Below are 136,341 nucleotides of genomic sequence, written 5' to 3'. Positions count from 1 at the left end.
ACAGCGGTGAAAATATTAATAAAATAAGCAGGACTCAGAAATCATTCCCGATGTGTCATACCTTATCCGGGAGTCAATGTCCGCACATTCCGAGCCTCGTTTCGATGTCCGAGAAAATCGCCTGCCATAATGAGCAAGTTTTCCGCCCTTCTGAGACCGGCCTCCCTATTGCTCTTTGACAACGAAAGGGAGCTCCAACCTGGCCGCGCTCACTCGCGAGTAGAATAATTCCTCCAATCGCTACCTCTCCCACGGAAACGGGGCCGAAAACTCTAAGGCGACTTTTGAAGAACGAGCCTTTTATCGAGCTCGGAGATACGACCAGGCTTCATCACTCGAAAGACAATCAAAAAGATGACCCGGACGTGATTTGAACACGCAACCTTCTGATCTGGAGTCAGACGCGCTACCGTTGCGCCACCGAGTCACATGGTTCATATGTGCTCTTACAGAGTAGTACATCTACCCCGGAGTCTAATGCGTTCTCAGAGAAACAAGGGGATCGATCCGATCAATCCAAGCAACTGAGGAAGTATGAATGATCCTAGAAAGAGCGACTCATTCGGAGAGACTACTCAAGCGGCGTCGCCGTCTTTCGGTGACGGTGCCCGTGGCCAAGCACAAGCACTCAAGCCCTTCCGCTGGCAGCTGTCAAAAACCGCTCAGATCTTAGCGCGCTGTCAAAACACATCCATACACCCATGCCCGAAGCATTGAACCCTCCGAGATGAACGTGACTGCCCAGAGCATGGTGGGTGATCTAGTCCAGCTTTTGGAATCGAACAACATTCCGAGTTGGCGACGAAACTTTATGGGATCCATCGAGGATTCAAAATGGGATAGACCGGGATATTTTCCCGGCAAAAAATGGGCTCGTCCGGGATTTGAACCCGGGACCTCTCGCACCCAAAGCGAGAATCATACCCCTAGACCAACGAGCCGCCTTCTCCTGCCGCTCATCTGGAACGTAATGATTTCGCGCCGCTTCTGGACAAATTCCCCATTGATGAGAGCCTTAGCGGCACCCATGAGAACCTCTGCGACGATACCTAGCCCCGAACGAGGACCTTTCGATGCTTTGATTCAGATCGCTTGACCTCGCCATGGGATTCCACCAAAGCAGGACAAACAAGGAAACGTCCGATACTGGTTTTGGAGATTTGCCTCGGGGAAATTCCTTCAATCATGTGGGAAGCATCGAGCTGTTTACACACTAGTAAGGGAAAATCATCGGTTACGGCTCGGGATCAATGTGAAGGCAAGGTTCCATAGTGTAGTGGTTATCACGTTTGCTTTACACGCAAAAGGTCTCCGGTTCGATCCCGGATGGAACCAAATTTTGCCTCTCCCCGCAGGGGAAATCAAATCAGAGTCCATAGCTTCCCGTACACCACGAGATCAACGTCGTAGCAAGGCGTTTGTCTGCCTGATCAGACTCTCTGGGAGCTCTATCACGGTTATCTGTGGAGCAACTCGATCTGGAAGAATCGGTCATGCAAGGCGGGTACATTGGAGCTCACCGGAACGAGCGCGCTCCAAGTCAGAAAAGCATTGCTGCTCTGAGGGATGAAGCTTAGCCGCGAAACTATTTGCTCAAATATCAGGATCACGCCTCAACCTCCACATCCGAACACCGAGGGGCTAGTCCCTACCTCGGAGGTATTCGCAGTCGCCAGGCTCCGCAAGTCTATTCGCTCTGCGCGGAGTCAAGAGGGCCGGATCGCGAATATCCTTTGATCCTCTGTATCGGAGATAGCAGACACGTGGGAGTTTGAGACGGAACGGGGAGGGAAATAATTACGACCGCGCTTCTGTTTGGGGATTCCCCGCGCGGTAGGAAATCGAGACATTCAGGATGCCGTCGCGCACAAAAGTTGAAGGTGAAACGAATACGGACATGCCCATCTGTGCGGAAACCTACAGTCATTAGCGAGACCGTCCAATGAAGGCGCACCTCTCGCTCGAAAACCGTCAAATTCACCGCGAATGCAGGAGTCGGACGGCAGTTATCCCCAACCGATCTACTCGACCTCACAGGATATTCCGCGGACTGGAAAAAGAGACTGCGAGGGATCGCTCGCTGTGAAAGCCGGAGTCGAGAGTTCACACCTCCGAACCCCTCGCTAAAACTTATCCTAGACGAGCTTGATTCCCGTAAAGTGAATACTGTAGATTCACCCACCGTGTCTTTGTCAGTCAGGAATTAAGGCGAATATCCGAACTTTTCCAGGGTCTTCCCAATGATCCATCGGGTGCGAGATAGGCAGGAGGTGGAGAATCGTCGCCGTCATCCCTCGACCCGTGGAGAGCTCATCCGTCGCATGCTACGTGGAGACAGAGATTTCTTGCTCGGAGCCCTCACTCAGGTCCTTAGAGCGGCCGGTCTCCCGAAATGAGCAGCGGAAGAATCGGTCAGAATGTCGGATATTATCTTCCGCGGGTTCATGGACAATGTTTCCGGAGCAGCTCTTAAGTTCGATTCGGACTCATGTGAGATCAGGCGATTTCACCCCTGGTCGAATATAATCGGCGGAACGGAAGCATTTGATGTGAGGTCCGTCCCCGATCCCCGAACTCATCTCATGAGCATATCGACTAACGGGCCTGCCTTAATATCTGCAAGAAAAAGGTCTTAGCCGACTGTTCTATAGTAAGATGTAGTTACGAGGATTTCCGGTCAGACCGAGGCGACTGGCGACTGTGGAGGATGCTCCTGCAAGCGAGCATAGCTTCGAAAATTTCTCCGACGTTCCTGGGTGCCGAGAAGCAGCTGTTATCCTTTCTGGGCACTGCCCGATCGGGCTGATACGCGATAATTCGAGTACATGGTCGCTGGAGGTTGATACGGGGGTAGGTTCCATTCGAGTCGAGAATGTCCGTCTCTAGGAGAGAGCGAAGGATCGTCAGAATTCGGGGGATCGAGAGAGTTCAACCCTCATCCGATATGAGTTGCACCCGTTCCGGAGAATAAGATGCTTCTTCCAATGCGTCTTCGAAGAAATATGCGGCCAACCCCGCTTTCAATCCTTCTTACTCACTCACATTAAGGATGAATCGGATAGGAGGTGAACCATCGATTACCGATAACTCTTTCCCGAGCCTCATCTCTGACTAGCATTCCCGACTTTCAATCTTCGGCGAGATCGAAGCTTTCGGAGCAGGCATTCTGAAACACCCGATCTCCGAAGTGTTTTCATTCGAGGCAATCGTCGGCATCTCACTCATGAGATCGATTCCACGTGAACGGACGTGACGTTAGTCGACCCCTGGAACGACCAGTGAGGAACTTCCTTCCGACCCCTGCGGACTCGGCAGAAGCCAACATCTATTGTACATAATATGGAGTCGAACAGCCTGCGAAGTTCCTCACTTCTCTATTCAACTCTGCCCCGGTGATGGGCGATGATTCGAAAAGCTTGAAAGAAGGGATTCAAACACCGGTTTCCCCCCGTCTGGACCCCCGAAGCGACCGGAGAGAAACCCTCGCTGGCGAGAAAGAAGCCAAGAGAGTGAATGCCTCCAATACAGGGTGAGCTGGCGACACTTGCAGTATCGAGATGTACGCACTTCCCGTACGCATTCCGTAGCCTCTCCTCGCCGCCAGCCTCGCCAGAGCTCCGTCCTGCCGCAGCAAACGGCACCAATAGGGTTGTTCGTTTCGTACATTTTCCTGCGTTGAGCCGAAATCTCATTCCAGCCAGCCGGTAGCTGAGCCCTCGACTCGATACATTTGGTGTCCGAACAGGTGTTTGAGTGCCGATTGGCCGTTTCTCGAACGTCTCTCGAGAGATCTTGCTGGCCCCGGTGCAGTTGCGGTGGATCGGTCGCATTTTCTTAGGCTTTCATTTTGGCGCTACAAAATCAAAGCAGAAGCTCCGAACCACGAACCGGGGATCGAACCACCACCGAGGCCTCGAACAACCCACTCGTTCCGTCGGTTATCGCTCCTACCGACCGATGTATCCATTGTGCGTTAGAGCCTACCAGAACCCATCTCGGACCTCGGCGTTTTCCCAACCGTGTCGGGGAAGAATCGGAGGCTCACTCCCTCTCAACAGCGTCTGAAGACCCGTCTGAGGTGTTCCGTCGTCCCATAGAAGTCCGCGGAGCCGTTCGCTCGCAGCGGCCATTGTGGCACCTTATCGGTCGGAGTAAACAACCCTGTGCCTCGGCCGCTGCTGTTGTGTTGTGTATTTTCATCGTCGTCGTCGTCGTTGTCGTCGGTGTGTGGTGTTAGTGTCTTCTACTACGAGTGAGTCCGTCCGTCTGTCTGTCGTGTGTGTGTGTGCGGTGTGTGTATAGAGTGCTGGTGGAAGATTCGTCGGCTGGCCATTGGTAGGCCTATTTGTTGAGGCTTTTTGAAGAACTAGTGCTGTAGGTGGTGGGGAGCTGTGGCTCCCGAACGAAGCTACAGGCTTGCCTCTAGCAGGCCGACGTGTTTCCGGCTGGCTGGAAACTCAGGGGGCCGACCACGAGCTGGCTTCATTTGGTTCTGCTGTTGTGGCTCGAACTACAGCAGCCACTGATTGGTGTTGTTGCTCCGGCTGCTGCTGGTGGTGCTGCTGCTGAAAGCAAGCAGCGATCTGTATTGAGAAGAAAAAAAACGCCGCAGACAAAGTGTACATCGACGGTTGATCTCTGTTTGTTCTCGAGCTGGGAGATCTCCATTTTGCAAGTCGTCGACAACGTCAAGCCTCCGTTCAAAAGGCTCCGGCCGGACAAACGAACGAACGGGCTACCGACCGACCGACGGACGGACGACAGAAGCATCTAAAAGCTCGGTGCAAGATGAGCGTTCTCGTTGCGTAGCGGGGCCACAATGGATAACCTCAATCCTCTGTTGAACCCCCGAAAACAGGAGCTGCTGGAGGCTCGATTCCTCGGCACTAGGTTTCCCAGCCTCCCGGGAAATGCTAGTTTCAATCCTCAAACAAGCAATCAGGACTCCAACCTCAGTTCGACGTCCGTGGGATCTCAGCCGTCCGATGGCGAAGTGCAGGTGATGCGAACCCCTCCGCAAGAACGGAAGCGAAAACGTAAAGATCCGCCACAGCAAGACCCGACACCTAAGAGGAACCTGTCGTTGGCCAATAGCAGTAATTCGGCCGCACAATCCCAGCCGACTCCACTACAGCAGCAGGACAACAAGAAGATATCAGAATACTTCATGAAAAATCAAGCTCAACACAGCCCAGGACGGTAAGTGGACGGCTACGACCTGTATGAGTTATTATTCGCCCGGACGGCGTTCGCTTACGTTCAACCGAACGCGATCCATGTTTTTATCTCCATGTACATATATATATATATATATACGATCATGACATCTATTCAAGTGAAATACGAGCATGTGCGATCCTCTCCCAATTCGACCGATTCGTCCCAATTGAATTTCGAAGATGCTCTCCACACTTGAGAAATTTCAGTCGATTCCAGCCAATGCCCTCGGGCCCGACTGACAGATAGTCAGTCAGTCAGTCAGTCAGTCAGTCAGACGGTCGGTCGGTCGGTCGGTCGGTCGGTCGGAGGGTCGCTTAGTCGGTCATGCCTTCAAAATCTGCCATCACCAAATCGGTTTCCCGTGTCCCGAGACCGACTGGGGAAGACCGTCTCCGGCGCCACTTCTTATCCCGCTGTTTCATGCTACGGTTCCCGATCGGAACTGCAACGACGACGTCGACAACAGCGTCGATGCTTATGCAAGTCCAAGCGTTGCAGTTTGTTGATGCCCAGCCGAACGCACTGTCGCTCGTTCTTCCATTTGTGAGACTCGTGAACTCCTGTTTTCGCCGCCGCCGCCGCAATGAGTTGCCGAGCTCTTGTGATGATGTTACTATATCTGCCGTCACGGTGCCAGTGTTAAGGAGGACGGACTACTCGGTGCTGCGCCTTAGAGCTTGTTTTCATTGAATATCGTGGCGCACGGGTGAACTGTACGTCAGTCTTTTGTCGCCCGCCACTGCGTACCGTCGCTTGTGAACCGACGAAATTTCCACTTCTGAGCGTAAACCTTTCGAATGGTACCGATGTCTGTTTGCCGGGGATCGACTCGGGGATGTCCTACGGGGAGGAGGCGGGGGATCCTGCCCAGCGAGCGAGTTCACATGCGAGCCCTTTGACTTAGTCAATTAGCGACATTTTAGCAAGGTCCGCGCGTACCGTTTCGTTTCGGTCATTTCACGCCGACAGAGCACGCTTCCTGAACTACGTCGCCTGTCGACGCGTCGTCCGATGTTCTGATCAGTGGGTCGGGACCATGAATATCGCACGAATATGCGGAAGATCGGGTCCCATCCTCAGATTGGAAAGTTGGAGGAATCTCCTAAAATTCGGAGCTCGGCGAGCGGAATCGAACTTTTCGGAAATACGCCAGTGTTAGCCATTTTTAAACCCCTGAACACACGTGACGGCAGCCAAGGCGAGAATCCGACGGCGTTTATCCTACAGTGCGTTTAAAGAGACACCGTTGGAACACACGTGTTGCGGTGACTATTTAAACCCGAAACTATCGCTATGGTCCATGACGAGCTTAAACGCCTTGGCTTTCCACGCTCTACGGGATGGGAGACGGAATCGGTCTCGAGACAGTCGAGTCAAACTGCTGCGAATTCTGCCCAATTCGAGTCGTTGATCTTCTATGAGCGTTGACGGTGGCGGCCGCGACGGACGCTCGCGTCACTTGTGGGTCCGTTCTAGTGCGTGGTGCCAGTGCTGTCGGTGTGGCTGTGTTGTTCCGAACTGTTCTTTCCAAAGCGGACGATGAGGGAGGATTCTCTGGGTGAATTGATCCGCCGTCGTCGTCTCCAGACGACGGGTCTACACCACAGAACTTCGAGGCTTTGGCGGGCGCGAGTCAAAGGACGCGATTCCACCGGTCTGGTCCGGAAAAAAATAACACAATGTCACGACCGACGGCCACCGCGACTCGCCCACCTCAGTCATTTACCTTCGACACAGATAAACCTAGTGCCGACGGACCTCTCACCTAGGGTTCGGTGCCGATGGTTGCGGTGAACTTTGTGGGAGTCGTGCCCTGCATGTCCCGATGTTCGAGTTTCCTCGATCATCTTCTCTCCATTGAATCTGGAGCGAGTCGTTCCGTATTCCTGCGATTGGGAGACTCCGCTGGCTCCGCTTCATTTTTTCTCCTCTTACGGTAGTAGGCTCAGGATCTTCTCTGGGAAATGAGCTCCGCTGCGGTCGCCTCAAAGACATTGCTCATCGGAGCACGAGACCCTGCTGTTCCGAAAAGGGAGCGGTCCGCATCCCAGTGTTCAGCTCAGCCGTACGCTAAGCGTTTGCGGATCTTCACCTATGCCAGCTCCGTCGGCTGATCTTCTGTCGATCTGACACTGTAGAAAAGTGCGGGGATCTTACTGACGAGAGGCACTCGAGTCCGCAGGCGTGCACAAGCATCCCTTCCGGGGTTGCCTCCCGTTACCCGCGGTTGAAGTCGCTTGCCGTCCTTCTCGGCGGCTCCTTGACCGCGATCGTCGCCTCTCTGAGGAATTGCGACCGATTCCGATCTCTGGAGGCGGAATTATTTTTCGTGAATCAGAGTTTCCTGAGTGTCGCCCCACCCTATGACCAATGTGCTGCTTCTCCCATCATGGCTAGCTGCGGGCGGCGAACTTCCGAGGATGCTCCATTCGCTCTCATTCTGGGCGTAGCCTCGATCCGGAGTGGAAACGGATCCACTCTCGGTGGTTTTCGCTCCTTCCCGTTTCCTCTCAGAGGCGTATTCACAAATCTACCCACTACATGTGTGGCGATGATGTTCCGAGAGGAGAGTCCCAACCAGACTGCGACCCTCCGGCATTCGATCGGGAAGAGACTTCGGAGCTCGCGGATCGCATCCAATGCATGACACATATCGTCGTGGGGGGACGCGGTCTTGAGCTTGCGGAGGATGATGCCACCCTGACGGGGAATTCCTCGGGGCCGCCAGGATCTCAATCAAGCCCTCGTCCCCGATTAATTCCAAATGCCGGGGATATTCTCTCCTCTGACTGTATCTGGATATGTTGTTATCCTTACCATCAGGAATTATCTTGCGCATTTTTTTTATTATCGAGGTGTGGGGAAATGCATTTACGCACGCACCAGCCCGAGGAGATCTCGACACACTCGGGACTGGGCAGTGTGGGACTCGTACCTTGAGGTAAATACCCACTAAACCCATATCCTCTTTTGCCCCGCTCCTGGGGGGAGCCCCTGGGACCGGCGTGGTCGCCATTACTTCAGGGAACTCCGAATGCCAGTTTACTACGAAGTTTGAGCCGGCGCGGCGTCAGAAGGCTGCGCAAGGAATTATCTTGCGCAAGGAGCTCCCTAGCCCATGGCAACTATCCACTGCGCTGAAATTCGAGTGCGTAATCGACTCACGATCTCCGGGAATTTATTCTTCCCCGATGGAGGGGAGGGCTTCAAAAGGGGGTTCCGAAAAGTGCTCCAAAAGGGGATAGCTTCTCCATGCCGAAGCAATCCGCATCCACCTTGTTTTCATCTATTGACGCATACTTAGACGTTGCAATGACACGATTTTCCGCGAACCGAAGCGACCCCCAACTATTCAATCGGCTGAATAAGTTCCACCCTCTGTCTACCATGCTCGGTCGGCTTCCACGTCTCTGGCGAGGAAATTGAGCAAGAGAACTGACTCAAGCCACGGGATTCTGGGGTTACGTGGACAGCTCGAGCAGAGCGAATATTGTTGCGGAAAAGACTCTCCTCAAAGTATTACTGCTTCCGTTCGCGGGGCATGCCAACCGAGGAGGACATCAGCCGCGTAGGCGCAGAAGCCGTGCTCGGGGGCATCGCCCTTCTCCGCCTTAGAACAAGCAGTCGTGGGCGAAGGGGGCGGGTTGAGAGGGGAGGGAGGGGGGGGGGGGGGGGCGAGGCGGGCATAGCCTTCTGCTTCTCTTCGCGTGTTCCCTCCCCAGTGGGTAAAGCCAGCGAGCGGACGGACAGGCGGTCGGTGTGACGTCTCTCCGGGGCAGCCCGGTGCAGACGGCGACCGAAACGGCCACGAGCGACAGACCGACAGAGCGACCGAGCAACGCTGAGTATCTCTCTCACCAACAGCACCTCGCTTTCCAGATACGGCGGTTCCGGGTCCAAGTCACCAATACCCTACATGGGGAGCGGCAGTAACGACTCGTTGCTCATGGCCCCCCCTATGGGGAATGGACCTCCGCGTTGTGCAAGCAAAGCAGCCCAGACGGACCTTTCGGGTGATCAAATAGCAACTCTTGAAACGAAGAGCACCCATGACCTGGAGCAACGGGACATAAAAATCGAAGAACTACAGAGGGGCTCTGACGAATTACGTAGACAAATTTCTACGCACCAAAAGGTAAGCTCTACATTTTATTTCTCTTTGAGATGATGCTTATTATGCTTTTTATTGGAAACTTATTATTTCCGGCTCCAATCCTGGTGAGAGTATTGCGGTCTCTTCCGGCGTCATCCCTCGAATGAACGAAACTAATGGAAATCGCGCTCATCAGCCCTGCTGCTGATGGTGGTAGGAGTCGTTCGAGAAGACAGCCTCAAGATCAGGGTGTCGTCAGGGCGTTGCTTTTGAGCTCTAACTTTCTATGGGTTACCACTCTTCTCGTAACATCGATGACCTCCTCTTTGCTTGTTGTTGTTGCCGCTGCTGCTGCTGCTGCTGCAACAGCGGTGGTGTCTGCCGGTGCTACCGTTGACGCGGTTCTCTCATAAAGGAGGTAATACTTTGCCAGCTCTCGATGGCACCGAGCCGCTATTCTTTTCGGAGACGGGAGATTCTTTCCACAAGTAGTCTCTTGGCTGACCAGACGAGCCCGAACTCCCGTAAATCGATTCGCACCTCTCCACGAAGCTGCCGACTCAGGAGCCCGCTTCGGAAGCCGGGATGGGCGGGGAAATTTTCCACTCGGGAAGTCACGATCATGACTCCTGTACGGAGAGGTCACACGTAATTTCAGGATCGAGAGGTTCTTCTCGATTTGAATCCCATCTTTCTCTTGCAGAATCTGGAGAAGAGCAAAGAGCAATTGACCAAGTGCATCGATGTCACAAAGCAGCTGCTCATTGAAAAATCGGCGATGGAGAAGAAGCAGTGCCGGCAGAAATGCATGCAGAATCGTTTGAGGCTCGGACAATTTGTAACGCAAAGACAGGGAGCTAGCTTTGTGGAGAACTGGGTAATTATCGCATGACGACACATACGGACACTTATCGTGCATCGAATCCTCGGTCCGTATCCGACGACTTCGTTATTCCTCGTGTACGTTCCGTACCCTCGGCTCGTAGCGATGCTCAGGCTGCGTATCTCTCTCGCTGCAGGTTGACGGTCATGCCTTTACGGAGCTGCTGAAGAAACAGGAGCAAGTTGCGTCCGAACGGGAAGAGATCGAACGGCAACGGAAACTGCTCGCCAAACGGAAACCGGTCGGACCCGCGCAGGCGGCCAAAAACCAAGGCGGCAAGACTGTCGCCGCCGTGACCCAACAGGCGAACGGATCCACCTCGGGAGGTGGAGAGTTCGTCAAGCCGGAGTCGCCGAAAGACACCTCGCGGTTGACGTGGTACGAGTACTACGAACAAGAGGAAATACTTAAACTGCGAGGTCAGACGCTCAAGAAAGAAGATAGTGACCTTCAGTTAGAGCTGGAGAAGCTCGAACGTGAACGGAACCTTCACATTCGGGAGTTGAAACGAATTCACAACGAAGACGCTTCAAGATTCAATAACCACGCCGTACTGAACGATCGATATTTACTTCTTATACTGTTGGGGAAAGGCGGTTTTAGCGAAGTTCACAAAGCCTTCGATTTGAAAGATCAGCGATACGTTGCCTGTAAAATACATCAACTTAACAAAGATTGGAAGGACGACAAGAAAGCGAACTATATCAAACATGCCCTGCGAGAGTACAACATTCACAAAAGCCTCGATCATCCGCGGGTCGTGAAACTCTACGACGTATTCGAAATTGACCCGAACAGCTTCTGTACGGTGCTTGAGTACTGCGATGGTCACGACCTCGACTTCTATCTGAAGCAGCACAAAAGTATACCCGAGCGGGAAGCGAGGTGTATCGTCATGCAGGTACGTGATCAAGACCCGGCCACGGTCCTGAACTGACCGAAGTGTAATCGTCCAAGACGCAATCCTAGTCAGGAATCGTGAGCCTTGAACTTCATTGGTATTTCATTCTTCACAGGTGGTGCATGCGCTAAAATACCTGAATGAAATCAAACCACCGATCATCCACTATGACCTGAAACCCGGAAACATACTCCTGGGGAGCGGGTGTTTATCGGGCGAGATTAAAATTACCGATTTCGGACTAAGCAAGATCATGGATGACGATAACTACTCCCCCGAATACGGAATGGATCTCACATCACAAGGCGCAGGTGAGTCTTGTCATTCTTTATCGGACGTCAATTCTCGGTCCTCCTAAAGATGTCCGGGATTGCCGGGTTTGTTCAATCACGACCTTGAATATTTCAGGAACGTATTGGTACCTTCCACCTGAGTGCTTCATCGTCGGGAAGAACCCTCCGAAAATAAGTTCAAAAGTTGATGTATGGTCGGTCGGGGTCATATTTTATCAATGTCTTTACGGAAAGAAGCCGTTCGGCCACAACCAAAGCCAGGCGACGATATTAGAAGAGAACACGATTCTTAAGGCCACTGATGTCGAGTTTCCAGCCAAACCTGCAGTGTCGCCCGAGGCAAAACAGTTTATTAGGAAGTGAGTAATGCGTCGAATCCTTTTACACGTTTCCGGGTCGTGCACTCAATTATACTAAGCGAATCTTCGCATACCCGAATCCAGATTCGCTGTGAATCTTCGTCTAACGTCGTACTCTCCGTTTCGCAGATGTTTGCAATACCATAAGGAAGAGAGAATCGATGTGATAGCCCTGGCCAGCGAGGAGTACCTCAAACCAGGAAAACATGGCGGCAGAGCTTCCGCTATAGTGACGCCGGCCACTCCAACGTAGTTGCTGGAAAACTTTAGATAGTTAACGAAAAGAGATGCAGGCAAACTTCGAGGATAAACGAGTCAATAACAGTCTTTTTTTCGGGGGTTCACTATCAAGAGTGACACTGTAGCTCTCCCTTCATCAACGACGACAACAACATGAACCGGGGGAACTAGTGGAAAATCGATCGGAATGTTGAACTGTACCGCTGATTGAGTATCACGACGACCGTTAACCATGATCATGGCGATCAGGATGTAGACAAAGAAGACAGCAATCTGTGACAAAACGAGCAACCAAAACCAATGAGCGAAGTCGGACGTGCGACTGACCTCGTCCGACGACTCGAATCACAAACCAAACCTTGGAAATTCACACTTACTCCATTGTTCGCCGAAGTGAGAGTGGGCCGTCCCAGATTCCTCCATGTTCTTCCTAGTCTTGCCAAAACAGCCGCCCGTTTCGAACAACGACCTGCGTTGCTTTCCGGGATCAAAGACTCTTTCGGTGAGAATTCGATCAGTAAATCTTGGTGAAGTCCGCAGAAGTCGTGGCGGAGTTTGAGAGTCGCCCTCGAAATTTCGATGTGTAGTAGTCGGATCTCCGATATATTCAGCTTTCACGGAGCAATATTCGTCTCGGACTCCTTCGAGTATTTTTTTTGGATTCGATCGTTCATATGGCGATTCTCACCATGAATCTTGTTGCGGATCTTCTTTTGTGAATGAGTGTAGAAATACGGGGATTATTTTGGGATATGCGTGGATGATGTTGGACTTTGCGATCTTCTTTCCAACAAGTCGCGTTCAGATGGAGGACGTTCATTCATTGGGGCAGTGATTAGCTCGAGAATTATCCGACAAGAGTAGTTTCCACCAGCACTGGTTTAGCAAAAACCTCTAGTTTATATTTATGATGATTTTTGGAATAATTCCGGATACTGATAAGAAGAAACATTCTCGGGTTCGGGTTATTGAAATCCAACTCCGGTTATTTTGGATCACCACCGGGGCAAGCCATGTAGGCGAACTCCCTCGGGGTCGATGTAGACAAAATTCAGCCCCTCTGTATCAAGCTGGCACAGATTGCGTCATGATGAATCAGTGTGAGGTCCAAGGGACACTCGACTTGAATTGAAATTCAGGGATTCTCTCGAAACCCATTATTCTTGTTGGAGGAAAGTTCTCTGCCTAACCTTCGGACCTCGAGCGTGTTTCAGTTGTCGTCCTTCGGGATGAGCAGTCTACGCTCGACAGGGACCTTGGGTTGAAGGCGGGGTGAATTCGAAAATATCGTAAAGGCTATCACTCAATGGAGGCGTCTCCGACCTTGGCTGCGCTCCCGAAACGTCGCGGGGTCTCGCAAGCGGGAGGAGTGCGACATCACTCTGAGCCGTGGCGGCAGAAGAATCACATGAAGGTCGATCTGCGGAGACTACCGTCGTCGCAGCTGTTGGCAATCGGTTGCGGCAACCTTGTTGGTGTTGCAGCTGGCTTACAGCAGCCATGTAATCGAAAAAAGAAAGAAACGCATACACATACACATTGCAGTGTCATTGTCATTTTGTTGTCTTTTTTCTCTCTCCTTCTGAAGAAGTAAGCGGGTACACTAGGGTCTCTCCTCATCGCTCCGAGAAGAGAATGCTGTAAATATTAATATAAATAGAAACGAACGTCTTTTGTCTTCTTTCCACCATGGTGTGGGGGAGTCTTTAGGTAGCTGTTTAGAACGCTATAAGATGGTGCAACTGGAAGGTTGAGAGATCATTCGAGGTGATGACGATGATGATGGAAATGCAAGCGAATGATGAGCGATTATTATGATACGGAGATCGATGAGCGAGACAAAGAGACATCAAGCGCCCGAGTCCACCATGTATAAAGAGGAAGTGTTTAGGGATAGCTGTGCGGTCACCGTATGATCGAAGACAAAGACGACAACTGCAGCAGCAGTACTAGCAACAACACAAATGAAAGCAAAAACAAAATGAGAGCAACGGCAAAAGTCTCTGATCATGTGGCCATGTTCCCTCATCACGACAGCACGCGCGAAAGGGAATAAAAAATCGAGAATTTCGCTACGATCCCATATGTATCGGACCATTGGAGGATCGCGAATCTCGACCTGTCAATTTACTATTGTTCTTGAGCGCCGATTCGACAAAGCCGACATGACTATCTTTTCCGAGTGAAATCACGAAAAGAATGAGGCAACCTCGAGGAACGAGAAGATTCCGAGAGGAACGGAGCAGATAAGATGTAGAATTTTGGAGGACGCTTGAGCCGTGATTAAGGAGTTGACTGACTGAAGTGAAAGGAACAACATGAGAAGCAGAAGTAAACTCGCAAGAAAACTGTTTCAATCTCGGTCTTTTTCTTTTAGTGTCAGCATTCCTCAAGATTTACTCACCGATACCCTATACGATACCATTCCTTATCGACTTGTCCTGCATGCGTAATAGGAGAACGAAGGGGAATGGATTGGGCAGCGGGAGGGGAAAACAGTGGCGGAGAACTGATGAGATTTAAACAATGCCCGCTCGCAGTGTTGAGGATGCACGCTGGACCACCTAAACATATCTCCTAGCTCTCGCCGGTAGATGGATACCACAAACCCCCCGCCTCACTGAGCGATGCTTTCCCCGCCTTGCTAAGGGATGCACTCCCCACCCCCTTCAAGCGAGGAAACAGCGTCGGCCATCCGGATGTTTGACGGCTCGGATAGATGCACCTCGAGATCATTAAAATGATCAATCGTATCCGCTCCACAGCTCTGAATACAAAGACTGCTCTCGCGAAGTTTTGAGCAGAAGACGAGAAACTGCGTGCTGATTCACAGCGCACCAAATGTGTTCGGCCGACCGTGGATTTCGCAAATCTCTCGAACATTGTCTGGCTTCTCGGATATTCGTGGTGGAGAAGCATCACATCTTGGAGAATCTAGGCCTCCTATCAGATCTTTCTTCAGCGAGCGCACCGAAATCGATGACGGAATATTTGTTGTTCTATGGGCCTGGCGAGCATAAGTCCCGCAAGGGTGTTCAGCTCCTGGGACGGTGAGAGTCGCATTGATCCATTGCTGTTGGAAGAATTCGGGTACCTGATTATTTGTCGGCCACGCGGTATCAGCACGGTGAATCCTTTTGGAGAACCCTTCTGTGGTGCTCCCGTGCTACCGCGGAAGCTGTATCCGGAATCTCTGAAGTGACGGTGATGGAATCTTCGCGAGTGAAATGCCTCATCCCAGCTGTCAAAGCCGGCAACATTGACGTATACCGATCGGTGGGTGTAAGTTGTGCGTCATGGCGAGAGCCAGGACTTTCGGACACTAAAGTCTCGCGGAATAGGCATCCGCAAACGGCAAAATCGGTCCCAAAGAAGGAGAAGAAAGCCTCGATAGACCCCCCAAATCTCTGGACAAATATTTCTCCGAGTATCTAGCATGCAACAAATCGATATCCCGAGGTTAAGATGCATGAAAAGCTGAAGCTCCCCAGGTCGAATTTCTTTTTTCAAGCGTTACCGTCGTCGCTTCCTTCAGAGACCCTGCAACACTGGGGACCATGGTGATTCGACTGGATATCAGCTGAAGTGAAAACCAGTAGAAGCGCGCACGGGAAGAATCGGAACAATCTTCCATCGGTATTGACTTCGTCTCAATGAGAAGTACCTAGTCTCTCTCTCGCTGCAGTCTCGCGGAGTTTTGTCAATCGGGAAAAGAAGCCTCAAGACGGAGAGGCATAAATTTTCGATGGGACCTCCGAGGGGATCAACATATAGAGACATTTAATCGGCCAGTCGCTTACAGACCGATGGTTCCCACTGCCTGAGTAATTCCCTGGACTCCAACTAATCATGGGCCGGACTAGCGAGTCTATACTGGAAGCAGCTTAAAATGAATTCGAGGGAGGTAGTACGGCAAAATAGGCAAATCGCCTATCGAGTACGGAGAATAGGCAAGAAGACAGAAATCAAGCGCGAGAAGGCATTTTCAGGCATGTCCAGATCTTCGCCCGGAAGTCCTAGCTCTAGTCATGGCTCCACTCATCAGTTTCGCGATCGACCCAACGAAGCACGCATCCATCTGTCTGCGCATATGTCCATTTGGAAACTGGACTTTCCGCCGGCCTCGCCACATGTTCCCCATCGAAATCGTAGGCGAATACCGCTGTGTAGGGACAGGCTCGTCATGAGCAACAGAGGCTTCAATCTAAGGGTTTGAGGAGTGGATTCCGATGCAATCGATAGATATACAGTCGAGCTTCATGAGAGATCTTCGGAGGAAGGTGAAGAAAATTTCTGATGTCCGGGTTTCCCGTGATTCCGCGAGTAGAATCCCCAACCGAAATATCTCATGTCATCGAGTCTGGTTATACCGGAAATTGATATACCGAATCGAGGTTTCAATGTGTGAATTTAAGCGATAGTTGGGATCGACTGCTCTCGACCGACGCCGACGGATGGCCGGGTGGATTGAGCGGTCCTCATACACGGGTCGGTTCGGTCATCGCCATGCCTCGGGGGGCTCCAGGTACGATGTCAGCAGCTGCCTGCGTCGAAGATGGACGCCCTGTGCGCACAGTGATCCTTCGGATAAGTCGCGATTCGTACTGCCGCGGAAGAAAGTCGACGGACTCAAGCCTAGCTCATCGACAGCATCCGAGAATGTACATCGATCGTGCGGATAGAGTGCGGTCATGATTCCCGACGAAATTGCGGTATACGGAGCAGAACCGAGACACTCGGGGAAGTTCCCCATCGAGAATTCAGACTCTTGCGACGAAGCCCGAATTCTAATTTACATTCGCCAATCCAATTCGCATCGCGTCGCTTCTTGGATCTCATTAATTGACATAGTGGAATCTACGTCGATTGTACATCCAGCTCAGCGTCAAGACTCCTCCAAGAGTTCTTCGCCGTTCTTGGGGAACGTTTCGGACATTCGATCTGCTATGACCTCTTGCCCAACGACGGCCGGGCTGCGTACACGCGAATGATTCAACTGCTTCCTTTGGCCGATAAATCGCGGCCATTTGGGAGCTTCGTCTGATAAGTAGTCCCATCCCGGTGAGCAGATCAGGATAGTGCGAGCCGCCAGCATGTGGAGCTCCGGTGCCGCGCGCCGCGAGCCGCTTGAGCGATACATTTGGCTGGATTTTCGCGACCTTCTCGTTCAAAAGCATCCCAGCCCCCGTTACTTCTCCCCTGCGAAACCCCGAGTCAGCCATGGGAATCAAGCGTTATTGGAGGAAGCGAAGAATCGAAACTCTGGAGCCGAGTCCAATGAGCGTCAGCGGCAATGCATCTGTGAAACGGCTCAAGAAGGCGCGCTCAGACTTGCTCAGGAGAATCGATCCCCCACCGGTGACCTCGGACGTCGCCGTGGAACGTCACCGGATACTGGACTCGGAGATAGTGATCGGCATAGAGAAGAGACACGTTCACACGAAAAGTAAACTGGAGCTCATCAAAAGTGTGATGGACAGCTGGTGCGCGACATCGCGAGACGGTACGGAGCAGGAGCAATCGTGGATTTCCCCGAGACTGAACAACTTCTGCTTGCCGACGTCGCACAGTGGTTCAGGGCTAGAAAAAACTCATAACTTCCGAACGTCTTGTCAAATCATGGTAGAAAGTGCGGGTAGGCCGTCTCCGTAGTTCTGATCCCAAAAAACCCTGTTCTCGAAATTCATTGGGGGCTCATCCTTGATCCTACTCCTCTTGCCTCTGTCCATCATTGTAAAAAAGAGGTTCTTCCCGGGGTATCGCTCATAAAGAGTCGTCGCAGCTCTGCGCATGAGGAGCTCTTGTTCCTCCTTGAACGTCTGACATCCTCGGAGATAGCTATCAAGATATCTCTTGCCGAAAACTCCCGACTGTCATGATCGTGGAGTAGCCAGGGGAAGGCATGAAGAATTCGCTCCGTCTACTCTCGTGTTTCTGCGTGACTGCGATAAATTGTGGTGAATTTCCGATTGTTGGAAGAATGTTAAATTCTGGAAAGCGAAGGTAGTTCGGCGTGTACAATTGATCCCAACAAATGGAACGCGATTTACACTTGAGGTTTTTTAATTGCAAGAGTCGGCCAACGATTTCCGAATAAAGCATTGATTGTGTATGATCCATCGCGGCATCAATGCGTGGGAACAGGATCCAACCGAGGAAAGCCTCAAAAAGTCTCCTGGTTTGCCTTGGGAATATAGCGGAATCGGGCGCTCAAATTGAATCTGGCATCGGTGCAAAGGTATCTCGTTTGATGCTAGGACCTAGAATTGAGAAAATCGGAGCTCGAACACAGAGAAGCTAGGAAGCTCACTGTGCGCGAGCGCGTTCAGCGGAGGGATCAGTGATGGGCGACGAGACTGTGGAGTAAGACTTCAACGACGACTCCATGGAAGTACTGACGTGGCCGTTGTCGATGTTTGTCCGATTTTGCACATAATCGAGAGTGCCTGGAGCTCGTAGTGACGTGCTTTCCTGGCAGCTGTAGGGGAAGATTTGGCGACGGACTCACTCCGAATCGTGTGTGAACAATGCTTTCACTCTCAAAGCAGACATTTGAGGGAGCCGGTATTCCCTATACCTGACGATGAGCATTGGGGTCTTGCACATCCAGTGATTGAAAACTCGAATATCGAGCACTCGAGATATCAAGTTTTGGGACTTCCCCCATCAGCCAAATGTCCTATGGCGAGAATTCGTAGGAATCACATGAGACTGTGGGGGCAGCCAGAGGTCCCGTGAAAAACTCGAGCCTCGAAAAAGATTCCGGCAATAGCCTCAGGCCGAAAAAGTACGTGGAAGGTTGCATTGGAGAATTTTTTCTAAGACGCGGATGACGCATGATGCATTATGGATGCGGGAGCTTCATCTCGAAGTTAAGACCGATCGCAGCCAGCCCAAAAGAGTGAGTTATGATGAAAATGAAGACTCCACCATGAGCCGAGTGTACCATACCGGCATGATTCCGGCTCGAGTGGAACAACACCGTATGAGAATGATTCAATCGGCAGACGCGCAGAAGAAGAAATGAGAGCCAAGATCCAGAACCGCATATACGATGTCGTGAGATCCAGGAGATCCGTAGCGATCTATTGTCTGTTATCATTTCGGACTTCTTCGGCTTCTGATCAGCTCACCGACTATGTAGTACATGCCGGGCACGCTGAGCGAATTCCCTTGGGTTTCCGGGTCGAAGAGCACACCGACCGGATGTTGCGATCTTTGGGCTCTGGACATCGAAGAGGGTAGGCCGAAGCAATCTCTTGACCGGCCATTAGAGGTGATGCATCACGAGTGGTTCTACAGATTAGGATGTCAGAGCTGCGAAACTTCGACGCCTTAAAACGCCAAATAACTGTCGGAAGCACCGAATCTTATCTGGTCGCATCGATGGGCTTTCTGGGCCATGGTCACGAGAAGACAGACTTCGGAATCCCAGGTAGACGCACGTGCCTTGCAGAGAGTCTTCCTGAATCGAGAGCAAACTGCTCCGATTTGAGTCTGACCATCCAGTCCGCTTCCTGCTCGCTATGAATGTGATTCCCGAAGGGCTAAGCGAGCCCAATCCGTAAGGAGCTTCACCCTGTCGAAGTTTCATATGACCTACAAGACACCGGAGCGTGGTAGGTTTTTACGATTGTCGGGATCCCACGGAACTATCGATGGTAAAAACGTGTGATCATAAAGGAAGACATGACAGCTAACTCAGGGCGCTCCGATCTGTCCTTGTTCACCCAACAGGCTGGAGTGTGATAATTGAGTGATAGAACCGATAGGGTTGGAACACCCTCACCCTCAAAACCTGTGTACCGGAGCATCGATATAGCCGGAGCTGTGGCAGCGCCCCGAGTAGAATGATGCCGCAGCACGCGGCCGGGAGTCGACTACTTTCGCCTTCGGCTTTTGTCCTCCTGCGGGATTCCCATACAAATCAATTCCGATTGCTACGATATTCGTCCGATCTTATTTTATTCATTTCCATGTTTATCGCCTCCTCGTCCTGTGATACTCTACGATTATGCTCGGGCTTGGGGTCGTCTCCATTAGTCAATCTTGGGGATGACTGGTGACTTTTCTCAAGGACCCGAGATTCGACGATTCCGAGATCGATATCTCCCTCCGCAGCCAAAACTTCGATATCGCACCCGGGCGTGGTATCGCCGAGCCGCTGACGAGCATGTTTTCGGCTCTTATTAGCCGCATAGATCCGGACTTCGTTCCCACATACAATGAGCTCGATCATGTCAAGCACGACGTTACCCCTCTCTTGATGAAGTTGCGCAACTCTCCTGCACCCCCAGCCTAAGTAAAACTCACCGCCGCGGCTTCCACGAGTCTCTTCAGAACGGTTCTTACAGAAATCCGATTGTCAGTGAGCCGCTGCGACCTGCGACTAAGCCCGTTCGAAGCCGCGAGGGAGGCGTCCATTTGATCTATGAACCTGACGAGTTGAACATATTGGCCTGATCAATATCGGTCGTATGGGGGAAACGATGAGTTCCGTCTGAAATCGTGGTCAGAGTCAGCTCAACTTCGAACGGAGGATTGAACATATGCACTAACCGCGCTGAGAATCCTTAGACTTCCTCTGCATGTACTTGGAACTCTCGACGGGCAACACTCGCCGTCACCAATGAGGTAGAGGGAGAAGCATTCGCAAAGTCGATGCCAAAGACTACCGCGCCAATGGGGGAGTCGAATGAGAAGGGCTCGGATCTTGCGTCGGAGGTCGCCTCCCGAGGCGGCCATGGCGGAGAAACTTCTGGAGCCGCATCGGGGGAGCTTGAAGTTCCCTCTAGAGTCTAGACAAGCTATCGAAGATCCTGGCATCGCAAGAACCTGGAGTCTAGGTCCTAGACCACTCCAGAATGACCGAGGATCAAGCCTACATTCTGTCATTCGTCGTGATTCGTCGTTACCCAAGCGCGATCTCTGATTTATGCCGTGACCCGAAGCGACTGGATATCGGAACAGGAAAATGGAGCGAGGGAGCGCCCGATTAAGTTCATATTTCCAGCAAAAATCATCGTTACATCGACAGATTCCATGTTTGTTGAATCCCAAACCGCGCATTTCTTGTACGACTTTCCCAGAGACTAGACGGTACTTTCTATTGCACGCACTCTCCGGCATACGTACTCGCGTACCGAAGTACGCCTTGGAATCTCTAGCCTGAAGATGAAGGCGTGAGTCAAGTTGCAGGCAGAACGATAGAGAGCGAATATTCCTAGTGGCGTTCGTCGATGATAGGAAAAATATGAAGCGGTATTTCCCGAGAGCAGTTCCCGCGTTCTGTCGTTAGTTCCGCTATTTCATCAGGGGGGACTACAATACACCAGGCTGGACGTTGGACTCCGGAAGTCGCGTTTCTCACCGCTGTCCTTGGGCGCGACTTTTTTCACGGAACAATGAGCGCGATTTCTTCTTGTCTTCAAACGTTCCGGTCCCCAGCCCCCGGGAGCTGAATCGCCGCGCCATGAATTCTCCCGGCCAACACAGCGCACGGACTATCTCACGCCGTCGCCTCTCTGAGCGCCCGCTCATACAGAGGGGGATGCATCCATCAATATAACTGGGCTTTGTTTACAACCTTATGAGGGCTCTCATCTTGCTTCGCGGTCAAATGACGTAGAACACCTAGGTACCGATGAAGACGACGACAGACGACAGTAGCACCGCACATCTGAGTGTTCCGCCGCATAGGGATACTCGGGGAATATATTCTCTTTCGTTCCCTCTCGTTTTTTGGAGGAAGTCGTCTCCTTTGAAACGTTCTCGCTCCCCCCTGCAATTCGTAAACTCGCGAGAAGTACTATAAGCCGCCGCTCATGGATGTGTGTAGTGGCGCTAGTGCGTGTGTGTACATGTGTGTCGGGCTGTGTGTGCATCGGTCTGTCGGTCTATTGGTCGTCCGTCCGCTAGTTCGTCTGTCGGTCTGCTGCGTGTGTGTGTGTGTGCTGCTTGAGTGAAAATTGAGGCCACAGCAGTCGCAGCAGCAAGCAGCAATTTCGGCGTTGTTGTTGTGGTGGTGCTGCTGGTGGTGTTGGTGTTGGCATTAATGATCGAAGAACAAAGCACGCATGCACGCACTCACGCTGCTTGCACGACGGGGACTTGTAGAACAGAAACGTGCGTAAAAGGCCGCAAGTAATCGACAAGGCGGCGGCAGCGGCGTGTCTTGGAATTGACTGACTACTGTCTGACTGATAGACTGACTAAACGACCGACCGAACAAGTGACTGACGACCTGATTGGCGAACTGAATCAGTGACCTATTGCACGGATAATCCGGTTCGATAGCCCGACCTGCGATCGACCGTCCCCGCTTCGTTCTCGATTTGTCTTCCGTGAATTTTCAAGGCCGTCACCGACGACGTTCGAGGTGAATCTTCTCGTGCAGAGCCTCGGTGATCCGTCCATCGTCCTCGCACGATCGTACGAGCTGACTGATCTTCGGAAAACCGAAGATCCTATTGAACGACGAGCGCTCGACTGACCCTGCGACTCGGCATCGGCTCGGGCAAGAAACCTCCCGCTGAAAAGCCAACCGCAGCAGGACACTCGGCAATTTTAGGAGCTTGACGTGAATGCCGTTCGAATCCGGCGAGCTTCGTATCGGCTGCTGGTCTCCAAGAAGTGTCGATCAGGGTCGATCCTCTGATAGGAGGAGTGACGGACTGAAACGAACGCCAACCGTCAACCAAGGAGGCGAATGATTGACTGGCGCCCATTCGTTACTGCGTTTCGCCATAACTGATAATCAGCAACAACAACAACATACACGGTAACTCGGTCTCGGTCCGTGTTTCTTCGGTGGGATAATTTCCAAACAGTTTGTGTCAGGTTTGTGAATACCCTCGCAGCGCCGCGTCAAGTCGAGAGGACGACCGGCAACAGTGTGTCTACTCCCGGCCAACAACAAAATCAGGACGTTGATATTGTCGATCTCGTTACTGCCAATGCAGCAGCAGCAGCCGTCAAACTGACCGACTGACTGCGACTCACGGTAGTCTGCCCGAATAGAGGGACAACGGCACCGGACTAGTCGTCAACAACAGCTGATAAAGAGATCAGTTTTCGGTTCGAACCCTAGGCGTGGGTCCAACAGAAGCTCGTTCGGGGAGGAGCGAGCGCGTAGCTTTCTCGAGGCTTGGTGCAAACAGCAGGGCAGGTGGAGCAGGCTCCTGCGAACGGTCTCCTTGAAGTCTTTCGGGCCGGCATTTGTGTTGCTGGTGATCTCTCCTGTCGGTAATTACGTCGCTCCCGTCGCACGAGATCAACTTCTACTGCGACCATCGGGGCACGCGCTGCTTCTCGGCTTTGCTGATGTTGTAGCTCTCAGCAGATGTTGAAGCGCGCTGGAATTCTTGAATTCAGCCGCAGCTAAATCCTGTTGTCATCCTCGATAGCATCGCAGAGTGACAGAGAGTGAGAGGGAAAGACGCTGCTTCTCTCGCGAGCACGTATGATTTCACCATTGGGCTGTACCGCGACGGTATCGCAGCGGCTCCGGGGTGAAAACTGTCAAACTGAAGGTCCCCCGACACTTCTACTGAGGGGCATATATCGACTCCATAACTCATCGCAGAGCTCCAGGACCCTCATTGAAGGCGAGCGTGGCTGTTGTTGTTAATTTTGATTTGTTGAATCCGAGGATCGTGATTATTGTTGTTGTTGTTATTGTTATCACTGTTGTCCTTGTTGGTGCGTGGTGCTGATGATGGTGGCTGGTTTTACTGGGCGGATCGACTCGTCGCAACTCTAGCGTCATTGCACCATCGGCCTCACCATCAACGATCTTTGCACGACGGCGACAACGACGACGACGACACCGAGATTCGAGCTATTGAGAAGCGTGAAGCGAGCAGCAAAAAGACCGGAGCATCTTTGGCTTTCGGTTGCTTACCTTCCTGCTGTCTTCCTGCCCGTCGCCACCCGCTCGCCTGTCTGCCTGCCATTCTGACTGGCTACTTCGCCGCCGGACTATCCGGTCGCCTCGCTGTAGGCCTTCCCGCCCTCTAGCCCGCTGCTGCTTTCGTAGCTGCCAGACTCAGCCGGCTGGCTGCGACAGTCACTCGATTCGTTGATACATCGTGAGCCTGTCGTAAGTAACACGGAACTTCAACTGCGAACAGGAGGCCGAGAGGTTCGATAGCAATCGAGGATTTCAACTTCGACGAGCGACGAGCCTGTGAGCCGATATCCCGGCATATAATCTCGAAGGGAGTGGAAATCACTGCAAACACTCACCGAAGACGACAACTAACTGCGCCGAACTGCACGAGCGCTCCGGGAAGAAAACCCGGGCAGAAGAACTTCGACAGCGTCCCGTGCTAAGTGTGAGGTTTTTCCAAGAGGACGGAAGGGAGCATTTTGGTGAAGTTCGGTGGGAATCGTGCAGCAACGATCCTCGAGAGTCAATCAGCAGGTCGACGAGCTGTCGCATTATGCCCGGATAGGATGTGATTTGACCTCAGCCCGCGGCTCCATGGCAGGACGGCTAACGACCACCTCAAGCACTATGTAAGTACATTCAAACACTATTTTTCCCGGCGAATCAAGAGATTCTTCGCGAGTAGTTCACATGCTGCCGATGAGCAGCGAGGCATAGGGAGACAACGTGCACGTCTCACAAACAGCTGCGCCTAGTCATACGTACTTCGAACCCTCACCGAAAGTTACGGTGCCGTTCCGAATTGTTTGTTGTGCGAAGTCAGGTGGCTCTTGAACGACTCGAAATCGCGAATGTATCGTTTGTCAAAATGGATGAGGCTCGCCTTTCACGCTGGATTTGCTTTTTTCTGCTCGGCGACAGTAATCCGGAGTAATTTTCAAGATCGAAGTTCTCTTTCTAAGCGTTGTGCATCCTTAATTGAGCCCATGAATGCGATTTTGGTCTCGAGCGATCTTCTGACAAGCCGGCTATTCGGAGCGACGGTCGCGCCAAGCTTGGTACTCACATTCGAGCTAGCCCCGCAGTATCGCCTGGCGAGATTCCGGGGATGATGTGATGCGGTCTCTGTTACATACTACCCACCCGCCAGAGAACTCAGCGCTTGAGCGCCGAAGTTCACCGCCGACAGACTCGCGCAGAATTCAGTTGGTCTTCGAAGACTGCGGAGCTAGCTCCACGGTACTCGGTAGATCTCAGCTGAAGATCAACGGTATCTGCGAGTTCTTTGAAACCTACGCAGGTTATCCAACATTTTGATTAGCGTCGGGTGTGTGTTCAGGAGACCCCGATGATTAACTCGTTCTGCCGCCGGGGCGAATACCAGAGTTCACCGAACGCCCCCATTCAGTCGAAGATGAGTGTCCGTGCCCCAGGGAAACCCTTAAGGTAAATGAATACCATTCTTTGGATTCGATAGTGGAAAGGCAGCATTCGAGGAGCCAAGAACATTCTGGCGGAGTCTTTCCGCGATAGTGCGGGTCCTCATTCATCTCCTGGTATTCACAATTCCGGAGAATATCGCGAGCAAGTTTAAGCTATCGCTTCGGACGAGTTGCGAAACGTCTCAACAGTTTCGCGGTCGGCGATCGGGGGCCGGCAACTTTGCGTAGTGGTCCTGAATCACGGATGCAATTTAGGAACCATAGTATGACTTTCCTGGAGATGACCGATCTCCTGAAGCATGCTTGTGAGAGGTCCAGAGCACCTCGAGCTGCGACATCGGTTCTTTCGATTGCGTATCGCGCAGGGTAGTACGAATAGTCAACTTTTCATTACGTGGGTCCCATCTGGGCTCCGAGAAGCTTTTTGGCTCGAACGATCTCGGCTCGAGGATCGTCGACTCCTCAACGCGAAGATCGGGAGATGGCGATGAGGTGCCGTGAGGATTTGCATCCCGTGAGTCATATGATTCCGAGTTGGCTCTTCGAAACTCGCGAAGACTTCTCGTGGGTAGACGCGCGATTTCATTCGAGATTACTCATTGAGGGTATCTCATTCCATAACGGTCATGCATCTGCTTCTTCTGCCGCTAGGCGTTAGGAGGCGGGCAGTATCGGTCGGAAACACACCGTCTTCGATCTGAGCGCTCTGCTGAAGAATTCAATGAGATCTGCATCCGCTCGCCCCGGAGGCGATGAGAGCCTCATTATGAATTCACACTCCTCTCGTGCTCGAAGACCCATGGTGAACGACGACTCGAGCGGAATTCCGAGTCCCATGCCCCGTCTGCAGAGCGTCTTTCCGGAATCGGAAGAAGTTCATCCGTGAATCTCTCCCTAGTCGGACGAGAGACGTATGGGGAAGGCAATTGAGTGCGGGATCTTAGTTTGGCTGGGTAGAACTCGACTGAGAAGATTCTCGTTCCTCCCTGTGTGTTTCGAGTTGGCTCGAACTGGGAGCGCGTGGTTCGGTCCTCTGAACTTTGCCCTTGAACAGCAGTCAGGGTTCGTATCCCTCCACCGAAGATAAGATGGAGTCTCCGGCCTTGCATTTTCCGTGGCGGACGAGAATAATGTGCCTTCGGCAATCGAAATGGGTAGAATATGGTGCTTTCTAAGAACCGGAGTCAGGACTCAGGACATTGCGTCAAAAGTGACATCATCTACGCTCTGTCACGCTCCTGAGTTCTCGGAGCCGCTCTTCAGTTCCGACTTCCTGGGGAACTCTCTGAAAGTGGATCCGGACTCCGAAAGAGACTTGACACTTCAGAATATCGTTTTGGACTCATCATTCCGTCGCACGTCGGATGGGCTTCGCGATGATCTTCACTATCGGAGGCTCGTGCGAGAGGCTAGACCAGTGTTTCCCTAGCTGGGTTCCGCGAGCCTCCTATGAGTCTGCTATTTTCTTTTATTCCTGTGTTCCAATGCATCATTTGTACCTTCATCGATGGCAATATATGGTTTCGCGTTGTTAGAAGAATACGCATCTTGGAATAGCTCAGAGAACGGCACTGTGGTGATCCGCTGATCCCCTGCGGACCCCCTCAGGAGCTCCACGGGAGAGGAAGTTCGGGGATCACTGGACCAGACGACGCGGCGCTAGACAGAAATCAGCATTTTGTGGCTCCACACATTTTCTCTTATTATTTCGCTTCGTTTTCACATGAGAATCGGTTCCATGTTCAGGAGGAAATAATTCTGCCGAGTCGAATTCCGCCTCGCTCACAGCTAAATTCTAGATGGAGATCGTTGCATATTGAGGTACGGATCTTTTTTCCAAAAAGTTCGTGATGCTCTTATCTCGGTGAACATCGCCCCATGGTACACGTTTCGAGAAAGGTGCACAGAGTAATAGAAAGATCGGAATACTATAGGAAGATCGTAGGAATACCACACGAGAAGTCTCTAATTTCGAAATTGGCTGAAAACATTCCAATCGCTCGCGGGGTTCGCGGAGTCAATCAATGTTTCCGGGACGAACCCATCAAGCGAGAGCGCTGAGCGCTCTAGAGCCTTTATTACCCGCCGCGATCTGGATGGGTAGAATTTCGGAATTCTTCACACATCAGATCGTCTCGAGACCACCCTATCACCCCTCCGAATCCGAAATCAACCTCGATCGCCTCTGAGGGGAGGGGGCTGGGTGAGGGTGATGCGTCATCGTTGCTTCTTAATCGAGTAGTAACAAAACTTCCGAACACCGGTTTACGAAGTCAGAAGAGCATAGGACCAGTGATAAACTCGAACTATGTTCCACAGCATGGAGGACCGTGAGGCTCTCAAGCGGGAGGCCGCGAGGGAGCGTCAGAAAATGGGAGCCAAGTCGGGCGTTCTGCCCGGCAACGGCACTCAGAACCGTCCGACCCGAAACTCTGTGCTACTACCTCATTCAACGCTGAACCCCGGCCTCTTCGCAGCGCCTGTGAAGGTAAGTCTTTCGATCGCATTGAACTGTCGAATTTCGCTCGTGATCTCGGATCTCAGCCTAAGTGTCTGTGATGTCAACTCTGACTCCCGATGTTTTCCCCCCAATCCAGGTGGAGCAGGAAGATGCGACTTCGGTCATGGTGAAGAACGTTCTCGGCGATTATCAGAACCTGTCGAAGATCTACCAAGGATCGCCCCACGGTCCGCTACCGCACGGTCCGACTCCGCATTTCTCGCCAGCCCAGCCTGCGCAGCATCCGCCTCAAGCCCCGCAGCCAGCCCGAAGGCCCCAACAGGCCGGAGTTGGGGCAACCCAACCCCCGACAGATAACCGTCCTGCACAGAGGCAGTCGAACGGTGTGGCATCGCCACTCAGGGGGCTTCACTCTCAACAAAATCCCAAACAGGTTGCTATTAGTCAGGCTCCTAACTACTCGAAACCTCCCGTGATGACGGCAGCGGCCCGGAAGAGTCACATCGCGTTTGACCCGGCTGCCTCCACGAAACCAGTGAGCCAGGATCTTCCCGCCAAGAAGGGCACGGTGCCTCCTTTCAAGAGTGTTGCGCCCAAACCCGCCAGCAATAATAACAACACCATTAATAATAATGACGGAAATGACGCGCTAGCGTCGACGACTGACCTCAGCCGTATCGAGGAAGTATTGAAAGAGATGAAAGTTCCGCCACTTCTTCCGAACTTCGATGAGATCGACAGACGCGAGCCGAAACGCAAGGACGGCCGAGAAGACAAGCTGCGGAACTTGTCGACGACATCGGCTCCGGTGGCAGCGACAGCCAACGACATGCCCACCTTCTCCAACACGCTGGGCATCGGAGGTCTGCCGGTCATGCCGATCGAGCCACCTCCGGTCGCATTGAGCCCTATGAGCAGTCCTCAGAGGGACGTGACCACAACGGCAACGATACTCAACGCGCCTCTAACGACGACGACAACAACTTCAAGTATGACCGCATCCTCAAATCCAAACCAAAGGTTACACAGTCAGCCACTCGCGATGACTTCGCAGCAGCAGCAGCACCAGGCGGTCCCAATGAACGCACCAGTTGTAACGACGGCTCCCGCAATTGTGAACAAGTAAGTTTCTGATCGCGTTTTCTACGGTTTCGAGTACGACGGGGGCGGACCCGAGATGACCCTGGAACGGTCTTATTCACGACTTCCTTTGTCTCCAGTAGGAAACCTCTGGATACTTCAGTGCCGAACAACCAGCCATCTTGTCTGTCTTCGGACAGCTCTGAGAGCGATGAGGACGACGACCACGAGAGCGCCTCGCAGGAGGACAGTCAGGACTCAGACGTTGAGCAAAAATCGATGCGCATGAACGCAACCTTCGGTAAGCATTTCCCCATCTCGACACTTTTACCTCGAATGGACCTCGCTTTGAATATTTTTCCCGTCCATGGCTATGGAGGATATTCCTTTGGAATCTGCATCTTTCAGGAATGTCTTACTTAGGCGAAATTCTTTTTTCCAGACAAATCTTTCGCTACAGCCGAGAAGTTCCCCGATAAGAGCAATCATTTCGGAGATAGCGGAGTACCAAGCCTGTTCCCACAGCAGAGAGTGCCTCAACTGCAGGTTCAGCCTCCGAACTCCGCCGAAGGCCAATCCATTGAATCGCCTTTGTCCGCTTCGGACGACACGAACGCCGAAGAGAGCAAGGCTTCGTGGAGCTTGGCCGCTTTCATGCCAGGAGCAACTCCCAATTCTGTCGCGAGCAGCGTCAAGTCTCCGATGAAGAGCTCACCCCGGAGGAGTCCGACGCCTTCGTGCGATGCAACGCCGAGCAAGACGGCCCGCGATACCCGCAGTGAACATCGCAGGAAGCGAGGCCTCAGTGGCTCGGATCACGGGAAGGAGTCGTCTACGGAGCCGTCGTCGTCGGCGGAAAAGCGGCGCGCCGCGCCCGTGGGTCGGCATACGAGGAGTTCGGCCACCCCGGACTCCGAGGGCCCCTCTGTGGCGAAGGCCTCGGCCGTGCGCAAACTCAACGCCTCTCGGGTATCCCCGATGCCACAGAATCAGCACGAAGCAAGCAATGGTGTCTCCGTCGAGGAAAGTCAGCAGAAACGACGGAAAACCGCAGACGACGCGTCGTCGTTGATGGTCAGAATTCCTCTGAGTCTTTTGAAACGAAGACCGCTCCAAGGGTCCAAATGTGATAATAGTTCCAATCAGGTAAGCGCGAACAATTCCGCTGCCCATTTCGACGTCAAGCCGAGCCGTTCCGAGTCGACCGCACCAACGAAGCTCAGCGTCGAGGAGTCCAAAGACGCGCAAGCCAACAAGAACGGCGAGGAGCGACGGTGCGATTCCCCGATGAGCATAGAAAGCATCAGTAGTAGCAGTAGTTCGAGAAAGAGGCACCAGAGTCCCGAAGAGAAGGCTAAGAAACTCAAAGAAGAACCACAAGCGTCACGGAAGAGAATCAGTGAGAAACGCGATCGGGGCAAGGCTGACATCGATGCGACGGCACGACGAGAGAAGGAATCGACTAGTGCACGAAAGGAAGAGAAGCGGCGAACTGCGCCCGAGGAAAAACGAAGTCGGGAGGAACGAAAACCGCTCGCAGGACCCTCGACAGCGTCCGCAGGGACGGGCGACGCCGTCAGCCGGACGACGAAGGAAGATCGTCGGGAAGTCAAGCAAGAACTCAAGGACGAGACCCCGAGGCACGAACGGGAGGCCTACGCTCTGTACAAGCACCACCTTGCCACTAATCGTTTCGATTGGGGCATGACGCTCTCTGATGCCGCCGAGCGGATGGCGCGAGAAGCGAAGCGGGTCAAGTACGATACCTTCATCGAGGAAGCGAAAGCTCTCAAACACGGAGGAGACTCGGAGTCGACGAACGCCACGAAAGCCAAGAAATATCTTCGGTCCGCGGCTTGCTTCCTCCTAGGTGGTGAGTGTCATCTTCTTCGAAATCGATCTTTCTCTTGCGATTCCAGCAACGGGCTCGAACCGAGACTTCATTCTCCCTTATTTCAATTTCCAGGCGACTCCATGGAGCTAGCTCGTCCCGAATCTTCAGCTGCGGTGAAGATGTTCCAAGACACTCTGGGGCTGGTGAAGCACACTTTCAACCAAGGATTGCAGAAGGCACCTCCGGGTGGCTCTCAGGAGTGCCGGTTAGCGATTCTATGCCTGAAAGTGCAAGCTTTCCTTTGCTATCGGATCTACCACGTCTACAATCGAGACAAGGAATCGAGGTATGTATCGCTCTCCAATCGTCGGCCGGAGGGCGAGAGACTCTGAAGAGCAGGCAATCTCGATTGTGTGTATGAGAGACGGTCTGACGTTCTTTTCGTATTCTAGGGATCGTCTATTGAGCAGTCAACAGGAGTTTCTCCGTATCCCGGTCACTGGAAAACACAACAGCAACGAACAGTCAACCCCCAACGGAACGACGGTCTCTCCGGCTGGCTCGCAAAGCAGCGCCTCTTCGGGGGTGCCGAACAATCGGGACAACGGTATTCGTCAGGACGTGGCTTTGATCTCGCAGCCGAAAACAATCACACTCAACGCTGATCTTGTAGCCAACGTGAGTATCTTAGCTCGTGAGAACGGTATCCTCGATGCCGACGGGCGACAACCCGCGGCCGGAATTGCATTAATCGCATCATCTCAATCGACGTTCCCACTTTTCCAGGTTCACAAATATCATCAGCGAAATTCCTTCTTGATTCGAGCAGCTGATCTCTGGACCCAGGCCGAGAACCTGACCAACGAGTCCAACAACCAAGGTACGTTCTCTTTCTCACTCTACATCGGTTTTCGACTCGTCCTCTGGCGCGGGTTGTTCCATCGCGGAGGGGCGGGGGTCGACGGCTATCGATGGATATTCAGTGGTAGATCCGATTCATTCGGAGAGGTTCCCTGAGCGCTCCCCGACAAACTGTGCTCCTAAATGTCTCACAGAAACGCATTATGTTCTTCGCTAACGTCGGTGCTATTCCTTTCAGAATTTTTCCAAGCTGTGGAGAGCGGGTCGGCCCACGCATCAATGTGGATGCCATCAACACTATTCGTGATGTATGTCAGAGAAGCAATTTATCGGATAGACAAGTTCAATGGCGTAGCTTGAATGATAGATCGCACGGCTGGGAAATCGAATGCAACGGGGACATGAAGCAGAGAACGGGCAGAATGTACATAATTCCATAGCAGTCTTGGCGCGAAGCTGGTCATTAGAGATCCTCGAGGGTATTGTCACGCTGAGACGTTCAAGCGTGAGACTTATTCGTAGCGACATCGATAATGATTTTCTGGCTATCTCGTCGAATCCAGAGAACTTCTGCAATTAGAACACACGGGAATCTGGCAAGCAGATCGCTCTCGTTTGTGGATCCCAAGCAGAGTCTGCATAGAATTCAGCTTGACCTCGAGCAGCGGTTAACTACTTTATTGTGTTAGCTTCCGCACCGGATGCACATTTCTGACTGCGCAATTTGTACATACTATGTAAACGTAAGGATCAATATATAAATACGGATTCCTATAGTGTCTATCGACGGTGACTCTAAATCGGTTGATGTCCGTGATTGTGAAAAAGCGAATACTAGGTAGACCAATCGTCCATCTCGTAATTGTATGCTCTCGCCTCCATTTGAAGACCGCGACGAATGTCTGACACTCTTTTTACTGTAATTAGCAAGCTGCCGAGATCGACGAGCGGAAGATTCTTTCATCAATCCACTCTCATGTAAATATATCTGTAAAGAACGACTTCATCATCGGAATATATAAAATATATATATATTTTCGAAGATCCGACCTTTCAACAATGGAAAACGAATCATTGCTTCCCTTCGAAATGATACAATAAAAAGGAACAACAGAGCGAAAAATACACTTGAACAACTTTCTAAAACCGACGAGTATATATGAATATATCTATTTACTGAACGAATAAACGTGAGCGAACAGAATGTCGTGTCACGAGTCAGGAGGAAACGTGTAGCAGGCATTCTGCTGGAAAAATAAAGTAGTTTGTTATTTATCACTCTGAGGGAGCTTTTTCCCTGTGGAGTTTCCGATTGAGGTCTCGAGCGCTTCAATAACTCATGCAGTCGAATGGCATGCAGCGCTTTGAGAGGGCTCGCTGAATTAGAGAAAGGGGAACATGACTTCGTCGTCCTGTGTTGTGCAACAATTTCACGAATCGCCCCTCGGAGCTACCGACTTCTGCAGTCTCGGGTTCTTCGATGAGGCGCTCCGACTCCGAGCTCCATCGAGCTTTTCCCTCCAATAGAGCCATGCCGCGCCGTTTCTTCCAACATAGCCACGCCGTCCTCCTCATCGTTCTTGGAGGCTTGATCCTGTTCAGTCTCTGAGGAGTGCCCCTTAGGTTTGAAGCATCGAGCAGAAACAATCGTGACAGTGATTGGACGCAATTTGCTCCTCGAACAATCGAGGTATCGCGATAATCATCATACGGTTAGAATAATCCTCGAATCTGTCCGAAGAGCTCTGTCGACTAAGAGAACTGTTCCTCGATGAAGCGTCGGATCTCCTAGTCCCGTGCCGGAGGAGAGCCATTGATTGAAGTTTCACATGGTCTCCACGGAAGAAAAAACCGTCAACTTAATCCGTCTTCATGCTGCCGTTAGTTACGCTCAACGTCGACCCTGCACGTCAATGAATCGAAGATCTCCCCGACGGAAATCGGCCTGACCGCTCTGAAGGGGTGTTTTTCAGGCAAATTGAAGCCGGATTTTCCTCGACGGAAGCTCTTGAGTGATCCCGATGAAGCAGTGAACTACCGTTTCCGGCCCGCTCGGACTCGGGCTCAGCGAAGCAAAGATCATCGACACCAGTGTCCCCGTCCGTCAAGATTCCATATTTTCGAGCGTATACTTCTATCTCATTCCGCCGTGGACGGCCTTCCCACCAGCATCTGTGGAGATGGCTGCGGATCGACAAGAGATTCACACTATTCGGCGTGAGGGCCATACTTAAGCTCGGGAGACTTTCGAGCCGAGTTGAATTACGGCGCTCAGCTGTCCATTACCACTCACCACCATCACCGCTACACCTGTGATTGCGATGCCCGGCCAGCTGTGAGGAAAGAAACAGAAAAACGGTGGAAGCTTCTGACCGTGATCGACATACGAATGTAGTCGCCTATTCCTCCAGCAGGCGTGAGGGCTCCTGTTAGCGACAGTACTCCATCGTTGAGAGCTGGATAAGGTCTCTTCAAGCGGCAAACCTTAACTCGTAAGTACCTTGGACCGTTTAGGTTTCAGCATCGTCCTTGATGAGGCTTGGAACAAAGGAGCGTATTCGTTGACTGACCTTCAGATGACGAACTCCCGGGGAGACATGGAAACATTCTGATTTGTCGAGCTTCTCCTGACTATACCTTCTCTCTCGATCAGATACCATGCAGCAGCCCCGTGAGGTCCAGTTCCAGATGCCGTGGGGACATCTCGCTGGCCAAGAATGGGGTGACCCGAAGTCTCGGAGAAAAGTGCTCGCGATACATGGCTGGATGGATAATTCGAACTCCTTCTCCAAGGTAAATAGCGAAACTTTCCGAAGAAACGCGGAGAACTCGCCTCGGAAATATGCGCTATAAATCATCATTTAACCGAATTCCTCATCATTCCGACTTGTCATTTGTCACAGTGCCCAGAGAGTTCTCTTGTCTTCCAGCTATGCCCCCTTCTACCGTCAGATTTACACATCATCGCGATAGACTTGAGCGGACACGGACTTTCCAGCCATCGTCCCTATGGAAGTGTGTATACGGTCCTCGAGTTCGCCATCGACATGAAACGAGTGAGTCCCTGGAAACAATAAACTTCCCTCGACCATTGGAGACCGCGAAATCAGCTATCATCGGTTGGCCTTGAGCTTCCTCTTGGCAGTCTCACTCAGATAGCGGAAGCTTTGATATTTCAGTTAGCCGATGTCTTGGGATGGGGCGGCTTCGCGATCCTCGCTCATTCGATGGGAGCCATGACGGCGTTTTTACTCGCCGGGCTTTTCCCTGAGATGGTTACGCATATAGTATCGCTGGACATGCTCACCATTCTTTCTTGCAAAAAGACGCTTCTCCCCGAGCTGACTGCAAAAAACATCCATGACTTCCTAGCGTTCGAGAAGAAGCACAGCCAGGCCCCAGTTTACAAAAATTTCGATGAGGTCGTAGACAGGAGGATGTACGTTACACCGCATTCCCTCTCTCGCCAGAGTGCGGAAATCATAATGCGTAGAGCCACAATGGATTATCAAGGAGGCGTGGTGAGTGACGCAATGATGAGCAATCAACTTTTGGGAGATCGGTCACGGTCGGAGAACGCGACCCACTTACGTTCTCTCCCATGATTCCAGGTTCTAAGAACGGATCCACGTTTGAAATTTATCAGAATATTGAATTACGACTATGAAGCTCAGGAACAGATTTTGAAACGCTACAAGGGGAAACTTCTCGTGATTCTGGCGAAGCACGAGGAGAACAGGCGCCTAGACGGCATTCCGTACGAATCTTTCGTAAACACATACAAGGAAAACTGCGAGGATTTCAATCTCCTCCAGGTCAAGGGCACTCATACTGTCCATCTCGATGAGCCGGAGAAAGTCGCGGGTAGCATCATCGAGTTCTTGGCGACCTACGAAGGAGCCGCTGAGCTCACTGACAAAGCCCCCGACTCGAGACTTTGATCACAAGCTAATCTACTTCAGAGCAATGTATGGATGAGCGCGCATTAGTCCTACGGTGTCCGAGGAATCTGTCTCGAGTCCGGGTCTACTGGCGAACCAGAGCGGGTATTGATGCCGATCGCTTTCATAATGAAGGGAATACGTCCGTCAATTAATGTGATAATTCATATTCAAAATGAGTGACCGCTAAATGAGTATGGCAGGCGGCATAAATGACGTTTAGGACGAGCCATTATTAAAGTTGTACTGATGTTAACCTAGTTCCGAGGCTCTTCACCCATATATAATAATCTGAGTGGAGGCTCGGCCGAAGAAATACTACCCAAATGTTTCGATTGGAGGGAATTATCTCGATTCCCGTCATTGTTTTGAAGATAATTGAACTATATAAACTATGGACATGGTGATGTGAACAATAAACAAAACCATCAACCCAATCGAGGCCCACTGAACTTGGTAATGTCATCGAGGGCCGAGACACCCTTGAGACGATTCTCGTGACGCTCTTTCTTCGACACCTGCAATGAGGGATAAGGTAATTACTCGAGGGAAATCGAGCACGATCCATCGGGACGTTGCAGCAGTCAAACGAGCTTCACTGTCCCAACTGAGATCAGACGACAAGACCAACCTGTAATCTGACAAAGTTGTCTTCTTCGTATCTTTCACGTTCTCGGCGTTTCTTGTTGAGTCGTTCCTTATGCGGATTATATTCCTCTCGGACTTCGGTTGGACCGTCGCAGAATTCATCCCGCAGTTCTTCGATGATACTCGAGCTGAGAGCCTTCCTCTTTGCTTTTTCCATCTGCCGCTCCAAACGGGCTTCCTTCGTCTCATCCTCGAGGTAATGCACCGGTGCCAGCCTCGGCGGGACATACTTCGCGGTTTTGTTCGTCGCCGCCTTGGCCGTACGGGCTGCTGGCTCTGGATAACAAGGCGTGCGGCATCAAAGATAGGAGAAATGAAAATAGTATCTAATAATAATCTATCAGGGAAGAGGATAATCGACAACACACCTCCATCTGCAGCATCCGCTGCTCCCGTCTCTCCATCGGAGTCGAAGGCATCCGGATTGGCTTTGAAGCTCAAAGGATCGTTCTCCTCCATTCTGCCACTCGCTGCGATCCGCATCATCTTCTGCACTTGATACTTCAGTTTCTGGTCGACAGGTCGCATCCGCTCTAAGACTGTTCTGTGTTCCACCAGTCGGCTCACGGACGGGCTTGACGCGATCGATTTGCCTAGAGCAGCCGACAACCAATCTGAGCTTGGATTCGAGCAGAATTGAATCGGAGTCTTCGGTCGCAGACCTTACCTTTGAGCTTATTGTACACAATATGGTTCGTATCGATCAGGTAACCCAACAGCATTTGATTTTTGACCTCCAACCACGATAGTCCATCTTTCGTTTCTCCATCGGCGATCTCGGATCGCATCGCTTCTAACTTCTCGCACAAGAGACCGCTCTTGTCTTTGAGTTCTGAGGAAAAAAGCGGGAGTTCGCGGCTGAATATCCCAGACGAAAATTTCCCAGTGCGAGCAGGGAAGTCGAGCGCTGGAGGAGCTTCTGACTGACCTGAGAAAACTTTTTTCAGTTGGGCCACATTTTTTGATTCCTCGCTCTCGGCAGCTCCCTCGGATACTGCGGATCCGTTCTGCACACGAGTCATGGCCTCGCGAATGCAATCTGAATTTAAGCATCGATCGCTACCCTATAATCCAAACGCATCACTCTTTGCGGAGAACTCACGCACGTGTAGTGTGTTTTGTTTATGTGAGCCTTCCCCCGATGTCATGAAGGACCGCGAAATTCGAAAGTTCTACGCGACCTGACCGAAGGAGGCTCGACGGGGCTTAATAACGGTCGTCCACCACAACTTCTGTGAGTGCGCTGAGCACCCGTGACGCAGGCGTGGGATCAGATTCAAATCGCTCAAGCTGTTGAATGAAGGAGTCGATGAGTCGACTGTTTCTATCCCCTTCGCGCACACGCTGGCGCCTCGTCGATCCTCTCGCAGCAGACCATCGCTAGCTACTAGCTACATACAGTGAAACTCCGTTAGAAAAGACTCGGATGTAACGGTAACGGACACAATAACAGACACTCGGATACAGCGGACTGATTCCCTGGTCCGGTCCAATCTCGTCCTATGTTATTCTACTCGGTTATAAGAATAGGTTCGTTATAAGTTATAACAACGAACCTATTCTTTCCAGGCGGTAACTTCTTCAAAAGTAATAAAGGCTGAAATCCTCGTCACGATTACTCGCGCGTAATCATGAAAGAAAGGGGCGAGTGAGCATTCAGCTCCTCAGATTCATCCTGGGCCTCTCGAGGCAGGTGTTAGGATTTAACGGACGTCGGATATTGAAGACCAATTTCGGCGGTCTCTTGAAGTCCGTCACAAGGGACTCTACTAAGCTACATACTCCGAGTCAGGCAGAGCTTCCGAAAGTTGTTTCTGCGGGAGCCTCGGATCTACATCGCCCGTTTTCAACGAATCGTCGACGAGATCCCCAGAGAGCCGTAGGGTCTCGCGGCCACTCCTTGCGCCACCTGCAGTTGCGCCAAGCGTTTCTCGGGTTCTGCGCGGGAATTTCCGAGCGGCTGTAGACTCCAGGGTTCTCGGGACTGCTTTCGGCGTCTACCTGCTGTCTAAGACTTCGGAAGCTTTTCCTGGATGCGTATGGAACCCGTCTCCACGCGACCGGCCGACAGACGAGCATAACATTATGTCTGCGAAATGGGAGAGCACATTCGGGGTGCCACGGGACTGAAGGAGCTCTGCCGAGGTTCCCGCGGAAGGGAAAGCTCCGGATCTACTGCATGTGGGGACTGAAGTTCTCCGCAATCGCTTAATTTTGCTGTCCTAGAATTGCAAGGCACGACGTCATACACCTCCCGCGAGCATGTCTGGGGTCAAGAATCCGGAAAATGATCAGAGTCGCCATCAGAGCGCGCTCCGAATCCACCATGAGTAAGTCGTTCCTTAGGTCGAACTTATTTCATTCAAAGAGTCTCGATACTGAGGAGTTTTTTGTATACTTCCCTCTTTCTCTAGAAAACACTTGCCCTCGGAAGAGGAGATGCTCAAATCTCTGAATCGATCGACGCATCAATTCATACCGCCTGAAAACGTCCGATCAAGCGATCTCAACACGAAACCGAGTAAGACAACCCGTCAATGTCCTCATGCGTGGGAACGACTCTTTATTCTATAACAAGCGACTTCCCCCAACTCAGAAACGTGGCACGAAAACTCAAGTATTCATTCATCGATGATTTCTCTTTTTGCTTGGAAGATTCCGGGGAACCAATAGGTTGCCTCTTCGGGCGCTAGATCCACCCAGATGAGGTTGTCGGCAACTAATTCTTTCAAAACCTTCTCGCACCGCGGTCGAGGCCATTTGTACTCGTCGAACAGAAGTGAAACGCTGACCTGCAAGGACGGAATCGCGTCGTCATCGTTATCGTCGCTCAAAGCAAAATACTTCCCGAACAGTCAGGTGGATACGGCCAAAGAAGCACTCACCATTCCTTGATTTTTTTCAGCCGCCTGGATGACCTCACTCTGATCCACGGAGAGTTCTCTTGCTACACTCTGGACGTACCATTCAGGTCCCGTTGGTACAAGTTGGAAGCCTGACCCCAGAACTCCGATTTTCTTTATTGCTGAGATGAGATCGGAACTAGAAATGTCGCTCCGATTCTTCCCTGGAAGGAGATAAAGGGATTGATGTACAAGTCTCAACGAAGTGTATAATCAGTCGTCGGGGGCACCGACCCCCGATTACCCGAGGATCTGGCTGCGAAAACAAGGGTAAACACTTGCTCGTAGTTTTGATTGTTAAAAAATATGGATAGCTATGGGTCATTGCGTCATCACCTCGCCGGATTCGATTCAGGAGCTCCGTTAGCGACATCAGACCCCCGTTTATGTGCTGTGTGGCTAGGCAGACTTCAATGATTTGCACAGACAACTCGTAGTAGAAGTCACCGACCCCGAGCAAATTCGCCCAGAATCCCTTCGATGACGCCAACGGATCTACACCGATATTGGCGCACATTTCCTGGAAATCGAGAGCACCCTTAATTTGCAAAGCAAGGGTTTGTATGGCTGCCATTCTTTGGGCTTATTGCAGGTATCGATCACTCCGAGTCGGCGAAGACGTACTTGGAATTTTCTCCGAAAATCTGGATCTTTCTGAATGTCTTTCTTGTGCTTGCTGGCGAATTCTTCGAGTTTCTGTTTGAACGAATCTAATTGCTGATCCAATTGATGGAGTTCCAATGCGGCTAGCTCATCTTTCTTCTGTCGGAACATCTCCTCCGCCTGACGGGATTTCTGAACCGCGGCCACTCCGACACGCCGACGCATTTTGGTACGTTGTAGGGAACTGGAAAACAAGATATCGGGAGTCTGAGACAGACGGTTCCGAGGAGATTCCGGAGAGCAGACTCCCCACGGAGATCCGGATGCAGGATCACAAACCCAAGGCTCTCGCGGCCTCGGGAGAAACGCTCCCGATGAGCCCAAACTCCTTGAGCAGTAGCCGATCGACCATACTCGAGAGCGTCGTCTCGCGTTACAAGGAATGCATCTTATATCGCATCTTATCAACATTATCAGTGCGCAGTCTCTATCGCTTAAGCTGGAGGAGTCCCGCCGCTCGGTTTACCACTGAATGAGAACGGGATACCGAGAAGACCACCTGTAGCCGGCAAACCGAATTCCGCAACCCGTAGAACCCGTATGAGCAATGCAACTAATTCAAGTCCGGGATCAGTGAGGATAATTTGAGAAAACGATAGCAATAATAAGACTTCAGTCGAAGAATAAGCGGGGATGGTTTGGCGACGAATCTTAGTACCTAGCCTACCCGCGAGAGGTCTGGACTTGATGGCAAAGTGCCGCTAACGGCCGATCTAGACGGGATAATCACGGGGCTTCCGCGTCAGAACTTCTTTCCTCCTATGCATCGGTATCGGTAAGTACTGTCCTTAGAAACAGCAGGTGAGTAGCGAGCATCGGGTGCGCTTCCGATCGCTATTGAAAAGCATCTGGAGTTCCTTCTCGATGAATCAGGGCCGTTGTTTGTCACCCAGTATGAGCAAAATGAGAACGCGACTAACGCACGAGCCTGATGCTATTCTAGTATGTATTGACCCGAAACGGTTCACGGCCATGCCTCGCTCATGCGCTTCTATTGAAGAATATTCTCCTGGACGTCTTCATGAGGATACGAGATTCTGTGGCGAAACCAAGTCGAGAACCGATGGGAAACAGATTATAGCTGAGGAAGACGGTGAGACGGCGGCTCGTTGTCAGTGAACTTGTCGCCAGCGGAGGGTATCTGTCAAGGCTCCCTATCGATATCTATGGGCGTTCCGAATTCAGATGATAAGATTCTGCTTCGACTTCTAGGCGGGGCTACGAGCTGGGTTTTCGCTTAGGAAGATTCTGCAGTCGGGATCAGATCCAGACAGGATCCACTAACGCGGCTTATGGTATTTTGCCAATCGCTCTCCGTCTTCGGGTTCGGGCGTGGGTCGAGGAGGGGACACGTGATTTTATGAGTCATGACGAAGGAAAGACGCTTCGGGCTCATGGAAAGCGACGTATCGTCGGACTCTTCAATACATTATCATTTATCATCATTGTCAGCATTCTGAACATATTTAAAATCGAGAGTTTCTTCCCTAATCCATCGACTCGATGATTTTCAGATCAAATCATTGCCTCCTCTGCTGGTCGAAACAGAGATTCTTTCAGAGTTTCGCCGGAACGTTCGTCACCGCATCGTTGAAGGCCTTCGCGACGTGGTCGATATTGTTGTCGTTGATCCCAGCCATGGAAATGCGGCCGTCCTTCATGAGATAAACGTGGTGCTCCTTGATGATGTGAGCCACCTGCGCCTCTGTTAGGCCAGTGTAGCAGAACATGCCGATTTGATTGGTGACGTGTTCCCAACTACCCGGAGTTTTCAGCTCGATGAGCTTGGCCTTGAGCTTACTCCTCATACTGATGATTCTCGACGACATTGTCTTAACGCACTCCATCCATTGGTTGAAAAGCTCCGGATTGTTGAGAACTTGAGACACGATCCGTGCTCCATGGAAAGGAGGATTCGAGTAAGCGGCCCTGATTCGCACTGACATCTGAGACAGAGAGCTCGCCAGTGCTTTCTTGCAATTCATCACGACCAACAAGTTACCCACACGTTCGTTGTAAAGTCCGAAGTTCTTCGCGAAGCTCTGAGCGCAGAAGAGTTCGAAGCCCTGCGCCACGAAATAGCGGAGGGACCAACTGTCCTTTTCCAGATCCCCCGACGCAAATCCTTGGTAAGCACAGTCGAAGAACGGAAAGTGTTTCTTGGCTTTGCAAATTTCAGCGATCTCCTTCCATTGGTCCTGGGTCGGGTCTACTCCGGTGGGATTATGAGCGCAGACGTGAAGAATGATCACGGATCCTTCAGGAGCATTGTTGAGATCTTCTTTCATGCCGGCGAAGTCGAGCCCCCGGGTCTTTTCGTCCCAGTAGCGATAGGTGCCGCTGCTTTTGAATCCGGCATCTTTAAAAACGGCGAAATGATTCGGCCATGTGGGAGCACTCGCCAGGAAATGGGTGAATCCTGCTTTGTTCGCCAGGAAGTCTGCTCCCACTCGGAGACTCCCGGTTCCCGAGAGACATTGAACACCGGCGGCCCGTCCGCTGGCGATAGCCTCATTGTCGGCTCCCAAAATCAGTTTGACAGCCGCACTGGTGAAACTTTCGATTCCACGTTGTCCGAGGTACTCGTGATCGAGTTGATCGCCCATGAGCTGAGCGGTTTCGAGTTCGACTTTTTTCACCACCGGCAGAACCCAGGGCTTGGCATCGTTGCCCCGATACGCTCCGACGCCGAGGTCGACTTTTTGGGGAGATTTGTCGGCTTTGTAGGCTTGTGACAAGGCGAACACGGCAACCGGGGGTGCGGCTTCAACGGACTCGAAACGGCTCATGTTTTTTTCTCCTTTGCTCGGTACACGAAACAGAATTCACAGAGTCAGGATGTGACTGTGCCGGCCTTCCTCGTAGACACGAATGAATGACCTTGTCAGTCAACCAGTCTGCCGATATATACGCAGGAAGAGATGTCAGCTGGCTTTAGAGGAGAGAGGGTAGATGAAGGAATACACACCGCCACTGACATTCAGACGTCGATTGTGCGAATGGACCGAGAGTTCTTTTCTCTTTATTCCGTGTTTTGAACTCTCGAGGGGTTGACATCAGCAACCCTCATATCCAAAGGAAAAAGAAGGAACAAACTTACCGACACCGATGAATCCGAAACCACTGCTCTATGTTCCGAAACTCGAGCCCACCCACAAATCTTAACCAGACGCTCGAATATGTCTGAGGGCGCGATTTCCGATGCACGGCAACCCGTATCAATGGTAGAATGATACTCGCTAGAGCTTCTTCCCCAGAAGCGGTGGATGTCTTCCGTAACTCTGTCGAACGCTAGAAACATGCACATTCCAACGTCCGACCCTTAAGAGGCCGTCCGTCTTTTAGGCGCTACACGCGGAGGCTGGTCAAGTTGAGAGAGGGAATCGGTTCTCGACGTCAATCGCCGGGGGACAGTGCTGATGAGGGAGGTACACGGGATTGCTCTTCGCAGGCATGCCATACGTTGGCATCCCTATAGCGTTCTTCGGAGACGAATTCCATTGGGGTGTCTCAGAGGGTTGCCGACCGAATGGTACATTGGCCAAGCGGATATTGGAGATCCTGATTCTCGTTAGAGGATCTTTGGAAGCAGAGAGAGGTCCACATCTTCTTTTTATTCCTCCCCCAAGGAGTTGTGGCAAGAAACACTGTTTTATGGACGGCAGTTGGAAGCTCAGTACACCCTATGGACTCCCGATCTGAACATCGCGTTCGATGAAAATTCGATATCCGTGAACAGATCGTTAAGAGTTCGAGAGCACAACGTAAACAGTCTTTATAATTGCTATGCTCGAAAGGATGAGGGTGGAACAACGATTTACGAATGATGGGTGCGAATCGGCTTCTATCAGAATTCATGAGCGACTCGTAAGAGATTGAGTATTTCGGTCGGGGCTCCCATCATGAGGGCATCGAACAACCTCGTCATCATTGATGCTTCAGGAATGAGATAGATAAATAATCGAACGGTCCCGGATAGTCTGGAGAGCTAAAGTACACAGCGGGACGGAGGCGCCATTCGCGAGGGTGCAGGAAAGGGCTCCCAACGAGCAAGTTTCCGTCATGCTGAAGATCGATATAGCGCACGAGTTCTTCGTTAACAAACGGGGGGCAACACGGAACGAGGAAAATGATTTTCCGATGAATGGTTTAGTCATCAGCGCATCGCTCTCAATCAATGGCAGTATTTCCCGCTTACCTAGCTAGAAATTTTTGTGGCTGAATTCAAGTGCTGTGGCGATCGGCGAGGCGCCGCACATCGGCCGCTGATGTTGGTGCCTGAACGCTTCTTCTGCCTTTTCTCCTGATCCCTTAACTATGGGACCGAATAGCAGCCCGCGATATAAATAAGCTCCCTTCGAATTCATCGTCGACACGCTAGCTCGGAAGGAGACCTCGTGAGTTTCGTCTGGCGTGATGAAACACTCCTGGCACGGCAAACATCGAGCAAGAGTGCGTACGCTTTCGTATCGGGCAGGATGGTTCGGAGCTCCGGAGGGGAATCGAGGATCGCCTGAAACGTCGTCGCACAGTAAGACCGAGTTGGGTTCCGCCTCCCTTTTCCCAGCATAGATCATGGTCATCATCCTGAGTCCTATAATAGTCTTCGAGTCCGTCTGCAGCACAAAAGTTTACTCTTACTCTGCTTGCATCTGGCATGATTATCATTCGTCGTTCCCTGACGCCCGTTCCCCTCGGTCCTCAGGGACGTATCTCGGAGATACCGTTCCTGCCGTACCGCTAGGAACGCCGTACCCTACTTCAGTCACGCTGAGAAATTGCATGTCTGACACTGAGCTCAGAGGGACGGTGGTCAGTGGAAAACAGAGCTCCCCGAGGGTCGCTCAGCCGGACGGGCCTAGAGTCCTTGTCTCAAGAGCAGAAACGATTCGGGAGGCCAGTGCGCCATGGGAGTTCGGATTCCCCGCTCCCAGAGTTGCTGGGGGAGTCTAATTGGGGGAGTCTAGTTGCTCGAGTGTCTAATTCGTGCTGGTGTTCGTGGTGATAGTCGGTGTGAGAGTTCGACTGAGCAGTTTTCTGTTCGTTTCGGAGGAGCGGCGCACCGACGCCGCCAGTGTCGTCTTCGTGCCGACGTCGCGTCAGCTGCCGTTCATCGTTCGGAGCGCAGTGTGGCTGTGATCAGCTGTTGGTGGAGGAACGATCTTCTCCTTCGGAGTATTCTCCATGTGGGGAAGCTTACCTTTCGGATTCCGGGCCCGATCATCATAATGATAAACGAATAGGAGTTTGTTCATCTGTGATCTGTCAATATGAAGGAAAAACCGAACTCGACCAGGACATATGACGGAGAGGGTTTTCGACGCCGCGCGGCATGTCTCTGCGTTCGAGATGCGGGTGAAACAGAGGTTCGTCGGTCATTCTTTCATCTTTCTTGCTTACTATAGTCATGCCCGTTTTCCCGTAAATCTTATCCATGACACACGGGGAAATTCTAGAGGACACGGGGAAATTATTACCGGAGGAATCGCCGTTCGAACGTGCGATAATCAGTGTTACTCGTTAGCGTCAGGCCAAAAGATTACTCGCTTCAATGACTTCCAAACCGCTTGGGACTTGTTCTTCCGAGAAGCTCATCATCATTGTAAACAGAAAACTTCGTAAACTCGTCCCCGGTCCGTGTGGATGGAGCATCTCAAGCGTCATTGCTCAGGTATTCCTCCTGGCCTGCAGCGATTAAAGGTTACGGCGAACGATCGAATCCTTTCAACATTGAATGGACCGTTTCCGGCTGGGTCGGACTGAGACTGCACCTCAAAAGCGGCCTGATAGGCCGGTGTCCCCGGGAGGACGACGTGACGCTTTGCGCGAGGACTCGGAGAGGGAAATCATAAACATACGACTCATCCGATCTCCCAAAATGAACCAGCGCTGAGACAGCTTGTAGACATTATTCCGGGGAGGAATAGCCGGACCCCTCCCGCTCTCCCGTTGAATCTGTTCTCGTCACTTCCAGATTCTTTTGGTATCTTCCTCGTCGTCGCCGGATCGATTCATCGTGCCGGGTGGAGGTCTGGAACCAGAAGAGGATGCGCCAGCTGCTGCCACTCGTGAAGTTATGGAGGAGGCAGGCGTCAGAGGCACATTGGGGAGATATCTCGGCGTTTTCGAGGTATGTCCGGATCGACGAAAAATTTACATTGTAGTCGCACCATTTCCCGAATCGCTAATGTTCCGTGAGCACTCTCTCGTGAGATACCGATTCGGAGGTTCCTGCTCAAAATATCTCCTTGAATTTGCGCAGAATTTGGAGAGGCGCCATCGGACACAAGTTTTCGTCTTGCGGGTCGAGGAACTCCTGGATGAATGGGACGACTCGAAGAGTATCGGTAAGCCCCTGCATAACAAGAGCTTGCGAGTTCAAGGAATCGGATTCGTTGTACCATTAGAGCTACAAATATCAGAGGTCAGCAATCAAATTCTCCTGTTAACGAGCGAAAGTCCATTGGAAATCGACTCGAGGGCGCTGTACAGGAGGTTTCTCCCTCTTGCCGGATTCGCTCGATGTGAACGAGGTTCACCTACATAGCGGGCCCCAGATCGGGGCGCGGGCGTCACGTCGCGTGACGCGACTCTGACGGGCTGTGAAAACAGGAAGTCCATGTCACAGTCTGATGTACAGTGAGCACCGTGCACTCCGCCGTATCGCTCCCGGATCGCCCGGGTGCTTGATGCCTGGAGTTCACAATGCTTAGCTGCATATACCCGGACTTTTCGTTCGATCAGACCACGAGGACCTGGTGCCGATATTCTCCGGAGTCTGGAGGATGGAGAGAGCACATCTTTTCGAATCAACCATTCAGTTTCTTGGTGGGAGCGTCTAATGAGAATAAAGGATTGCCTTCAGCGAGTCTGATGGCCTTCGATCGATGTATCTGGAGCTATTTAGCGGGCCGAGAGTGCCGAATCGCATGATCGACACTACCGTTCGAGCTAACCGCTGCCCTCCTTCCAGGTCGCAAGCGTAAATGGTTCACAGTTTCCGAAGCTCTGGAAGAACTCACCGTCTCGAAACCTATTCAGTGTAACTATGTGGAACTATTGCAGAAGAGAGACAATGAGAAAGGAGACGACGATTCCGGAGGCGAAGGGAACGCCGCAGTCGAGTGAAATTAGCTTCGTGTCCGAGGTCAATTTATGTGTATATTGAGGATCTCGCGCGCCTCTTATTCTGCCGTCGACGACGAACGCCATGCTGACAAAACAACGTAATTGAAAATTCTTGTTGGCGTGTGGGTCTTTTCCGTGGAAGGGCCACGCAAAGCTCGGGAGGGGGAGTGCTCATTGTGGGCTCGGACACGATCGGGTAGCAGCTTTTCGTTCCTCGAACACCTTGAAAAACTTTTTGTTTGTTGACTCCGGATCGCATCCGTTATTATGCGAGTCACAAATGGTTGTTGTCGGTTCCTCGATATCCAAGAGATCTTACCCCCTGTGTCCTGTTCCAATCAGCCTACCCCAGCCAGGAGGATGGGACAATCCAGACTGGCTTCGCTCTGGAGCCAGCTCTCGACAGAAGCAAGGAACACTTGTAAATGGAATCATAAAAAGAGAGACTCCCGATGCGTTCGCGAATATTTTAGGCATCGTACCATCAAAATGATCGTGTGAGCGACCCCTCCCTAATAAAACAAGGTGGTGATTTTCATATGACCTTCTTCCGTTCCTGAAACTTAGCCTATCCGACTGTCAATCTCCGATGCAATTCGAGGCTGAGCCCGCATGCGCCGATGGTCTCCGTGACGTCGGAATCCTAGGACACCTGGTATAGATACTTGAAAAGGAAATCCTGGACCATGAGTTCCGTAAAATTCCTTGCGAAACGTGGTCGCGACACCTCATCGACCTTCAATGAAAGCCGCGGGGTCGGCGGAGAAAGATCGCGAGCAACTTACGCCCCTGGCCTCTGTCTTCACTCTTCCCTCGATCCTCGGAGCTCTCCTGCTCAGCAGCCTATGCGAAGTCGAACTTCTCGTCAGAGATCATCGACATCATCTACTTCCTATTTGTCGTCTGCGCGTCAGTCGGCGGTGGTGTGTGTTTTTTTTGTGCGGTGCTGCTGCTGCTGCTGCTTGTGTTGAGAGTTTGAGTCTTGTTGTGTTTCTTCCGGCGACAGTGTGCGGCGCGGCAATTGTTATGAAGACGAAGTACCTGTGACTGCAGTTTCCTCCGCTTCGGTCAGAGATTTCTCAGTCTCGATAAACCTCTCCGTTGTTGGGTGTGCCGCTGAACAACTGACTTGAGTCCTTTGGATGAACTGAGAGCGCCGGCGAAGCATGTCGCTTCAACCGCGGACCGAAGGTGGCCCGGATTTGAAGTTTTACGAGTCCGCGGAGACCTTGCAACAATTCGAATACGTCAAGCAATGGCTCGTGAAACAATGCAAGAAATACACACAGGCCGAGCCGCCGACTGCCAAGAGTCTCGCGCAGCTCACGGTTCAGATGTGGCAATTCCAGGTTCGTTTACCACGTTCCCATTACCGGTTTCGCATTGTCGTAGATTCCCTCAAATGGAAAAGGGAGCAAACACTTCCCCTTACGAGCTTCCTTCCCTTCTCGTGACAGGAAGATTCCCTGGGGAGAAACTCACCGAAACCTCGAGCGCTTGCTCGTTTACCCATTCGTGTCTTCATGGATCTTAGATCTGGGGGAGCTCTCTGTCACCTCCTCGCTGCCGCTTACAAGTTCAAGGTCGAGCAAGGCTGGCGAAGGTGAGATTCTTTGTACTAAAGGAGGCTGAAATCTTCGTGAACATGAAGTCTGTCTCGAGCTCACAAGTTCTCCATTTCGATTAGGTTTGACTTCGCTTCTCCCAATCGACACGACAAGAATATTGAGTTTTTCCAAGTTGCTGAGCGTCAGCTGGAGAATCAACGCTTCCTCGACCGTCCTGTCGTTTTTGTGAGTGATGCAAAGCACAAAGAAACCGTTCGCAAACTCGGAGGTGAAATCGCGAACTCCGCGGACGACGCCACTGTTATTGTGTCCGCATCCGCGCAACCAGAAGATACATCAGAAACCTGGGTCCGAGGCGTCTCACGAAAAGAAAATCAGGTCCGTTGTGGTTTCATGACTCTTCTCTTATTCGTGAATTCCGAGCTCTTTCGATGTCCAAGTTAACGGATCTTCTCCTTCGCAGGTTCTTGTTCATTTCTGCCAGACGCCGGACTCGTACGACTTCTGGGCTGATGCCGAAGCAGAAGCTTCCGAGCCGTCACCACGTCCTCCGGACTGCACGAGCTACGAGGTGAGCAATTCGCTCTCGAATCATCGGGTTTCGGAAGATAAGAGACTCGAAGCTCCCTGTCATCCCCTCCGTGGATCGACAATACTCTGACAAGGCTTTAGATAAAGTGTTTCGTTGTCCCATTAAAAGCGATCCTCTCAACTCATAGGTCACCCCGCAATGGTTGGTGGATTCCGAGCTTTACAACGAGTGGATGAATCCTGAAGATTACGATGTGGATCAAGACAACCGTCGGAGGTAAGAGTTCCGTCTTTTCGTGGAGTGGTGTTCCTGTCGAATCAACGAAGTTGGGCGAGATTTCCGGATCGGAATGAACAGGCAGGATCCGGAACTGTACTCATTCATTTAATTCTGCCACAGATGTTCCATCGACGAACTCTTGTGCGGCAAAAAGAAGAAAAGTTCGAAGAAACGGGGACGCAGCCCGTCTCCTGGCAGCGCAGGTGGGAAAAAAGCGAGGAAGAGCAAAGGACGCAAGGAAGATCTCACGAAGGATATGGAGGATCCACTTCCTGAGACGGTCGCCGAGAAAGTCGAAGATGGAGGTTTGCCACCGAGAAGCCTGAACTTGGCCGAGCTGGTCCCCGAGAAAAAAGTGAGTTCTGAATGAAATTCCAACAAGGAAGCCTGTTTGCAGAGCTAATCCTAGAGTTGTGTGGGAAAAAGCTCAATTTCTGCCTCACTAATTCCCTACTTCATTCAAGGTCGTTGTTGAAGACATGGTGACGGAACAAGCGAGCCATATAATCATACCATCATACGCCGCTTGGTTCGATTATACTTCCATCCACGCGATTGAGCGTCGCGCATTGCCGGAATTCTTCACCGGTAAAAACCGCTCGAAAACGCCGGAAATCTTCATGGCTTACCGCAACTTTATCGTCGACGCGTATCGTCTGAATCCGTCCGAGTACCTCACAGTCACGGCTTGTCGTCGGAACCTGGCGGGTGACGTTTGTGCCGTTATGAGAGTGCACGCCTTCATGGAGCAATGGGGCGTCATAAATTATCAAGTGGACGCCGAATCTCGACCAACACCGATGGGTCCTCCTTCAACCTCTCATTTCCATGTCTTGGTGGACACACCTTCCGGTCTGCAAACCTTGAATCCCCCGAAAACGAATCAACCTCAGAGCGCAACGGTGAACGCGACGCCGACGTCAGCATCGTCGATCATCATAAACTTGGATTCCATCAAAAACGAGAACTCCAATGACTCAACATGCGGCAACGGCGTCAGCAAAGACAAAGATTTCCCCAAAGAGCCCGCTGCCGATGGGGAGCCGACGATCGGCGACATGCTCGGCTTGAAGACCGATCAGTATTCGAATGCCGCTAAGAAGGAAGCTCTTGCGAAACAGAAAACGAATAGAGATTGGAGCGAGCAGGAAACTCTGCTCCTGCTCGAAGGTCTAGAGATGTTCAAGGACGACTGGAACAAGGTGAGCTCCCCGTGCAGGAGCTCGAGGCCGGAGAGTTTCGCTCCGAAGACGTAACAAGTATCCGCATGGAGGGGAACGGAACATTCATGTGAGCTTCCACCTGCAGGTTTCTGAACACGTGGGTAGTCGAACTCAGGATGAGTGTATCCTCCAATTCCTGAGGCTACCAATTGAAGACCCCTATCTGGACGGCGACGACGTCAACTCGGGAGCCCTCGCCTACCAACCGATCCCGTTCTCGAAGGTGAGCTGTCGCGTGAGCGAATTCATGTCGAGCACCCTTCCCTCTAGGATCTTCTTCTTTTCCATTGATGTTTGACCTATGAGTTCTGTCCTCAGGCTGGCAACCCCATCATGTCGACGGTGGCTTTTCTCGCGTCTGTGGTCGACCCGAGAGTTGCGAGCTCCGCAGCCAAGTCCGCGATGGAGGAGTTTGCGAAAATCAAGGATGAGGTTCCCTCTTCCCTGGTCGAGCAACACCTGGACAACGTCATCGACAAAGCTGTCAGCGAAGGAAAGACGCCGGCCCCTGATACCGATTTGGGGAAGTCGGGAATTGCCGGAACCGACAAGCCGCAGGAAGAGGGAGAACCCATGGACACAGCCCACGGGAAGGAAGTCAAAGACGAGCAGGACAAGGAGAATTCAGAGGACGACGAGCGCAAGAAGTCACAGAAGGAGCGTCTCAAAGTGAGTTTCCTCTTGGTGAACAACGTCGGTGATTTGACTCATAGTCTTCGTCTTGAAAAGTTCGGGATGATTGCCCTCAGAGTCGTCTATTTCGGACTATCCGGCGGTTTCGAGAGATGCCGAGGCGGTAGCCCCGGTCTTGTTTTCGATCGCTCCTTCAATTTCCAGATGGACTCGTTGCTGTCGGCTGCCGCAGCTGCGGCGCTCGGTTCTGCGGCCGTGAAGGCGAAACATCTTGCTGCTGTCGAAGAGAGAAAAATCAAGTCGCTCGTCGCCCTGCTAGTCGAGACCCAGATGAAAAAGCTCGAGATCAAACTGCGGCATTTCGAAGAACTGGAATCAATAATGGATAAAGAGAGAGAAACCCTGGAGTATCAGAGGCAGCAGCTCATTCAAGAGAGACAGCAGTTCCATCTGGAACAACTCCGCGCCGCGGAATTCCGGGCTCGTCAGCAGGCTCACGCCATGATGATGGCACAACAGCAACAGAGGCCGGGAGGAGCTCAAGTTCCGGCAGCTGCGAATGGTGGTTCGATAGGCGCCGGACCGCCTGGACCCACGCAAGGGCACCAAGGGGTGTCGCCCATCACACAAAATTGAACATTGGAATTGAGTCATCTTCTGATTTCCATTCATTCGGTATGATGCTGAAAACGATGCGCGAATCAATTCACTAATCTCCCCCTAGATTCACGGAGCCAGCCTTACCGCAGAATCTATTTACGCACTGAACCCACTCCGAAACCCTGTAAACTTCCATCCGTCATCTCGCTCTACACATACATATCTCTCTTTGGGAATTATTACTCGATTATTGGGGGTCTAGAAGAATTTTTGTTCCGATCTTCCATTCATCACAATAGACCTATTAAATGAGGGGGGCTCGTAACTCGGAGCTGCGATGCGATGGTGGATACTAATTCTTCATGATGCTTCCCGTTTATCTATACAGTACTGCAAGAGAATTTTTCTCGGATCGAACAGTCTGACCGTTCGCGAACCGACCGCGTTCCTCAGAAGGAATTGTATCCATCGAATTTGACTTAGCTCAGCCAGACAAACCCGTGCGGGATCCATACGATCCTCGAATCTTGTTGATAAGGATAATCGTTGCGTTTCCGAATGCGCATTGAGCTTTTGAGGCGTATCGAGTAAAAAGCTTACGCAGAACGCAAAATGTGTCTTCCTTCACATGGTTCCACAGCGGAACAGCTTGAGAGCCAACTGCTCTTCGCTCCTGTGACCCTCTTCGCGTAGTTCCGTTGGACTAAGGGCGCCCTGGATATTGGGGCGCCCTGGATATTGGGGCGCCGCGATGTCACCAGCCTTTCGGAAAATAAATTCAAACTTCATATTCCGTTACGTCCGTGACCTGGAGTAGAACATCTGAACATCAAACCAGAGGTAGATGTCGTCGTGGGGCGGAGGGGAAGCACGAGCGAAACTGGAGGGATCCCAATGATTTTTCGAGGACGAGGTAGACAATCGGGCAAAAGCCGGAACATTAGAACCTCCACATTTCCTGACGACAAAAAGGTTCCAAGTGCGTGGGCAATGCCGTGGTATCTATTTGCATCGACTCCCCAAGAACGGGTCCAGGATACCCGATGATTCTATCGGGGCACCGTTCCTCAGATTCGGAACTCTTGAGGTTGGGAGCATCAAGATTGGAACTTTGATCCTGCGCGTCATTCCGAGCTGAGGCACCCGGCGACCTTGAGATACAGCGATTCTTTCGTCCCCAACGACAGCGCTCGTAGACGAAGAATCAGGTCCTGTTCCTGATTTATTCTTCGAGGTTCTGCCAAGTGATTCGTCTTCACAAACTAGTCGAGTATGTTACACTTACTGTCGCCTTGGTGAGAAAAACGTGATATCTCGGATAAACATTCGATGTCTCCAGCCCCTGGAGCTGAGTCGTCGGTGAAATCCTTCATAACAGGGACGGCTCTCTTCGTTGAAGCCGAGCCTTCAGTCTGTCGACCATCGGAGATTGACGCCTCGCGCAAGATCTCAGATCGAGGAGTTTCTTCGCTTGATCTCTTTGATTCTCGCTCTTGATGGCCGCATTGATCAGCAGAAGATCGAAAACGTCTCTCTGTGCGTCCGAGCCGCCCATTTGGACCAGGTCCGGCTTTATTTCCAGCAGGGACGTTGTGCATTCATCAAAATTCCCTGAAGTCGCGGAACATTGAGATTTTCAGTGCACGCCTTTGTTCCAGATATCAACTGAACAACTGCCATGGATTTTGCCCTTGACCTTCAAGATCTCACCTGTGCTGTAGTCCTTCATTGCTTGGATGAGCTTCTTGCCGAAAAGATTCGTAATCCGAAAGTTGTCGATTTCAGCGACATCTTCGACAGAGTTCACGGAATCCTATGGGATCGAGATCGGAATTTTGAGATCGGATCGGATTCCCGTGTCGTCAGAACTTGAGTACCGCCCCTCTCACGGAATTTCGATATTCGCCGTGAATTTTCTTGTTCTAGACGGCAAGGGGCAATCCCTGACGAATTTTTCTGGAGGGCCCTCTCTCCTCCCTTCGAAAACGACTTCGACAACCAATTTTATGAATTGAACCGAGAGACATCCATGACGGGAGACCGATCCCGGTCTGTGTCGCACGGGAGAGGACGCTACTCGAACAGGAAATGCGCGAGAATCTCTCATCGGGACTCCGTCGGGCAGGATAAGAGGATTCTCTGATAAAGGATTCGACGGAGAGGAATGGAGGGAGGGACAGGCATGTCGCGTCATGAGAGGGAATTCATTCTCCCCTAGACAACGATATGGATACGCGATCGAGACCCTCATAGAGAACACCAACCTGGAATTTGCGGAAACGATCGTGATCCTTCAGACCGAGTAAGGTCATGGCGAAATGTGCGTCGTTGAACAAAAGTATTTGATCCTCCAAATGTTTTTCTGTCTCTTCGAACAGTATTTTCCACCTACGAGAAGGGACCTCCTATGAACATTCCCACTCCCTTATGTTTAATGACCCGGCTTCATAGAAGACTACTCATACATAGCGGGAGAAGGATGCAAATACTCACTTGTCGTCGACATTGACCCCTTCGAGTTCCAGACGATACAGGAGACTGGCTGCATCCACGTAGTCGAGCATAGCTCCGCTCTTGGACCGCTCCCCGATCTGTGCGGCAACGTTAACAAGTATGAGCATCATTCGCCACCAATAAAGAATCCCTTCGAGGACGCCGCGACCAGGACTCGGGGAATTTTTTTCCCGATCTTCCCACGTCTACTCGCCTCCGAGTCGAACAAATCCAGGGCTGCTTCGGACTCGCCCTTTTCGATGTGAAAAACGGCCCAGTGCCAGAAGTTGTGGCACGACAGAAGTCCCGCCGGTTGCCAGTCATTCACCGTCCGCGAAAGGAAGGCTATGCCCTCGTCCGGCCTCGACGTCATTTCGTAGACGTGAGAGTTCGCGTGTGTGCTCCAGGCGTCCGTGCGATCAAGCTCTAAGCCTTTGAGAGCGATCTTGCCGGCCTCCTCGTATTGCCCGGTCTCGCAAAGTCCGAACGCTTGCATGCCTATGGTCGGGATTTTATTTTTCGAGCGCCCATCGATGCGTGACATCAGCCAACATAGCGAGATTCATGCTGATTTCAGTGCTTGTTTTCTCACCGTAGAGATAATTTTGGAGAGGGGAGTGGGAGGACCACCTTGGCAAGACCCTTTCGATAGACGCGAGCATCTCACTCTGATTACCTGGAGGCCATAGATACGGCTGAATTTCGGCCCGAGATCTTTCAGCTCGTGCATATTCCCAGAATACCCTTGCTCGTGATTTGTGAGCGGAACGACCAGAGAGGAGTTAGGAGTCATACTAGATAGGTTTTCCCTGGACATCAAACTCACCCAGATAAAAATAACAATCGTGAGCGACTTTGATCGCGAGCATATCCGTCGGGTACTTCTTCAAGATGTCCTCCAGGACCAGACATGCCGCCGACATCTGGCCCTCCGCGAGCCAGATAGCCGCATCCAAATGCGAGGACTCCCGGTCCGTGATGAACTGCTCCATGAAGAGTTCGTTTTCAGCTCTCTTCCAACTTGACTTCCTTGGCTATCTAATTCATCCATGGCTCATTTGAGGGTAGAAAGGGTCATGCCTCAAATCAGACGGCAATGCCCCGCGAGTCCGAGACTAACCGCAACCGATTTTCTGAGCTCCTTGAGCTCACTTAGTATCTGCGGATTCTTCCTGCCCGAGGTGCCGGTGCCGATCAGCTGAATCTGATGAGTGAAAACTCTTCCCAGCGTGAAATGCGGATCGGCTGAGGACATCTTCTCCAGTGTTTTCTCGATCCCTGAAGGGTACGACGAGCCATTTAACGAATTACCAGCGACGTTGAGCATGATTTTAAAAAGGGAAGCCTCGCCGCAAAAACTCCCTGCGTTGGCTTCCGAAGCGCCCCTCGCTCGCGAAGCGGAAAAACCGGGCACTTCACATGCTCGCGATTTCGCGCGCTACTTGGCTCTCGGTCTCAACTCACCCAGATCATCCTCCTTCCAGGTGGTTAATTGTGTGATGCAGGAGTCGAGCATTTTCGCTGCTTCATCGCTGAACGTCGTGACGGGCAGTCCATCGGCCCTCCAACCAGAGACGTCTCTAAACTCGGTACGCATGTTGAACTAGGCTTCAATCTTTTCGAAAACTTCCAAACAACTCAGCTCGAGGAGTCAAGGCAACGACTGGAACGCAGTTATCCTGCTCGTAGACGTGACACAGTTCTACGACCCGACCGATTGGGGGAGAGTGAACGCGGGGAGAGAGAATGTTTGATAATATTCACATGTGTTGTGTGAGTGATAATAATGTTTCCACGGGGATGCTCATCGATATCCGCGTTTTTTTCACGAACCCATCAAGTTTGATTCCGTTGGAGCCCTTGTCCATTGGCTCTTCCATTAGGAGACTCTCCAGATGGCAAAGTCTATCGATTCAAGGTACAATTGAATCCCTTGAGAGAAAAAAAGGAGCATGAGACTTGTATTCCAACCTCTTCCTTTATTATTGCTCAACTTGCGTCCCCTCGAGTCTGAGGGCGTTTCCCTCCCGGAGGCGAGCTGGAAAGATCGTGGCGAACACCCGCTCGCTAGAAATGTTCCGATTCATAGGGACTTTTTCCGATTTCACTTATGAGTAGTCCATAATCGGGCAGACTTGTCCCTGGCAGAAATTCGGATCACAGATACTGTCGTTTTCCTTATGAAAATCTCCTATTTAGGTCGTACTCGAAAGGCAGGAGGCGCGGGAGTTCATTTTTGGAATTGAAGTTCGTTTCGCCGAACATCAATACGGTAGCCTCTTATGGTTTTTTCGCAGCAAGCCGTAGCTTCTGATCTCGATCTGAAGCCAAGAAATTCGCTCCGGTGGGTTTCGTGCCTTCCATCTTGATCTCATCGACTCAGGACAAGCTCCGGATGATTTCCACATCGATATGGCACAACTTGAGTGATTCATCCTATCCCACCTTTCAAATGCAGGTTGACTTCTTGTCTCGTGGTGAGGTAATATACATTGCTATTGTGCACCATTTGTCTATAAACACTCTGTAAGGCTCATGAAGATTAGTCGATCTCTCAACCACCCCATTCTTCTCAGTTGCGACACTTTCCAAGAAAGCTCCGATTCATATGCGAATAGGAGAGTCATACCGCGTTTGGTTTGAGCGACCTCATTTCGGCCATCTGGACTTCGAGAACCTGGAAAGGCGCTCGAGTCAATTTTCACCGTCAATCTCTTTCTCAACTTCACCTCTCAACAGGATCGCATGCTTCTAGGGGGTTGACAGAAAACCACGAAGACCGATCACTCGAGCTCGAAATGACCTACCCGTCTCTCGACTTCATTGGTCGATGACACACGAGCCGTCGCTGACATACTCGTCTGCGTGGACTTTTCAGAAGGATTTCTTGCGCGAAGCTCTTCGATCGTATCGAATGCAGCTCTCTTATTTATGTTTTGTTTTTCGCGCAGCACATCGCGCTCTTCTCCGGATCCGCGTCTGCAAACTGCCCTTTCCCCACCGGGCGTGAGCGCGCGAAATATGTCCTCGATTCTGTTCAAACGGCTCTTGAAAATGTCGATTTTCAGCATGGGTATGAGCATTAAGAGGATTAACGTGCAGACGACTATGAAATAACAGCCTCACGCTCGAGGGGCTCGAACAGAGCTGAGACGTCAGTTTCACGCAGTCGTATGAACGAGTAGCTGACGAACGAATCTCTCCGTAAAACTGCATATGTGTTTGAGGTGGCCCACTTGTTTTTTTTCTATCGTGATTCACAGGATCGATTCTAGGAGGCTGATTCGTCTTCCACCTTCGGCGATCATATGCGTCATGGAGCACTCCATTCGACTGTTTGGACAGAGAGAAAGTTTCCTCTCCAAATCACGATGTCATCAAATTCTTGATGCAATTAGAGGCACGACTTCGGTCCTCGTTGCAGTACAGCGTGCTCACCGAAAGCTCTTTCCTCCTTTGCGGCGCACCTATAGCGACATGCAACGGACAGTTGTGTCGGGAATTTTGGAAAGGATTCGGGGTTGAGTATCTTCCCACCACTCGGGTACGGGCTCTTGATACCACAATGACTCTGAGCGAGGTAGCCACTTCGTGTAGAAAAGAGTCGAAAGCAAGATTCCCAGAGAGGATCTCGGAAGTCAGGATGAGTGTGTACGCGTTATGCTCAAAATTCGGCCAGACGAGAACGTTGTCAATTAGCAGGATGCGAAGATGCTCCGGTCGGATGTTTTGCAGGAGTGCGTAGTTCTCGGCCTCGGTCAAGATCGCGCTCGCCGTCAGACTCTTCGGAGTCTCTGCATAACCGGGGCTGACGGTCGTGATAGGGCGAGCAACATCTACTTCATCAAAATGGAATAGTGCCCCTGTTTCCGCTGAGTTTTCAGCAGCGTTCGAGTCAGGCCTTGGTTTCCCTGAAGAGAGGAAATCGAGCTACGACTCCGGGGGCTCTTCACAGAGGAAGCTCGATTCGCGACAGACCACACACAGTGAGATAAGGGGGGTTCCTCAAATGACTCGCGGGCGGTAGCCTCGAGCTTCTGAATGAGTCATTCGGACCTAATTTATTCGCGGCTCGCTTTCATGGCCTCCCAATGCATGGAATTAGGAACTCCGGCCTTCCGAATGCTTGACCTGAACGAGCTCTTTCCGCGTAGCAACTCTGCTCATGGATTCTTCTTCAGATGATGAGATTTCTTCGATATCCGAGTGCTTTCCCTTCGCTAGTCCCCTCGCGGAATCAGACATCTGATGCAGTGGAATCGTCTCTTATATTCACCGGGTGTTCACCAAAAGATTGCCCGTAGGGGTAGACATCGGGGAACTTCGCCGGCGGAGTTTCTACATATTCCCCCGTGTTCAAACTCTCTAATTTCCTAGGCTGTGTCCCTCCAGCGACTGACGACGCCAGATGACTTGCCGAAACGAAGACTGGACTAGATTTCTTTCACATTTCAGTACGGATGCGGAATGCTGCTCAATCGGATAAGATCCAGACGAGATATTGTGCGCCTCCGCCAGACCACCGAGGGGGGCAACGGGAATGTTCCGGAAGTCTCCCATCGCTTTTCCGCTCGAACCATCCACTTCAGCCCTCCATGCGCAACAAAACCACAATCATGTAATATAAGATGTAATGACGGGCCTTCCCGAAACCTACACCCTGTGTTAGTGGATGGACTCCGAGTACGTCGATCATCTTCTCGTCCTCTTGCGGACGTCTTGACAACCCACAACAGCCTCCCACATGATTGGTGGTAAGCTCAATGAAATTTCCTATATCAGAGCGCCATGAGATGAGAATTCTGGAGTGCACAAGAAGTTATTTTGAAATATCGCCCCCGATCCTCTTCTCGACGCTAAGCAGAAGTATGATGGGCAGCTGAAGCCAGAGTCCTCGTTCTACTTAACGGATTGTTCGAGGTTATTCCTATGATTGGTATTTCCGACTCCCCGTGAGGAATCGACGAGCATCCTGGGGCTCTCAGGATGTATTCGTTTAGACTATTTTCGCCAGTTTTTTTCCCCCTCGGCTGCGATCTTCGAGGAATCCCGGGACGTTCAAAATTTTCTCTCGTCCCCTTGTCTCAATCCGGAAGTCTTGGCAACATTTGGAGCATCCATGCAATCACGCACGTAAGAGCACGCTCTTATCTTCGCGTCCGATATCTGCGAAATGGAACCATCCCCTCGAGCTCTCCCTGCATAGTCCTTGATTGGGTCGTCGAGAGGGGCGACAGGAGACAGGAAGACGAACTTGACGTTGCAGAAATTCATAGCTCCCGAACATCACGAGCTTCATGTATGCACAGACTGTCTTTATTGGGAATTAATTGGGCGAATAGTGACTATATTGTAAGTACATACTCATATGCTATCCCTATAATACGGCCCTCTCTACAGTCTCTCTCCGAGTCAATTAGAATTGTGAGAAAGCGTTGAAAATCTCGACTCATTCGAGTTCCGCAAGGGAGCATGAGAGGAGAGTTCGGAGGATTTGGCATACCTTTTTAGCTTCGTGGACAAAAAGGTCTGGCTACGCCCCTGGATCGAGTCCGATAGGGTCTCTCAGGCGGAGGACTCCCGGATTCGATGCTCGTAAGCATGAGCTATGAGCTCTATGTATAATCAGCTCCGCGCCAATCCTTATATTGCCGTATCTACAGCCGTTCATAGGAATCTCCATGTGAGAGACCTTGGCGCATGACTTTGGAGTGATATACTTCTGCGATCCGTGTTGCTGCTCGTTTAGCTCTCCAGATGCCGTCCTGCAATAGCTAGTCAGCTATGAGGTCTATGATCTCTGAATGATGAATGAGCTCTATGCTCTGGATAGAACACCGATAATGATTCTCGGATTCCGTATCCCGCAGTTTCTCGGGCCTGGTCCTCCTGAGGGCTCCGTCCCCTGTTGATAGAGTTCCGATAATTTTCTGCTCTTTCATCCCGATAATCCCCAATGATCCCTGCAGGGACAGGGACTCGGGACCGCCACTCAAGTCTAGGACCTCCGCTGATGCTGATGATGAGACTCCCATAGTTTTTGGATACCTAATAGCGAGGATGCTCGGATGATTCTTGTGAGAGCTCCATGTTCTCTGGTGATAAAACTCGGATGCTTCCGGGGTTCCTTATCCCGAGGTACCGAGAGTTCTCGGAGGTGGTCATTGGAAGGGATGAGTGTTCTGCGATTAGAGATACGATAATTCTCGGATTCTCGAAAAGCGCGCCATCTCCGCCATATTTGCCCATATGGCCGCTCCTCGGGGTCGTCTGCGTCTCATTTCGCCAGGCGGTCCCGGACACGCTCAACTTCCTCATCATGTGTCCCGCTGAGCGAAGCAGTGTGACAGTGTGTGACCGACCCGACCGTCGGAATCGGCCGGTTTCCGGAAGCCACGGCGACCCATGTGCATATGTACTCCGGTCGCGAGTTTCTGAAAAAGATTTCCTCGTAATCTAGCGAGTCCCACGCCGAAATACGCTCATCCAATCGATATCTTGAGGGATCTTTTCTCTCGCTCGGTCCCCGCGCTGAGACAATTCCAAGCTAAAACACCCGTCTGGTTTCGGAGTCCCGCTGTTGTTCCACTGTTTCTGGCGGTTCAGTTCAGTATTTAGCGGTGTTTGCGCCGTTCGCTCGGTCGCTATTCGTGAGATTTCGTGGAATAATCCGTCGAGGAACGTACCGGGGGCGATGATTTCGAGAGATGAATGCTCGTGTACGTGTATCGAACCTATAGAGTGACTTTTCGAAGTTCAACAGATCACCGAATGTGAGTAGACTACTCGAAAAACAACCACCTATGGTGGACCGGTTGTCGGCGCACGAATGTAGTATTTCGAGCTTTCATGCCGGGGTTCGACCGGGATTCGCAATAGAGTTAATCCTCACCATCTCGAGAAGGGAATATGGAGCAAGGCAGCCGTTTGCTTCCACGGAACATGCCGTAATTCGTCAATCGTTCAATCTCAGTATTTAGCCCGCCAGGTTTATCACGGTATGCTTCGCTCAGAAGTTCGGCATCGGGCGTGTTCTCTGCTCTTACTGGACAGTTTTGCACCGATTCGGAATTTCTGGAACAAGAAGCTAGCGAACGAGAGTCGAAGGTCTCTGCCGGCGAGTCGCGATCCTTACAGGAGCTCCGCTAAACCGCCGAATGCGTTCGTCTTTTACCACCGAGGTTTTACCATGTTTGAGCGCGAAGTCGGAAAAAAGAGAAGCACCTATTTGCTACGCATGGAGAAAGTGATTCAGGTTTCCGAGTTGTGAGGCTGGAATCAATGGCAGAGCCTCCGACTGCGACCTCTAATAATGAAGGATCGCCGAGGCCAGAATTCGAGAAATTGCGAGGTGCCTCTGCTCTGGCTTAACCAATGCTCTCCGAGTACGGTCTTCGAAACTTTCTTGGCACGCACTGTTCGGGGGTCGGTATGTCCGTGGCTTATCATGAGGAGCCTTTCGATGCTCCCAGAGCACCTTGGGACACTAAATGTTTTGAGAGATAATTCAGCAACGCAAGCTCTGATTCGGTGCTGACCGCTTGTGAGTCTCTTGACAAAGCACCTCGCCGTAGCCGTAACTACATGCGGCGGAAGTGAATCGAAAATGTTAGCATCGATCTCGATTGCAGATGAGTGCCCCACCGACTCCAAGTACGCCGTCGGGAAACGTGATGCCGAATGGTCAGGCACCACAAGCGACTGCAGGCTCCGCTGCAGGGCCGTTCAGTGGCACAGCTGGACAAACGGGCTCGTCTTCAACGGTTCCCCTTCCTGCTCCGTCGTCGATGCTGGATCCAATAGCTCAAATGAACACCTACAAATCGTATGTCAGTCTTCTGACAGATCCTTCAGCAAGTACGTATGCGCGGATGACGAGGATGTTCCTCCGGAACGCAACGGGTGGATATCGATATTCGATACTCGTCAAATCCCCCTTCCCTTCCTCTCCCCAGCGAGAATTTATCCTCGACCTCACAACTTTTCAGAGGATGACTCTAAGCAGAAAGCGGCGCAAGAGCTCAGCGAGGATTTCGAGGTAAGAACCCGGTGAACTCCGAAATCACGGGACCGCGTATTTCCACTTGAGAAATAGAATGATAAAAACAGATAGAGAGAAGATAAAAAAAACGATAAAAAAGCTAAAACAGATACCGAAATGAACGCATCAGATATCGATCGAGTAATTCATGTTTTTCCCTCAGACCATATGTTCATCGCCACAATACGTACAATTTCTGCAACATTCGATGCCGATTTTTCTGCGAGTTCTGGAAGAAGGCGAGCCACAATACATCGCAGAGCATTCGATGCAGATCACGCGGAAACTCATTTTGGAAATACTCCATCGGCTGCCGACGAACGAATGTTTGCGGAGCCATGTCAAGGCGATCCTGAGCGTAATGTTCAAACTCTTGGAAGTCGAGAATGAGGACAACGTGCTCGTGTGCCTTCGCATCATTATCGAGCTGCACAAGCAGTTTAGGCCACCATTCAATTCGGAGATCTCAAAGTTTCTTGTGTTCGTGAAAAGCATTTACCGGGGGCTCCCAAATCAATTGGAGAAGATCTTTGAGCCCCGCGAAGGTGCTATCAGGGTACAAGATATCACCGAAGTGTCGATGGACACCCTCTTGAACGAGACTTTCACGACCACGGTGGTTCAGGTCGGATTGGGGGATGGTAAGTCTAAAACCCGCCCTGATTCCGGGGTTTCCAAAGCTGGATTTTTCCGAGCGGCGATATTTCCTGAAGGAGTTTCGAAGCGGACACACCGAAGTTCCCCAAAAATCACGGCGGTTTCCGGCTTAAGTTCGCTTCCCCATCTTGCAGGCCCATACGCATCGGTGAACATCATTCCCAAGGCGGTTCTTTCGCTGAAAGTCCTCGCCGAACTTCCCATCATCGTCGTGCTGATGTATCAATTGTACAAACAAAACGTTCATCGCGACGTTGCGGAGTTCATTCCGCTAATTCTCGATACGATTGTCCTGCAACCGTCGGAAGAGTTGCGGGCTCACAAGGATTTCAACAGGGAAGTCTTCGTCGATTTCATGGCTGCTCAGATAAAAACCCTGAGCTTCCTCGCTTACATCGTCAAAATCTACCAAGATGTCGTGAATGCTAATGCGACCCAGCTTGCAGACGGTATGCTCGCGCTGCTCACGTCGTGTCCGCCGGAAGTTGCGCATCTCCGTAAAGAGCTGCTGATAGCTGCGCGTCACATACTAGCTACCGAACTTCGCGGTAGATTCGTCGGAAGCATTGACAAGCTATTCGATGAGAATATTTTACTCGGGAACGGTTGGACAGCGAACGAGAGCCTTCGACCGTTGGCGTATTCGACGCTTGCTGACCTGGTGCATCATGTACGGCAGAACCTACCGCTGAAGCACCTGAGTGCGGCTGTCTCGGTTTTTTCCAAGAATGTTCACGATGACAGTCTACCGATCTCGATACAGACGATGTCGTGTAAGCTCCTCCTGAATTTGGTCGAGCCTATTAGGGGTAAATCTCAGATGGACGCAGAAGGGCAAAATCAGGAGCAAACCATGATACAAGGACGGGAGCTTATCACGCGTCTATTGCAAGTATTCGAGATGAAGTTTCGCACAATGTCACGCGTTCAGCTGCCGGCGCTCGTCAAGGCCAGTAAGCAATTCGCCGAAGAAAGCGCCTCGGCGAAAGTCGCACTAGCGGCGAAAGCCACCGACGCGGCGGGTACGTCATCGACGGTCGGTCCGAGACCGAATGAGATCGTCGTCAAAACGGAGCCGCCGTCGGCGAACCCGGTGTCGAGCGCTTCGAACGTCAAGACCGACGGCGGACAAGCCGCCCTCGGTTCTAAGGGCGACAGCGCGGTCCCTCCGTCGCGTGCGAGTTGCTTGGCCGAGCTACGGAACACTCCGAGCACGCCGTACTGCAATGTCGTTGACTGTCGCGGACTGATCAAAACTCTCGTTTGCGGGGTGAAGACAATTACCTGGGGGATTTCTGCGTGCAAAGCCGCGCCTGCGGGAGCGGATGACAAAACGTTCCAAACGAAAGAAACTGTCATCTACACGCGTCTCGTGAAATACGCTCTGCTCACTCTCGACATCTACACGTTGCCGCTGCAAGTCTCCACGGGGAACAACGCTTTCGTTCTCCAGGGTTTCTCGCCAGCTGTGCGTCCGCAGTTTCCCACGCCTACAGCTGCGGTATTGGCCCAGAAGAGCAAAGAAGAGAAAGAAGTAAGCTCTTCACGGAATTCTTGTGTACTCGCGTGAATATTTAAAGGATTTTCGAACGAATTGTCATTCCTATGAAATTCTTCCGCTCTGAGGGATACTGAGCTCAGCGTGGCTTTTTGCAGGTGTTGGATTACTTCGGCGGAGTTTTCACGATGATGACTCCGGCTATGTTCCGCGCCGTTTTCACGGCGACAATCGATTACGTTGTCGAGCGCTTGAACAAGAATCCGCTTCTTCAGACTGTGGCTAATTATCTCCTGGCGAACAGAACTACATCTTCCATATTCGCCACCATACTCGTGGAATATCTACTCGACCGAATGGACGAGATGGGCTGTGAGTCTCGTTCCGAGAACGCTCTTCACACTGATTTGAATCAACGACCGAATCCGAATATGCAGCAGCTCGTATGACCTCTCATACGGGCCAGAGCTCCGATAGTAAGGGTGTCCGTACAGAAGATTCGGGTGTCAGTTTTATCTCCGCGTCCGCTCATTCCTTCGGCTTCTTTATTCCAGCGAACGCGGAAATGTCCGGGCTGTACTTGAAACTCTTCAAGTTGGTGTTCGGATCGGTGTCTTTGTTCCCAACCGAGAACGAGCAGATGCTCAAACCCCATCTCCACAAGATCGTGAATCGCTCGATGAAATTGGCATTGAGTGCGAAGGATCCGTACAACTATTTCCTGCTTCTGCGAGCGCTCTTCCGTTCGATAGGCGGTGGTTCACATGATCTCCTCTACCACGAGTTCCTCCCTCTCCTGCCGACCCTTCTGCAGGGTCTAAATCAGCTGCAGAGCGGTTTGCATAAACAGCACATGAAGGATCTTTTTGTCGAACTCTGCCTAACGGTCCCTGTTCGGCTGAGCGCTCTGCTCCCCTTCCTCCCCATGCTCATGGACCCTCTGGTTTCGGCTTTGAACGGCAGTCAGACCTTGATCAGTCAAGGTCTCCGTACTCTGGAGCTCTGTGTTGACAACTTGCTCCCTGACTATCTCTACGAGCACATCCAGCCGGTGCGAGCGGAATTGATGCAAGCGCTGTGGAAAACACTCAGAAACCCTCAAGACAACGTCGCCCAGATAGCCTTCCGCGTACTCGGCAAGTTCGGAGGAGGCAATCGGAAAATGCTCGTCGAGCCACAGAAGCTGAAGTTCAGCGAGTATCCGCTCGACGGACCGGCGATCCTCGTTTCGTTCGTCGATCATAAGATGCCGATCTGGATGCCGATGAACCGGCTAGTCGAAGTGGCCTACGATACGCTGCGGACTTCGAACGACGCTTTCTACAGAGAAAAGAGCTGGGACATTGTCCGGGGCTATCTGCTCTCTCATCTCACACCTCTGGAGACGAACATTCCGGTCGAAGCGTTCTTCAGGGATGCCGCCTTCCAACGCGGACCAATCGCGCCGTACAGCGTTCTCTACATCTGCCAACATCAGCTGCACCGAAACACCCACAAAACGGCCGTGAAAGCGATGTTTTGTGCGGCCAAGAAGAACGATAACCAATCGGACGCTTTCGGCTTCATGTTCCATCTGGTGAAACACTACACGATGGTCGCCGTGAGCCAACAGGCAGGACCTCTCATGGCAGTGCACAAGCAGGCTTTCCAGAGCGGGAAGCTGAACTCGTTCATGGATCCCTTGGTCCTCGTCGACGCCATCGTTGACATCATGGGTCTCGAGGACAAGGATCTCTATACCAGGGGCGAATTGGCTGCATCTGTAATTATCGAAACATCAGTGACGCTGTTGGGCTCTCGTGAGCGAGCCTCATCGCTTCCGCTGATCGAGTACCTCAGCGAGCGCGTGTCCTCGCTGTGCTACGATCGAGCGTGGTACGCCAAAACCGGCGGCAGCCTCGGGGTTCGATCCCTGATGGAGCGACTGCCCCTGATTTGGGCTCTCCAACATCAGTTGCAACTTGTTAAAGCCCTCTTGTTTGTCATGATGGACCTCACCTATGAAGTGTCGAACGGCGCCGTAGACCACGCCAAGACAGCTCTCGATAAGCTCTTGGTGCTCTGCGGTAGCCCGCTGCCGGACGGGACGTCCGACGAGCTGATCGACGCACAGAAGAAATCCTTCAACGACGTGACGACGGAGCTCGTCCGGCAAATTACGTCGCCGAATACCTGCGTTCGTCAGCAGGCCATGGACAGTCTACGGGTTCTGAGCGACGTGACCGGCAAAAGCATCACCGAGATCATGGAACCTCACAAAGACGCTCTCAAGGAGATCCTTCCACCGAAGAAACACACGCTCAAACATCAGCCGGTCAACGTTCAGATCGGACTAATGGAAGGCAATACGTTCTGTACGGCGCTCCAACCGCGGCTGTTCAGTCTGGATCTGGAACAGCCCGAGCACAGGCTTTTCATTCAGGAACTGTTGGCCATCTGTGATAACGAGGATCAGACCTTGATGAAGAATGCCTGTTACAAGAATTCGCAGAGTCTACTCGGAGATCTGAGAAAGGCGGCTTTGAATTGTCTCGCCACCCTACACTACATCGACAACGAGCCGCACCGCGAGAAAGTTTTCACCGTTTTGTACAAAGTCCTGAATTCGGCCAACGGCGAGCTCCAAGAGGCCGCGTTCCAGTGCATGAAGAAATTCATCAGCGGCAACGGAATCAAGATCGAGACCGTGCACAAACACATTCGCGGCCTCCTGATCCACCTCGCCGAGTTCAGACACGTTAATCTCAGCATTCTGCAACGCTTGAGCTATTTGACGCTTCTCTTCCCTCATACGTTCAACGACAAGCTGTGTGACCAGCTGCAGCTTCTGCTCCGACGCTGGTTTGAGATCTGCATTCAGAATAAGAGTCAGGGAAAGCCGATGAACATCGAACTGAAGCAGTGTATTGCGATCATCGAAATTTTCCACCAGGTCCCCGCGGCGAAAGAGACCCTGATCGAGTCGTTGGTTTCGACGATTCTTTCTCATGAGAAACTCCTCCTCATCGAAGCGGCCTCGCCCCTTCACGAACCCTTGGCGAAGTTCTTGCGGAAATATCCCGAGAAAACCATCGAGGTCGTCATGTCGGACGCCGCGGTTCAAAACCATCAGTACATCAGATACTTCGAATATCTGCTGAAGGGGGACAAGGGACAAGAGCTCCGGAAGGTACTGCTCGACAATCCGCTGGTGATCGGGAGACTGCTCGCGGTCAGCTTGACACCGACGGGCAAAGCCGCCATCGCGACCGCGTTCCCGAATTTCGATATGAGCTCGATCCCGCAGCTGGCGAGCGCCAACGCACGCTACGACTTCGAATATCTCGGAGTCCGAGCTATCGGCCTACTGATCAAATTCGAAAATCAAACGGATTTCCTGGTGAAGAATCCCTTGATCGTGGCCATGTTGCGCGAGATCTGGATTTCAGACGAGTTCCAGACGCGACACACCCAGAGCTGCGTGGAGATCTCCGACGCCGACCACTGGCGCACCCCGAAGCTCATCGTCAAGTCGCTGCTGCACTACTGCAAGCAGAATATCGACGACGTTGAGCTGCTCTTCCAACTGCTGAGAGCCTTCGTCAATCGATTCATCGCTGACTTCAAGTTTCTGAAGGACTTCATCGAAAACGTTGTCGTCATCAAGTACACGGTGCAGTGGAAAAGAGAAGCGTTCTTCAAGTTTGTCGCTCTATCTGAGCGAGCGGTGAATTTTCCTCAAGAGCTCATTGCAAAGGTTCTGCAACACATCATCATCCCTGCGTTCACGGACTCGTTCGAAAAAGGCAACGGACCCGAACTCATCGGAAGCGAGCCGACTCCCGATCAGGATTTGGATGAGAATGTCATCTCCGTTTTTATCCTGAGAGTCATCGACAACCCTCGCTTGACGTTGGATTCGGTGAGAGTCTCTTCCTGAATCTTTTTCCCGACGTTCTGACAAAGCCATTTATTGTCTCGTCTGTTGCTACCCCCGTATCAGGCATACGCCTAAATGAATGAATCGATGAATAAGACCGCCATTGAAGGACTTTATCGAACCTATGAATTTATTCCCAGGTCCGGATCCTGCTCCTCCAGCTGTCCTGTCTCTTCGTCGATCAGGCGTCGCCGCACATCCACGACGCGGAGAACAAAAGACAGGGCATCAAATTGCGCCGACTGATGACATACGCATGGCCTTGCCTGCTACCGAAAAATTCCGTCGATCCCGCTACGAAATACCACGGGCACCTCCTACTCGCTCACATCATCGCGAAATTCGCTATCCATAAGAAGATCGTGCTCCAGGTATTCCACAGCCTGCTCAAAGCTCACGCTGTGGAAGCCCGCACCGTTGTGCGACAAGCTCTCGAAATTCTCACGCCCGCGATGCCTGCGCGTATGGAGGACGGAAACCAGATGCTCACGCACTGGACGAAGAAAATCATCATCGAGGAGGGTCACACCCTGGCGCAGCTGGTGCACATGCTCCAACTCATGTGCCGGCATCACCATATCTACTACCCGGTGAGGCATCATTTGATCGCGCACATAGTGAGCTCCGTGCAACGGCTCGGCTTCACCGCCAACGCGCAGCTCGAGCACAAGAAACTGAGCGTGGATTTGGCCGAAGTCGTCATCAAGTGGGAGCTGGAAAGGATCCGAGAAACGCAGGACGGCGCTACGAGTGACGTGAAACCCAATGAACAACAGGTCAACCTGAAGCCTCTTGAGAAAACTCATACGGATGCGATTGTGAACTTCCTCATTCGAATGGCGTGCCAGGTACGGTCGTGAGCCTTGCGCTCGCTGTCATAGACTCGAGTTCCGGTGCTTGTAGCCTTTCTTGAACAAGCCCTCCGATCAATTACCTACTTTTAATTTAGACCTCTGGCAGTAATTGTTGAATTTTTTTTCCGTACCAGGTCGGAGACAACGTTGCCGCCGCAACGGCAAACGCTGCGAATTCTACAGGTGTTGCGATGATGAACGCAGCCAATCCAGCTAGCGACGCTCTGTCCAAGCGTTGCCAGTTTTTGTTGAAAACGGCGTTCCGGCCCGAGCTCTGGGCGGACGCAGAGCTGAAACTGACTTGGCTCGAGAAACTCCTTGTCACCGTCGAGTCAGTCTCGCAGCCGAACTACCCGAACATCTGTTCTTCTCTCGATACGCTGGCTCTCCTTCTTACGATCCTCCGCAAAGAATCGATCCTAGCCGCGTTCAAGCAAGTCCAACGTGGGCTTGCTGCCTGCATGAACATCTCGATCCGAGCGGTAAGCTCTTCCACCCCCTCATCGAGCGGTTGACGAGCGGAAAACGACACGAATCCGGATATTTCGCCCCGTAAGCGACCCTTGTCCCCATCGGTGTTCCCTCCACGTCTGCATCTCTTTCCAGGTCCTGAGTAGTTTGTACACAGTGTTCTCCCGCTTGATGAAGATCTTCCCGCCGGAGGCGAATTCCACGAAGTACGAAGAGTTGGAGTTCCTATACACACAAATGTTCAAGGTGGTCACGGATGGTCTCACGAATTACGAGAAGTGAGTGAAATCTAACGTGTTTCAAGTTGTTGAGCTGCCACCCTGGAATGAATTTATTTTCTCTCTCTGATATGTACTGAATGTTCGTTCACGTCCTAACAGTAATAATAATTATGATGATAATAATGATCATATCGCCTAAAGCGATCAGGAATTTTCCGATGCATGAATTTCTCTGTCGGGGCATGCCTACGTTGCCGTGAATCTCGAATCGTTTGCGTATACGTTATGATTCAATGTGTACCGTTCACAGGAAGGTTACGCCGAAGTTAAAGAAAAAGTCCACGTAATTCGAATATTCTATTATCCCTAAGTGTTCAGTAGATAATTTCGGATGACGACGCGGTAGCTTAGGACAAGTCTGATTCGATCTCCCGATTTTTTTCTTCCAGAGTGAGCATGGCCAATCCTTCTCTACTCCACGGACCGCTTATGGTGCTCAAGGCCGCATGCTGGAGCAATCCATGCTATATCGATCGGCTCATAACACCCTTCATGAAAACCTTGTCCAAGCTGCAGCGAGAACACATCGCCGGATCCAACGACATCAATCCGAATCCAATGGGTCTGGAGCTCCTGATCCTGTGCCTGGACCTCGTCAAATACAGAGTGGGAGTCATGGGCCCGGAAATGCGGAAGACCTATATCGGCCAGATTCTCGTACAACTCATAGAGAAAACTCCAGAAGCCAAGGTTCTGCGAGCCATTACGAAAATGGTAGACGAGTGGATTCGGAGCAAAAGCCCTTTCGCCGTCAACCAAACTCCAAGCCTACGCGAGAAATCGATCCTACTCGTGAAACTCATGTCGTGGGTGGAGAAGAAATTCCCCGACGATCTCGAGCTCCAGGCGCAATTCCTGGAGCTTATACATTTTGTGTTCTGCGATCCGACGCTAAAGAACTCGGAACTCTCCTCGAAACTCGAACCAGCTTTCATGGCGGGCCTTCGATGCGTGCAACCTCACATCCGGGCGAAATTCTTCGAAATCTACGACCAGTCGATAAAGAAAAGACTCTACGATCGTCTCGTGTACATAACCTGTTTCCAGAACTGGGAGACGATGGGAGCCCATTTCTGGATAAAGCAATGCATCGAGTTGGTTCTCGTCACTGCCGTCATGGAGAATACACTCGAGCCCGCGCCCGGAGGTCCTCTGATCCCCGCGTTCACAACGATCGCGACCCAAGCCGACCAGAACATGCGTACGCCGTTCACGTTCACGAAATACGAACCAATGGACACCAGCGAGTCTATGCCCGAGGACGTACTCGAGTTCAATTTGAACGATCTGAAGCTTTCGGACAACGCCCCGACGGCGGCAAATATCTCGAAAAATTTCCACGTCCTCAACAATACGGTGCGCGTCATGAACGAGAACCGTAAGAGATTCAAAATCGAGTACGCGCTCTCTGCCATCATCCAGCTCTGCCACCACGACACTACACTGGCTCAGCATCTCTGGGTCCAGATGTTCCCGAAGATCTGGAAAATCCTCGGCGAGAAGCAACAGACCTCGTTAGGTGTCGATTTGGCGGCGTTCGTTTGCTCGGGCATCCATCAAACGCAGAAAGACTGCCACCCGAACGCGATCGGAACTTTCTGTGAGGCCTTCTCGCACTGTTCCAACGTTCAGCTCAAGCCCACAGTTGTCAAGTACACCGGGAAATCGCACAACATGTGGTATTGGTCTACCCTGCAGCTCGAGCACGTCGTGGCGACAGCGGACAAAACGCCAAAGCGTGCGACGAGCACCGCCGTCGCTGCACAACAGCAGCAGCAGCAACCATCCCAACTGCAGCAAGCCTCCCAGCAACAGCAACAACTGACTCAATCTCAGCAGCAGCCTCAACCAATGGACTGTTCTGAGCCGGATCAGCAGATTGTCGCGACCCCTCCACAACTCACGCTCCATCAAGAGGCGCTAGACTGTCTCTCGGAGATGTACAGTCTCTTACGCGAAGATGATCTCTTCGCCGGTTTGTGGCAGAAGAGAGCCACGTTCTCCGATACGATCACAGGCGTGACGTACGAGCAGCACGGCATGTTCGAGCAAGCTCAGGCAGCCTACGAATCGGCGATGTCCAAAGCCAAAATTGAATACGCACAGAATCCCGCGCCGGCCTCGGTTCAGAGCGAGTTTCGACTCTGGGAGGAACATTGGATCCGCTGCACGAAGGAACTAAATCAATGGGAAGTGCTCCTCGAATACGGCGGCAACAAAACGGTGCAGAACATGCACCTCGTTCTGGAAGCTGCGTGGAGAATCCCCAACTGGTCGTTGATGAAAGAGGCTCTCGGCCAAGTGGAGCATAACTCGCCGAGAGAGTACCTCTGGAAACTCAATCTGTACAGAGGATACGTAGCCATCTGCGATTCCAGCTTCAAGCCCGAAAATCAGTCGGGGACGGTGGAAAGACTGGTGAGTTTTCTCCTAGATTACCAAAGGTCGGTCTGGCGATCGGGAGTTGGCTCTCAGCACCTCGAGTGTTATAATGCGTTGCTCGGCCCGCGGTCTGAAAAAATTGAATTTCTTGTCATCCGATTGATGTTTCTTACTTCTCAGGTCGAAACGGTGGCGTCGTGCTGCATCCGTGAGTGGAGGAGACTCCCACAAATTGTTTCAAACACCCATATACCGATGCTGCAAGCTTCGCAGCAGATTGTCGAACTTCAGGAAGCTGCTCAAATTCATACAAGCCTCACGCCGACGACAACGTCCACGGTCGGACCAGGAAGCAAAAACATCATCTGTGATATGCGAGCGATTGTAAAAACGTGGAGGAAGCGCTTGCCGGTTCTGAGTGATGATCTTTCGCACTGGAACGACATATTCACTTGGAGACAACGCCATTATCAAGCTATAGCCGATCACTTCCACAACCCTAGCAACCCGCCTCCTGCGGACAGCGCCCAGGCCAACAGCAGTATGATCGGTGTGCACGCGTCGGCTTCGACAATAATCCATTTCGGGAAAATCGCTCGAAAACACGGACTCAGTACTGTCTGTCTGGACTCGTTGAACAAAATCCACACTATTCCTTCGGTGCCCATCGTAGATTGCTTCCAGAAGATCCTCCAGCAAGTCAAATGCTACCTGATCATGAGCGCGCGCTCAGGAAGCCAGACCGAGGCCCAGGAAGGCCTCGAAGTCATAGAGAGCACAAACTTGAAGTATTTCAGCAAAGAGATGATCGCGGAGTTCTGCGCGCTCAAAGGAATGTTCCTATCTCAGCTGGGTCGCTCGAACGACGCCAACAAAGCTTTTTCTGCTGCCGTGCAGCTGCAAGACACGCTAAACAAAGGTAAGGCGCTCGCCGAAGGTTCCGCGTCAAAGACATCGGACCACTCAACCTTAATTGTCCGATATATATTTTCCCAGATAGCATGTTTGTGGAGAAAAAATCAAGATAGCTCAAATCGTATATCAGTGCTCTAATGTTCCAATATGTTTTATGCTTTATTGAACATATGAGCATTCGAATATCACTGATGAGTCATTTGTCATGATACATGATAGGGATTTTATGCTTGAAATCTTCCAATATTCAAAAGTTGATGCTCGAATTCGAGGATTTATTATAACTCAGGAGAAAAATCGTAGTAATGTTGATGCATGAATTATGTTTCACTCTTTGAGATTAGCGGCTCGGTTATAATAATCATAATTAATAATGTATAGGCTCCGCTGTTCGAAAAGCTCACACTTCATCAATGCAATTCTTCCAGGCTGGGCTCTATGGGGTGAATACCTGGAAACGATGTTCACCAAAGAACCATTCGCCGATCGCAATATGCAAGTGGGAGAATACGCGGTGACATGCTACCTGCACGCAGCTCGCACTTCGAATGAAGCTAAGACCCGGAAACACCTCGCTAAGTTGATCTGGCTACTGACGTACGATAACGAAAAGTTCCAGTTGAGTGAATGCGTAGATGAATACTTTAGCGGGGTGCTACCGCAACTATGGCTTCCTTGGGTGCCCCAACTCTTGACGTGCCTCGTACGTCAAGAGGGGAAACAACTCCTCAATCTGCTTACGACCGTTGGTCGAGTCTGTCCCCAAGCCGTGTATTTCCCCATCCGAACGCTGTACCTTACTCTAAAAGTCGAGCAACGCGAACGCTTCAAGAGTACCGAAGCGGACAAGGCGAAGCAAGCCAGCGCGGCGAACGCCAACCTGAACGCCTCCACGAACAACAGCAACGAAAACACCGGAGGTCACGCGCAAGGCAGCAACGGTCAAACGCAATCCGCGAACCAGCTCCGAGCCACGCCTTCGATGTGGAGATGCTCAAAGATCATGCATATTCAACGGGACGTCCACCCGACCGTCCTGTCGAGCCTCGAAGGCATCGTGGACCAACTCGTCTGGTTCCGCGAAAACTGGTATGAAGAAGTCCTCCGTCAGCTCAAGCAGGCGCTGACCAAGTGCTACGCCGTTGCTTTCGAGAACCGGCTGCAGGTCAGCGACGCTACGGTCACGCCGCATACGTTGAATTTCGTGAAGAAGCTCGTCTCGACATTCGGCGTCGGCATCGAGAACGTGGTCAGCGGCGGGGTCGCGGCCACGTACTCCACGACCGCGAGCGAGAGCCTCGCCAAGAGAGCGCAGGCCACGGCTCAAGATCCAGTTTTTCAGCGGATGAAAGTTCAGTTCACGGCAGACTTCGACTTCTCGACCGCGAACGCCATGAAATTGCATAATCTCATCGGCAAATTGAAGAAATGGATCAAAATTCTCGAGAACAAAACGAAACTCCTGCCGAAGACCTCGCTCATCGAAGAAAAGTGTCGATTCATGTCCAACTTCTGCCACGCCACCGCGGAGGTCGCCCTGCCCGGCGAGTTTCTGCTGCCGAGAGGGAATCATTTCGTGAAAATCTCAAGATTCATGCCGCGAGTCGACGTTGTCCACAAACATAACACCGCCGCTCGCCGTCTCTATATTCTCGGTCAGAACGGAAAAGTCTATCCGTATCTCGTCGTGAACGACGCCTGTCTCAGCGACGCTCGACGTGAGGAACGTGTGCTGCAGCTTTTGCGAATGCTAAACCACTTGCTAGGGAAACAGAAGGAAACTGCGCGACGCGGTCTGAATTTCACGGTACCGAAAGTCGTCGCCGTCAGTCCTCAGATGCGACTCGTCGAGGACAATCCCTGTTCGTTATCGTTGCTCGACATCTATAAACAGAAGTGTCAGGCTAGGAGCACCGAGTACGACACACCCATAGCGAAGTACTACGAAAAGTTGGCGTCCGTTCAGGGACGAGGAAGTCCCTCGAGCCATCAGGTTCTCAAAGACATCCTCCGAGATATACAACAGACCCAAGTGCCCAAGACGCTCCTCAAGGAGTGGGCCGAAAGCACCTACGTAGACCCCACAGATTTCTGGACTTTCCGGAAGCAGTTCTCAATCCAGTTGGCTTTGTGTGGATTCATCGAGTTCGTCCTGCACTTGACAAGACTGTCACCGGACATGATTTACATTCATCAGGATAGCGGCTTCATCAACGCTGCCTATTACAAGTTTGATGTGAGCGATTCGTCCGGTGAGCTCGACCAGAGCCGTCCGGTTCCGTTCCGTCTCACGCCGAATATCGCCGAACTCGTCACTCCGATAGGGATTCAAGGTCCCATGTGTGCGTCGATGATTGCTGTGGCTCGATGCTTCACTCAGACGGCTTTCACGGCCCTTCTGAAACCAATTCTGAGGGACGAGATGATCACCTGGCACAAGAAGAATCACGAGGATCACGGCTCCGCTTCCGAAGCCCCACCCGACATGGAGGGTGAGAAGCTCGTTCTGGCGGTTAATAAAGCGGTTCTGGCGATAACCGCAAGGTTGAATCGTAAGTATCCCCCGGTTTCCCGAATATCCGTCTATTCTCGAATGCTCGAGTCCCTTAACTACGCGAGCACTCGTACTCAGTTTCTTCCCGTTTTTTTGCAGTTTGCGTCCCTGGTTCGGCTCAATGCGAGAAGGGAGAACCGAACAAAGTTCAGTCTCTGCTAGCTGCTGCGGCCAATGCGGAGAATCTCTGCCGAATGGATCCCGCTTGGCATCCGTGGCTGTGAAGTCGGTCCGGAGATATTCAATCAGCTTACGCTCGTTCTTCAACGACACGATAAGCCTCATTTCGACTTCCTGCTCATCATCATTATCATCTCTTGTGTATTTCATAAAGATATCCATGGAAGACGTGTGATCGAAAGCAATGCAACGAGTTCACATTTGGTGGATAGGACTCGTGTGTTTCGTCGTCATCTTTCGAAGGTCTGATGCAGACTCCGAAAATCTCTGCGAAGAGATACATCTTGAGCACGACGTATCGTTCCTGTATAGTCTCTTATCCAGAGGAGCTTGAGGGAGAGAGTGAATTTACTCGCGTATATGACGAAGGCGGAAGATTGTATAGCTACTCTTCGGGTCGTCCTATAGGCTAAGAGCTGAAAATAAATCCCGAGATAATACTGTAAAATCCACCCGGGGCGAATATTCTCCTCCTTCTTATAATAAACTATTTTTGTAATCGAACCGCTCCTAACCTTTGCTCGTCATTACCTCGTGGATCTCGTCTTATCAGTATCCGATAGGGAGAGCATATGCGGGTCGTAGGTCCAGAACGTATCCCCCATCTACCGGAGGACTCACGACGATGGTCCATCCGAGCGATCATCTTCGGAAGAGCTCTCTGGGCAGCGGGCAGTTGCCACATCAGGCCGTTCATAACAAGGACTTCGGGTGGGCAAAGTCGAGCGGAGCCGAGTCTCGGGCGATTTGAATTTGGCGCCATTACCCTCTGAGGGTCGTCAACAACACGTGGGCACGCTTGCTAACAACTGTTTGTAGACTAAGACTGTCGCCCGGTCGGGGCCGGGGAGCGATCAGCTGGTGGCGGCCGAGCGAAGAAATTCCCGGCGAAACGAGAGGTTCCCAATCGGTAATACCCATCGTTGACTCACTCAGTGACGAGCGGCAAATCGGTATGGACAGCGATCCCATCCGAGGCGACCCCATAGTGGACATCATCGACGATCAATGGCGCACCGACGTTTTGCCGGACGGCGAAATCAGAGTTCCGGTCGAAGAACTCCCCGATCCTGAACCAGACAACGGAAATCCTCACGAAACCCTGAAGGAGCAGGAAATGAAATGGAACGATTTCGCCCTGAGCCGATTGCAGCCTCAGAACGAGGGCTCTCCGTGAATCTCTCCGGATGTAAAGCGCATGAACTTGTTCGCAGTTTTAGACATGAATAAACCAAGCTTCAATCGAGTCGTTTCAACTCTGACATCTTCTGAGCCCCCATCCGATATCGAAAGCTTCGGCGCTCAGAGCTTTGATGATGAGCTTTCATGGCTTCGAGCGTCTCTATGCCGGAGTAGTGATTGTCACAAGCTCCAAATAGAATAAGGAACTCCGAGCGTAAGGACTCGAGGTATTTGAAATTTGGCGCCAGTTCTCTCACGCCAACAGACTGACGCAGATCCTTATGTGACTACCAGAATCGATGTGTGTTGAGGAGTGGAAAAGAGGTAGTTCCGCTTTGGATTCGTGATTCCCCGACGTGAAGTTGAGCTTCTTCTATTCGGGAACTCACCGCGAGGATGGAGGAGGCGATCACAACCCTGAAAGTTCTCATCATAGGTGAAGCAGATGTCGGTAAAAGTTGGTGAGTTGACGCGCAGAAATTGAAAACAGAGTATCTGCACCTCGGAGCTCGGGGGGAATCGATCGAAAGAGTGATCCCGAACCGAAACTTCGAGACGAGCCCAATATACTGCTCTTGCGGTGATACGGCAGAGAATGAGCCTTTGCGAAATTCTCTGCTCGTCATGCAGCTTTCAGTAATCAGATGGAGAGCGAGCCACCTATTCGCGAGTGGGGAAGAAAAATACGGGGGTCTCCGACCCTTCGCATTGAGCGAAGAGATCAGTCAATGTTCATATCGAGAAAAATGTGGAGAATTCTGACCATTGCATCGTGCCCGGGAAGCATGCGTTCCTGATGACGTATGATTTGGAATCACGTATGCGTCACAGGCGATGCAGTCCGTCATTCGCCCACCGGCACATTAGCATAATTTCCTCCACGAAGAATGGTTAAATCTCGCGCGTCTGTCGAAGCTCGCGGATTTCGGACTTCTTGCCAGAAAATTGGTATCCGAGTTTCGTAGCTTCCGGGAAGTTACCCTCTGGGAGGAACCCAGAGGCTGCCGGATACTGCGTGACTAGTCTTCGTCTAACTTGTTGACAATGATTTCCCGACTTCAACTTTATCCCAACCCCGACATTTGTCTCTTCGCTTTTCAGCCTTTTGTTACGCTTCGTCGAGGATACGTTTGACACCCAGCTGACTTCCACCATTGGTTTCGACCACAAGTCCAAGGTAATTACAGTTTTCGATAATAAAGTGAAGCTCAGTCTCTGGGACACCGCAGGATCCGAACGTTTCCGTACCCTCACTGCCAGTTACTACCGCGGCGCTCAAGGTGCTGTGCTAGGTGAGTTGACAATGATCCGCGGCCAACAGCTGCTCCCGTCTCCCAGTTCATCCTATCGCTGACGGATGAAAATCCGATCTCTATGATTAAGCAGAGCTTATTGCAGTCTATGACGTGACCTGTCGAGAATCGTTTGAGAAACTTGATTCCTGGCTCATCGAGCTGGAGACGTACGCAACCCACAAGAACATTGTCAAAATGCTCGTAGGGAACAAAGTAGATAAACACGAGCAGCGGCAAGTGACCAAACAAGAAGGAATCAGTTACGCTCGTCGACACCAAATGCTCTTCGTGGAAGCTTCGGCTCGAACGTCTGAAAACGTCACCGGATGCTTCGAGGAGCTCGTAGCGAAAGTGAGTACCGCGAAATATAGGCGAATCATCGAAAGTAGATGACGAGTCCTGACGGATCAGGGTTGGATCTCCCATTCTAACCCGGAGTCAAGTTCTTCACCTAACGAGTTCTCTTTCTCGCAGATATTGCACACACCGGGTCTGTGGACGAAAAAAAACGACAGGGAGAACATCACCCTAACCGACGCTCCGGACAATTTGGGAGACGGATCTGTTTGTGGATATTGTTGATTATTCAGCTGCATTAGCGATTCTTTCAAGATTCAGATGAGGAAGAAATGTTTGTACACAAGTGTCGTGAGAAAGGCTGCAGTGTTAGGAGAGGCAGGCCAACCAAGATAATGAATAAAGCCAGATTTTTACGTTCTTGCTCTCTTCAATTCTCTAGACTCTAGACTGGCACTCGAGTCGCAAAGCTTGATGCCCATCGTCGGTAAATTCACCAGTCTCGTGGAACTTCTCTGCTATCGCTCGGTCCGCCCTATGCGTGTTCGTGACCTCGCCATTGAGCCTTCATCTCTCCGTCGAATAGCTCAACCAGATTCCGAGATTGGTAGAGATCTTAGGAGAATTCGATTTCCTCAGATCATGGAACACCATGCTCGCAAGATCGACGTCCTCTCGAACAGGGAATCGGAAGAGGAGAAATCCTACGACGAATTCCCATCCTCGAAACGTTCTCACAGCTCTCGAGCTCTACCTTGCTTCGCCAGTCTACGCCGAATCTACGTGACGGCATTTTGTTCCATACTCCTCCGGAGAAGCGTGCCACGTATCGCTGATTCGACCACTACCGATCAGCACCTTCGCCGTGGGCTCCCCTGCAGCGGAACAGGATCGCCTCCGCTCTGAACTCGAGATGACCGTCTGACGAGCATGAGGATGAAATATTCACGTGGGAAAGGAGCTGCCTCCATTCGGGTCTCCGAGTCACCTGTGGAGCATAAATTCGGGAGCTTGATCATCTGTTACTACTCTCGTTCTATTCGGCTAAAATGTTTCTATATGCATCGTTCTGTGTAGTCGTGGAATGATGATTCGTGTTATTTGGCACCAGGAATTTCGAACCTGAATGTCGAAGTTCGTCGACTGGGGTGGTATGCTTCCCCTGCGGACCGTGTACCCCAGTCGGCGTGAATAATCCCCAAAATTCCAGGAAGATTCCAATGGATATGGTTCCGAAAGCAGGAAGCGAAAGCTCTAGTAGTCAGTGATAGCTCGTTGCGGCGCCTTTGAGTCACTCCGAATTAATTGCCTATCGAGCACGAGCGAGGTGGTCTGATCCAGTCAATATTTGATGCGATCGAAAGGTGCACCATATGGTGCGGGTGTGGGATGAGCGAGGTTGCGGTGGCTAAGGTGGCTATAGACACCGTGTAGACCAGCACCAAGTATTCATGTGGGAAACTAGACCAAAGCCATTCATATGTCGCTGTTCGTAGCGGTCGGAGCAGCGGGGGGAGCGTCCCTTCAACCCGGGGCTCGGTCCGTCGTCGATAGAAGCTGGCCTTGTGTCTATCTCAATGACGGATACAGGTGAATCAGCAACTGTTGAGATCCCCGGTTCCCACCCGGGGTCGCATGCCTCTTAATCCTGCTAATTCCACGACGGAAGTTGAGGCGTTGAAAGGGATTTTTCCTGAGGAAACGAAAAGCTCTGTCAATCGCTTGACTTGGAACGAATTATCATGACGTCACATTGGAATCTGAGCAGCTGATAAATCTGCGATTTTACCGAGTGTCATGTTGGCGTTGCGCCGTTGTTTCCTGGTACGTGATCGGGGAGCCATAGACAGGAAAGTTGTTGGCAGCCGTCTGAGCTATCCAAAAAATAATCGAGACATCAAAGTTGGTCAGAGGATAGCTTCGGGACTCGGGAGGGATTTTTTCGGAAATCGCTCGCAGGGCGTGGAATCTCCATTGGCGGGAGCGGGACGCCTTGTTAGAAATGACTTCCCGATGATCGAAATGCAAATACAATATTCGTGCTATTCGGGTGCTCCTTTGTTCCTCGCTCCAGCCTATCGCTGGAAGCGAACGTATCATCTGCTTAATCACCTCAAACGCTTCTCCGCAATCGTGAGAAATTCTGCGTCGAGGCCTCCCGATGTGTTGAGGCAAGAGCGAATGTCCTTCCCGATAAACACAGCGGGACTCAAATAATTTGATTCTGTCAGTGACACCTACGCCGCACATCGCGACTACCAGGAATGCTCCGATGCATACTTGGAAGCGATCGTTCATAATAATGGCATCCGCACAGAACATTTCCCCCCGACGAAAAAAAGCGGCGGTCCGTAATGGTTCCAAATGAAGCGCCCTCACCGAAAATGGAAAAACGGATCTCAGATTCGCCCCGCACCGCTCTCGGTCGAACGCTCGATCGGATGGTGCCTGTCTCCATTATCTTGACTTCATTTCGTCCTCCATTCCAGATTTCGAGAGAGCCCATCGAGCGGGAACTCTGAGTACGTACCGCATCTCTCTGACGCATCTGTACTTCGGTGAGAAGATGGATCCTCTTGCGAGCATCCTCGGATGCGTCCACCGCGTGGAGACGCTGCCTAGTCTCAAGAGTGTTCCCGATTCAAAAGTTTCACACCTCAGACCGCAGCTCGGATTGAGCATCCGTCTCGAGAGAACGAGGTGGATGTTCGGAGTCGTTTTCCTGCGCACAAACGCTTATCTTCAGAGGACCTGTACCGGAGGGAAGACATCGATTGCGAATCGGATTGACACAAAGAGTAATCTTCCAATCAGTATTTCTCTTGTTCTCAGCCAGCCAGACGTCAGGTCTCTGCGAGCGAATGTCTGTCTTGGCTGGTCGCCCCCGCCCGCTTGTGTCTAATCAGGTTATAAGACGAGCAAATCTTGAAAGCAATTCCTGTTGACATATTCATGCCCTGCTTGTCTCTATTCGCGTTGAGTGACAGAGACACACACACGCACGCTCAGATAACTGGTACACTCCCTTCAGGTTTTGTGAGGAGTAGACGCAGGGTTGGCCTGGCCGACGAGAGAAGCTGACACCGATCAACAAAGCGCCGCTAAGCGAGTCAGTGAATCAATGAATAAGGCCCTTTTTCCCCGTCGACCGCCAGCCAGCACACCAGTGGAGCAGTAGCCCTTTAGACTGGTCCTCCGCGCGAAAACGAGAGTCTGCGTGCGCGGACGGCGGCACCTTATCTCACTCGGATTGAAGAGTTCCCTTCTGGGAGCAAAATTCTTCTATCTCCATGTCGCGAAGGTGCTCAGCTTACCGACTGAGCAGCCTATCAACAAGCGTGACAGGGCAGTCATGGGGCAACGGCCACTGGATGTAGTCCCCTCGATTCGCCGGCTCCCGTGGATAGGCGAACTCGAACCGGAAAAGGAAGGGAAAATATGACGCGACGGGTCGGTGGCAACTCGGTTATTTTTCAACATCAATGGCACCGGAGCGCTCGCATGGCGGCCACATTTGCTCCCATCGCACAGGTTCGTAATTTGCATCAACACTCCTTCATTTGCTTTGATCGGGAGCGTCGCGAGATAGGAGGAGATTCAAGGGTTCTTTCTCCTCTCGACGTCGTCGCCGAGGAATCCGCAACGAGCGACCCCACACTGTCATCCATTTCTCCGTCCGTCATCTATCCATCTACTCTTTGTGATGAACGTACTTGCTTTGAGAAGGTGCAAAGGACACAAGGAAGAAAGGAATATGAATTGTCCTAGAGGCGCCTTCAAAAGGGACAATGATTGTTGGCTGAAAAAACTTCACAATGACGTACGAGACGAAGCTAGGAAGGGGATGAAGAGAAGACGAATAAAAAATACACCGTCGAGATGTGATAAGGTAAACGAGTTCGTGAGTGTCCTGCAGGACTCTCTCGAATACGTCTGCCGTTGATTTGACTGAAAAGCGCGTTCCCGTCGTTCCTCGCTCGAGTAGAAAGAAATTGCGCCCCGCTTGAGCTTACTCACTTTTCCCGTCGATGGATCGTCCTTCGAATTTCAGACGTCATCGGAGCAGAACGAACCCTTCCTTCGACCGAATCGATCGGAGGCTTTATCGCATAGCCGTACGAAATGACCGAGGCCAGAACGGCGAAAGAATTTCTCGCGAAAGAAGATTCCTCCTTCCAACGACTTCCATCGTTGCCCCCGAAGCAGTCCTCTGCGGTCGCCTCTGCCGGCTCTGCTGCTGCCAGCGAGAGTTACATATTCTCCAATTCCCAGCTCAATAATCTCGATCACTTCTGCGGCCTGCGACGGCCGCTAGGGAGTCTTTTCCTTGGATGGAAAGATGAGTTCAGCTGATGTTGATGGCTGGAGCCTCGGGCATCCAAGAAACATGCTGAGCCTCTACAGCGTTGCTCATCCCGAGTTCTGGCGCCCGCGATCGATATCAAGCACCATCTCTTCATTATCACGGGACATACTCGATGAGGCGAGCCGAATCTGAAATTCAGCCACGAAACAAACACGTCGCATTCGGCGAGGAACATACTAGGCTCTCCCGACCGAGCTTGAACGTCGTCGTGAAGAACTCGCGCAACCGACATCAGATTGGTTTGGAGTCAAGCTGCAGGCCAGAGTTGCCTCCGGGTGATCGGACTTGTGGTAAATAGGCCGAAAAGGAGGCCAAGATGGAAACCACTGGCTACACCACCGGCACTCGAGCACTCGATTCTTGACCGATTTTGTGCTCGAAATCGTTTCTCGATGGCAGCATAATGTTCGAGATGACGCACCTGCTCCGGTACAAGCAGACTCCGCTCGAAATATGGCCCCTCGATCCGAGCTCTTGGCCTCAAAAGTCAACCAACATAGAACGTGTAGTTCTTGAAGCCTATCCGGTCTCGGAAAACTTATGGATGTGACGGAGCTGGGACCGGACTATACGCAGCTCTCGCGATGTAGGTCTTGTGATGACGTAGTCATACCTCCGTTGACTTGGATTTGGCCCCTAGTCAGACTTTCGATAAGTTATCTTCATCCTTCCTCTCCATTTTTATTTCAGAATACTTGAAGAACTATCGGACAGGCTGCGAGCGAACGGAGACGGGGGCGAAACGTTTCGTACCGCAAGACGGCGTCCGTTTCAGCCCACCTGAAAGAATTACGCCAGGTATTCCTTGACGTCGGGGAGCTACTTCGGTCGAGCTAGACTCCCGACTCTGGGAAATCATCGGGCCCAACCGAGATCTGAATGCAAAGAGAACGTCGAGCTATTTGCCTGTTTGGAGCGAAAGTGAAATTTCGCAAAAAGGGCACAAAGAGTCGCTTGCACGGAGTCGAGAGAGCCGGCGAGAGGGGGAGCGAGCGGTCGCCATGTATGCCCTCGAGCGCGCGATGGGCTGTTTTCGCTCTGCTCGAAGTTCTTCTCGCGCGTGAGGCCGCCGTAGCTGCTCCGTCGCGGCCGCCTGCTAAATGTATTTACATACAAATCTGGCCATTACTCGTGTCAGCCTCCGGCACAAAGTCTATCCAATAATATGCTCTTAGCATAAATGCCATCTACTGTGTCAGTCAGTCAGTGACTCGTCCGTTTGCTGGCTCGCTTACTCGCCTGCCGCTCCGCACAGGCGTTGGTCGCGGACCCACCGAGCTCCTTCCCGATGCTAACTTTTGTTCTAGACTCGGCGAAAGCACACCGTATATGTTTTGATTATAATCTGTCGGACCGATGAATTTCTCAGGCGACCGACGGTCTCGAGGCGGCTTTTCTTCTTTTTCTTTCGCGGCTCGCTGACACGCTCTCCGTTAAAAAACGACCCCAAAAAAAGGCTTCAGCTTCGTTCGTCTTCCGGTCGAAAAACTCGTCCGGGACACGCCTTCGAGGACCCACCATCGTTGCCGCTGCAGCCGCGACCATCATCGGCACCATCGACCAGCGCTCACCATCGGTGGTGGCGGTACCACACCCTCAGCTATTTAGCCAGATGTCGATCTGTTATTGCTTACAACTGACTGAGAAGAATCTGAAACGATTATGATGTTAACTGGGGATGTCGCCTTCGCCACTTTTGGCGCACTTCGAGGTGCCGCTCTAGGGATCGCGCCTGTGTGCTCTTGCTCGTGCTGGTGGCGGTGGGAAAGCGGGCACTGTATCGAATCCTTTTCCCAGCAAAAGGCTTCCGTCCTGGAACGAATTTATCGCTACAGATTTTTGGCCTAATTTCTCACTGTACATTTGAGGAGTTTTCCGCTTGGCGACTCGACGAATCGACCGATGAGGCTTGTGGTCAGAATGGAAGGGAAAAAATGTATTCAATCATCACGCTCGCCGTAAGAGCTATTCTACGTGCGCGCACACCAGCTTCAACGATGAGCGGCGAAATCAATCGGAATGGATACGGAATTATCGCGCAGGCTGATTTGATGGCGCTCGCTTTAGCCGGACTCGTCCCGAATACACCGCTTGCGACAACCACTAAGGGAGCGTACTTTGTTTCTTTTGAATTGAATCGATAAATCTTGCCAGGGCATATCATGAGGAGACCCCGCGCAATCGAAAGCGTTTGTCTTTTATCTTTGTTTTCTTTTGAGCATCATTGCCGCAAGCGGGTTGGCTCATGCTACGTGATTCCGCTCCGATCACCCAATGCAAAACTTGAGCTCCCATAGAAAGTATCGGATGCGGAAGCAAAGCAGCCTACTCGGGAACATCTCCTCCTTGTCGTTAGGGAGTCAATCGAAATTTGAAACGCTCGCGTCGATTCAATCGATTGTTCGCTTATATCCTTACACCCGATGTCAAGACATCATCATACTCACAGAACGCCTTTACTGTTAGTTCAAATATGGGCACCGCGTCCAGCTCCACGAGCAAAAGCCCTGGTGGGAGCTTTCACTCGATGAGCATTCTTCGCGGCACCGTTGAGGCGAGTTATCCAATCCTCGTTTCACACCCGTTTCACACAGTACGTACGCTGATCGACTTCCGAGAAGGTCACACAGCAGGGGCGATCCTCCAAACTGCCGAGGTACATGATATTTTGAAGGTTATCTACACACTATATATATGAGAATATCTATTTATTTAACATATGAGGATACCGGTGGACGACACGCGAAGTCGGACTCAATACACACGTTTACTTGTGGCATTTGACTCGCTTTCCTCTTTGCAGCGTGCATTGATCGAGTCCAATCGCAATCAGATCGGGGGATATCCCCATCATTATCAAGCACTCAGCACGATGATGTGGTCATCGTCAGAGTTTTTAGGTCGCTCATTAGGCGTGGGAGGAATCGGCTTTCGTTTCGCTACCGCGACTCGGTAGCCAATTCGATCGCGGCTGCGCTCAGTCCTACAGAAGCCGCGGCTTACGGAGTAGCTTTGCTTATCTTAATGTTCACTATTTTGACAGCTGCGGCGCGGCCGATAGCCCTCTGCGCGACTCTTCCTCGCTAGAGACACTGGATATTCTTGGCCTGCAGTCGAACTTCCAGAGTTCGTATCTCACGCACGACTCCAGTCTTGCTCTCGTAGGGGGTGATTCTCCTGGGCGAATTCAGGCGGTGAGCCCGCGACTGTATATCGCCCGTCAGTCGACACGCCTAAAGGGAATGAGATAAATCTGCAGTCATTTAGGAAGGAGATTCGCCCACGGATGCCAAGACCCACAGGTCGACGATATAGCCGAGTCTCCATGAGCCCGAAGCCGATTGAACGTTCGATGATTCGAAAACGATCCTTTCGGAAAGAATAGGGAACTAAGTCGAGAGAAACGCATGCTCCGAAGAATTGAGTCGATGAATCATCAGCTTCCGATTACGATTTTAGAAAATTCAGGGAGGCTTGTTCATACATAAAGAGGGAAGAAATTCGCTGGTGGAAGCCGGGGGCAATCGCGGAATTTAAAATGAAGAAATCGGTCAACGGCTTCTCTTTCTGCAGAATGATGGAAGTACCAATATTACAACAGCGTTTTGAATAGAATCACAAAAGCGAGTGTCTCCCGAGACAAAAGCTGAGTGGAATTACTCAGGCCCCGGAGGACGATCTATGATTGATCGATATGATTCCCGGAGAATCTTCGATAACGATTCCATTTGACCTCCGCAAGGATGGCTCATCCGCTTATGCTGAGTATGCCGCTTATGAGTATCCGTTCATGCCCTCCAGGGCGAGCGATGTTGCACAACTGCCTACCCGGAGTATCACCGGGCGTCAGCGGGGCGGACGTCCGTCATCCGGTGGGGTTCAGGTCGCGAGTCCGGAGAAAGCCACAGACCACTGTTTGTAGCGCTAATCCAGTGAACTTAAGCCTATGATCAGATCGGCTAGGAGCCGCTCAAGAGCGCAACGCATCTGGAAGCCCCTTCCCCCGAACGAATCACACTACAAAGCACTATAGCACTATGATGTGCGTTTCCCTTTATGTCAGCGCAGGACTCGCGGCTCAGACTCCTGATCTCCTCGGATAAGGTTGCCCAGAACGTCAGAACGACGGGTCGACAGAAAAGGTCCGGGAAGCTCTGGGGCATTCGATCGAGATACAGCGGAGATCGGAGCTCGCGAAAAGTCAACAGGAGGCTCTGGAGCATTGACGAACGGTGGCACTCTGTGCGGTTCGCAGACCCATAAAGAATTAATGTCGTCGCTCTGGAGTCATAAACATTTATGTCTCGCGTCTATGCTCGCTCCTCGGTCGTCCGCATTCAGCACTCAGCTAATGAAGTCGTCGGTTTGCGACTACGCAAGATCGGCAAGTACTCGATTCAGCCTGAATTGGGACCGACAAGATGCGCTGGTCTCGTATGGGTTACCCGAACGCTTCGAAATACAGAATAAAGCAACGATGATGCTTAGGATAGGCGACTGATGATCAGTGCTCAATGCCTCCAGCCTGAAGCGCACAAGCAGACTTCTGACTCGAATGAGTCATGAGTCATGAGCAAATCCACGAGGCAAGCTCCCGATAAAAATGCGGCATGATTTCCTGAGATTTATGGAAAATTATCCCTCACAAATTATCCCTCAGATCCTGCCTAAGAGCGACGCTCGCATTGACACCTCTTGGGGGACAGGATCCATCCTCGGTGCCATCGTGATCGACGAAGAGAAAACCATGGCTCACTGAATCATGAAGCCGTGGGATTCTAGACAAGAGCTCCGCTGAAAGTTCTGCAAAAATTCTTGGCAGTAATCGAGGGGGTGTTTGACGCCGACGTTGAATTCAGCCGAAAGCTTTCCCGCCCGGCTTGTTCTGAATTTCAGGAATCGAGGCTCTCATTCACCTTCTGATATAAACTCCGCCAAGTTGAGCGAAATCCGTGACTGTAATTAAGAGGGCTTTTGAAACCACTATTTAGCCATTTCTTAGCCTTATCTCAACTGGTTTTCTAAGACGCGCCTGATACAGCTCTCCTTGATTCAGCTGCTAACACCTTGCCTCGAGACAAATGAGCCCTCCGATGTGCAATTTTGAGGAAATGGTCTCCCTTTTATTTTTCCCACAAGCTATCTAGTCAATGTGAATGTCGTAATTATTTTTCTCATGCAAGTGTTCGGATCCGCGAATTATCTTTTCCCGGACCGATGTTTCCTTCAGGTAAGGAGCAGAATGTTCAGCTCGAAACGCGATTCATTCCCACGAAAAATAAAATGGGAGGGAAAGCTTTTTTCTGATCTCTCGCCGAGATGCGACTGGAAATTGGAGGAGAGTCAAGAGACATTCTTCAAGACTGGCCCATCGATCGTGTGTGATTCCTTTTCCGAGTGAATTGCGTTGTGTGACTTGCTCATCACTCGTTCGCTGAACTCATCAGAAGGCGACTTTGCGATTCGAAGTCTCACAGCTCATTCAGTCACTAAGCCTGCCGCTTAGAGGAGTACAAGCGTCGCACCATTTCATAATTAGCTCGCTTTCGTTCGAAGGATGTTCTACTTTTCAGATGGTAATTCTGGTCCGACGGCTTCTGCTTCTCCCTGAAACTTTTGTTCGAACGTTCGGCCCATTGAAGCTCGCCAACGAAAGTATCTCGTTGCTATTCAGGTGAAAACTTGAGGGATAGGCCTCGCGGTTCAGACTTTAGCTGTTTTTGTCTCCGTCGCGTGCGACTCAGCTGCGTCTCGGAGGCATCCGGAGGATCACCACGATTGAAGTTCACCGATTCGCCGCTCCGCGAATGAACGATTCCTTCTACTGACTAGAAAGCGTAGCTTCGATCCACGTCGTAGGGAACGCCGTTTGTGCCGCCGACGACCGCAGACGCAAATCGAAGGATAACGGATTGCTCGTCATCATCACCGATAACACTCTGAAACAAATAGTGATTTGGTGACCATCTCTGAATGTACCAAACGACGGATTCAGAGACACGGTTGAAGAACCGATTGCAAGATGGCAGACTTCCACGATTATCGTCCGCTTTCGTGAGCTATTGCGGAAAATTCGTTGGTCGGAAGCTCTTCGAAAGCGGAGGGAAATGAGAAAAATAATGAAAGAAAGGAATTAGACACAACGGCACCTTCTTTTTTTTGAGGCCGTCCGACCGTTCCCACGGCAATGAGTGCGCGCCGACTCACGGTGATCCAGTCGTTCTTTCCTTTTGTTCCAGACACAGCACTCTGTTTTCCTCGTATTTCTCTTTCGCTCTCTCCGGAAAGATTGCGAACTGACCGAAGGCTCACAGCAGGGCTTACCTTCCCACCACTCGAATAGCTCAGGCCGAAAGTCCACTCGGAACGAAAGGGATTCGAAGAGCTTCCTAATCGTGTTCGTAGGACGCCAACAACCACAACAAGCTAACTTGAGAAGCGAACCCAGAAGCTCCCCCTAGGAGTTGTGACCTCTTTGTAGAGTTGTATTCCGTAAATTTACGAGAATCCTGATAGCCCTCGGTCGCTTCTCACGCTCGCGTCACGCGCAGAAACGCGAGAAACCAAGTCTGCTGACTGAGGGTTCGGGTGACAACCTTGCGAAACATCGTCCACAACTCGAACGGTCGGACAAACGAACGAACAGCGTTGGGATCGCTTGTGAGAATTCCCCGTCTCTTTGAAATCTTGCTCAGAAAATATTCCCATCATGTGGCGCTGCTGAAATTCGGCGTTCCGTCCGAGAGAAAAAGTACCCGCAAAGACCTGAATTAGCTCCGGATTGTCGGCCGGCCGGCCGCTCGTTCTGTGGCGGCTTGGTTCGTCTGCCCGACCGGTCAGCTTGTCCTGTAGCTGTACAGACGCTTCGTGAATCCGACTGAAAATGTTTCGATAATCCTGCGTTCCCAAAAACGCTAATACATGAAGGCGCATTTCCAAACGATACAACACTCGAGATTCAGACAGGAAGTCCAGAGAGAGGACACTCGGTATTCGTCCTCGCCGCAGACAAAGAATTTTCTTCACAGAACATTTGGCCGAAGCACGATCATGCTTTGAGCTGCTGCCGTCGATTTCCGAGCGACACATAATTTGACGGGTTATGCAGACTCCAGACCCCCGCCCTCCATTGACAGAGTGAGCCGACTCGCTCTCGTTTTTTAAAACACGCAATCATGCTTTGAGATGGGCGGGCGAACAGGCTTGAGCTCGAGGAGGCTCAGGTCTCTGGAGACGATTGTCAGACCCTATGGGAGCAGTTGCCTGCAGAAGCAGCGAATGATTTATCCGCGGCGGCACGGCTGGAGGCAATCGACATCGATGGACATGATCGATGATGTTTTCTGAGAATGAATAAGCAAATGAATGGAGAATTGAGTACAGGAGTGAATGGAGTAGACGACGTCAGGGGGACGGCTCCGAATCGCGTGAGCGCGGAGCAAAACAGGAGGTCGGGTGCAAGGAGCCGCATTTCTCTTCGACTTTTTTCTGTGCTCATCGACTTTTTCGCGGAGAACTCGCCAATCAAGGGGCGGACTCCTGCTCTGCGCTCCCCGTAGCTGGCTGGGGGAGCTCGCACCGATCAGATTCGTGACATGGCCGCGATTTCCATTTTTTTCTTACTATTATGACCAACCAGCATCATCTCGGCGAAAAAACCGACATCGATTCCCCTCCTTCGTTTCTGTTACTCGGGCCCGTAAACACTGCTTCGGTATTCGACTCCGTCGAAACACACATTCTGAGCCTCGGGATGTCGCCTACTACATATCCCGTCATTCAGGCGGCTCGGTATAGGCTCGCCCTTCCTTGAGCATGGCTCGCTGCGATTACAGATCAGCGGAATTTCGGCGTAGATTCCGAGATAATGTGGACCCTTTCTCGAGCGGGAGCCAACGGACGGGCTTCGTGCACTGGGCATAATAGTTTCTGGAAGGAAATCAAGTCGAGTCCAATATGATCTCTTCAACACGCTTCTGGGCGCGTTCTCCTCGAAAAGAGCGGCACAGAGTCGATAATCCTCGGGCGACGAGCGTTCCTTCGGAATTCAATTAGACAATTATTATCGACTCCTGGAAAGGAACGGCCCTGAAGATATGAACGACAGCTTCTGTATCCCTGGCGGGGTAGTTCTGACGCGAGGACACCGGTGTGGCTTTTGACCAGCGCGGGCGCTCCGAAACAATCCGGAGCTTATCGGGAATCTACTTCTTTTGGTCGACAAGCAGCTGACTTACTTTCTTCCTTTTCCTATCATTTTGCTCACTCTGCTTTTGGATACTGCTCGAAGGTCTTTGCACAAAAGCCTCGTCGCTTGACGAGGCCACGTGGTCAGTCAACTCTCCCAGCTGATCGTGTCGCTTGCATGCCACTTCACGCCCATGCTTCACCACTGTCTCGCAACGCGGATCACTAACCTCTGAGCACCGATCGGAAAGTTGTGATGTCTTCGATATGTTCAGAGAAGAACAATCAATGAGAAATTATTTCCACGGAGCTCTGAGAATCCTCGATGGTCGCCTCATTTTATTCACCGATCTCAACGCCAGCTAGCTAGCGAAAGAGCGAACGTCAATACTGGTAAGACATCAGGACAAGACGAATGTGGACGAGTGGACTTGCCTAATCGGATTGGAGATCCTCCGCAGATCCCTTCCTCGACTGTCCACCAGTAGAGGTGGGACAGGCAGCAGGAGTGGAGAAGGGGGAATACGCGAGAACGAGAGACGGGGGCCGGTCGGAGAAGGGCTCACAAAGAAGAGGCATATTCAGATCAATCAACTAAAAGCTCCCTGGTCTTTTCTTGCATAGCTCATATTGTGTGTTGGTCGTGTCGACTTCAAGGCCCAGCGAGGACACGATGAGAGGACAAACAGAAAGCTCAGCCCCTGTTTTCGTCCTGCTTTGCCCACCCGCTCGCCCTTGACTAACTCAATCTAACTCGGTTAGTGCAATCCGAAGCTTTCGACGGTGTGTACCCAGTGAACGAACGCATTCCAACTCGCTCGACGTTTTTCCTCGAGACAAAGGAGAAGAAGGCTTGGAAGCCGCGTTCTACTTCTCTGGGGAGCGTTCATGACAATCTTCTAAGAATAAGGGTATACGGATGTCAAAACGATCGCATACTTCGTCGAATGACTGTGTTCGGCTTCCGCAATGTTTTTTCTCCTCTTCCCCGCCTCCTCCTTTTCTATATCTACCTCTTTCTTTTCAAGTCGTCCATTTGAATACGAGTATCTGGCGAACTTAGTCCGCTGATTGTCTGGGGAGGATCCGCTTGAGGAGCTCGTCCCGATGGCTCATTTGGGGCGCTTTTTAAAGGATCCTCATTCGCACCTGACCATCGTCTTCGGTCTTCGCTCTGGAACAGCCAAGACAATGATATTGCCGAAGACGTTCAGCTGTCCGCGAAGTATTTATAAACAGGAGACTTCAATCGTTGACATTTCCTCCCTCCCAGATGAAGCGCGACGTCAACCTCCCGTTGGATTCGCATCTCTGCGAGTGAGAGCTACATGAACGATTGTCGCTGTTCCGAAGCGTGTGCCAACTTCGCGCCAGCGAGCAAGACAGCCAGCTTGGCATCCGAGCGAGCGAGCAGCCGAGCAAATGGAATAAGGTCTGTTCGGATCACGAACCTCTAGCCCACTTACAACAGGCAGGGTATGGGCACGCCCAGCCTAAACTAATTTCAATACAACCAGAACAACACCTTGCGAGATGTTATAACGGTCTCTTGGTATTTCCATCATTGACCCGAGAAATCTTTCAAGCGGAGCTCGATCAAATAACAGACTTTTGATCAATCGTCTGTCACCGACACCTAGCGAAATGATGGTTTGGCAACGCTAGCTGGAGTCATTGTCTATCTGAATTATCGGAATGCGGCGACCGAGAAGGATGACAACCTGTGCACGCCCTAATACATGTATATGAGTGAGCCCCCTGTCGGAATGACCCTCCGGATGAAACTCGGAATATTGAGAGGAATATTCTCCATGACGGACGGAGTCGAGTTCTTTTGGTTCGGCTGGGAATCTCTCCCGAAAACTACCGCACGGAGTCCCGGAAAGCTTCAGAATCTCTCCAAAGACGAGACAGTCAAGGCGAGGAGAATTCTCATGACAATACGCTGCAGCGGTTGCTGGAGAGACCGTGTCATCATGAGCGACTAATTACGGAGACAGGTTCATAGACGTCCTGTCGGCATGCACTCAGCAAGTCCGTCGCTTGTTTATGACCTACTTGGCGACTCCGCGTAATCATGGTCGAGCAGAAACAATCGCGGTTTCGGTTATGATCCGAGCTGTCATGAAGCTAATATTGACAGGGGTGACGACGACGAGGATGTGTCAGGAAAGACAGAAATCTTGAATCGCTGAATTTTGTCGAGAGAAAAAAGGAAACTCAGAGACATTCACAATTCGCCGACAGTCGTGACCAACAGCCGAAACGGATAGCTAAGTAGCTTTGAAGTTGGCTTTGTCGCTCGAATCGCGCAAACACAAGCGGCAGTGCGATTGGCAGCATTGAATGTTGTCAATACAAGAGCGATTTCTGATGATATCCAGCCGTTCCATCGTGTTGCGGTTGAGCCCTTGTAGCCGTAGTTGACGACGATGCTGACTACAACGGTATGGCGATCAGCCATTTTTTAACGGAGTCACGTTGTCTTCAGAGGCGACAGGTGTGTTATCTTCGAATGACGACGGAAGCAATAGAATACGGAGAGGCAAGGTACAAGTCGACAGCAGAAGCAAGGAGACAACTTAAATTCTCATCGAACAATTACGCGGAATGAACCTCGCTTCTTCTATACGAAGATTCGGAACAATCGGCGTTCCCGGGGTGGATATCGCAGAACTCCGAGCCCTTGAAATTCCGAGCCGGAATGATGATGAATATATTTCCCGACCGAAAGTTTGAGACCGAGGCGAAAGAAACTCGAGAAGCTCATCGAACTCCCAGAAAGATGGGAGCCGGTTTCCGACAGGAAAGGGAGCACCAGGAGGAGGAAAAGAAACATTCGTCTGTTTATCTATTCAAAAAGCAGAAATGACTTTCTTAGACATCGCTTCCCGTGGACGCCCATCCGCAGACGACGATCTTGAGGAGAGCCTCTTGCTCCGCTTTCATCATTTCCTTCGGCTTTACGCTGGCGGCTTACGACAAGCGATGGGGCACCACGCATTGTACAGTTGGACAATGGTGTTGGGACGGAAGAGAACTTAGATCGGAAAGTAGGTGTCAAACAACGGATAGGCTCTACATGCTGTAGGATTCATTTTTTCTCGGTGAAGTAAACACCATCGATATGGGGGCATCGCGGAGGAGAGCTGGAGCCGCTCGACTGCCATGCTGGATCTCGATAAAGATCCCATGACAACCCGCGAGTGAACAAACGAACACGGAGGACGGAACGATCTTCGGGAAGAAAGCTATCAAGCAAAATCAGCAAGGCGGTCCGCGTAAAGATCTCTTGGCATCGTATCCACCTCGTTCTCAGAACAAACGAATACAAGTTTCGAAACGAAGGCCGTTTCCGCCGGAAACGACTCACAAAAAAAGATTGAAAACAACGAGGGAAATGGAGGGATATGGGAAAACGTCACAGCTTATGACATATGAACACGCGCACTCTCACGCTCAAATCATCGAAGCAATTGTTTCGAAAGGGCTCATCAGATCGCACGCACCGCAGAAGCCCGGGTGGATTTCCCCGCGTCCATCCGACTGGAAAATGCTACGTACTGCGCTTCGAGACGGGTCATGTAAGGCCAACAAGTTGACCCGGCTGGTGGTTCATCGCCAATCGTCTGGGTATGCAACTTATAGTCTGGCAGACTGGATAAGACGAGATGATGCGGCCCTTTGCCCCTTTTACGTCCACGGAAGCTTTTCCCGGACGCTCGCCCTTCGCGGATTCGTCGTCCCCGAGCAGCAGCAGCAGCAGCAGCATCATCATCACGATGATCATGAGCAGAAGCCGCAGCGATTCCACATGACCCACACAACCAAAGCATCCGCTCTTGACAGATACAAGCTCACGTATGCGCGCACGCTCGCACGCACGCATGAAAACGAGATTGCCGACCGAAGCGGCGGCTCCTCAATAACGAATGCGAACAGCTCTAATGTCTATCTGAACTCGATCCGGTTGACCAGACGTCGGAAGCCGTTGGAACGCGACGGTCCTTCAATCAAATGGTGTGTTGAATCTCCGCGAGTTCGACGCCTTCGACTTCACGCGTCCCTCGTCTCACGGAAATTCATTCCCACTGGCCAGCTGACGAAGTGACTGGCTGATCTTTTCGGGAGTCTACGATGAACGAGATCAGTGGTGAACGATGCAACAAAATCAATGAACGTATCGTCGACCGTGCCGACAATTTGCTGGCGGAGATTCTTCGCGCCGCAGCACCGCGGTTTCTGGGGCCGACCGAAGCAAAGTCGCTGTCGGGTGGTAGAATGACGCAGCTATCGAGGTGGAGCGAGCGAACAAGCAAGCAAGCAAGCAAGCGAGTAAGTCAGCCGACCAACCAAGCGAAACTCATTCACGGTCACAAACTTCGACAGAATCCGTGCTGCACTTCAGTCCCGTCCTCATTCCCCTTGTCTCACGGATACAGTCTCGAATCCTACGCTGCAAATTCCGTTCGACACTGGAAATCCCTACCAACTCGACACAAAAAACGCGCACGAGTTTTTCCACCGAAAACAAACGAAAGAACACGGAAAACATTCCCTCAAACTCCGGTCGCCGGCAGCGTCGTCAACTCGATATTGACCGGGACAGGTATCGCACTGCGACCAAGAAAGACATGTCAACTGGAACGCGTAACTGACTGACTGACAGACCATTTGTCTGTCAGTCTGTCCGAATCACTCGGCACTTCCGTAGCAGTCCGTCAAAAGTACTCTAGAATGGGTTCGGGAATCTATTGAAAATCCTTCACATCATCATCGCTGGAACTGTCACCGCATCGTGCACGCGAATCAAAACACCAGAAAATCTTTTCGTGTCAAAGGTGAAAACTCCTCTCACCTGATGTTTGTATTTACACTTCACTGAAAAGTCGCTCTGACAAACCATATATTCTCGATAAATAATTGAATTCTTTCCGCTGCATATCACATTCAGTCCATCTGTCAATCGATCGATCGATTGTTCGTCTCTTCCCATCCGATCGTCACAACTCGGTGCTGATCAAATTCCTCAACGGTGTTGAAGTCCGTGAAATTCCGTTCGTCAGCGGCGAAACTCGACCCAGAGACGAGCACGGCGAAGTTCCTGGATTTCCCGACGAGGAATCACTCCCGAGTGAGCCGGTCCTGCTCACGGACCTCATTTCGTAGCGCGTTTTCCCGTTCGGCTCCAAGAGGCGATGATTGATTTCAGATTTAACTGCAGGCTTCTCTTTGGTTCTACAGAATACTCGGATGTCGGTACGTACCTCATCGAACTTCCTCAGCTGCTCCTGCTGTTCTTGCAGCATATCGTTCGCCTCGTTCTTAGCAGACACCATCAGCTCATTGAGAACTCTCTGATCGGTACCGTTTTTGATGACGATGTTGTTGTTGATGCGATTCATGAGCGGTGATTGTTGCTTATCGCTGATGGATTTCTTGAGATTGATGTTCCTCGAGTCGCATCTCATGTCTGCTGACAATGTGACATCACCGTCACTACTGTTACAGTCAATTCCGGTTTTTTCCCCTTGTTGTGTGCCTTGTAGGTGTTTTGCTGGATGCTGAGGTTTCCGTGAGCAAAAGAATTGCTTTCGAAAGAAGATGTGTGGAAACGATTATCGTCGTCGTTGCCCCTCATGCTATCGTCCTCACTATCGGACGAGCACTCGCTCGAGGCCTCCATGTCCTCGGGATCGGCTAAGCTAGTCACTGTTTCATTCAGGAGATCTCCTTGTAGTAGATGCTGATTGGACGCTGGCAAGCAATTCATGATTTGGTGGCTTTTATCATTGGAATCATCGTTATCAGCACGATTCGTGTTGGAATGAGAATCTTTCGACTGAACCCTTTGAGACTGTCGTCTGGAGAAACGTTGCGATGGCCTGCGCTCGAATTGCACCGTTCTCCGGGGCCGGGATCGTGCAGTTGCCTGCCACTCCGTTTTGCCGGAGTAGCGGAAGCGCGATCCCATCCGGAAGAGGTTCTGTTTGAGAGCAGATTGCTGAGGAGGTGCTTTCAGACGGAAAAACGTGTGGTGCTCGATCGCACATTTCCAGAGGTGCTTGGCGGCTTTCTGGTTGAAAAGACGAAACACGAACGTGTGTTCCTGCTCGTAGCCTTCATCGTCGTCTTCAACGACGACGAGGGTGAGTTTTTTGTTCTTGATATCCAAGCGCGTAATTCTCGGCCAGAAGAACAGACCGATCTTTGTTGTGCCTTCGAAAACAAGGATGCCGGTGGGCGTTAATCCGAGCGAATAGCTGTAGCCGTCCTTGCCAAGAACCGTGTGCATGTCGACTCCGTAGAGTTCGAGCCACTTGGCCTTACTGAGATAGCTCAGTTCGGCCTGTGCGGAGGTCTGTCCTCGCAAGCGTCGGAACGCTTCTAGTATGTCGACTTCCATCTCCTCGGTCTGCTCGGGACAAAATCGGAACTCTGATATGACTTCGGCGGTATGCGTTTTGGGCTCGAAATCGCCGAGTTCCGACTGCAGTGCGAAGCCAGCGAGTTCCACTAGGGTTTCATAGGGGCAAGGAAGTCTACCATGCAGCACGTCTTGTTTGAGCTGAAGGAAGAAGAGGTATCGGGTGAGTTCTTCTCGGAGCAGCGTAGGCTCCGGCGAGTAGAATTTCACCCGCATTCGGAACGTGTAAGGCGGTCCAATGACATTTTGCTTCCGAACGCATTTCGTAGGATCGAGCCAATGATTCACGTTGTAAGCGTCGGTGAACTGTAAGCCGAAGTAGTCCTTTTCGATGAGATCAATACTGTAGAACACCTGTTCGAGCAGAGTCTCCCCGAGCGCTTTTTTCGACAGTTCCACGGTAAGGTCCGCCCCATCCAGCAGCACCACTTTGCACACAAGACAGTGACTAGTATCAGGTGTTGTTGGGGCCTGAGGTCCTCCTTTGGTCCAGCGCTTGCTGATGTAGCGGAACATATCGAACAGAAGTTCGTCGGCGGCGTTTCGGCGACGGCTGCAAGCTCTGCTGTCAGCTTTCGGGAATCACTATCATGGGAAACGCATTTGCACGGCGCGCCGCTGCATCCGAATTGGAGACCGAACGCTAGATTCTCATTTTCTGCAGGCGAACTTGTCACGGACACAAACACACTCCCGAAGAGGACGAAGACCAACAATCCTTCGCACTGTCCTGACTTCGGCACGAGCAGAAGGTAAATAAAATGGTGTCACGCTGTTCTGCTATGGTAAGAGAGAGCGAGTCGGCCAGCCAGCCCGCAGGAGAAAGAGACGGCACAACCGTCGGAAAGGGCGCGATTACGGACTAACGGATTGTAGCTACGTCAGGTGCGTTGGCTCTGCTCGATTCCTAAGCCAACCCTGCGGCCGGCGCCGCCGCCGCCTACCACGGATACGTCGTCTACGTCGACCGTGATGATGACCACAACCACAACAACAACGACGTCGCAGGCAGCAACGACAATGACGCGTTGCTACTGCTCCTGGATGCTAGGACACCAACCAGCGCCGGCCGTTCTTAGCGAATGAAGTATTGTTACCAAAAGACCTCTGGGACGGAACAACCTTCTATGCTTGAAGCCGAGTGACAGAATAAGTGCTACTCCCAGAATTTCATAAGGTTCTGCTTTACACGATCCGGGTCGAGCTTTCAGGACATCGATTATTCCCCAGAACGGATGATTGATACTCAATGTCGATGTTCACTTTGATTGATTTCTCGTTTATTCTCATGGCTCTTGATAAGAATCCGACTGTCAATAGGCCCGGAGATGAATCGACCGACCGTTTCGAAGGAACTTCTAAGGGTAAAGGCAGGAGAGGTGCGGGGAACCTGAGGTTCGGGGTTTCCCAAATTCAATCTCCCCTGTGATTCCCAGTCGTATCCCCATCGTTCTATGGACCTTCCATTTGACTTTGCGTATCCAGATATCACGAAAGACCAGAAGCTCGTAATCGAATTATGGAGGGATAAGCTCCTCGGATAGCGAGCTTGACACTCGGGGTGTATCGTGTATCCATCTTGCTAATCTCGCTCTAAGTCGCTCGAGCTCCGGACGATCATCGAACTGGCTTCTCCGCCTGCTGGCTCGAGCTCGGGGTACCTGACAGACAAACTGACTGACCGACTGACTGCTCGCCAGTATCACGAGTGTGGCTCAGTTTGACACTTTCAATCATCGAGTTCACCCTCTGCTGCTGAGACACGGTAGGAGGCAGACCGAGAGCGGGAGGTTGAGCGTCTCAGCTTGAGTACATCGAGCCAGCGAACTTTTGAAATCAAATTCGCAATTCTGATCCTTGCAATACGGTAGGCCATGCGGCAGACGCAGAGTCTGAGGGCCCTACAGTTTTCCCACTCGTTGACAAAATCTCACCTCGTCGACGCGGTCAGAGGGTATGAAAGGGAACGATCCCAGACCTCGATGTCATCCGCGACAGGCTCTACGAGTTGATGGACGTCGTGAAAACGAAGTCTGAATACCAGAACACCGACGATGATGGTGAAGGCGATAATGGTGTTTGTTTGGGAAATACTTCGTTCCCGAGCGGCTGAGCACTCCACCGTTGAAAAGAATCAATTCAGAACGAGGCACGACCACGGGGGACAATGCCAGGACCGGAGACTTTTTTCGGTCACAGAAACACATGATACGCCTGGGACTTTTTGTGCGGAATTTTTTCACGGACCAATCAATCCGAACGTTTGACCGCCCGTAAATAGTTTAGCCGCCTCGGCCTTTGCCGCTCTTCCGACCAAGCGACCGACGATGACCACAGAAGTAGCCAATGCGAGTCGACCCGAGCGATGGATTCCGATGTCGGCAAGCACTGAAGCTACCACCGCTTCTAGGCAGAGGGGTTAAATGCTTCATTTGTGCACATCGCCTTCCTTTTGTCTGTCCGCACAGCGTAACGGTTCGAGACACCGCAGGAAAGAGCTTTCTCGCGGCTGATTCCGACCGGTCTGGTCGTCACTCCGAAAGGGGCGAGGAGCCCGATTAGGGATCGTTCAATGATTCGGCATTTTCGAGACACTGCTTTCTTCATGGGTAATAAGTAGATATCAGAGCTTCCTGGGCTGAATTCGGGTAAACCAGGGCAGCAGGAGATCGGCAAGGCGGAGATTTTCGAAGCGAGACGCTTTGGACATGTTTTCTCAAAGTAGGAGTCGTCTTCGTGGCTCGATTGTTCCTTTCTTGGCCGGTGCTCCTCCTGTAAGAGGGTGCAAGCGAGTGTACTCAATTCATTCGAATCCCTTGCGAACAAGCGGGCGAGTGTAACCTCTTCTTCTTCGTCTTCTTTCGGGAGCCCACTCACTTACAGACCACAAATCACATTGCAATTACTTTAGCTCGTGCTTCTCGTCGCTCGCTCCTTTCCAACAGCCGCTCTCGCTCGACATCTGTGTGAGCTTTATGTATGCTGCTTGTTCGGTCGATCGACGAAGGCGAAAATATTCTCCCTCCTCGTCGCTTACTCCCTCGTCGACTGACTACTGAGAGTGCGAGAGGGGTTGCTGTATGCATTGGCTGGTTCGGTCGAGGAGCAGCAGCTCCGATGCATCGAACCTCCAGCAGGATCGTTCTCCAGGATCATGGGGCTACAAAGGACCAAGGTGTGCCGAGCTACCTGCCACAGCATCCTCCTGTCGCACCATATGCGTCAGGTAATCTCACCCGGTGGCAGCAGTTACAGATTTTTATTAGCGCTTAGATTACTGGAACGCGCCCATGCTATTTCATTGAAGGTGTCGACTAGCCAATGTTATTATCGACGACAGTGTCCCGGCTCGCGGCGCTACAGCAGATCGTCTTTGTCGTTGTCATGAAATAGGACGAATTTTTCCGATGTTACCAAATACTCTTGGAATTGATGTGCGTTTTGGCCAATTACTCGTAAATACTCGAGGAATCCCGTCAGGCAGGAACGGAAAGCCGATGAGTATATCCCCTGCGATCGGATACGCTTAAGGGGGCGGAGCGGCTGTTCCGAACCAGTACGACGGTGACGCTCAATAGCACAAACGGACCGAGGAAAGAACGCAGAGACAGGCGAACTGTTCTGGCTCCTCCGGTCATCGTCGACGGGTCGCGCGATCTGCAGTGCTCAATCGTTCTGCTCTGGGTGAACCTTGGCCTGGTGGGTGACCTTCGCGATGGCTCACAGATGAGCGTTAGCAGTCCCAGAGCAATGTAGATATAAATTATGATCGTATCAGGAGCGACAACTACAACAACAACGACAAGCGCGACTGATAAATACAGACGCACGATCGCGAATAATCGCTTAATTAGTGCCAGAACGACGTGTACCATGATCTCAAATTACATCCGATCCATGCGATTCATCGGTGGGAATCCGGTCGGGTGACGCAGATCACATACGGGGAGCGTGATTCGAAGCGCCGAGAATCGCTGCGTTGCTCTCCCTAATTCCATGGGTCATACCTCAGTTTGTGAGATTCCTGTAGCAGCTCACTCGTCCTTCATGAATGGCCGGAGGACGACTATTGAAAAATTGGGGAGGAGAAACAATGACGCGGATAAAAATACGCGAAATTCCCGCTTCGTTCCGGACTCCGATCCTATTCTGAGATTCCGAGACGATTCGATGGGACGTAAGTTGCCCCCAATGAGATTTTTGAATTGTCCTCGCGTTCCGAAGGCGTCAATCCACGAGTCCTCAATCAGTTCCGTGCGCCTTGCCTCGTCTGATGGGAACAATCGAAACGCCGACAGCAGCGACATATATCCGAAGATCTTCACGACTATTTCGAATTTACAGCGCGTCCTGCCGCGGATGTTTCTCGCCCCTGTCGCAACGAGTCTTGAATTGTATGTAAATATCGTCTGTTAGAAAGGGTCATTCGATTACTGCATCGCCGCAAGAGTGTGTATCAGGAGCAGCTTCCAAATTAATGATGACCGTTTATTCCAGGTCGCGCGCCTACAGCCGTTAGTGGCAACAATGTCTTTGTCTCGGAGAATTAGCATCTTCGCGACAAAGTTGTGTCGCGCAAGTCCTCCGCACCGGACATTCAGGAGCGGAACAAACGGCTGTCTCACCGTCAGCTCTACAACTCGGTCCTAATCGTGAAATTCTCGCCGGGAGCCATTGGGAATCGGAAGGGTCCCCGTTAGAAACGGTTTCGTTTCTCCGCGTGAGTTCGTATCATCATTTCGGATGACCATTCCGCTCGGAATTTGTTGTCCATGCGGTGTGGACTCGCCAGTTTGTTTGTGAGGTTGTTCTGGTCATGCTCACGTTTGTGTTCGTGAGCGAATGCAGATGGTTCGACATGGATTAGCGGTCTGTCGCACGACAGAGAGTTCATAATTCCGAGGCAATATTGTGTCTCGATCAATGTCTAAACGGGCGCCGCTCTGGCACATGTTGTGGCTTCCGGCGTTTCCCAGTCGCTTGTTTAGCTTGCATAGACTCGCGAGACCCGCGCAGCATGAGTCCGCTATGAATTCTGAGTAGCCCGCTCGGGAGTCACTGGGCCTGTATTGAGTTTCCTTCTGCGATCGGACGAGTTCGAAGGAATTGCATTTCAACGGATCCCTTTGTGAAGTCGCGGAAAATCGATGCAGATCCTTTAGTTCTTCTGGGTCGGCGCAGATGGTCAACCAGGAATCTGTCAGGGAGCTCTTCCTAAGCCTCACTGAAGAGAAACGCTATCTAATGGAAAATAAATACCCCGCACCTGACGGTGACGATGTCAGACAGACTGGCAGGTCCCGCAGCCATCAAATAATTCTTTGTTGATCTTGTTGGAGTGTCCCGATATTTTGAAACGTGTCATCACACTCGGGGGAACTGCGTGTCAAGCCGCATGAGCGGGCGGGCCCTTGCACTCCGCGCCAGCAGAGTCAGGCTCGGATTCGAATGATATAATGCCCGAAAAAAAATCGCGGCGATGATCGGCGTGGGTGATACCGGAGCGGTGGTCTCTCGGGCCTCGGTCGATGAATGGCCACGACGTATATCCTCGATGAGAACTCTGAGCCCTGGAACTCGATTTAAATTCCCGGGACTTCCTCCAAGCTCATCCTGCTCGCCCCGGGAGAAGCTCACCTTCATTATCTAGCGATTTCCCGTCTTTCGCGTGGACTGGGAAGTCCAACCACGGTTCGGAATAGACTTACTTAGCACAAGATAATTTTTTGTCCCGGCCTCCGATGGCGTTCCCTCGCGAAAAACGTTGCGGCAGCCCGGTGTTCTCGGTTGTCTCAATTGTTCCGCGGCTACGGTGTCTTGCCACAGAGGAGCTACGTTGGTTGCCGCCGCCTCCGTCCGTCGCGCCGCTGCCCTGTATCGTCATCAACAGTTCCAAAAAGAAGATCTATTTTGACGTCGAAGACGTCATAGCTCTCAGTTTCAGCGAAAATCGTCACGGAGAGGGAAATCACTACGGAGCGCAATCAGCCAACCAGAGACCGGCGAAGAGTGTGTCGCCTGGGAGAGGAGGAGCGCTAGCAGCACAGAGCAGCATGGAGCGCAGCTCCACCGAGACCGACGAAGAGAGTGTCGCTTGGGAGAGGAGGAGCGCTGGCAGCACAGAGCAGCATAGGATACCGTCTCACAAGCCAGAATCGCAGGAGCCAGAACCGCAGAAGTCAGAATTCTCAGAAGCCAGAAATCTCAGAGGCCGGAACATTGGCTCAAGGTTGGTCGGACTTGTGCCGCCTCGACGCAAAGCCCAGCTTTACTTGCAGGCGGGGCCCCCATGTATCAACGCTCGATAAACCTTCAAGCTCACTGGAAGAAAGAATCACAATGATCACGGATGCATTGCATTCCTACCCCGCTCGCTTAGGGCATCTTATATTAGTGGAGTCATCTCTTAAGTTCTACTTCTTAAAATTGGAAGCGACGCTAAAAATGTGTTTCATCAGAGTCTTCGCTCCGGTCTCAAACTCATTCGCCCGGCGGATCAAACGATCGTTCGAGGAGTTATGCCTCAATTTCGATTCCAGAGCCGCAGCCACTCTCGCGAGGATCCAGATTTGAGACGCAGATTCGTTTTTCTGTGGTCAGGCAGCGATGGGGATCGGCGAACTCTGGCGTCACGGGGACTCTGGCTTTGGCGATTCCGCCGTTCGGTAGTGAACCAGGTCTGAAGATTTTTCGCGGAAAATTCCCGCCAAATTCGCGGAAATTCGTGGCCTCCATTGAAACTCTATGAGGAGTAGCCGGAAATTTCCGCGAAAATTCGCGGAAGAATGGCGGTCCGCGGAAAGTCTACAGCCCTAATGATTAGTAAGACATCCTGAGAGAAAGATTCGTCGCGGGCTCGAAACCGAGTGCGAGAAGGACGATTCGAGAGAGAGGCCGACTGTTTCGTCTCAACAGTCAAGCCAAAGAAGAGATTGTTGTGCGGAGATAAGAGGTGAGGGAAAGCCTACCCTGAAGGTACTTCGCGCCGAGTTGCAATTACGGCAGATATCGGGGAGGCTTTTCCATGGTACGAAATAACGTAGAGCGATCTGACAGTTTTGCGCTTGGGGAGGCCATTGGGAATCTCGGATGACTTGGCGACACCCGTCAGAGGGATATGGTTGTGAACCATAGTTGTCATGCGTTTTCTGATCTGTTCGTCGTCCTTGCGCATCAGAGGTGATCGACACCACCTGCAGGCATGCGGGAATACACTTCCAAAGCATGCTAAATTGCTGAGGGAGATGTCAGAAGACTCATACATAGACGATGTCATATTCACGGCAGACAGCGCCACGCTGAGCAATGAACAATCGAAGAATTAGGAGATTGTATCGAATCTGATCGAGCGCTTGTGATCTCAAGAGGAGAAAACACAAAAGTCAAGCCAGAAGAGAGAAAGTGGTGGGCTAGTAGTGATACATGAGCTGATTTGCGGTCAGCTCTGTAAAAAGTCATATGATCTCTCATTGATCAGTAGCGTCATGGGTCGCACTTCAGTGGAACCCGATATGGAAAGTTTTCCATCCTCATATGGGCGAAAATATAACAATATCAAAGCGAGGGAAAAAAAACTGGCGTCTTCGACGCAAACATAGATTCGGCCCGCGGCCGAACAGCCTTAAATTTTTTTTCTGGCGGTGCACAATGGACTGAAGGGTTTCTCGTTTGTCTGGTTCGCCGTGTTTTTGGTCTGGTCGGCGGGTGGACAGACGCCGTTCGTCGGCTCCGGCTAGTTCGGCGAGGGAATCGTTCTCATACATGTAGGTAGTCCGGCGACCAACAGAAGAAGCAACGAACTACGACTTCCCGAAATCGATACGGTGCGCTTCTCAATGATTTATGATGTAAATTCACCACCGCCAACAACACGGTAATCATCGTCGGCGCAGCGCCAGCCGGCAAGAGAACCGAATATTCGTGACATGGTCTGGAAGCATGTATATGTTCATGGTGAGAGTTTTTTCAGTTTCCGGGCGGAACGCATTCCCTGGAACAATGTAGTCTTTTAGAGGCTCACCGTTTCCCCCAGCCAGGGCGGATACCGAAGCTGCCACCCGCCCGAATCTAGACAGCTCAACTGAGAAGCCAGAAAGAGTTTCACAATCGTACTTAGTAGGAATCATCTGTGCTGGGCCGTACGCTTCTCCGGAGGCAACCGCGGAGTGGACACGGAGGGGCATCGTGCTTTCTGAGATACTAGATGTGGATGGATACGCGGTGCGAGCGCGTATGCCTTCCAAGGCAAGTGTTCGGGCGCGTTTCCGCACTCACACATGCACAATTAGCGTACGTCATTGGATACTCGGATTGAGTCAATCGTGTCCGTCGTTGTAATCATCGGAGCTGCCGGTGTCTCCCGATTATTATTGCGAACGATACTGAGGAGTTGTAAGACGCAAACGAAGACATCAATCCTCCGATCAGCGATCGAAGGTGATCCTGCGTTCCTGATCGTCAGTGACTTGTTTAATGAGTCAGCCGTGATGACCGTAGCGTCTGTTTGCTATCTGCCAGCCGCGATTCTGTTGATAGCTGCTCGTTTTGTCTCGCGTGACAGCCGAGATTCCCCTTGCACCAATCCGGACACGACGGTGTGGAATCGCGTGGTTTAACCAACAGTGTGGTTGACCGCAATCTGATATACGCTCTTATTCACTGACGTCTGATAAAGTCGCCCTGTGGCCGGACTCAGGGCGATCTACCTCTTAAGCCGCAAATGGCCTCCCGTTTTTCCCCGAGGATGTCGTGGAGGAACGAGGGAAGTGTCTCGAGAAATGCCCAATTGATTAGTAGTAGTGAGTTTTATCCGACGCGGAGCGTTCACCCGTCACTGACGGTCGGAAGTCCGAAAATTTTCCGGCCTAAAAGCTGGCCCTTCCCAGCTGTCCCACTCAAGTTCGAGAGTCATCGGCGATGGATAGAATAGCGCCAATCCTGAACACATACTGAACGGAGAACTTTCAACAACAAGGGTCATGTCGCCAGATTGTCTCTCTCGATCAGGATTTCCTCACGCCGCTCTGATACGCATTCCTTGGTCCTGGGGATGTGTGTAGTGGATACTCGCTATCACACTGATTTTTGCGCGACGTGAAGCATCAGCCGGGGGAACTTATCCGAAGGAACTCCCCATGAAAAATGTTGCAGAGGACTTTTCGTAGTGATGTGGAAAACCACTTCCAAACTTTCTCCCGAAGAACCTCGAGGCAATGACTCCCGAAGACCGGACTCTTCGGCACCTTTCAGACGAAGTGCCGGCTCCACATCTGTCTGTCGTGGGCCCGTTCGTCGAGGAAAAGAGGACAGAAGCGTCAGAGAAACGTCAGGGCTCCTACTACTCAAGCGGCCGGCGATCGTTTAGGTTATATCGAGCGCAACTATAGCGCGACCGCTCCACCGGATGCCGAACAAGTGTTTCGAGCGACTCCGAGCATCGTTGACTCTCTTTCTCTCTCTAGTTGTCCCTGTCTCTCCGCTTCTCGCCACGGGTTACTCGTCCGCGGGTGAAGCTGTCATGGAGTCCACTTGTCACCAGTTCACCCGCCCGCGAGCTTCTTTATGTTCTCTCCCGGTTTCCTTGCGTCTGTCTGTCCGAGCGCTCACATGTCGGTCTGTCGTTAGTTTGTCCATTCGCTCGTCTTCTATCCGCAGTTTGAGCGAGCAGGCGGTGTATTCTGCCAAGTCAAATCTGTACAAGATGAGCGGCCGACAGAAGGGAAGCTCCATGTCGAGCTAGGAGGGTGCTCACTGAGCCGCTCTCTCTGTCGCTCACTTACTTCTCTCGTCCGCACACGCTGGGCTAGTCCTACTACAAGCTCGAGTGCTGAGTGAATAAAAAGCCACACTGAATAACCAGTCATCTGTGGCTAAACGTACTCGACTCGGGAATGAGAGAGACTCGGAAGGAACGAATTCTTGAGCGAATCACAGAGCATCGGAGAGAACGATGGACTCAAATCACATTAAGGAGCACATTAAAAACGAGCGAGCAGGATCGAATGATCCCCGCGCGGATCAATAGCCTGACAGGCTCCGCCGACCGCGATAAATGTGATTTGCGCTTGTTGCGAATGCGACGAGAGGAACAAGCGATTTCTAGAGTGGGACAGTGCCACCAGTGAGTAGGTACTTCAACCGATCCATTGATCTGTGGTCGATCGTCAACAGCGGGGAACCGCCATACAAATTCTCGGGGAGATAGGGAGGGATGGATGTATCAGGTTGAATTTATCGTTGAGGATACCTTATTTTCGTCCAGTGCCGCCAACTTGTGGTTTGAGCGGGCAAGCTTCCGGAACTGTGCTCCGATGTCGATGATATAGGTCATCGATGGACACTGCCTCGACGACCTTTCTCAGGACGATCGCTAACACGCGATCGATCGCTTCATGCCGGCACCGCCGATTCCGGAGGAGCTTTTTCGACGCGCACAGTTTTAAGTCGGCGAAGATCAGTCGGTATGCGGCCGCGGCAGTCACCTAGCTGGTGCCTTCTCCTCTTCCGGCAGATTCGTATTTTTGAGGCATGGGTGCGTAGAATAATGCAAGAGCTGCAGCGGTACTCGCCTTCCAGTCTGAACCTACCTCTTGGGTAAAAATCTTAGCGCTCAGCAATTGTTCGAAAGCAGCAGAGTTGCGCCGAAAATCACAAGATCCTCTCCAAGTTTCGGGGGTCCGTCTGACGAAGTCTCGGCGCTGTCTCAATTCTTCTTCTAGGATCGCCGATGACATCCCCAGGACCGCGCCTCAAAGTCTCAACGTCGGAATGGAGTTCACGGAGCTCTAGACTTGCGGCGCTTCACTATTGTAGATCTTCGGTCATCATGTCTCCGCGTCTTCTCGAGAATTCTTTCCCTTCAGGATTTTGGGAGTGAATGATTCCTCGACTTGAAATCCTTAGTTCCGTCTTTCGCGTTTTTGTCTTCGGTCCGTAATCTTAGTTTTTCCCCGGGTCCCCTCCCTCCAGCCGGTCCGCGATAGCTCTTTCGTCCGACTTCATTCGATAGGAGACTGATGTTGCGCCACAGTGCACAAAAAACTCCTTTCCAAAGGGTCAGTCAAGCTCTCACTCACTCAGTCAGTCAGGTCGATTTCGACCGAGGCAAGAATCATTTTTCGAGCACATTTTCTCAACGATAGAGGAGGACAAGGGATCTTTTCCCCAAGCGAACAAAATCCTCAGTCCGTGATTGTGGCATCATCGTTTTTTGGCCGGCTGCTCGCTCTGCTACTTTCCTCGCCTCTACATAATCTCGCTCTCCATATCGAAGTCCATATGAAGACCGAATGGAGGAGGAACGACAAGCGAGTGTCTTCTCTAGATAAAAAAAACTCGGCCCTCGACGACCCGTCGTTGCCGCCCTCTCGCGAGGCAGCGGTGTCTGTGATCGGGAGATGCGCAAGTCTGTTACGGACAACAATGTCAAATCTATCATGACGGTTTGCAACAGCCCACCAGCAAAACGCCGAGCCGCAGGCCGGGAGCAGCTTCCATCCGAGCCTGCCGTAAATGATAGAAGAAACGGACCGGAGTGGGAGCAGATGCAAGAAGAGAACCCAGACCTGCGTCGACTCTTACCTAAACGATATTTTCACGCAAATCCGGAATACAAAACAAAACACGCACGAATGCGCGACCCATCGAAAAGGAGCGCTATCCAAAACTTTCAGAAGATGTTTTTCATCAACGGAGGTCACGCGCCTAAAAAAGATTTCTCGTCGCAAGCGATCGGATGAGCTCGAAAATGTGCTCACTGTGCACAGGATTTTCTTTCCCTCCATCGCCTATCAGCCATCCGCCTACTTCCAAGTTTCCTCAGCTCCCCAGTACACCTACATCAGAGAGAGACAGTGCCGTGGAATCGACCTCGATGGACTAGCATCCGACTCTGCGACCGCAACCATATCGACAGGGTGGTTTTGGAAGATTAAATTTTATCTCTGTTCTTCCCACACGTGAACTCATTAGCGAGGATGAAGAGAATAGAGCGCACGGCGCAGAGGGGACAGAATAGAGAAAGAATAGATGAAATAGCTCCTATACCAAACTCGGAGAAGATGTGTGACACTAGGTGTGCTGCGAGAGTTTTTTTTTAAAATAGAAAAAAATTCAAAGCCAAAATCGAGGGACGACGACAACGACGGTGGCGGTAGCGCTCTTATCTCGCTGCTTAATGATGTGGAATATCGCACGATTGCTCCTCGGCCGGGAGCGGGTCCTTCATTCAGTTCTCGAGACCAACCGGCGGCGCGGGGGGGAAAAAGAACCATCGAGACATAGGTGTGTGAGTGTGTCGTCACAGAGGCCCTTTATCTGCTTCACACTTTTACGGACTAGAACATGGTGTATTCCCGTGAGTTCCTTGTTGAGCTCCTCCTGCATTCTGCTGTTTTTTTTTCCTTTCGTGGGGAAATGGTGGCGGGGGAAGAATTTCCGGTTCATTTTGCAGACGGCGACGTCGCTCGTGTCAAACCCACCATGCTCCCGCCACTCGTCTGTATGACTCGAACAGCTAAACTGAGCATAAGCATTGATTCCGTCGGCAGAAGATGCGTAGCCGAGTCGTTGTTCTTCCTCTCTTTCGAATCGGAGGGGGGCGCAAAGTTAGGGAAAAGTTAGCCTGCGCGTGACGAAGCTATCCTGGAAGCCGGGCTCGCGAACGAACGGGCGGGCGGTTTGCTCGGCCGCTAGAGGCGGACTTGAGCCAGCCGGCGAAGCGATCAATCTTGGGGCAAATCCCCACGAGCCCAGTCGAGTCGTTCCCACTCTGTCTAAGCGACCCAATCAGCATCTACGCGTCGAGCGAATGATCCGGACAAGTAAATAAGCTACAAACACATCTCTTTTCCTCTCACACTGCTCATGAAGACGGCGCGGCAGGCGGGCGGACGGACGGACGCTCGCTCACTCACACCCGGGGCTGGCCGTGGAGCCGAAAGCTCGTGGAACTCCGAGTGGTACATTTTCCCTTTTCAGCTCGGCGAGTCACTCAACGGCGGCGCAGCGGAAGGTGCGAGCTGCGGAGAGAAAGGACGGATAACAGTCGGCGAATTTCTACCTCCCTCGATTTCTACTTATCGAGAGCTCTGAGATGAAACTTCCGTCCAAACGGTTTCTACCTCGGCGCTCGTTGACTGCCCTCATTCTTTCCCGGTAGAGGATTTGCCATGCGCGAGGTAATCTGTTACCTCGGTTCCTTCTGTAACGATCGGATAATCGTGCGGTACATGGTTCACGCGGAAGTCGCTTGAGTTTATGCTCAGTGAGCTGCGAGTGCGATGTTTTTTTGTTCTGCGCTCCTTCCGCGTACAGTCGAGGAAGCTCATCGAGAGGGGGAGAGTGGGACTACGTGGTCATGCTCTGCTGTTGAGCGTCTTTCGTGTGATCCTCCTCAGCCTACTCAATATTAAAATCTGCTTAGAAATATGCGGCTAGACTTGGATCCTCGATCGAGCCGCCGAACCTCAGCACGGTGGCGCTGCTCTATGCAAAGCAGGCCCCGCAGATCCTCCGCTTTCACTCTTCGAACACCCACTCAACCGAATTCTCAATATAGAAAACGATAGAGAGCAGCCGTTATCGATATTTGTTCCTTAGCTGTTCGGCGCTCAATAGTCGTCGACGTCGTCTACGCCAGCGCACCTCTCGCCCATTCGCTTTTCTCATCGGCCGGGCCCCTCGTTCCTGCCTCGTGTTCTCCCCTCGAGTTTTCGCCTTCCCTTCATCGCGTTACCCCTCCCCGCTAAGCGAACCCTCGGAGCTCCATCCAGATAGCAGGTGGAGTCGATCAATAGCTAATGGATAAAAATTATCAAAACTTCTAGCGGAGCGCCCGTCGTTATCGGCACTCGTCGCGCCAGGCGTCGACGCGGGTTCGGTCAGGAGTTCAGCTAGCGAAGCCAATAGATGATTAGAGTTTCGAACTTTAGCGCAGAGTTTGACCCGCAGGTCACTCGTTCGGTATGGCCCTAAGCTCGAGGGTCAGTAACCCGACACCGGACTCGATCCTCAAGAATCATTCGATTATTCGACGAGGTGAGTCGTAAGTGAGGAGAACAATGCCGCGGAAAATCGAAAATCAAGCGAAATTCAAAGATGTCCTCCGCTCCCGTCTCCGGAATTCTATCAGTTCCCACCACCTAACGACAGCGACCCCGCATTGTCGAGGGACGACAAGAGGCTCGAATTTTAGATTTTCGATCATATTGGGTTGGACTCAGAATGCCGCGGTCTCCACGCTTTAACGAGTTTCGAATATGTCAAGCAGAGATCGAATTATCAAGCTTGAGAGCATTGTTGTGAAATCGAATCTAGTTTCAAGTCGGGCAGGGCAGCGGAGCTCGTGGCAACAAGCCACCTGCGCACGAGTGAAATCAAGGAGCGTGAAATAAACTCTTGACGTCCCGCAGAGAGAATCAGAGACAAAAGCTGTGGGCCTCCCCCATTGCGCGCTTCCATGTCCGACTGTCTGGTTCGGCAGGAGCTTTCCGAATATTCGCAGCGAGACTGTGCATTGCTCCATTATTGCTTCATCATAGGATCTGTTAGTTGTCGGCGTTCCCTTGTGTTCCGCAGCGTTCCGCGGTTGGTTCCATCATACTCTTCCTGTATGCATATTCAGCCGAGCTTTGTGTGTCATGTAACGTCGTGTGCCATTGTCGAGACCCTTTCTCCTCCCTGGCCCGGAGGGTCTCAGGAGGAATACATTCCCGGCAAGATCCTAAGTCGATCGCACCGTCTTCGCCGGGAAGCATGAGGAGGGGATCGCACAGAAGGGCGGGCGGGGGGAAAAGGGGGAGGGGCTTTCGGTGGGTTTGTTGTTGCAAATCCTGCGGAGAATCCCGCCGTGGCCGCCGCCGCTGTCGTCCCATTGCACTATGCACCAGTCGTCGATTCAGGCCTTGTACATACTGCTGCCTTGTATAGAGCCACCTGGCAAGCAAGAAGGCGGACCCTTAAAGCGCCGCCCTCAACCGCTGCCGCCGCTGCGATGGCCGACCTCCTTGTGCATCCTTCCCATCTGCACTCCTGAGCGGGCACAGTTGCTGCTGATGCTGCTGCTACTGCCAGTTGGTTCTCCTCTCGTTCGGTGTTGTTCGACGATCAGCTTGTGCGCCCGCTTGACAAGCCAGAGCTGTCTCAAAGTTCGCGCGGACTGGTGTCATTGAGGGCTGACCATCTTGGAGGCGGCTGCGTGTCAAAGTAAGTCTTGATAAGTAAAGGTCGGTGCTCGAAGAGTGGAGGATCGGGTACCTGCTGGGCCCGATAGCTGAGTATAGTGATTATTTCGAGCAGACATTCGTTTTTTCCTCATGCGACGGTGAGATTCCATTCGCTCCGTTGCCGCTGAGGACGACGAACCCTCCTGGAGGAGATCCCAGATCGCGACGAGCCCGGTTCTATTCACTCACTGGCAACCCGACCCACGATCCTCCAACAGGAACATTCGCTCCGCTCGTGATTTCTCCGGTGACGCGCGATCATCACCACTATTCTGGACATGTCTTCCGATCCTAGAGAAGCATTCGGGAATCTCCAGAGGAGCTTCTCGATGCATTTCCTTTTGCTTGTAAACATGAATTCATTGAGTCATTCAACGCTACGTGCCCGCGGTGGGTGGTCGTCCGTGTTGCGATCGCACGGGAAAATTCGGCGCTCGCGATTCGAATACCTCCTCAAGTTATTGAGGAGGGGGAGGAAATACTTAGTTGTAAGTTGAAATGAGTTCTTATTTTCAGCTCTTCCGACCGTCTGATTTTGATCGATTTCTCGACAGTATCTCCATGAATTCCCTCCGACAGACAAAGAGCTTTTCGATGTAGATTTGTGTGTCTGGGTGCAAATGGTTGAGCAGGTTCACAGCATTCGGGAAGGGGTTCTCCTATGCTTTGTCTTGGAATGCCAGGATGCTTGAACCTTGATCACCTCCTCTCGAAGAAGGACGCATGAACCACGAAAGAGGATCACGCTTTACGTTAAACCCGTCTGCCATGTCGAGATTCGGAAGAGCATCGAGAACTCTGAAGAGCCTTGGCGACTCCTCCTCCTCCCGATCGTTTCCGACAGGAAGATTCCCGAAAACTCCTTCTGATTCCAACCTTTAGAAGAACGCGAACAATAAAGTCAACAGCGTTCATCAATCTCCGACAATTTTTGAGCAATTCTACATCATATGTCGGCTTCCACCAGCATGTTTCCGAGTCCCGTTACACCCGATCAGTGCTAATAATGCTCTGATTGAGATCTTTGAAGCCGCCGGGCCTCTCTTGAAATCTATCGGAAGCATTTGCTCGTCGTGACAGATCCCTCTGATGAAGTTGTTGCCGCTTTTTGAGATCCTAATCACAACTCAGAGCAGCGAGTCAAACTCCTCCCTCAATTGAAATAAGTCACCACCGAGCTCGTAGACCGCAGAGCGCGACCATCACGGGGTGGGTGGCAGCGATGGGGAGTTGACGATTGACTTTGAGCGCCGGCCGCTGCTACCGCGGCTCCTGCAACAACCGAGTACAACACCCTCAGAACCCCTGGGGAACGAGGGGAGGGGGACGGATGAGAAGCGATCGCTGGAGCGCAAACCCCACTCATGGCGAACAACTTGAACTCCGTGAAATAAGATGCACCCAGCAAACGCAGCGAGACACCGCGGTACTCTGAGGGTTCTTCACATGTAATTAATACTACTTCACTCTCGAGAGAGCCCAGCTCTTGACTCAGCCATATGTGCGCAGCGTATGATTGAGTAAGAAGAGCAAGACATTGAACTTGGAGACAAGTGCTCCACTTGGACAGAAGTCCACTCGATCGAAAGGGAGACCTGGCCAACAAACGCTTTGAGCACATCTTCTCCGCCAGGAGCTTCCGAAACGAATACTTCCCTTTCGTAAATACCCTCCGAGCAGAGTGCTGTTCCTGATTGCGTGATCCTCGGCCATATTCTTACGGGCAGCTCGGAGCTCTGCCATGTCGTCCTGGCATGTCCCGCATCGTCCGGGCCTGGCCATATTCTATCAGCGAGGCGTGAACCTAAAGCTGACCGTCCTGATCCTTCGCTATGGCGTCGCGCGAGTTGCTAGCGGTGACGCTCTGATGAATAAATTGATATTGCCCCACGGAATGCTCGTGTCGAGGACACGAGGGTTTCCGAGAGTTCTGATCGACTGATGTCTCTGCCGTCATTGGTAAAATTGGTAGGATCGAGGCCGCATCGAGCGCATGTCTCACCTCGAGGCAACAGCACAGCACAGGTCGACGGCGTACACACATATCTTGTCGGAACATACCGTACCGTCTTTGCGAGAAGGAGATTATCAGGGTTCATTCTCCTGTATTCTGCTGCGAGGCAGGAGCTTGAGCCGCAGGAGAGATCGTGTTTCGGGATTGTCGCCAGATGGCCTCAGAATGTAGTGAGACTTAGCCACGAATCAGGGCGACCGAGGGATCGAGAAGATTGCTGCGGATTATATCGTGTTTTGCCTGTCGTCGTTCTAACAACGATTGGATGGATGAACACTCAGTTCGCCGATGTCATTCTAGCATGGGGGAATCATGCGTGGAATTCTTCAGATTGAGCTCCCATTCACCGAGTGCTCCCATTCGTTTTCCTTGCAGGATGAACGTGGACGTTTCTATGCGGATTGTCGCGGACCAGAGTCTCCGTAGCAGCACTATTCTCGGACCCGTAACGCCGAAAAGCTCAGTTTCTGGACATGCTCTGGACCCTCTGGCATGCATCGCTTATCGCAGCAGGGACGAATATCCCGGAGAGGACAAATCGACAACTCTCATGGCAAGTTGATCTACCCGATCCTTCCTCGGTTTGGGCTTCCCGAAATTCCTCGCGGAGAATTCACGAGGTGGAGAGCACTGTGACCCCGACGCGAAAATAGCTTAGCGTGATCGACGGATGTGCTGCAGCGAACCGAGTGACTGTTCGGCTAAAATATCCTCTTCGATCCCCCTCGAAATCAGAATCAGCTGTTCCCCATAGATTCAGTGCAGGGACAAAGCGGAGACTATCTCGAGTTCTGGAAGGAAGCTTCGCTGGCGAGGGTTTCCATTCTTTTCAGAAGATCCCTTTCAATATGCGGAGAGATAATTCAAGTGGCAATTTGTAAAACTCGCTCCCTATGCTCACTGATAAGCCAGAGAGAAAAGACCGGGTTCCCGGTAGCTGTTTCTCCCTTTTTTCCTGCTCGCTCCGCGCTGATAAAGCCAGCGGGAAAAAAATATGACGGTTCGAGAGAGAATATTCGGTGTGGTGAATGCACCGCCACAAATGCGGACTTTATCCGACGGTGGAGCAGCGAGTACTCTCGAACATCTAGCCAGGTCTCGAAATTCAATGTTAGCGAGTTTATTCAATTCAGTCTCTGGAATTATCGTCCTTAAGGCAAGAGGCCTCAGCGGTAGTCATCGTTAGATCATCGACGATCCCTATTGAGTTGAATCTGAGAGATTCATTCTTGATCATCGGGAGATCTCTACCCATATTCGGAGAAATGTCTCTCCCCTGCGCTCGTTGTGTGTCTGAGGGAAAATGTGTGTGTGGTGTTTGTGTGGAAACGAACATGTTGCAAGCCCGGAGATACGACGACGGGGACTCCGTCCCGACATTTGGGAATCCCCCTCGTTCTCGGGACGGATCATTGTCATTGCTCGTTCACCGCTTGCCTGCAACCGCAGGCGGCTGCGCTTGTTGGTGGCGAACGGATGAAGCCTTTTAAAATGTAAAGTTTCCCAGCGCGCGTTCGAGCGTGCTGCTCCGTGTATGTGTCGTGATGAACCAGCGAAAGATGGAGCGCCCTAATCTCAGTGAACACGGCTATCGCGACGCGAAGTTTGACCCGCTCTGATAAATCTGAATGAAGTTTTCGCTTTTTTCTTCCCTTGTGCCGGCAACAGCTCTCCACCTGCCTCTCCAGCCGAGATCATTCCTGGCTCATGCACATGAGAACGGCCCGCTTCGCCGAAGAGCAGAACGTTGAAGTTTCCATACTCGAGGGCCAGATTCAATATCGAACAACGAAAGATGTCCTGCCCGGAGAGGAATTGCGCGTTTGGTTCGGTGCGGAGTTCAGTCAGATCCTGCGGCTGCCGGCGTTCGCTTCGCTGGTGCTTCCCGACACCGAGAAAAAATATCGATGCGTGTTCTGCAGCGAGAACTTCAATTACCCCTTTCCCATGATCGGACACATAATGTACCGCTGCCCGATACGCGATACGAGTCAACCCAAAAGCCTCGAGGCAGCATCTATGAGTCCCTCAACGCCTCCATCTCCACGTTTACTCTCGCCACCTTCCAGGATGATATCTCCCGGTGAGTAGACTTCTATCGATAAATGATGACGTTCGAAGAAGACGTTGCTTGCCCCGTCCTTCCCTCAGAATAGCCTCCCGCCCTCGTTTTTTCCCTTCTCTCCTTGCCAGCTACAGTTTTTCTCTGTCTCGCAATAAATGCCCGATAACGGTTGGGACATCTGCAGGTCTTTCGGGTTCGACTCCGAATTCGCCTTCCACAACGCCGCCGAATCTGAGCCCGGGATCCTCGTGGACGCCGGCGACGGTTCTCCCAGTGAGTCCGATGAAACGAAAACGATTCAAATCCTTCGATATCGCATCGCTCACAGACGACGGGGGAGGTCCGATGAACAATAACAAGGACAAAAGTGAAAATGGTCCCGATGCTGTTATCACCAATCTCAACCAAGGCTTAAACCTCATCAGTCCGCTGCATGGCTCACCTCAGTTTCCCACCTACACCCCTTTGAATGGCATCGGCTCCACAATACAATCTCCGTCGCTCTCGCCGTACAACTCATCGGGTATGTAGGAATCGCCGGAGTGACGAATTAGGATCTTAGGAATTCCGAAGCTGTCCGACTGAATGATAGTAGAGCGGTCGCTTACAGGACTCTCGGGCTCATTCAGTGTCGGGATACCCAATTTGACGCGATCGCCTCCGGCTCCGAAGCCGCGGAAGGCTCCGAAGCGGACGAAGGCAAGTCCATCTCCGCCGTCCGCACCCTCAGATCCTGCACAGGCGGCGTTGTTGTCCTGCCTTCCGCCCTCGTTGGCTGCCCTGTCGATGCCGTCGCAGAATTGGTGCGCCAAATGCAATACCACGTTCCGTATGACCTCTGATCTCGTCTATCATATGAGGTGAGGACAACTCGTCTGAAGAAAGTGAAACGCCAATGAAACTCTAGGATGGCTTGTTCGCTTGCTTGCCAAGGCTATCGCCAAAAAGAGCGGTGGGTCCACCTCCCACGGTCAGAACCCTGGCTGGCCACTCACCAAAATGAAGGCTCTCCTGAATTGATTGCCTGCCGGAGAGGTGAAGATGTTCTAGTTGCTTACTTTTGCAACCATCAGCGAACGTGACTGTAAGAGAGATGACCGACGCCCCGAAAGCCATATTTGCGGCCTCATTAACATCGGACCTCACCGTGAAGATGCGATGCAGCGGAGACCCCGCGACGGCGCACGACCGCAGGCGACTTGAGGAGGATCATCTTCTCCCCAGAGCTTCCTCTGAGATTCATGCGATTCCTTCCTTTCCCAGGTCTCATCATAAACGCGAAGGGGATCCGATGAAACGTAAACGGGAAGAAAAGCTCCGGTGTCTCATCTGTCACGAGACCTTCCGAGAACGACATCACCTCACGCGTCACATGACTAGTCATCAGTAGGCTTGCAATCAACGAAGTTCTCTGCATGTGTCCTGTCTTTTATGGTAGACGCGATCAGTACACTCTCCGCCCTCACAGGTTCGAATAGGTATCGTTGCTGTTGACCCGCTGTGATTACTAGATAGCGTTTGTACCTTAAGCACATTCTGTCGTCATGTTACCATAGACAGAAGTTCATTTGCAATTTTTACAACTTGGACCTTATGCCCCCGTATCGCTGCTTCCACGCTCCCCGATCACGAAGTAGATATCCCGCCCGACGTCCCAGTGTTCTCCGTTTAGAACGACTTTTTAGAGTTTAGAGCTTGAATGTGCTCGAACAACTCTCGAGAGACGACTAAATCGGAGAAACGCCATCCCGCCTTTCAAAGGGCGGGAAAATCGATTCGAGAGAAAAATAGAAAGAAAATATCACTCGGGGCAATATGAGTCTCGAACTCGTCAGATCCGATGGACAGTAGGGGAGATATCGCTCAGCTCGAGTCCTCGAAGCTAGTGGTCGTTGTAGTCGATTGCGATCGATTCTCTGTAATATATATTAGACCGGAAAGGATGAGGAAACTCCCGAATTCCGCACCGACGAGCCCCTGAAACGGACCATCTGTTCCGCTCACCGATTCGGATCGGACGGGTAAACCTGCCTCGAGGCAGAAGACCGCAAGTCAGCTTTAGTAGGTAATTTCAAAGCTCGTGTCGGGATCGACTGAAGCATCGCCGATCCCTCAACGCCACGAGACACAAAGATTCGAGAAATACGAATAAAGAGGAACAGTTTTCAAAAACATGAATCGAGTTCGGTTATCAGCGTTTTTGTTCATTTCCATCCAGAGCTCCCTACAAGAAGCGCACGACAAGAAGGAGCAAGTTGTTGATCTGACTGACATTAGCATCACATATTTATGGAGATGCTGCGGAAATGCGACCCAGTCTAGATGGAGTGGAGTCTGTTGGGTATCTCGGCTCCGGCGGATGCACTCTGCAGATGGAGAAACCTCGCACAGATGCGGGTCCAGACTCCACGGAGCCGATGCTCACCCTTGCCAACGCCGAACATCCACCAGCGCGGCGGACGGAGGGTTCTCGCTCGCTTCACTTACGCCCGTTGCGTGGACGTGTGACTCGTTCCCCTATGCTCGGAGAACGTCCGCAACTCGTATTCTGGACGAATATTCTACCGTATTCTTGTCCTGGCGTGCTGAGCGCCCCTCCTTCATCGCAGGCCATCGGGACGACCTCGGAAAGACGACGAAATTGAGAATAGCTCGGAGATCGGAGTTCAAATCATAAAATAAAAATTTTCGACGTGGAAGAGACTGCTGATTCCAATATGCTCGGCTCCGAATTCGTCGGCCATCGGTAAGGTGATCGCTTCGCGAATATCCGCAATTGGCAGAATACGTGAAGGAACACTCAATGCTCGGGAGCAGCCTGCGCGGCGACTCGACGATTCGACAAGACCGCGGCTGCTGCGAAAATCTCGAAGCGCGGGTGGGTGGAATGCCTCCTGGATGTGGAGAGATGGCACTGTGTCGAATCGATGAACTTGGCCGCGCACTACTGCTGCGGCAGAGCGGCCAAGGCCCCAATTTCCATATGAAAAGAGATCATCCACTCCCATATTGAGAAAGAGCAGCAAGAAGTCAGAGTCTCTTTTGCGTTCCAGTGCAGGAACCCACACATGTCTCAAAAGAAAATGTCATCATCATAGATACAAATGACTCGTCTCTGCTCTTTCGCTTTCAGCTTTGTCGAGAGCATGTGGACCAGGCAGAAAGAGAATGAAAACGAGTCCTTTTCAGAGACTCTCCGACAACCTTCACATCGGACTCGATTCTACCGGGAAGATTTCGAGATGAGATCACGTCCAGCTAGAAATCCCCAAAAATTCGGAATCAGTCTTAGAATCGTTGTGACCACGAATTTCGGAAAATTGAAGTTCTAGTCAGAGAATGGCAGGAATCTTAGCCCCGGTCGTCGACCTCGGACACGCAGTCGCTAGGCACTCGGGATCAATTGCCATCGCAAGTACCGAGTTCTCCGCCACATCGATCCGACGGAGAAAGGCGCTTCAGACCAGTCTCAAGAGAGGCATATCTCGCGGTATCGTGATCGCGATTCCTAGAGAAGAATCGATAAGGGCTCAGTGGAAGACACCTGAAGATTTGCCCAATGATGTGTATCTGTGACGACCTGTCGTCCAGCCCTTGACGAATATCTCTAAAGCTATCGTCTGAGGGCTTTGTTCCCACAGGATTCATGGATCGTCATGCGGAATTTTCCAGGAAAGAAACATGTGTCACCTCCGAGCGGTCCAATGGCGCGAATACATACACGCTGCCAGCGAGCTCGATGAATGATTGATAGCCCTCGGACCTTCAGAGGTCTTTCCGAGGGGGGGGGGGCGGCGAGCTCTTCCTAAAGGGCTTCCTGAGGGAAATCGCTGAAAATATGACCGTCTCGAGTGCGAACGGATCATTCGTATCCATCATTGCTTCTCGGACGATCGGATGCCCTCCCAGGAATCACCAAGACGAGCGCTGATCGAGCTCGGTCATTTCTGATTGCGGAGTACACTCTTCGCTGACCCCCGAATCCTGCACGTGCGGCATCGTCGAGATCTTATGAAATGCCGGTTCCACGCTGATGACAATCTAGTCACGTACCGCATTCAGATGCTGGCAGTCACCTGTTACCAAGGTGATCCACGTGTTAATTCAGACGCATTCCACACAATCGAGAAAAGGATCAGTGATTAGACAGTTCTTCTATGAACTGCCGCAACTTCTTAGTGAGTGCGGGGCGTCAGGTTCAGTGGCCCACGGCGGCCAATGCTGGCAGAGCCCCTGGCGAGAGCAAAACTCAAAGATCAAAACACGTCATGGATACCCGAAAGCCGGAGAGAGCGATCTTGAGACCAACTTCTCTCGAACGGTCCTCTGCTCACGTATAAAAAGACCGTACCGTTCCGGGAACACCATCTTTCGATTCGCCACAGGTTCTTCCGGCAGGTTCATTCCATTGAGAACACCATGTTCCCCCTGAGGATTCTCCTACTCGCCGCGCTATTCCTTCCCGGAGTTCTGTCACAGTTCCCACTTCGTGAGTTCGATCTTTCGATTCAACCATCCTATTCTGGAGATGATATCGATTCAGAGGGGCCATGATGCTCTCCCATCGCTGAGTATAGAGAGGACCGAATCTAACAGTAATCCTGAAATCCAGCTTGCCTCCGTGAAGCTTTCGCTACGAATCTCAAGGAAAGCAGGGACGAATTCCTCAAGATCATGATCGGTGCGGCATCATCGAGAAGTTCGAAAAAACTGATCGAGGACGTACGCACGCAATATGCATCGCTCCAACAAGACTTCGAAGCTGCGTGAGTTTCCCGCCGTTCTCCGGTTCCGGATGAGTCTTTCAATCAACCCATGTCGAATCTGATAGAGAATCCGTACACTGAGACAACGGGTCTGAATTTAAAATGCTCTTGTCAGGTCGGCGACCATTGCGAATGATTACAAGAAATGTCTTGCTGAGCGATCAACTCTCTTCCGGAGACGTTTCTGCAGAAGTAGTGCAAGGAGACGTTTTCTTCTCGCGATGACGCGAAACGCATCGAGACTGTTCCTTCAATTTGCGCGGAACTTCTCACCGCAATCTCTTCCGTCACCGAATCGCCTGATCAAAATCGCGAGAGGGAGCTTCGCCAGAATGCAGCGGGGCCTGGGTCGCACAAGACGTTGCTTCATGGCATAGACACCTGCAGATGAGACTCGGATTCGGTCTCGGTGAAGCTGCTGATCAGGAGATAATATCACTCTGACTCAGTTGAAGGTCAATCCGAGTGCGGAAGGATGGAATTCATCTCCTACATGTACATATATATCCAGATCTCGATTTATGTTTCCCGAACAGCCAACACGCTCATCACGGATCATAATCTCCACCAAGAGAATCGGCGCGCAGATCGGGAGTTCTGAGCGAGAGAAACTCGAAGAGTGTAAATAAAATTCTAATATATCCTCCGTTTCCTCGTTAAAAATAAATAGAAGAGATCTAGGTTCGACTCGAACTCGATAAGATATTTCACTCGAATTCATCCACGGGTCTATGGTACCTAAACCCACTTGGGACGCTCGAAACTTACCCAATATGTACAATCATTTTACCGAAACGCGATACCAAGAAGGGTTTCCCCTATTGTGTAGTCGAAGACTATTATCAGGGAGCTAAATGGAATCGGCATGCGCAGTCGTAAGCGAGCGGCAGAACTCGAGTCGAGCCAATGCCTCCGGCGGCATAATGCAATGGAGCATATGGTCCGCCCCCGAGTGTTCTTTCGCTCTTCGCCCTCAGCATATGTTGCCCTCGTTACCAAAGTCAGGCGTGTGTAGAGCCTGAGCTCAACCGCGGAAATGTCGGGCGGACCATTCGCGACAGACGTTGAGACTTATGATTCTATAATACAAAGCACATAATCACCGCAGCTCGATGATTGCGTCGCTTGCCTATTATCGATTTCGGGCGGTCATATCGCGCATAACTCGCTTTCCGGTACTGTTCCGAATATCCGTCCGCAGGGTGGAGCTTTTCGAGATCTACTCCTTGGGCAGGCTCGAGTTCGGTGACTCGGAGCGTGAAGATGGAACTTGACCTTGGGTCAAGAATTTTTCCGGAGGGGTAATCAGCTTCGAAGTCTCACCGAAGCTGGCGGCTGAGTCCTCTTTTAAGATGTGGAAATTCGTTTTTCGAACGGGAACATGAAAGCGCTCCGTGGGACGAGAACCTTCCCGGATACGCCGGACTTCGCATACATATTTCGCGCAGTTATAATTCCGAGTCAGCTGGAGGACAAGGAGTAAATCCGGAGTCTAATTTGTTCGTCTGAGAGAACCATTCCTCGTTTCCGCTCGGCGATTTCCATCACAATCCGGCTTGGGATTCATATGAAGCGTAATTAGAATCACAAGGGGGGCCGATCCAAACACGATGATGATCTCCAAGAAGATGATGAGGGAGAGGCCGAAGACGACTGCAAGTACAACTGCCCACCACAATGCGAAACGAGACATCTTAGCAGCGGAAATTTCAAGCGAACTAAACCGAATCCTTGAATTTTAAACAGGTCTTTGTCTGTGGCGGTCTCGTCGGCCCGCCGCCCTCCAGCCCCTCTTCCCTGCTCGGCGCCCCCGAGCCCCTTTTTCCTCCTCGCCGTCCTCCCCTCGAATCGCGACCGGACGAACGAGACTCGAGCGACCAACCGCCGGCCCACCCATCCACCAACGACTTGTCAACCCCATGCCTTCCTACATTGCCCTCCTAACGCTCCTGAACCGCCTTCTTCCACTCGAGAGCGGCGCGTTTATGAAGCAATGTGCGCCGCATTTCGGCATAACAAAATGTTTGCGCTGCGATTCTTTTGCTCTGCTGCCAAGTGGCGGCAGCGGCTGCGGCCACGGTGGTGGATTGATGTCGTTCGTCTGGATCGACAAGACTTTTGTCTTTTCATTGTGTCGTCCGGGGCCGCTGTTCTCCTTCGGGCCTGTGGCGTGTTATTAGATTTGCGTCCGGCTTCTTCCGCGAGGGCAGAGTGGGGTGATTTATGTGCTTGAGCACACTGTTGAAGGCAGGCGTTCCGAGAGTCATGCCAAGTTATGATGTGCGGACTCCAGTTCGGAATTGTCAGCTCTGATTTTGGGTTCCGAACCTCACGCACCCCGCCTCCGGAAACCTTCGAGATCATTCAGGGGGACGATGAATTTTCCCATCAAGGACGTACGTCGAACGCTTGGGGTCGGACGCGCAGAACGCACGTGATATGATTACCACCTCTACCGATGGCCGTGTTCGCTCTATAGAGGGAGGGTGCATACATTTACAGCTGGCACAAACTGAACCCATCGGCCAAATGGTTCAGTGTTGCTTCTTTGTGCCGCCATATCTCAGCGTATCTATGTAGACATCCGAACCAGCAGCGACACGTCCCGACATTCCACCGACGAGCTGGCTACCGACAGCGATTGCCCGCTGAGTGAGTGACATGTTTCTCATAGACATGCGGAATCGACCGCGGTTCAACCCACAAAACGTTTTATACGAGCGAACCGTCTGCGTGTGGTCCCTTCGTAAAAAATACTACTTGGGACGAGAGCCTTGCTTGTTGCAGAAGCGCTTGCTCCAACCATCTTGACCCTCCGCTTCGGATTTGGAAAACGCATAGCATGGCATAATCTGCCCTCGCATCGTGCGACGCCTCTTCTTTCCCTCCTGACATACACGGGAAAAATATTTGCGATTCCTCGGTACGCGCAGGTTCAGAGGGATCTTTGAATGCACGGACCTGGCTACGTGCAATACATAATGCATAATGACCAGAGGACGCTTCTCGTTGCCTGAATCCTCGGATGAATGATGGCAGGTGGATGGGAAGACTGAGATAAGCATGGGAAGACTCCACACAGAGCGGATTCTCAGACAGAGTTTCCTGGCAGTGGAGACAGCGGATGGAGACAGCGGTCAATCTTGAGTTTCGAGCTTCCGACGTTTTCTATTAACTGGGAATGAGTAGAAGTAGATGTCTCTTGTCAGCTGCCTCCGGGGAGGCACTCGACGAGAGTTTCGAGAGCATCGGTATCTTCCCTGATCAATGAATTCGGGGGATAAGTCAAGCGGATTTTTATCTATCTCATGGCGATACGACGCCGTAAGAGTAAGAGATTGTCCTCGTAGCAGAGACTTCTTATAGGCACAGACAAATGTTCTTCATCGCCGCGATCTTCTCAATGACTCCCAGCCGCGTATTTCCGGTGTTTCGCTTCGGAAATCACTCTGAGAAGTTCTTCCCCTTAAGAGGCCCCCTTGACATCCTCCACCGATAAGAATGCCCGGATACAGTCTGCTCTCTTTCTGAGAGCCTTGTTTTTTCCTCCCTGAATTTTACGGTTCATTTTCTCCGACCAGCGAACAGAGATCTTATCACGCTGAAGCCATCCATGTTGTGAAGTCCGTCGTTCCCAAAGATCCCTCCCATCATCGGGGCGTGCATCGGTGCGGACGCGAAGGGTATCGCTTGATAGACTGGCTGGACGCCTGTCAACATGGGATTCCCAGGAGCTACATCAACTACCTCCATCTGGGCAACTGTGGGTTGATTAAACACTCGATGAGCATCCGAAGGAAAGCGATCCGAGCCTGAAGAGAGGCGACGCAATTTTACCAATATACACGTGGGAAGTCGAATTCACAAGAGTTTTCCGACGATTTTCTCTCACCGATAGCGGGGATGACTACACAAAAGAGTAATACAAGCCGTATCGTAGCCGCCATAGCGCTCAACCACAGTTCACTCTGATAATACGCTTGGCGAAATTCCATACGACTGTTATAGCTCCCATGATTGGTCATATATCACGGAAGAGAAAATTACGTCGTGACGTGAGCGACTGTGCCGAGGTGGAATTCGATCATCCATGGGTGCCAACAGTCGGACGCCGAGGCACCTGGACCGAAACCCGTCACTGTTCCCATGCGGAATCCTAGATCTCAGTCTCCCTAAGTCGAGCTCGATCGACGGGAAGAGTTCTCATCGCAAGCTCGCTTGGTCGATTTAGTGCAACCTTCAGCGCTGGTCGCGGTACGAGCTTACATGGGTGGCACCCGAGAAAAACTCCTTATCAGAGCTGTGGAGGGGTACGAGCTGTCATATCCGATTTACACCGCTCGATTCATGCTCCGGAACATCGAGACAACTTGATGATTCTGGGAAGACTCTCCAATTGAAAGGAGTTGAAAGGCATGGGTAAGGTCTCCTTCAAGAAGCGAGGAATTTATTTACAAAAGTGTTCAAAGGTACCTACCCTCGGAGATATTAAATAGTTTAAGAACCCACATTAAGAGTGAACCTTGGACACCGAGCTCTGTTTGAGAGTAGCGCTCATCGATTCCTCACATGGTGCCGACAATGGAAACTTTTACCCGAGGTCGCTCTTCTTTTCATTTGAAGGACGTAAGAGTCTTTCCTTTCAAAGAAGAATACTAAGTGAGATTGACGATCCCGAGAGGCATCTGGTGCTGAAATCAACACCCTCTGAACATTCGGGGAACTCTTTGGTTCAGACTTTGTGAGAATGAATTCGCATTCGGAAGGGATTCCTCAGAAACACAAAATACTCATGCTCAGCCAGCAGAGCACGGGAATGCATGCGGTCTATGCTCCTCGTGAATGATGATCGCCGAGGCGGTGCGAGGAGACAGTTCAGAAAAGTCACATAACAATACTGCCGCAAAATGCTCTCGGACTCCTGCTTCCCCGCAGATATCTCCAGATCGACCCGTTGTGTTTGCTGTGGCTCCAGTGGGGACGCCTTGGATCTGCCGACCTTCTCCAATACTAGAGTCATTCCTCAACACCAGTTGCAGGGTCCTTCCTCCTCATCGTCGCCTTCGCGATGCAACACTCTCAATTCTCTGTCCTGTCGAGGCATCATCGGTTTGGAATTTTTCAATTTGTGAGCTAGTGTCAAGAAAATACCCTCCACGTGATCACTGCGACTGTCGTCAGCTGCCGAGGTCTCGAACAAAGGCATATTGTGTTGATCGGCAAAACGTTGCGCGTCATTCGTTTTCACAACTATCTGGAATGCGGAATTAAGAGCGTCAATCGATCGAAATCGTCATCGCGCAGGATACGTAAATTGCGATAATCCTCGTAGTCATCGCATGATGCCCGTGAACACAGCTGGTGCTCCTATAGTATTCGAAATCGAGAGCAATTGAATTCCATGTGATCGGGAAAGGGAGAAACATACAACTCGGTAAATAATCCAAACCTTATCAGCCAAATCGCACTTGTTCCCTACGAGGATTCGTGGAATCTTAGAGCCTGGACACTGTGTATCGCATTCAGCGATCCACAGAGGGAGCTCGTCGAAGGAGCTCTGGTTGGTCACATCATACACGAACACGACAGCATTCACGTTCCTGTAGTAATGCTGGACCAGACTTTTGCGGAAGCGCTCTTGGCCCGCAGTGTCCCACAGTTGGAGCTGGAATGCAAAAAGGATAGACTAAAGGGAGCGCAATCAATCAACACAGACTGTTGATCTTGTAGATGAAATAGGATTCGACAGCTTGAGCCTGCCAATATAGCAAAACCATCATTCCGATCGAGGGTTCAGAGTTTATCGGAATCACGCTCACCGTAACCTGCTCGCCGTCAATGTCAAGCGTTCGTTCCCTGAAGTCAACACCGATTGTAGCCTCTGTCTTTTTGGGATATCTCCCCGCACAGAATCGGAACGTGAGACAAGTTTTGCCGACATTGGAATCGCCGATTATGATTATTTTGAAGGTTCTTTTCTGATGTTCTGTAAGATAGAAAGCCTCAAGTTGAGTCGATGCATCGCTCCGCCAACGCCAGCTCCTCGACTTCGGAAGGATGTTTATGCAGTCCGGCACAAGAACGATACCCTAAGCCGCTGCTCTCGATGGAAATGGCCAGCCGGAGCCTTTCGGTTGCCCACTCCCGACATCAATCCTCCGATCGGCGACAAGCAGCTTTGGAGGCTCTTAAACGGACCGAGTCCTCCGAGGAGGAAGAACTTGTGACTACGGGGTGTATCGATCGCGAAAGTTATGACGAAATCTGATGGACTGAAGATCCCGTGGAGCATATCTAGCCAAAACACACGGCAATGGCGCTCGATTCACCCGATCGAAAGCATACGGGCGTGTCAGAAAATATATCCGGCACGCTGACAATAAATGATGTTCTGCAGGTGCATCTACCTTGAAGTCGAGCGACTGAGGGAGACTCCGACACCACCGAAGTCACCCGGGAAAATGCAAGGCTTCTCAATCTCTTCCTCATTTGTTCATTCGTTCCTTGGGGATATGCCGGTTTTTCTGTGATAGTTTCTTCCCGAGCATGCAAGTGGACCGGTACGACTGCCCAACACAATGGGGCGGGAACGATGGAAGTTCAACTATCAAGACTTTTCAGTGCGCGATCGCCCATATAGGGAAGGATCTGGAGTCTTTTGGCTACTCACTGTGGACTGTGAGAATAAAATGGAAGCACTATTGGAGCTCTCTTCTTCTAATACAGCCGAGTTCCAAAACCGAGTCTAACGTCATTTGGCGAAATATCCGTATTTACCGAGGGCAGGCAGCTGAGCGTTGTCTGGGAGAAGTGTCATGATCTCTATTTAAAGCGCGTCTTCGACACTTTTCCGGTGATGTATCGGCACGATGAACGCTATATGGAACCTGGGAAACTACACGAGTCGTTCTTGAATGAGCTCACGCCGTGTCATCGACAGAAGGAGCTTCAGTTTCTTTCCAACGTCATGACATATGCTTGCAAGCCTCACACGGGCTGTCGTCGGCAGCCTAACGATTGTTGCTGCCTGTTCCCTCGGTCAGCTCTCGACACAGCTGACTGTCGTGATGAGTGTGATTTTTGTCCGATAGACTCACTTGAGCAATAGACAGCAGGGCGCCTTGCTGCGGGGGCACGCAATGGCTCTGCGATGCTTATACGGTGGCGGTAATGTCTCGAAATCATTCTCTTGTTTGGTGGACTGGATTCCATTCTTGTCGGAAGCAACCGATTCGGAACCCAGGAGGATACCGGACCTCAGTAATTGACACAACGAGCTCGTCGAGGCTATCTCGACCACGGATTTCGTGCCTGAATTGACGAAAACGAATTCCTCGCCAATGTTGTGGAAGTGATGGAATACTCTAGCTCGGGGGTGGAGAACGAACACCACTCGGTCACGAATGCGACCTCGAAAGCGACGCAACAAAAACTCGCCAAGGAAGCCTTCAAATCGCTAGATATCCACACGATTCGCTTCACACAAACCTTGCTACGTCTGGTGGAGAAAGAGCAAGCATCGCTGAAAGTCATGATGAGGAAACCATTCGTTCACTTCTGCTATCTGCAGGCTTCGCTAGTATGCAAGGTGAGAACTTTCGAAGTCGACCGCGGGAACCGATGCCTAGGGATTAGAGAGCCGATCATAATGCCGAAAAAGGAATTCCCCGCCTAGTAGGACCTCGGAGCGAGACTTCGCAAGAGTCGCATAACTTTCCTGGACATCCGAGAAGGGATGAGCAACTTGCTCCAGAATTTTCCGTGTGTGGCTCGACGGCATCCCGTGGCCTTTGAAGGCTTCTCTGTTTATGTTGGTGTGAGTGGTCGTTCCGTAATTCGCCAACAGCTGTACTCTAGAGTAAGTCCCCGAGGCTCGGCAACTAATTCGACCCAATAATAATCCGATTCAGCGGATCGTGAAGGCCGTGGCGGAAATTGAGCAGAAGCTATCCGTCGTTTCCAAGATCCAACCTATAGAGTGGAACGACGTGCTCGAATCCATGACAAGAAAATGTTCGGAAGCATACCCGGATCTCGGAGCGAGAGAGTCTCAGAAAATCCGAATACCCTCGCTCCTGAGCTTTGCGACAACAGGAATTTTGGGTCGAGGGGGTTTCGGCGTTGTTTTTAAAGGTGTGAGTGCCCAATCCGATAATCTCTGATCCACGAATGCGGAATCGAATGCACGCGAATAAAGCCGAAGCGTCCGCGAGAGAGCGTAGGGAGAAAGACCTTCCCGAGCACAGAAAACGACCAACGGGCTAGGCTCGGCAGTGACAACTAATGGAGGGCCTACACCGTTATACAGATATACACGCCGACATCGATGCCGGTCGCGATGAAAATCACATCTTGCAACAAGATATTCGACAAAGAATACTTAAGAGCGAATCTGGCGATAGCAACCGTGGATAGACTCGTCGCTTCCGTCATGGTCAACGCACCTTTTGTGGTGAAAACGTTCGCGTGCTTCATTGTTCAAGCGAAGGAGGACCGAGCAGCTCTGAGCATCATGGAGATGATATCGGGAATGGATCTATTGAAGTAGGTGGAAGCTCGTCAAGTTGAATTTTTCAATCAGCGAGCATCGGGTTCAGGGGATGACTCGTCAGTCAACGCTCTGTTCCACAAGGTATCTCGGCACTCAGGGATCCGTGGACGGGGAGCGCGTCGGTCACATAATTTGCCAGCTCACCATGGCTATCGAGTCGTTCCATTTGCATGGAGTGATCCACCGTGACATCAAGCCTGGGAACATCATACTCCAGCCGAATGGCATCATAAAAGTAATCGATCACGATGTGTGTAAGATCTGCACTGAGCACATGGGAAAGGTGTTTCTGAAGTCGTATTTCCGCAAGACGTGCAACGAGTTCCAGGATAAGGAACGTATCGGCACGGAAGCCTACATGGCACCAGAATTGCACCTGGCGAAGCCTTTCGGAAGATCCGTGGACTGGTGGTCGATGGGGGTGACGCTTTTCAAACTGCAAACCGGTAGATGTGCATTTTCCGACCGACAACGAGCCACACTTTCCTCCGAAAACCTCATCTGATCGAATTACGCTTGAATTCAGGCAAACTTCCTTTCCGTGGAAAACCCATCCAGGATATAGTTCTGAAGACAGAACCGACGTATAACTCTATACCGCAGACTTGGCGGAGAGAGCAAGCCGTGTCTTTGTGTCAAGAACTTCTGCGTAAGAATCCCGCTGAGAGATTAGGGTCGAGAACCTACCATGAAATATTCGGTCACTCGTACATGGTGGACGCTGATTGGAAGAGATTGCACGAGAACGACTTCCCTGCGCATATAGCGGAGGCGGACGTGAGTATTGAAGAATCTCCGCTGGGAGCTGATCAAAGTTTTCGGAATCGTAGTCGACGCTTGAAATAACCGCAGGCGACTGCCAAAGAGACGCTGAACTACAGGCTCCTCGCCGAGCAGCCGGATCAAAGCAAGCAGCGGATCGATTGGGCGTTTGAGGACCTGCAAGATTTGGCAGAGGAGCCGCGACCTTTGCTGACCTACGTGTCGCGAACCATGGACAGCCTACTCAGCTCCGACGCATCTGAAGCTGACGCGGACGAGGGTTTCGATGTGGGTCGATTTTTTTTCGCGGGAGGCAATGTCTCGTAGACCGGCTGATCTCAATTTTCGTTTTTCGATCTCAACTTGCTTCCAAACGAGCAGAACCGGCATTGTTTGGACATGACAGTTCTTGATGCGACGTCCACCCTTACTGTCGAGTACATCACGAATAATCCCGAGGGCGTACGGCATAGTGATAGTATTGAGATCATGATTGTCAAACCGAAGAGGTGGCTACTCGCTTCCTATCCGGTTGTGCTCAAGAAACAGTACTGTCCTGATTTGACGCAGCGCTTCTCCATTGAGAAAGTCAATGCCTCTATCAACTATGCGGGTGAGTCTTCTTCGAATCACGACTCACGTGACGATGGACCTCGAGAAAACGAACAGATGAGAGCCTCATTTTCTAGGTAATGCGGCCGGGCGCTGTCTATATCGTTATGATATCGTCGTGACTATTAACGGAGTTCGGGTCGACGGTCTCACAAACGAGCTCGCCGAACGTCTCATGGTGGAGAATGACGAACCACTCGTTATGTTCAAAGTAGGCTTCGGAGAGACCTTTCGCTATGTATCGACCCGGGAAAATAGACCAACATCGACCCGGGAAAACAGAGCACACCCACTCTCGAGCCTCCGGGTTTCTGTAGACATTATGAGATTCGGAAGATCATTTTAATCTTGGACTACCTACAGGTGGTCGCCGACAATACTTTCCGGAAACTCGAAGATCAAATATTTGTGTTGGAGAATGAAATATCCCGATATGGCAAAAGAAGAGTGCGTTGCCGTTCGAGGAAGAAACGTAGTTAGTATTTCAATCCATTCCAGCTACCCGTTTCGAGCTGCAGTTCCGAGAAAAGCGTTTCCGAGCATTGGTAATCGAAGAGTCTCGGCCGCTGTGACCTACCTATGGTCGATACGGCGCCGGCGGTGATTGTCGGGGATCGGAATGGATTCCGAGTTTTCCCGAATGAGTTAATCTCTCACGTTTTTCAGATTGGTTCAAGATGGGGAGAAGTTTCGGCTTCACATTGGCTTCAGAGAAATGTTGGGTTCAAGAACAGAACGCATTTTCCCGAGTCATCATCGTCGACTCGTCCAACCCTCAGGAACAACAACTGAGTGACTTCGCATGCGTTCTGATATTTGGTACTCGTCCCGAGCTCGCAAGGATTCTCTCGAAAAATCTCAGGACCATGCCGAGTCGTATGCGCTTTGATAAGTAGTCTCGGGGTAGATAATGGCGATTTCTACCAGTCGTGTTTTTTACAGGAGACGTCGTTTTGTCGATAAATGATTGCGCTCCCTCAGAAATTCATCTCCCGTCGATGATGAACAAAGCGTCGCTGACGATAGAGTTCACACCTTGCTCTGCGCTGCGGAATAAGAGTCTAGAGTGAGCCCATGGATTTCGGGTTGCTTGTTTGGTGACTAAAATAAAAGTTGAATCTCGGCAAAGATGGACTTGTACTCTGTCAGCGGAGAGAACCCATCCACGAATTTAAGCCTCGTAGTCGCTCACACATCATTGAGTCAGGAATGCAGAGAGGAAGACGCTGCTGTTCCCCTTGGAATGCATTCACTTAATAACTGAGAAAACTCAGATCACGTCACCTCGCGCGATGTCGACTACATCAGCGATAAGTCTTCTCGCATCGATCGGAACTGAGTCCTCTGATGTCGAACGCCATTGTCTAGGGTCAAGCTCGCGAATAGTAGGCGATCGATCGGATCTCCCCCGATCGGCACATTTAATGCGTCCCTTTATTCTTCTCCTGAGAGTGTTCATAACAGAACTTTCAAAGCGAAACATGCATCACTCGTTTTCATACGACCGTACAGTGCGCATAGTCTTAGCTTTTCATCCATCGATAGTCCCGGCGTAGGAGCATCGCGATCGTAGGAGGATGTCTGGAGTTATGAAGAGCGATTTGCGGATGATATCCTGCGGAGCAGCACCTCGTGAAAGCTACAGCGAGTCCCATAGGTGGAACTACCGCTACAAACAGGCTGTTCATCTGACAGTGCTCGTCACGCTGTTTGTTTGCTCTGTGGGCTTAATCCGTCGCCTACTCCTCACAGTCTACAAGCCCGACGTCGTCGACACGTCTGTCTCGGAAGTCTCCAATTACCGCCTACATTTTCCTGCGGTAACGATTTGCAACCAGAATCCTTTCAGGAAATCAAGGATCTGCGAAGACGATACGTTCCGTCCGCTGTGCAATATCGCGCGAGGCGATGACCGTTTGTTCGTCGAGGAGTTCATTCGAATCTTGAGGAATTATGAGCTGGATCTCCGAGCCCTCGAAAACGTCACATACGCTCCCGACGAACTCATAATATCATGCCATATCGATGGGAAACGTTGCCACGGCAGCTGGTACAGACGAGTGACACCCGCCTTACCACGTCTTGGTATCTGTTATTGCTTGTTTTGCGGCATGGACATAAACAGAATTCCCGAGGCCGAGAGCGAAGACCTAGTTTTACAGCTTCGCAGCGAATTCGACGATTATTTGCCTCATACGTCAGATAAGGGCTTCGTCGTGATGCTTCATGATCCCGCCGATTTCCCTAGTGTGAACAAAGATGGAGTATACGTCTCGCCCGGAGTGGTCAGTAACATCGGGATTTCGGTCACCAAGTTGGAGCAGACCGAATCATTAGCCGAGTCTTGTTCGGATGAATGGCCTCAAAGTGTCTTCAGCATCGTAGACTATCTCGACCTCATCGCCTATTCGCCGGAGCTCTGTACGAAACTCTGCACGAATGTCGCGATAATCGATAAATGTAATTGCACCGAGGTCGAGGACCTGGACGACGGATCCCTGCATTTCCAGCTGCTACTAGACACCGAAGGTATCTGTGCTGACGAAAACAACACGAAGGCAGCTTCCGCATGTCACAAAGAAGCTCTCGTCGATTCAGCTGGATTCTCGAGGGATCATAAGACGGAGAGAAACTGCGAATGTCCAAGCAAGTGCGAGCAGACGATGTACAAGAAAACACTCTCTTCAGCGGACCTGGCTCCTTCGAGAACACTGACGGATGCTGAACTCGAAGCGATCCTGGAGGCTATCGAAAGAGGCAAGCGGAGGCAGTCACAAGCAAACCATTGGAAGAGGGAGATGGACGTCTTCGGTTTAGGCTCACGAAAGTCAGACGGATCGTGTGGAGGGGCACGCGGCCGACGGCCCGGGAACCCGAACGACAAGGATTGTGATTCGTCGAACAGAAACGGACGGGGTCCTCCGCACGGCGAGCCCGGGAGAGATCGAGGACGAGTTCCCCAAGGGGACCCGGACAGGGGTCCTCGCAGACATCCTTTTGGGTCGAAATTCCGCGACCCACGCCGAGGACCACTCGACGATCATCCTCCTCCCCCTCCTCACCTTGATTCCCCTTCTCATGATTCGCTTCGCGAAGGTAAATTCCCGCAAGAGCGACTCGGTCCCTCTGACGATAAGCATTCTCGTTCACGAGGGCCTCCGTTTCCCGGAAACGACGCCGATCGGAATTCCGATGAAGTTTCAGAGGTTTCCTCGGAATTCAATGGGAGTTCCCGCCGGCCACCGGACTCCCACGAAACTCCTTGGTCGCCGCCATATGGAAGTCTAGGGCTAGCTCTTTCTTCCAAGGAAGATCTCGACTCGAGACTATCCTCCGAGGAGGACTCCGTGCCGGCGACCAACGATGGGAACGGTCTCCGACAACGACCGTCTCCCGGAGGAGACTTACCCGGTCTGTCCAGCCTTCAAGATTCCCGATCAAAGTCCTCCGAGGGCACCAGCAGCTCCCATACACCGCAAACTCCGGAAAATCGCTCTCTAACCTCGACCAATAGTTCGCCGTTCGTGATCGCTGCTCCTGACTGGGATCCTAGAGAACCGTCTACCGGGACCGGACCCTTGGGCCAACCCTCCGCTCTCGGAGCTGATTCTGATCCCCCATCGACCCTCTCTCTCCGTCTCTCTGAGATCGGAACGATCCCTACCATTGACGACTCCCGTGCCGCCCCATATGGAACGGTATCTAACCCGGGTGTTCAGGCTCCTCCAGTACCTTCAGATATTGGTCGACCATCCGGATTCGTCGCTCCGGACGATGAGGCCCATCCGTCGCCGGGATCCGATTTTCGGGATTCGACCTTCCACTGCCATCCTGATCGTCCACCTCCCGCGGAGTTCGATGATGGGCGCCCCGGATATCGAAGTCCGAAAGAGTCGGAGCAAAGCGAGAGCACCGATCAGCTGCTCGAAGCGATTATACGGAGTCGAGAACATGCTGAGGCGAAACATCGTTTGCGTTCCCACCTGAAGGCTTTCAGTAGGGTTAGGATTTACTTCTCCTCGATGAGCACCACAGTGCTCAAGCAAAGCCGGAAGATCAACGGCAGAGTTCTTCAGGAACTATTCGGGAGCTATTTCAGTACGTTCCTCGGCGTCAGTGCCTTCAGCGCTCTCTACTGGCTAATCGACCACACGTCGGGCATCTGCTGCGTCAGCGCTTGGTTGGATCGATTCGCTCAGAGATTGAGCCTTAAGTCTCGACGCGCGGTCGGGTAATCAGTTGGACCCCAACTCCGGGACCAAAGGTTGACGACGAGCTCTGCATAATGAAAACACCTCGCCATAGGATTCCATTTAAGTGAACGAGGGCTGAACGGCATTCTAGGGGCGGTTATCACGGTACCTTCATCCTACTCCTTTCCATTCTACTTCCCTAAAATTCATAAGAACATCGAATCTATCAGCTGTGAGGCGGCTCATCGAATGAGTCCTTCAATCTCACCTGATGATCTGATTGAAGATCCCAGTATGCGAGCACCGAGAAGAAAATTATCCGCCCGGGAGCGAATTCGAGAGCTTTCTCCAGAGTTCGCCACAAGCAGAGGCTACCGATCCTGTGATCTGGAGGTCCCGATCGAGGGAGCTTCAAACTTCAAGGCTCCCAATTCCTTTCTCTAAGACTGATGACTTCAAGGTATCCTGGAAGAGGCATTC

General features: G+C 51.6%; 14 protein-coding genes and 3 non-coding genes across 18 annotated transcripts; 9 read left to right on the top strand and 8 right to left on the bottom strand.

Annotated features, from left to right (window-relative positions):
- Window positions 1-355: 355 nt before the first annotated feature.
- Window positions 356-427, bottom strand: TRNAW-CCA (transfer RNA tryptophan (anticodon CCA)). Its single transcript has one exon. It is a non-coding gene; the product is annotated as a tRNA-Trp (tRNA).
- Window positions 428-869: 442 nt separating this feature from the next.
- TRNAP-UGG (transfer RNA proline (anticodon UGG)) lies at window positions 870-941 on the bottom strand. The gene has a single exon. It is a non-coding gene; the product is annotated as a tRNA-Pro (tRNA).
- Window positions 942-1,262: 321 nt separating this feature from the next.
- On the top strand, window positions 1,263-1,335 carry TRNAV-UAC (transfer RNA valine (anticodon UAC)). The gene has a single exon. It is a non-coding gene; the product is annotated as a tRNA-Val (tRNA).
- Window positions 1,336-4,819: 3,484 nt separating this feature from the next.
- Window positions 4,820-12,002, top strand: Tlk (Tousled-like kinase). Its single transcript, XM_003745128.1, has 7 exons — window positions 4,820-4,995; window positions 9,100-9,355; window positions 10,017-10,190; window positions 10,333-11,097; window positions 11,213-11,408; window positions 11,506-11,749; window positions 11,879-12,002. Exons 1-7 carry the CDS (start codon window positions 4,820-4,822, stop codon window positions 12,000-12,002), a joined length of 1,935 nt encoding a protein of 644 aa, XP_003745176.1.
- A 12,471-nt stretch (window positions 12,003-24,473) lies between these two features.
- LOC108864484 (AF4/FMR2 family member 4-like) lies at window positions 24,474-31,917 on the top strand. The gene is made up of 9 exons (XM_029111973.1): window positions 24,474-24,508; window positions 27,641-27,809; window positions 27,919-28,904; window positions 29,006-29,163; window positions 29,305-30,735; window positions 30,829-31,042; window positions 31,149-31,374; window positions 31,483-31,576; window positions 31,796-31,917. The coding sequence occupies exons 1-9, from the start codon at window positions 24,474-24,476 to the stop codon at window positions 31,915-31,917; spliced, it is 3,435 nt and encodes a 1,144-aa protein (XP_028967806.1).
- Window positions 31,918-33,705: 1,788 nt separating this feature from the next.
- LOC100907857 (serine hydrolase-like protein) lies at window positions 33,706-35,933 on the top strand. The gene is made up of 5 exons (XM_003745063.2): window positions 33,706-34,049; window positions 34,211-34,350; window positions 34,488-34,613; window positions 34,737-35,078; window positions 35,169-35,933. Exons 2-5 carry the CDS (start codon window positions 34,216-34,218, stop codon window positions 35,496-35,498), a joined length of 933 nt encoding a protein of 310 aa, XP_003745111.1. The 5' UTR covers window positions 33,706-34,049; window positions 34,211-34,215; the 3' UTR covers window positions 35,499-35,933.
- Window positions 35,834-37,342, bottom strand: LOC100907716 (neuroguidin). Its single transcript, XM_003745062.2, has 5 exons — window positions 37,075-37,342; window positions 36,814-36,978; window positions 36,515-36,739; window positions 36,130-36,422; window positions 35,834-36,016 (listed from the first exon to the last, which is right to left on the bottom strand). Exons 1-5 carry the CDS (start codon window positions 37,166-37,168, stop codon window positions 35,927-35,929), a joined length of 867 nt encoding a protein of 288 aa, XP_003745110.1. The 5' UTR covers window positions 37,169-37,342; the 3' UTR covers window positions 35,834-35,926.
- A 1,343-nt stretch (window positions 37,343-38,685) lies between these two features.
- lsn (vacuolar-sorting protein SNF8) lies at window positions 38,686-42,800 on the bottom strand. Its single transcript, XM_018640265.1, has 5 exons — window positions 42,681-42,800; window positions 39,674-39,896; window positions 39,386-39,569; window positions 39,032-39,213; window positions 38,686-38,938 (listed from the first exon to the last, which is right to left on the bottom strand). The coding sequence occupies exons 1-5, from the start codon at window positions 42,767-42,769 to the stop codon at window positions 38,768-38,770; spliced, it is 849 nt and encodes a 282-aa protein (XP_018495781.1). The 5' UTR covers window positions 42,770-42,800; the 3' UTR covers window positions 38,686-38,767.
- Got1 (Glutamate oxaloacetate transaminase 1) lies at window positions 40,734-42,584 on the bottom strand. The gene has a single exon (XM_003745060.2). The coding sequence runs from the start codon at window positions 42,499-42,501 to the stop codon at window positions 41,269-41,271; it is 1,233 nt and encodes a 410-aa protein (XP_003745108.1). The 5' UTR covers window positions 42,502-42,584; the 3' UTR covers window positions 40,734-41,268.
- A 2,165-nt stretch (window positions 42,801-44,965) lies between the features above and the next one.
- Window positions 44,966-47,168, top strand: LOC100907573 (diphosphoinositol polyphosphate phosphohydrolase 1). 2 transcript variants are annotated; one of them, XM_003745061.2, is made up of 4 exons: window positions 44,966-45,078; window positions 45,687-45,842; window positions 45,975-46,059; window positions 46,686-47,168. In XM_003745061.2, exons 1-4 carry the CDS (start codon window positions 44,983-44,985, stop codon window positions 46,838-46,840), a joined length of 492 nt encoding a protein of 163 aa, XP_003745109.1. In that variant the 5' UTR covers window positions 44,966-44,982; the 3' UTR covers window positions 46,841-47,168. The 2 variants fall into 2 exon arrangements, with proteins under 2 accessions (XP_003745109.1, XP_028967785.1); XM_029111952.1 differs by having other exon boundaries at window positions 44,983-45,078; window positions 45,687-46,059.
- Window positions 47,169-48,006: 838 nt separating this feature from the next.
- Window positions 48,007-51,711, top strand: LOC100905490 (SWI/SNF complex subunit SMARCC2). The gene is made up of 10 exons (XM_018640232.1): window positions 48,007-48,189; window positions 48,298-48,443; window positions 48,528-48,786; window positions 48,872-48,979; window positions 49,128-49,216; window positions 49,340-49,574; window positions 49,684-50,421; window positions 50,528-50,665; window positions 50,761-51,111; window positions 51,280-51,711. The coding sequence occupies exons 1-10, from the start codon at window positions 48,007-48,009 to the stop codon at window positions 51,709-51,711; spliced, it is 2,679 nt and encodes an 892-aa protein (XP_018495748.1).
- Window positions 51,712-52,880: 1,169 nt separating this feature from the next.
- Window positions 52,881-55,870, bottom strand: LOC100907144 (tetratricopeptide repeat protein 38). The gene is made up of 9 exons (XM_003745058.2): window positions 55,633-55,870; window positions 55,289-55,446; window positions 54,995-55,151; window positions 54,761-54,844; window positions 54,383-54,666; window positions 54,169-54,266; window positions 53,940-54,063; window positions 53,386-53,488; window positions 52,881-53,286 (listed from the first exon to the last, which is right to left on the bottom strand). Exons 1-9 carry the CDS (start codon window positions 55,763-55,765, stop codon window positions 53,045-53,047), a joined length of 1,383 nt encoding a protein of 460 aa, XP_003745106.1. The 5' UTR covers window positions 55,766-55,870; the 3' UTR covers window positions 52,881-53,044.
- A 6,067-nt stretch (window positions 55,871-61,937) lies between these two features.
- Nipped-A (Transcription-associated protein Nipped-A) lies at window positions 61,938-76,243 on the top strand. Its single transcript, XM_029111948.1, has 13 exons — window positions 61,938-62,025; window positions 62,157-62,206; window positions 62,373-62,850; window positions 63,001-64,400; window positions 64,523-64,736; window positions 64,919-68,265; window positions 68,424-69,131; window positions 69,272-69,619; window positions 69,744-69,886; window positions 70,279-72,307; window positions 72,452-73,190; window positions 73,615-75,752; window positions 75,872-76,243. Exons 1-13 carry the CDS (start codon window positions 61,956-61,958, stop codon window positions 75,962-75,964), a joined length of 11,757 nt encoding a protein of 3,918 aa, XP_028967781.1. The 5' UTR covers window positions 61,938-61,955; the 3' UTR covers window positions 75,965-76,243.
- A 1,122-nt stretch (window positions 76,244-77,365) lies between these two features.
- Window positions 77,366-79,110, top strand: LOC100906852 (ras-related protein Rab-18). The gene is made up of 4 exons (XM_003745056.1): window positions 77,366-77,563; window positions 78,204-78,394; window positions 78,501-78,748; window positions 78,872-79,110. Exons 1-4 carry the CDS (start codon window positions 77,499-77,501, stop codon window positions 78,977-78,979), a joined length of 612 nt encoding a protein of 203 aa, XP_003745104.1. The 5' UTR covers window positions 77,366-77,498; the 3' UTR covers window positions 78,980-79,110.
- A 17,140-nt stretch (window positions 79,111-96,250) lies between these two features.
- Window positions 96,251-98,196, bottom strand: LOC100905197 (band 4.1-like protein 5). The gene is made up of 2 exons (XM_003745125.2): window positions 96,742-98,196; window positions 96,251-96,685 (listed from the first exon to the last, which is right to left on the bottom strand). The coding sequence occupies exons 1-2, from the start codon at window positions 98,188-98,190 to the stop codon at window positions 96,251-96,253; spliced, it is 1,884 nt and encodes a 627-aa protein (XP_003745173.2). The 5' UTR covers window positions 98,191-98,196.
- Window positions 98,197-112,722: 14,526 nt separating this feature from the next.
- Window positions 112,723-118,367, top strand: LOC100905056 (PR domain zinc finger protein 8). Its single transcript, XM_029111946.1, has 6 exons — window positions 112,723-112,878; window positions 115,288-115,465; window positions 116,581-116,995; window positions 117,162-117,500; window positions 117,573-117,837; window positions 118,241-118,367. The coding sequence occupies exons 2-6, from the start codon at window positions 115,289-115,291 to the stop codon at window positions 118,365-118,367; spliced, it is 1,323 nt and encodes a 440-aa protein (XP_028967779.1). The 5' UTR covers window positions 112,723-112,878; window position 115,288.
- A 2,859-nt stretch (window positions 118,368-121,226) lies between these two features.
- LOC100904910 (putative Ras-related protein Rab-33) lies at window positions 121,227-128,754 on the bottom strand. Its single transcript, XM_003745123.1, has 7 exons — window positions 128,521-128,754; window positions 128,414-128,419; window positions 127,563-127,729; window positions 127,193-127,408; window positions 126,845-126,997; window positions 123,351-123,384; window positions 121,227-121,306 (listed from the first exon to the last, which is right to left on the bottom strand). The coding sequence occupies exons 1-7, from the start codon at window positions 128,558-128,560 to the stop codon at window positions 121,227-121,229; spliced, it is 696 nt and encodes a 231-aa protein (XP_003745171.1). The 5' UTR covers window positions 128,561-128,754.
- Window positions 128,755-136,341: the final 7,587 nt, after the last annotated feature.

Source organism: Galendromus occidentalis, unplaced genomic scaffold (genome assembly GCF_000255335.2).
Source record: "Galendromus occidentalis unplaced genomic scaffold, Mocc_1.1 scf7180000077477, whole genome shotgun sequence".
Taxonomy (NCBI): domain Eukaryota; kingdom Metazoa; phylum Arthropoda; class Arachnida; order Mesostigmata; family Phytoseiidae; genus Galendromus; species Galendromus occidentalis.
This window is presented reverse-complemented; position numbering and strand designations above follow the sequence as displayed.

Excerpts from the sequence above, each read along its gene's own strand:
- LOC100907857 (XM_003745063.2), top strand. The coding sequence starts at position 34,216 with ATGCAGCAGCCCCGTGAGGTCCAGTTCCAGATGCCGTGGGGACATCTC. Across the intron at positions 34,351-34,487 it reads ATTCGAACTCCTTCTCCAAG|CTATGCCCCCTTCTACCGTC; the intron begins GTAAATAGCGAA and ends CTTGTCTTCCAG. Across the intron at positions 35,079-35,168 it reads TGGATTATCAAGGAGGCGTG|GTTCTAAGAACGGATCCACG; the intron begins GTGAGTGACGCA and ends CCATGATTCCAG.
- LOC100907716 (XM_003745062.2), bottom strand. The coding sequence starts at position 37,168 with ATGACTCGTGTGCAGAACGGATCCGCAGTATCCGAGGGAGCTGCCGAG. Across the intron at positions 36,740-36,813 it reads TGTGTACAATAAGCTCAAAG|GCAAATCGATCGCGTCAAGC; the intron begins GTAAGGTCTGCG and ends CGGCTGCTCTAG. Across the intron at positions 36,423-36,514 it reads AGCGGATGCTGCAGATGGAG|AGCCAGCAGCCCGTACGGCC; the intron begins GTGTGTTGTCGA and ends CTTGTTATCCAG.
- LOC100906852 (XM_003745056.1), top strand. The coding sequence starts at position 77,499 with ATGGAGGAGGCGATCACAACCCTGAAAGTTCTCATCATAGGTGAAGCA. Across the intron at positions 78,395-78,500 it reads CGCTCAAGGTGCTGTGCTAG|TCTATGACGTGACCTGTCGA; the intron begins GTGAGTTGACAA and ends AGCTTATTGCAG. Across the intron at positions 78,749-78,871 it reads TCGAGGAGCTCGTAGCGAAA|ATATTGCACACACCGGGTCT; the intron begins GTGAGTACCGCG and ends TCTTTCTCGCAG.
- LOC100905197 (XM_003745125.2), bottom strand. The coding sequence starts at position 98,190 with ATGTTCCGCTACATCAGCAAGCGCTGGACCAAAGGAGGACCTCAGGCC. Across the intron at positions 96,686-96,741 it reads TGACTGTAACAGTAGTGACG|AAATCCATCAGCGATAAGCA; the intron begins GTGATGTCACAT and ends ATCAATCTCAAG.
- Got1 (XM_003745060.2), bottom strand. The coding sequence starts at position 42,501 with ATGAGCCGTTTCGAGTCCGTTGAAGCCGCACCCCCGGTTGCCGTGTTC.
- LOC100907144 (XM_003745058.2), bottom strand. The coding sequence starts at position 55,765 with ATGCGTACCGAGTTTAGAGACGTCTCTGGTTGGAGGGCCGATGGACTG. Across the intron at positions 55,152-55,288 it reads AGCTCAGAAAATCGGTTGCG|TTCATCACGGACCGGGAGTC; the intron begins GTTAGTCTCGGA and ends TTCATGGAGCAG. Across the intron at positions 53,287-53,385 it reads AATGAAGGACTACAGCACAG|GGAATTTTGATGAATGCACA; the intron begins GTGAGATCTTGA and ends CCGCGACTTCAG.
- lsn (XM_018640265.1), bottom strand. The coding sequence starts at position 42,769 with ATGTCAACCCCTCGAGAGTTCAAAACACGGAATAAAGAGAAAAGAACT. Across the intron at positions 39,570-39,673 it reads ATTTTCGGAGAAAATTCCAA|GAAATGTGCGCCAATATCGG; the intron begins GTACGTCTTCGC and ends CTCGATTTCCAG. Across the intron at positions 39,214-39,385 it reads CCTGAATCGAATCCGGCGAG|GGAAGAATCGGAGCGACATT; the intron begins GTGATGACGCAA and ends ATCTCCTTCCAG.
- Nipped-A (XM_029111948.1), top strand. The coding sequence starts at position 61,956 with ATGCTGGATCCAATAGCTCAAATGAACACCTACAAATCGTATGTCAGT. Across the intron at positions 69,132-69,271 it reads TCATTCGAATGGCGTGCCAG|GTCGGAGACAACGTTGCCGC; the intron begins GTACGGTCGTGA and ends TTTCCGTACCAG. Across the intron at positions 69,887-70,278 it reads GGTCTCACGAATTACGAGAA|AGTGAGCATGGCCAATCCTT; the intron begins GTGAGTGAAATC and ends TTTTTCTTCCAG.
- LOC108864484 (XM_029111973.1), top strand. The coding sequence starts at position 24,474 with ATGGCAGGACGGCTAACGACCACCTCAAGCACTAT. Across the intron at positions 27,810-27,918 it reads TCTTCGCAGCGCCTGTGAAG|GTGGAGCAGGAAGATGCGAC; the intron begins GTAAGTCTTTCG and ends CCCCCAATCCAG. Across the intron at positions 31,577-31,795 it reads CAACGAGTCCAACAACCAAG|AATTTTTCCAAGCTGTGGAG; the intron begins GTACGTTCTCTT and ends TATTCCTTTCAG.
- LOC100907573 (XM_029111952.1), top strand. The coding sequence starts at position 44,983 with ATGAAGGAAAAACCGAACTCGACCAGGACATATGACGGAGAGGGTTTT. Across the intron at positions 45,079-45,686 it reads GAGATGCGGGTGAAACAGAG|ATTCTTTTGGTATCTTCCTC; the intron begins GTTCGTCGGTCA and ends CGTCACTTCCAG. Across the intron at positions 46,060-46,685 it reads GGACGACTCGAAGAGTATCG|GTCGCAAGCGTAAATGGTTC; the intron begins GTAAGCCCCTGC and ends CCCTCCTTCCAG.
- LOC100905056 (XM_029111946.1), top strand. The coding sequence starts at position 115,289 with ATGAACGTGGACGTTTCTATGCGGATTGTCGCGGACCAGAGTCTCCGT. Across the intron at positions 117,501-117,572 it reads CTCGCCGTACAACTCATCGG|AGCGGTCGCTTACAGGACTC; the intron begins GTATGTAGGAAT and ends GAATGATAGTAG. Across the intron at positions 117,838-118,240 it reads GATCTCGTCTATCATATGAG|GTCTCATCATAAACGCGAAG; the intron begins GTGAGGACAACT and ends TTCCTTTCCCAG.
- LOC100905490 (XM_018640232.1), top strand. The coding sequence starts at position 48,007 with ATGTCGCTTCAACCGCGGACCGAAGGTGGCCCGGATTTGAAGTTTTAC. Across the intron at positions 48,190-48,297 it reads TTCAGATGTGGCAATTCCAG|GAAGATTCCCTGGGGAGAAA; the intron begins GTTCGTTTACCA and ends TTCTCGTGACAG. Across the intron at positions 51,112-51,279 it reads CACAGAAGGAGCGTCTCAAA|ATGGACTCGTTGCTGTCGGC; the intron begins GTGAGTTTCCTC and ends TTCAATTTCCAG.
- Tlk (XM_003745128.1), top strand. The coding sequence starts at position 4,820 with ATGGATAACCTCAATCCTCTGTTGAACCCCCGAAAACAGGAGCTGCTG. Across the intron at positions 4,996-9,099 it reads CAGCCGTCCGATGGCGAAGT|ATACGGCGGTTCCGGGTCCA; the intron begins GCAGGTGATGCG and ends CTCGCTTTCCAG. Across the intron at positions 11,750-11,878 it reads GCAAAACAGTTTATTAGGAA|ATGTTTGCAATACCATAAGG; the intron begins GTGAGTAATGCG and ends TCCGTTTCGCAG.
- LOC100904910 (XM_003745123.1), bottom strand. The coding sequence starts at position 128,560 with ATGACACTTCTCCCAGACAACGCTCAGCTGCCTGCCCTCG. Across the intron at positions 127,409-127,562 it reads TTGACGGCGAGCAGGTTACG|CTCCAACTGTGGGACACTGC; the intron begins GTGAGCGTGATT and ends TTTGCATTCCAG. Across the intron at positions 121,307-123,350 it reads TTCTTGGAGATCATCATCGT|CAGAGGACCGTTCGAGAGAA; the intron begins GTTTGGATCGGC and ends TTTATACGTGAG.